The 141,189-nt window shown below is 34.2% G+C and overlaps 12 protein-coding genes across 19 annotated transcripts in view; 8 read left to right on the top strand and 4 right to left on the bottom strand.

Annotated features, from left to right (window-relative positions):
• The window catches only part of LOC119633571, a 19,641-nt gene extending 17,862 nt beyond the window's left edge, over positions 1–1,779 (top strand). Inside the window, 2 exon segments of the mRNA XM_038027186.1 lie at positions 48–973; positions 1,049–1,779. Of these exon segments, the coding sequence (XP_037883114.1) occupies positions 48–973; positions 1,049–1,557 (1,435 nt within the window). The 3' untranslated portion in view covers positions 1,558–1,779.
• Positions 1,780–5,818: 4,039 nt separating this feature from the next.
• Positions 5,819–19,225, top strand: LOC119633962 (ubiquitin-conjugating enzyme E2Q-like protein CG4502). The gene is made up of 6 exons (XM_038027816.1): positions 5,819–6,428; positions 16,938–17,318; positions 17,384–17,507; positions 17,585–17,934; positions 18,043–18,152; positions 18,196–19,225. Exons 2-5 carry the CDS (start codon positions 17,134–17,136, stop codon positions 18,125–18,127), a joined length of 744 nt encoding a protein of 247 aa, XP_037883744.1. The 5' UTR covers positions 5,819–6,428; positions 16,938–17,133; the 3' UTR covers positions 18,128–18,152; positions 18,196–19,225.
• Positions 19,226–24,044: 4,819 nt separating this feature from the next.
• On the top strand, positions 24,045–33,490 carry LOC119633821 (uncharacterized protein DDB_G0271670). 2 transcript variants are annotated; one of them, XM_038027593.1, is made up of 5 exons: positions 24,045–24,108; positions 31,205–31,799; positions 31,875–32,219; positions 32,297–32,500; positions 32,579–33,490. In XM_038027593.1, the coding sequence occupies exons 2-5, from the start codon at positions 31,396–31,398 to the stop codon at positions 33,348–33,350; spliced, it is 1,725 nt and encodes a 574-aa protein (XP_037883521.1). In that variant the 5' UTR covers positions 24,045–24,108; positions 31,205–31,395; the 3' UTR covers positions 33,351–33,490. The 2 variants fall into 2 exon arrangements, with proteins under 2 accessions (XP_037883521.1, XP_037883519.1); XM_038027591.1 differs by lacking the exon at positions 24,045–24,108 and having other exon boundaries at positions 31,065–31,799.
• Positions 33,491–34,455: 965 nt separating this feature from the next.
• On the bottom strand, positions 34,456–40,817 carry LOC119633753 (zinc finger protein 30 homolog). Of its 5 annotated transcripts, XM_038027465.1 has the most exons (4): positions 40,631–40,817; positions 40,343–40,566; positions 37,875–39,102; positions 34,456–37,772 (listed from the first exon to the last, which is right to left on the bottom strand). In XM_038027465.1, exons 3-4 carry the CDS (start codon positions 39,094–39,096, stop codon positions 36,745–36,747), a joined length of 2,250 nt encoding a protein of 749 aa, XP_037883393.1. In that variant the 5' UTR covers positions 39,097–39,102; positions 40,343–40,566; positions 40,631–40,817; the 3' UTR covers positions 34,456–36,744. The 5 variants fall into 5 exon arrangements, with proteins under 5 accessions (XP_037883393.1, XP_037883394.1, XP_037883392.1 ...); XM_038027466.1 differs by lacking the exon at positions 40,343–40,566; XM_038027464.1 differs by lacking the exon at positions 40,631–40,817 and having other exon boundaries at positions 40,343–40,616.
• Positions 40,818–45,263: 4,446 nt separating this feature from the next.
• LOC119633671 (probable cGMP 3',5'-cyclic phosphodiesterase subunit delta) lies at positions 45,264–46,398 on the bottom strand. The gene has a single exon (XM_038027341.1). It carries the CDS (start codon positions 46,154–46,156, stop codon positions 45,677–45,679), a length of 480 nt encoding a protein of 159 aa, XP_037883269.1. The 5' UTR covers positions 46,157–46,398; the 3' UTR covers positions 45,264–45,676.
• An 841-nt stretch (positions 46,399–47,239) lies between these two features.
• Positions 47,240–47,963, top strand: LOC119633504 (trafficking protein particle complex subunit 4). The gene is made up of 2 exons (XM_038027094.1): positions 47,240–47,414; positions 47,471–47,963. The coding sequence occupies exons 1-2, from the start codon at positions 47,240–47,242 to the stop codon at positions 47,953–47,955; spliced, it is 660 nt and encodes a 219-aa protein (XP_037883022.1). The 3' UTR covers positions 47,956–47,963.
• Positions 47,964–48,025: 62 nt separating this feature from the next.
• On the bottom strand, positions 48,026–51,101 carry LOC119633501 (kinesin-like protein Klp68D). Of its 2 annotated transcripts, XM_038027091.1 has the most exons (3): positions 51,006–51,101; positions 50,083–50,794; positions 48,341–50,021 (listed from the first exon to the last, which is right to left on the bottom strand). In XM_038027091.1, the coding sequence occupies exons 2-3, from the start codon at positions 50,745–50,747 to the stop codon at positions 48,341–48,343; spliced, it is 2,346 nt and encodes a 781-aa protein (XP_037883019.1). In that variant the 5' UTR covers positions 50,748–50,794; positions 51,006–51,101. The 2 variants fall into 2 exon arrangements, with proteins under 2 accessions (XP_037883020.1, XP_037883019.1); XM_038027092.1 differs by lacking the exon at positions 51,006–51,101 and having other exon boundaries at positions 48,026–50,021; positions 50,083–50,747.
• A 230-nt stretch (positions 51,102–51,331) lies between these two features.
• On the top strand, positions 51,332–52,884 carry LOC119633503 (TATA-box-binding protein). The gene is made up of 4 exons (XM_038027093.1): positions 51,332–51,984; positions 52,042–52,187; positions 52,253–52,496; positions 52,553–52,884. Exons 1-4 carry the CDS (start codon positions 51,568–51,570, stop codon positions 52,829–52,831), a joined length of 1,086 nt encoding a protein of 361 aa, XP_037883021.1. The 5' UTR covers positions 51,332–51,567; the 3' UTR covers positions 52,832–52,884.
• Positions 52,885–52,997: 113 nt separating this feature from the next.
• On the bottom strand, positions 52,998–54,047 carry LOC119633793 (eukaryotic translation initiation factor 3 subunit K). Its single transcript, XM_038027540.1, has 3 exons — positions 53,860–54,047; positions 53,363–53,802; positions 52,998–53,307 (listed from the first exon to the last, which is right to left on the bottom strand). Exons 1-3 carry the CDS (start codon positions 53,928–53,930, stop codon positions 53,153–53,155), a joined length of 666 nt encoding a protein of 221 aa, XP_037883468.1. The 5' UTR covers positions 53,931–54,047; the 3' UTR covers positions 52,998–53,152.
• A 21,045-nt stretch (positions 54,048–75,092) lies between these two features.
• On the top strand, positions 75,093–105,475 carry LOC119634158 (homeobox protein goosecoid). Its single transcript, XM_038028126.1, has 3 exons — positions 75,093–75,955; positions 76,790–77,130; positions 105,212–105,475. Exons 1-3 carry the CDS (start codon positions 75,274–75,276, stop codon positions 105,473–105,475), a joined length of 1,287 nt encoding a protein of 428 aa, XP_037884054.1. The 5' UTR covers positions 75,093–75,273.
• Positions 105,476–120,265: 14,790 nt separating this feature from the next.
• Positions 120,266–121,000, top strand: LOC119633570 (histidine-rich glycoprotein). Its single transcript, XM_038027185.1, has one exon. The coding sequence runs from the start codon at positions 120,266–120,268 to the stop codon at positions 120,998–121,000; it is 735 nt and encodes a 244-aa protein (XP_037883113.1).
• A 2,628-nt stretch (positions 121,001–123,628) lies between these two features.
• Positions 123,629–128,556, top strand: LOC119634266 (WW domain-binding protein 4). 2 transcript variants are annotated; one of them, XM_038028344.1, is made up of 5 exons: positions 123,629–123,786; positions 123,851–123,923; positions 123,991–124,706; positions 124,773–124,991; positions 128,278–128,556. In XM_038028344.1, coding segments are annotated over exons 1-4 (1,008 nt in total). In that variant the 5' UTR covers positions 123,629–123,784; the 3' UTR covers positions 124,990–124,991; positions 128,278–128,556. The 2 variants fall into 2 exon arrangements, with proteins under 2 accessions (XP_037884272.1, XP_037884271.1); XM_038028343.1 differs by having other exon boundaries at positions 125,208–128,556.
• Positions 128,557–141,189: the final 12,633 nt, after the last annotated feature.

The raw sequence follows: 141,189 nt of genomic DNA, 5'->3' as shown, positions 1-141,189 counted from the left end.
AGTGACAATGCAAAACGCTTAGGTAGAAAGTCTTCTCTCAATTCGAGTACGACTATCGAAACCGATGAACTATCTAATGAAGAAATGGGCCAAAGCAATGGATCCTACTGCTGTCAGCATTATAATCGGTGTCATTGCGTGAAGAAGAACGAAACGCGAATATCAGTGGTTCAGAATGAACGAGTAAAAATTAAACGAAAACGCTTTATTGCTCCTACTGCGGAGGATTATTGTAGCAGTTGTTCACGTTGCTCGAGTTGTTCGTGCACACAGGTACGGACAAGCAGTTGCAGTAGTATAGATGAATGGGGGCGTGATGGTCGTCAAAGTTTCACTTCATCAGATCCACATTCACGAGCTTTTGTGGTATCAGCCGATTGCCATCACTGCCATGCGCAATATGCTTCAACCACTTCTAGTGCTGATGAAGTGGATGATTCTGTTCCAAACGCTGCTCACGAAATGCAGAGAGATTTACAGGGTAAGCCGCTTGTGCACGAAACAACGACGGATAGTTCGGCGCGCAGCAGTCGGCGTAGCAGCATTACTGCTAGCTTTTGTTCATGCAACTCGACCAGTTGTTGTTACTGTAGTTGCAGCTGTGGAGATTCCACCCCAGGTCAGATGTGTACTGCCCGAGAGATAACCAATACGTCATTTTCGGCGAGAATGTGTTCAGCCGATTTAGAAGACCAACATTCAAGTACTTTAACACCTCTCACAAATCCTTCCTCATTAGTAACCACGCCATTAGCCGAAGATTGTGATTTAACCATGCGTAGTGTAAGCAATCCCTTAACGGAAGACACTTCATCACAGAGTCAATCCGCCGAATATTTTTCACTGTCCTCAAGTACTCAGCCATCCCAACCAACTCCAACGGCAACGCCAACCAGGAAGCCAACTATAAGTTTGCCACCGACTGTCGAGGTTACTGAACCGGCCATGGAAGCGAGCAATATAACAAGAAAAAGTCATAAACCATGCAAACATTATAGCAAACATCATCGTCACAAACACGAAGATACTTCGGTCGGTTCATACTTATGACGAAGTGTTTCGCTGGTTACGTGGCCAGCTATTGATGTAAATGCTTTATTGCAGCAAACAATACGCCAATCGGCTACGCTGCACGAAGCTTCTATGGAATCCAAATCATGGAAACCGCAACGAAAGCACTTGCGAGAGCAAACCTTATCACCTCCGCAATCGCTCAACCAAACGCGGCTAGAGTTAAGTCATGGCAGTAACGACAGTTCTTCAGCTACGTTAACGTCAATTGTAACGATTGCCAAATTCCCGTCTCAATCGGCAGTGGGTATGTTTCCGGCAACCTCAGCCACTGGTTCGCAGCAATTTCCCTCCGTACAATCGCTGGCGGTAAGTACAATGTGTGGCAGTAACGGCGGAACTGTAATCACAACAACCGCTTCCGCTCCGAGCAGTAGTCGAGTAAAGCGTACATCGAAATTTTCGCCAGTTGCACCCGATTCTTTCAGTTGCGATCCTCTTCTATTTGCTGCTCAAGAAAGACGTTCTACAGAAATTATATTATAGCAACGCGGTCAAAAGCAATTTGGTACCTACGTATAATGGATTAATTAAGAGAAAGAAAGAGAAAAAAAAGCGGTCTAAGGTTGTTGTCCTTTTGCACGTAGTTATTGGATTTTGACATGGATTGTTGATTGAAGTTAAAAAGGCTGTGCACACATATGTATATTTTGAAATTCTCTTCTGCCATATTTTTGTGTTTTCTTAACATATGTAATCCTATCCCTATCTCTCTCTCTCGCTCTCTTTCTTCTCGGTAATTTTTGTTGTTGTACATATATACACATACATAGAGATATATATACATAGTTGAAACGAAACCAAAAAAAAAAAAAAAAAAAAAATGAAAAACAGAATATTCTCTTATAAGACTTGATTTGTTTCTAATTTATTGTTTCTACATGTATACGTAAATGTTGTTTCTCGGGGGTTATATAATTAAAGCAAATAATTCTCTCCGATTTACTAAATTAATTGCTAACATTATGTATTATATTTATACTATTAATATATTTTTAAAGCCTGCTTGTATTTATTTGAAAAGAAAAGAAAAGAAATGGATAAAGATATAAAAAGCGCGTCATCGATAACTAAAAGCTCTACATAAATAAGAGATGTTAAATGAATGATTATCGTTATCGATCATCATTTAATTGTTCTTTATAATACATACACTCGCAGCCTAATGCAATTTAGTTCAAATTTATAATAAAAAAAAATAAATAAATAAATAGATATTGTATTCTACAGTACATCTATATATATATATTCATAAGATATCTAAGTACTCATGTTTGCATATTTTAGTTTATTATTTCAATTTTATAATTATGCATATTATGGCAGTCACTGGTATACAGTACTGTGCGCCAAGAAACAAAAAGAAAAAAAAAAAAAACGGCAAAAGAAATGAAAAACATATCTAATGTGAATTTTTTAAAGCAATTTTTCATAATTTTTAGTTTACCATCTTAAGTGACGATGTGCTTCATACATATATGTATACTTTTTATTTTTTTTTTTTAGATAAAATGTGGTTGTTTACGTAAAGAATTTATTAGAGTTAATTTTATTTAAACAAAAAAAAAAAAAAGAAACAAAAATCTGTTTTATTTAATTTACTCATATCATTTCGCTAAGTTTAGGCAAATTTATATTTAATTGAATCTAAGCAAAAAGTAATGAAAATTATAAATATATTTATATGCATATATATGAAATTTATTACAAATCGCTTTATTATTTTTGTTTAATAAATTATTATGTATTATTTATTTATTTTTTTTTTTTTCCTGTTAGTGATGGCCGTTTTTCTAGTAACCATATACTTCCTTTGGCATTTTGCGATTCCGTTCATAGAAAATTAAAACAAATAAAAAATTAGCTCAGCCTTCAAGTTCCGTAACATAAAGGCATCAATATTAATTATATAAACACAAGGAAAAAACAGCGCATGCGTATGTACATAAAAGAAAAAGATCAAATGGCGGAACTCTTTCGTTATGTCAAGGATCTCTAACGAATCGCATAATACGCATATTGCGTAACTATATAAAATTCTTACTGTAACAATACATACACATACACACACATACAGACACCCATGTTCGCAATATACTGCAATAAATTGAAATTGTTCTAGTAATGTGTTCTATAAGAGTTCTTAAATACTAAAAAGAAATAAAAAAACTATTTCACACGTTGTTCTTTTTTTTTTTGTTTTTTGTATCAGAATAAATAACTTTTTAAGCAATACTAACAAAATTACTAAATTAATTTCTATGAATAACAAAAAAAGAAAAAGAAAATAAAAAAATAATAAAATGAAATTGTCTTCAATGTTAAAAAGGATACGTACTCAACCCCTTTCCTTCTCCTTTTCAACATATACTCTTTATAATAGAAAAACAAAAGGCGTAAAAATCCGTTGGTAAAGAGTTTTAGCAAACAAATAACTGAATTGATAAACGATGATCACAAGTATAATGGTATCAAATATCTAATGAATAAAGTCAATTTATTGAATGAGTAGTTGTTTTTTATTAAAAAAAAAAAAAATCGCGAAAAGAAATCCAAAATAATTGTGCAATAATTTCGATCGTGGTTCTTATCCACCACATTATTACAAAGTGAACCAAATGTCTCAAAATTGTGTACAGAATAAAAATCTTTGTTTATTTATTATTCATGGTCTGGCCTCCATTGGTGTAACACGGTGACTGTCAGAAAAAGAACGAAGTACGGAAGTGATGGTTGCTGCCTCGTGGCTGTAGTGCCCAATCGATAAGCGAAAGCTTATATGATAAGGATGTGAAAAAACTGATTGAATCAATTCATATTTCTCACATCAATTAAGATATTGTTACTAAGCGATTTTTGTTTCGAAATTCTAAAAATTACACTATTTTTTTATATAACGACTTATCAAAATAAGACATCATATTAGCAGTGCTCGAAAAAGGTTAGAATCGATTCTAACAAAAGCTAGATACAACCTTGCATTACAGCTACTAAGACAACTCATCTACATAAAGTGCGTAGATATTTGACGGTACGTTTAATTTAATGAAGAGTTATAATAAATCTTTTCTTGATGTTCCCAAGGGTAAATTAATTTTTTGATTTTTCGCTTAAGAGGGCAGTTCGAAAAAGAGTAGTGAAGAGGAAGAGGTTTAAGTTGACTTAATTTGAATTGTTTAATAAACGTCTTTATATGTATGAATTCAAGATTCTTAGGCTTTCCCTAACGTATTGCTCAAACATTTTATCTTCTGAATGCTTCTTCTATGCAACCCTCAGCGAATTTCTTTGAATTGAGTTCTTGTCTGTGCTTCCCCGATCAATTCGCCACTTTGCTGCCCACGAAAATGAACTTCATTTCACTTACTCAACCATCTTCAAAGGAGCTTTACTCGCAAAACAGCAGACACTTCCAGTAGGAACCATTTTCCTTTTAGTAATGCGTTTAAATTTTTCTTGCCAATTCCTTTGGCTATTGTTTTCACAGCTAGATCGGACACTTTTCGACGTAATAGTTAATGGTTGCAAGGAGCTGCTCTATCAAACTTGCGACAAGATTTTAGTGGACGAAGATCCTACAATCATTTTGGCTTTCGAAGTTTCCTTTCCTTTTAAATACCAAAAAAAAAAAACAAGTAAGAAAGTTATATTCGGCGGGAATCGAATCTCGGATACTTGACACCCATATCGCTAGTATTATTTTGAAAACATTAACGCAGCAGGCCCTAATGTCTATCATATTCATTTTAGAATTAACCCATTTTTAGGCAGATAATATATCTTCATTTGAGGAATATACAAAATAGTTTTATCATGCTTGGGTCGTGAACCCTCAGAAAAAGTGAAAAAAAGACAATTTAATCACTTGCACCATTCGCACGATCGATTTTTCCCATTTTTACAAGTAAGGAGCGCAGTGTTTCGTAAAGTAAGTGTGGAAAATTTTAGTCTGTTGGCTTTTATAATTTCGGAGTAACGAGCAAAAACCTACAGGTATTTGTTAAGCAGTTTATGCTCCTCTGCGGGTTTCTGCTCTGATCGATATGGCCCATTTTCAATACCAAACTGGGTGCAGAAACTTCCACTGCCTCTACAAAATTTGATCTCTATATCTTCATTTTTGCGACCAGGAGTAGGCAAAGAATACATACCACGCACACACACAGACGGAGAGACAAGTGCTTTTAAAAAGTCCATAGGACTCCGGGAGTAAGACTTCAAATTTTGAAAAAATTTTCTATACTTGCAAAGTATATACTTAATCGTAAGAGATTGTCGACAATGGCAAATTATATGAGTAGATTTCTTAAAGACCTGTTGGTGTATTGCGATAGAGCAACTGCTGATTGCAGATACGGGTGGAATACGAATACAATTAATATGCAAGTAGTGTGAATGAAACATGTGAAGCGCTTGATTTTACATGTTATCCGTGCGCAAGGATCCTGTTAGTCTTGTCTGCATCGTTGTAATTTTAGTATATGTTCTGCCGAGAAGTTTTTTTTTTAAATTAATTTCCTACAAGAGATTTTAAATAAAGCAAGTATTTATTGAATTTTAAAAAGAATCAAATTTTTCTGACCAGTCCTTTGAACTGTTGTTCTTAAATCCATACCACGAGCATTTCAATATGACATTCAGCGAAGTGGGGTAACCCTGGTGACATATTCTGGCATAAACTTATGATAAAACAGTTGATTTCAGTCATTAAAAGATTTTTATTGAATGGATTAATTTGCGGGCCGTTGTACGTGTTTAGTGTTGTTGGTTTTTGTCTGCAATGGTTATAACTTAATTACAGATAATTAAAATTATCACGCCAAGCATACTCAAAAGGAAAAGTGAAAATAAATTAAATTTTCAAATATTTTGCAATCAGTTTGTGTGTGCTTTTAATACTTGTTGTTTTTGCTATTTTACGTCAAAAAAAAAATTACGAACACCAGAAGAAACACACAACATACAAATAAATAAGTAATAAAGTATGTAAGATATTCTTTGATGGAAAAAGGGAAGAATGTATTTAAAAAGCGCAATTTAAATATGAGAACACATTCAAACACATAAGAGTGTTTGTAACATTAATCTGACATAGAGGCGAGCGAGCTAATAATACAACTTCCTTGTGATGCTTTTTATTTTTGTAACCGGCGACAAATTGATTTTGCACAACACACAATAACGTCGTCGTTTTTGTTTTTGTTATTTTTTGTTTTTGTTTTTTTTTTTAATAAAATACACAGAACTGATAGCTAAGTTTTGTGTTGAAATCAATGGAAAATTGAAAGGCTTTAATTGGTGTATTGCGTTCGATGACGTTCCGTTTTCATTGCGCCAGACTTTAGCGAATTAAAAGGGTAAGTGAACTTGTTCAATTCTTTTTTTGCACATTACGGTTTAACAACACAGTCGTGTTTGATTGATGATGACAAAGTGCTAAATAGTGTGCGGAATAGTGTAAATCCATATCTTTTATAATTACATTTTCTTCTAAATGCTTATAACTTTATAAAGTCTACAAAATGTAATCGCACAGTTCAGCGAGAAACCCAGCAGCAAATTATGCCTATGCCTCTTATATTTTGAAACTAAGGAACAACGAAAAAAGTTGCTTTAAATGTCTTCAGCAATGTCATTAGTTTGAAATGGCTACATCGGAATTTATCCTATCACACATACCTGAAAAAGTGTCTTTGTTGTAACCTAAATCACATCTTGTACAGCGAATATCAAGTTCGCACCGATACGCATAGCACTTAAAAGAGCTTGAAATAGACGAACCTTCTCAGTACATTGATCAATTTGGAATGTGATTCTGAGTCGGTCCACGCTTGTCTGTCCATTTGTGTTCAACCCACAAATCGCTACTTCTAAGACATTTTCATGGAATTTGATACACTCGCGTATTGTCATCCAACCATGAACGTAAAATGGCGCAGATCAGACAACCCCCTTTTCAAAAATCTGATACATCCCAGAAGACGCTATGGAGAGGTTTGCACATAAAAACTTGGAAAGAAAGAAAGAAAGAAAGAAAATAAGCCACTGTTATGAAAATTTCAGGAAGATAATGATCTACATTAACATTTAATCAATTGGCGAAAGTGCGGTTCTTAAAACATATTTTGAATGTCATTAAAAGGCCAGGTCATCCTCTCGGCCCCAATCCTGTTGAGAATGTTTGTAGATGGCCAAATTGTTTCCTGTAAGAAAAAGAATTGTGGAAAAATATTCAGAAAGTATGGCATAATATCTCAGTGAAGACCTGCGATAATCAATATCATGTTCCCCTGCAAAAATCAACGTTACCCCTAAAAACAATAGTAGTTATACTGGCTATTGACTGCCTGAAATGATTGCTATAAAATTGTTAACTTCTTTTAAGTTTTTGTTTACACTTAACATAGCTTCAAAAAGCATTCGTAAATGCGGAAAAGTTCCTACTTTATAAATAAACGATAAACATCATATATATAATAAGAGGAAAATTGAAAAAAATAACCTCCCGCAACATAAAACAACAAGCGCCTATTTTTCTGTCCACCAGTATATGTGTAGATGTAGGTAGGCACGGTATATACATATGTCTAGATTATTGATATATATATAGATATGTGTTGCATGCAGCATGTATAACTATCAGCGTAAACAGCGGAACGAATCTATATTTGTCGATTAGTTATTCACCCTCCTTTAATATACGATTATGTTTTGATTTCTTCTTCGAAAGACAAACTTTGCTTCAATTTTTTGCTGGTATTGCTCTTTTAGGGTCAGTTAAAATAAAAATAATTTGAAATGGATCAAAATCCCCATTCCCTTAATTGCCAAAAGAAAAAGATAACTTGAGCCTCAAAGTATATACGAATCATATGACGGATATTGTTTGGTGAAATATTATGCACAAGCTACTAGCGTTGTTACATTCATTTCAAACCGTATACACTTAATATCTCGTTAATTTAATCTTTCCCCTTAGGAACTATGTGGTAAAGAGGGAACCTTTTAATTTGGTAATCTTTACTTATTCAACGCAATACAGCAAGTATTAAAACAAGCTAATTATATTATAGTCTGTACAGTCAGCTTAGAGAGGCGCCATGTTCATTTGTATCTTTTTTTTTTTTTTTTTTTTTTTTTTTGTCGTTAGAGCGCGATTTGTTGATGCACTATTTTATATTGAAATGCTACACTCTTCGAAAGCTGTTGCAAGTTGTCTAAATATTTCATCAAAATAATGTTTCCCTAACAATGGTTGCATTACATGCAAAATTGGCAATTTCTTATGGTAGTCGGTGATTGCACAACTACGATAGGTTTGCGGCATATTTTGTGCAAAGATTTTTAGCTTTCTTGTGAATGCTTTTTGTTTACTATTGGCTCGATTGTTTCTATTAGGTGTATAAGTTAATAAAATGTTGTCTATTCGTATACGTCCGTACGTCTATCTCAAAAACCGCCAAGAGAATAATGTTCAGCTTAGGCTGAGAAGTTTTACCGCACCCGCTATACCCTCAAGAGTTGGCCTCGACCTTTAGACCGTCTTGACTTACATAATTTTGTCGTATTACGTAAAACGATTTAGACATATAGACAAATTTCATACAATTATGTTACAAAAAAGTGGTGCCAAGAGACCACAAAAGATACGATATTAGGATCGCAGGCATCTTATGTTACATAAGACTGGCTTCACAGAAACTGAAAATGCACGAAAATTTGTCGATGGCTATTTGCACTCCAATCCGTCAAGTTGCTACCGCGTGGGCATCCAAAACCTACCCAATAAATGGCAACAGATTATATATAATGGTGACGCCTATTTCGATTATTAAGTTTTGTAGCTGCGCTACTTCATTTAAAGTTGAATTTCATCAAAAACCGGAAGGAATTTGTTTATACACCTATTATGCAAAAACTTATCATTTACATAATTGAAATATCTCGCGATGCGCACTTCATCGTAACGGAAAACAAAAGCCTGTTCGAGTGTTTTCTTGTTCAACTGTAAAAAAACTGCGATCCGAATTTCCGACCTAACAGAAATCTTGTTTTTCTCCACAATCTTACAGTGACCTGAATACTAACATATTTACCTGAGAAGATTCAATTCACGAAATCTGAGCGGACCATGAATAATGTCATGAATCTAGTTCCACCTGACAAACGGTACTGAACATCATAAAGCCAAGCCAGCGGACCATGAATCTTATCCTACCTGACAAGACGGACTGAACATCATAAAGCCTATTCTTTTTGACGCTTTAAAGCTGCCGATCTCGCCATCCGTCCAAATCGAAATGATTATTAGCCCGAGCAGATTTAAAGAGCTTTTATATATAAAAGGCCTTTTATAATGTATAAACACATCTGGATCTTGACTTTATTTCTTATATTCTGTATTATTTATATTTCTACCTATACTCTTGTTCCAGGCTGTCTAACTAAATTAAAACAAAACCTTTAGGCTTAGCAGGCGAAAGAATTGACCTGTTTGTGATAATAACATATGCTCGAAGCGGGGTCCTTCAGGAAAAATCTGTATATTATTTAGGTTATAAATGAAAAAATTCAAAGACAACAATCTATCTTCTGCTTATCGATTGAATTTCGAAAGTTTTCAGAAAAAAATTATTCATTTCAAAAACTTGCTGCATCATTTATTCCTTATTTTATAAAGTAAAAAAAAAAAAGCATATATAAATGTATGTGTGTTAATTTTAATGTATTGAAAAACTTGAAACATGACAACAGTATAAATTTTGCCACTAAATAATGTCAATCGATGAACTACAAAACCATCCTTATTATGTATATATGTACGTACGCATATTTATAACTACAATACATATATATTTGTATGTTGTTTATGTATGAAGATTCGCGAGACTCATCAATAAAGAATCAGTGTGTGGGAGCTTAGTCACGCTGTCTTTGCTTTCTGTTTATGTTTATGTAAAAATTTAATGACCATTTTTACCACAAATTATATAGCGAATCGTACGTATGTATATGCACGCAAAACATTACTATTAACAGTGAAGAGCTTTACGTGCTTGACATTATTATTATTATTATTATTATTTATTTTTTTTTTTTGTAACCATCAAAAGCGGAAAATATACTAAATTTGGCCAAATAAATGCTCTATAAATTGCTGGCAAATGGAAATATCCTTCTGGTAGGCAGCCAAGGAAGTGTGTAGTAATAGAGAGAAAGAGAGAGAGAGACAGAGAGAAAGATGGAGGAACTTTATAGCATTCATCTCAAGTAAGTCTCCCGCTAATAAATCAAACTCTTTCTCAGATTTTTCGGGGCACCGGAGGCAGAACTTAAAAAACTAGCTTCACAGAGTACAAGAAGAAGTAAACTTCTTCTAGATTTTCCGATATGTCTCAGGTACTGAAACTAACTTTGTAATCTACAAAATACGCTTCTCTTTATTCATCAATGATGAAAGAAATTCTAGGCATTTAAGACGAAGTAAGTAAGGACACTAAGGCCTAGATTTGCAAAACATGCTATTTATTGATTAAAGATAGAAAGAACTTCAAGCAGTGAAGAAGAAGTAAGTAAAGACTCTACGGTCTAGATCTGCAAAATGCACTACTTTTTATTCATCATTGATGAGAAAAATCCTAAAAATCCTTAAAAAACCACTCTAAGGATTTTACAAAGGATATAAAATGTAGGGCCTTGTGTATGTCAGAATTTGCAAGGAGGAGAACTGCCGACATTGTAAACTTGATCTTGATAACTTTTTTTGTTAAAAGTGACGACCTTCGTCGCTAGCAAAAGAAAATCTGGCGAAACAAAGCAGAAGGCATTTACAAACTCAAACAACATAATAAAAGATTCGCTCTGCGCGACAGGAAAGCTGAGAGGAAATCTGAAAGTCCATTGAAAATCTGTCATTTGACAAGTGAGGAACTTGAACGAAAGCCGCCTTTCAAAGAGTAGCAATAGCAAATTTACAATGAATTTCGCTTTTTACGATGTGTTGGTGCTTGGATAGATTTGGGTCAGGTAGGACATATATCTTTGATTTTTTGAGCTATGATCTTTGCTCCTCTACATTCCAAGGATGCTTTAATGCTTTGTCGTTGACGAGTCTAGTTCTAAGTTGCATGAGGCTCAGTTTTAAGTAGGTTCAATATGAAGCCGGATGAAACAACATTGGAGAAGTGGGAGAAAGAGAAAGTAAAGCCATGACAGACATGCAGAAGTTGCACTTCTTTACGGAAACAATATAAGAGAAGTTTATAAGAAATTTGCGTGGATAGGATTTCTACATCAATGATCAGATACGAAGATGTGTAGCAGCCAGTAAATTCAGTTTTATCCTAAGAATCCCGTTGAGTGCTTATTTCAGATATTTTCTGAATTAATAGGAGGTAACTATATTTAGCTATTGTTTGCTTACATATTGCATTGTCGCGCTCATTGCACACATAATCTTTACTCACCAATTTAGAAAATATATGAGACAAGTTATATTATTCTGTCTCAATATTGGCCGATTTGTGGCTTTATAAAAACATACGACCCCAACCGCCAGGTCAGATCAGCTCAAGGTCTTACTGGTCTTGAGTTGCTATTCGTAAACCCGAATTGATACTTTATGTTAGGTAGTAAAAATCAATCGTCCCAGACTAGTATATCGTTCGCTGCTCTCCCTCTAAGAAATCGTAAGTCTGTTTAGTACAATCTGTTGTAGTTTATTGCAAACATTAGTTAAACTCTTTAATGTGCTCCTTTCCTTATTTTAAGAGGAACGTAGAGCGCTTGAATATTCTTATACATCTAAATACGATTGCGGAAGACCTTTGCTTTGCGTATAGAGTAAAATTTATGCACAAATACTTGTATTCCTACCGTAACAGAGCATCCGGTAACATGATTTCGTGCTAATATAACTGTAAAATCGCGATAAGTCTCTTGTAACATGCTCCAAATTGTCAAACTTTCACACTAACATAATAAATATAAATGAGAATGAGAAAACATGCAAGAAAGAAAAGATTATTGTTCAGATTACAAAAAAGACTAAAAATCAATTAATCATTTTTCTGTCTTACTTTTTAAATAAGCTTTAAATTAATTGCATTTGTATTTCAATCCGTTTCAATGCGATTCGAAAAACAAACCTAACAGGAACCGTGTTATTGTAAAAATACCTGTAATGCTTTGTTTTGCTCGCTATCTTATTGCGTTCTTGTAAGGGATGGAGTGCGAAAAAAAACGAAATTGAAATAATTTTTTTCTGCTTTTATTTTGTTTCATCGACAAGGCATTTTAATGGAATCAAAAGAATACCATCAGACAGAGATTAAAACAAAGAAATTCCACCAGCATGCAAATATTGCGCTGACAGCCGTTGCTGTCTCATCACCATAAATTAAATGTTGCAAATTTTGCTATTAAACACGTTTGTACACGTGTGCTTGTGCATTCACATATGTTATAGAGATCCCCACCACGATCAACAATAGATTCATTTATGTTTGTACACATGACATACCGAATATGTAAACAAAAACTAATTTACATAAATAAATATACACAACTAGCAACTCTTAGTAGGGGACAAAACTGATGCAAGTTTCTCTTGCTTTCTTTTATGAAAAAAGTAAACGTGAATAGATGTCTATTTATTAATGAAAAATAAACGCGGAAAACCAAGAAAGTCGGTAAAGGCACTACACTTGCCGATTGGGGACAAACCTGCTAGACTACGGCCCTTCTCCTGATCTCTTTCTTGACTTAAGACCAAAGCGCAACGAAAACGGGGCATTATTCTATGTTGATGGGTTCGTTTCATTAGTTCTTGGATGTTTCGGAAAGTAGTACAAACAAACCTATCATCCAGGGCCTCATATATGTTAGTTAGCGTAACGTTTGCAATTTTACAATATGGATCATTTAACAATCGCTGAATATGTTAAAACAGTAAAACCTTACTACAAAAACGCTGATTCCGTAATAGAGAGCTTTCGTGCATTTCTCTTCGGTGATGAAGTTCATTTTTCGTTTAACGGATATGTCAACAAGTAAAATTGACACATCTGGAGCAGCGAAGATTCAGAAGTAACTGTCGCATTCCCAAAAGTCGCTGTATGGCGCGGCTTTTAGGCTGGAGGCGATGGACGAGTGTGTAACACAAGTCTTCAATTCTGATCGCAACAGTCGCACGTTTATCAATTTGGTTTTGGCGTGAAATTGAATGTGTGTGTGTGTGTGTGTGTATTGAAAATATGTGGCTTCAACAGAACAGTTTCGCAAGCCACACAACGCACCCTATTTTTGCATTTTTGTGCGAGAAACTTCTAAGAAACGTAATATCTCGTTCTTCTGATGTGAATTGACCATCCACCCATCTGCTTGGCAGTCGTTTGTTTTGCGAATGCTCACAGGCGTTCTAGTTGAAATAGAAAATTGTTGTTATAGCGCATACACTTATCTTATATGACCACAGGCTAAGCTTCAATGAAAGCGTGATCTGTCCATGAAGACATAATCGATGATTTGAAGTAAGCAAGCGTCTGAGCTTTGACACGAACATTGGCAAAAAAAAACCTAAAAGTGCATTGATCAAAGTGGAGGTCTGCAGATAATATAAAGTAAATATAGTCATTCCTTGCTTCAAAAAGCTTGTAACTCTGCATAAAGTTCTTGACCATTCACAAACTCTGAATCGATCAAAGCACACCTGTTCCCTCGTCTTTATGCCTGTCAAGCTTAGATTGATTCTGAATCGATAGATATACTCAAAGGTGGGTCTATCTCAATTCATTTTGGGTGTTGCATACATAGGCGCACGCTTAGTACGCAAGTGGTATAGAGTGTAATAGTGTGTAGGAAACCAAGTTGTTAAATTTTTCTAACCAAACAAAGATTTTTTATGCTTTACCTGTTGTTGTCCTAAGGTAAAGTAGCAGCTGGCTGTTGACGAAAAAATATGCATAAAAGTTTACAGGTGAAACGGGTTAACATAAAAATGTCAGAACGAAATGTTTGAGTTTGTTTAAGAGAATAGTGGAGCAAAGTAAATGTAAGTCCCTGTTAATAATGAATTTATATTGAGAATTGTAAGAGTTGTAAGCAAAATATAACTCGAACTATAACAAACCAATGGCGAAATTCTCAAAATAACAAACATAATATAGAATGGCAAAGTTAGCAAATTTTTACTACTTCACCTTTACCACATGTTATCGTACTGATGGATTCAGGGTCGCTTTCTGAACCTATTAATCTCCGACTTGGTTTGTTGCGTTCAACTAAAGGTTCGTAATTTTTAAGATATTTAATGGAATTTAGTGCATGCTGACGTGTTTTGGCCAAAGGATGAAGTTAGATTGGGCCACTTTTTCAAAGACTTCGGCGTATTTTGAGAAGTCGTTGTTTGAGTAATTACAACATCGTGCTGGCTATTTAAGTCGGGCTGTTTCTATTCTATATCCACCGCCGAAGGATGCGGGGGTATATTCGTTTTGTCGAACGTTTGCAACGCCCAGGAGAAAGCATCGGAGACCCCACAAAGTGTATATATTCTTGATCAGTATCACGTCCCCCTGTCGGTCTGTGTAATGTCTGTTGTAAACACGCTCCTGGCCGCAAAAATGATGCTATCAACTTCAAATTTGGAGTTCTGATGGAAGAAGCACGCAGATTGGTATTGAAAATGGACTAAATCTTCTAATTAAACAAATCTCCTGCCAGCTAAGTTGCTTCAAATTAAAAATATCAAAGATATTAATGTTTTTAATGCTTAACCACCGAATTTCATCAAATCTTATGATCTTATGATGCTTGACCTCTGCAAAAAAAAAAGAAGAGTATTCTTCTCTAGACGTTTAATACCACACCGAGATCATAAGAAAGACCTGGTAGTTTTCTCCAATTTGTTGTTGCAATAGAGCGAAAGCGACCAAACCGCTTGGTCACTGTTTTCTTCACATATCATTGTAGCGTTACCGTTGAACGTATATTGTAAAATGTAGTGAATTATTTCAGAATTCGGCCCCATGTTCAAAATACAATTTCTATCGACTTCGAACACTGGAATATAAATTTCTCGGTCCAGATTGATTTTAAGAAGGGAAGAGGTTTAGTCGCAAATGCTCCACGCAATAGGGAAAAATCTTAACATACCTTCTGCAGTAAGTACTGATTTTGATCTTGATGGGTACACATGCCAGCGATATCGAAAATTTTGCGACCTTGATGACGAATGCGTGTCATTCAATAATAACATAAAGACAAATGTAGTACACGTACTATTTTTGTTTTAACTTGCGCTCTTGAAATCAAATCAAGAAGGCTATCTCTATGAATAGGAGGCAATGAGTGAGAGCGTTATTGCTTTTCATTTGTAAAACGATTTTATGTATCATATTTTGGTCAAATTTATTGTAAATTGTCTGAGGAGAAAGGTAAGGAAGGTAAGGAGTTGTAATGATAAGGAAAAGTAGTATTGAATTATAAAATAAAACCTCTTATCTTGCCATACGCTACATCAGTTGTGTTAGAGGGCATGTTACGTTTGTGTGGATGTATGTAATACACAAGAGTTAACCACCGATCTGGTTAGAAACATTTTCTGAGTCAATTTAGTCATATCTATCCGACTGTCTGCCTATTTTTGTCCTTGTATCAATGTTTTAACCAAATTTAATACACTGACATGCTTTGCCTAAGGGACGACCACTCCCCCCTTTTATCTCGCGAAATTTTGAAAATTACACAATTTTTTCATATAACGAAAAAAGTTTTTTTGGAGAGAGTAGTCAAGAAAGTGGTTCGATCCGAACCATTTTCAATGGCTTTCATCCTTGGACCACAACATGTGAGTGCACCAAATTTCATCAAAACATATTGAAAGTTGCGACCTGTAAGTTCAACACAAAAATGCATGGACACTCAACAGACGGACAGACAAGATTTTGAAATGATTGAAATGAACCATTTTCTTAATCGATCAATATAATAAAAGATGGGTTTATCCTAAGCCCTTCCTCGTGTTACATACTTTCGCACAAATCTAATATACCGCCCACAAGTGGCGTAGTATATAATTAAACGAAACGACGTATGGTATTTAACGTGTGGCCTTGTGCATCGATAATGTTTTTACTTAGGCACAAATAGGATATGTAATGCTATAAAAACCTATCAAAGTCATCTCTGAATTAAATCAAAGGGAACAAAGTATTTTTCTTAAATATTTTATTACTTGGAAAACTTCTCCCACCTGCAGTATAAAGGCCATGCGAACATTAAACGTAGCTAGAAACGTTGTAAACCTGTATACACGCAATGTTTAAAAATGTCGTTATATGACATTTCGTCTATTCGTCCAAGAAATTTTAAATTATATATATATATATATATATGCATGTATGCATGCCTAAATATGTATTTTTAAAATCATCCCACACATCAATGCCAAATACATTCAAAGATGAAAGATAATTCGGATGAGGCGGCATATGCTAAGTTACTCTGTGCTAGAGAAGAACAGTTATTTACTCACATAATTGGTATTAGAACAAGGTAACGGCTAACTATATGTAATTGACAATTACACCCAAAGAAATTTGATGCCAAGTGTTTTTGCCAAAATTCCACTAACAAAAAAAGAAAATAACAAACCAAGTTTGTCATGCCTCGATTTTAATGTCAGTATTTATTAAACAGGCCAGTGTGTACTTTGTGTGTTAAGGATAATTTAATAATATTGTTTCTTCGTTTGGCTTGGAAAGTAACCAAAGCATTTTTCTTCTTTTTTTTTTTTTTCCTTTTTCTCTCTTATCTTATTTTTTTGCATCTTTTACATAAATAATTTCCATTTGATATTTTTCCAGATCTTTGCAGTTGAGTTAGGCTTATGGTTAACGCACAACTTTTACATTTTGTTTTTTAACGCTATATGTAGAAAAGTGTACATTGGACTGAAAATAATCATAAAAATAATAATAATAAGTGTGTTAAAGGAAATTAAAGCAACAAACATATACCACCGTTAGAAAATCAAAATTTTTTAATATATTAATACACAAAATGTCATCGCGCTCTAAGGACAAAGTGGTATCCACTCTGCGTAAAATCTTCAAAGGCGATAATGAGCGAAATGGCGAAATGTTCGAGGGTAAAACTGTTGATAAAAGTGCAGCTGCCGCCTCAAAAACCGTTAACGATTCCAATGCTGAATCGCCCGGTAAACGGATGCGAAGACAAGAGCACAAGTAAACAAAGTTCATTAACGAACACACGTACATTTTATTAAACAATAATTAATTCTTTGTTTTAGAATAAAACCTCAACAGAATGGTATAAAAACGGTACCCGATTTGAATATAAGAGCCCGACGTCTTATGAAAGAATACAAGGAAATACAAAAAATTCAAAATAGCAAAAAAGATCCTGTTTTCACGGTAAGAACGATAAAAGTCTTTCAAGGAAATAAAAGAATTTTTTTTCTCTTATACTAAAAGGTTTTTTTCCTTTTCAGGTGGAACTTATTAACGATAATCTCTATGAGTGGTATGTTCGTTTACATATAGTTGATCCGGATTCAAAATTAGCTAAAGATATGGTTGACATGCATATACCGTTTATACTCCTGCATTTGGTATTTCCTGATAATTTTCCTTTTGCTCCGCCATTTATGCGTGTAGTTGAGCCACATATTGAGAAGGGCTACGTTATGGATGGTGGGGCCATTTGCATGGAATTGCTGACACCGCGTGGTTGGGCTAGTGCCTATACAGTTGAAGCTTTACTTATGCAATTCTCGGCCAGTCTTGTTAAAGGACAGGGGCGCATCATGAAGAAAAACCGAAATACCAAAGAATTTACCAGGTATTTTTTTTTTTTTTAATCAATATTTAACAACATTTTTATATTAAATTTAAATTGGAGAACGGAAAAAAGAACAAAAAATGTGTATAAAATATATTTAAATTTTAGACGGGGAGCTGAGGAGGCTTTTCGTTCTCTGGTAAAGACCCATGAGAAATATGGTTGGGTAACACCTTCACTCTCGGATGGTTAGATGGTCGATCTTTTCTATATATATATATATATATATATATATATATATATATATATATATATATATAAGCAAGTGCTGCTCTCTTTCTGCCACCAATTTCAATTTATAGTCTCAATGTGTATTCTTTGTATATAGAAATCTAGATTTCCGTTTATATAATATTGTTGGCTGCGTTTAACCAGTGCTAACACACTATTAATAATAAGATTACATGTATTTGCAATTTATCTAATAGAGTTATATGTGATTTCAACATTTAGTGATAAAGTAGGTTTAGTGCCATATGGATAAGGAATGGCAGTGTTGTGAATCTATGTGCTCAGATATTTATATTCGAACACTTTCTCTATCTCTCTATATGTTTCTTCTAAAAACAAAGATCAAAAATTATTCCCTCTATTTTAAAACGTACAATCAATCACATCATTCACATTAAACTTAAAACAAGGAAAACCAAATCAAAATATTTTAATGTTAAACTGATATCCGTATGATAAGTGACTATATGTTGATTATGCTTTATATGTGCACATAGCGCATAATACACTTTTCCATATCTACTTTTTGTTTTGTTTTATTTGGTTATATAACAATTAAAATAGCATTTATTATATAATGAGATCTACTTACCCTACTGATCGACCAATAGATAGATGTAATCACTTTATATCCTTTATATCTATGTTTATATTATTTGAAAAAAATTCTCGCTTTAATACCAGCAAATACATTAATTATCGAACAACATAAAGAAGAAAAAAAAAGAAGAAAAAAAGAAGAAGAACAACAACAACAATAATAATAATAATAATAATAAAAAACATATTGATCCCTCCATATTAATGCGCATTGTGTTACATATAAGAACCCATAACGTATATTAGTTATATTAAAGGTTAAGTAATGCAATTATTGGGTATGCAACCAATTTAATATGTAAATGTAAAACTGCAGTATTCGCGTAATTGTGTACATAAATATGCACACATACTTGTATTCCTAGAATTTATATTCATTAACGTACGAAGATACAAATTCTGTAAACCAATTAATTTTGTGATTTATAAAATACTTGATGTAATATTAATTACTTTAATTTTACTGAAGTAATTTTTTTAATTTTTTTTTTTTTTTTGGTTGTGTAAATGGCAATTCAATCAAATAAACAAGCAAAGAAGAGTTTTAAATCAATGTAAATTTTAGTAAATGTATCCATGGGTCTCTTTCATTTATCCATACACTCTTTACAGGAGGATATGCTTGAAATGAGACATAGCAATAGCTAACTAGGTCTTTCTATGAATCCCGCAAGAAGCTATGAATAGTGCGAAGGCAGTTGATTTCCATATATTTACAAATTTTCTGTCCGCTTCAATTATGAGAGATCTAGCCCCCAATGACCGTTATCTGATTGTGAAGTGCACAACATACTCTCCGAAAAAAGATTTTGACCTAATGATTAGCTCGTTACTCGAGACTGAAGTGCATTTACACGATCTTGGCAAATCGTCCTATTAGAAGGGTATCGAAATGCTAGAGAACTGTTTAGATTGGCTGTATTGTACTTAGAGGCGGTGGTGTTGATGAACGGGCAATATTTTGATGATGACTAAGGTTCTATTTGTTTTGTATTTTAATTTATTTTAATTTTTCTTTCTACCCCTTATCGAGTACCATCAACACAAAGTGCGATCTTATCACTTTCTTATCTTCCGTATCGTACCATAAACCGATCCCTGGTCCTCTTCTGAGTCCCTCATTGAAAGCGTCCATTGCCCGACATCGTCATTAGAATTGAAGTGCTATTTGGACAGACTATAGGTTAACAAATATTAATCAGAAGAAACGTCGAGCGACGAATGCAGCGGAAAAATATAGCGTATTACATATTACACTTCAGCGCCTATTGAACACTTGACACCTATTGAACGGACTTTGGCATTATTAGATAGAGCGTGAAGAAACCATTTTATCATGGTATTTGACATAGGAAGGCCGCCTTTCCTTTTATATCTTGCTTCGCCATATGTCATTGCTTGTTGACCCATTGATGGCTTGAACAGAGTAGCTAACAAGACGCGCCACTCACATGGTTCTCAAAAACAGGGTCGTCATCAATATGCAAAAGCGAATAATCATTTCCGTAACCAGCATGACTCGACTCAAAGGGCTTTCTTCGTCATCACAGCAATTCATATCTAAGCTTCTTTCACATGCAGATCGTAGGTGACTTAATTTTTTGCTCATAAATTGTATCAATGGCCTTCAAACATTCGAAAATAACTGGTCGCTTGCTTTCTAAAACCACAATGACATCACAAGATCTTCTTGCTTTCGATTCTTCATTCTTAAAGTTTCCTAGTTAGACTTCTCCATACTACTCTACTACTGCTACACTCAAGTATTATTGCATACGTAAATAAAGCAATCGGTCACTGTTAATAACAATTTTCTTCGAACTAAACGGGAGAAATGACATCCCCACCGAGCTATTCAAAGGTCTAAAAAACCATTTTATTTGTTTATACTTCGCCGAGGTAGGTTTGGCTGCTTTGTAGAGCATACTTGTGATAATCCCATATACCTTCTTCCTTGGAAATGTATCGATGGGACATCAAGTTTATAAATATTTTTTTCATTTTCATTGTACTTGACAGTGTTTTTGCTAACATGCATCAATCGTTCACCATTCATTTAAACTGTTTTTAAATGAGCTCACTTTTCCACAAATATTTTCAACCAGTCGTCAATCTTACAGAGTTCGTGAAAATTCTCGCTCATTCAAGTGTTTCAATACACTTAAGATTACCATTAAATTTTGCCGAAGGAAATGCGTTTAATTATCGAAAGGCTATTTAATTATTGAACTACTAATGAAGGACAACGATTCAACCAAGTGTGATTCATTTTATTCCTATGAAAGTATGATGTTTTCTTAATTTCATGAATGGATAGAACTGTGATCAGCTGACTTTAACTGATAGCGGGGAAAACATTAGAATATGTAAACATATCCGAAAAGAACTTATTAGATGAGATTAGTCTGATTAAGTGAAGGCCTGCATTGACAAGTACGTGCTTACGCTATTGCAAGCAAAATTGAAAGTTTGAATCGTCCCGATTCATTAGGAAACTTTGAACTTTTGCTTGCGGAGCAAATGCTAGAAAGTCTAGCTTTTGCGTACTATGCAGCCTAAATTGGAGGATATTTAATGTTTCATTGCTCATAGGACCATTGAGTGAAGCACTCTTATACTCAATGGTTTCGATGCTGCTCTTTACGGCACTGAGTCTCTCTCGAATTAAAAATTTGTTTGCGCAGCCTCCCATTTTTAAATTTCTTAATGTATAGACGTCAATTGGTCTCTTAAGCGATGGGAACAAGTCTTTGGACCTCTCCGCTTAATTATAGGCAACATCGTAAAATACGCGCCCACACGCAACGCACAGTTCGAGTAATTCTAAAGACATTCCGTAAGTTTCAGCTAAACGCAATATCAGTCGGTAACACATGATTGGAGTGACTAAACTAGGTATCTTAGTTTTTCCGAGTCTTACCTGCTGGCACTTCACAATTTATCGTTCTTTAATCCAGGACTTGATTTTTTTGGTTTAAATAAATTAAGGCAATAATAATACCGAATCCACCTCTATACAACGGGTGTATATCAGTTTTGTCGTTTCTTGTGTACCTCAGAGGTAACCAAAAGAAGTTCAATGTGAGATTCTGAACAAACTTAGTTGTAAGTGTTGGTTGCACTAAGCAGTTTTTAAAATTTTTGCGTATAAAAATAAATGGAATAAAATGGAGAGTGAGATTATCTCTTGGCACTTACTTGGCTGCAATCGGGAATGAAGCTTTAAAGTACCTATGATACGTTCCTAATTGTAGAAGAGACTCGGGGTAATAGGAATTTTTCAATAATATTTTGATCGATTTGCAACTTTACTGACTGCTCTATTAATTACGGTGGGAGTATTAATAAATGCGGTCCATTGTTTTTCTTTTTGTGATAAACATTGCGCTTATTTCAGAACAAAATCAGTAGACAGATTAATCAAACTGTTTGCCAACATTAGGCAGCGCTAGCTACCCTCTCAGGCAATTTTGGATTTTCATCTCGAAAAAATGTATCATCTTTTGAGGCTATCCTTAAAAGAATTCTTATTTGGATATCGTTGTAAAAATGTAAGCAGCATTCAAGCAAACAATAAGTCATCATAAGATTACAGCCACTATTAATTCGAAGTGATGTTGTCTGCTGTTAACAGCAAGGAGGCTAAAAACGCAAACATTTCAAGTGATATCATGTCTTTCAGCATACAATGGCCATTTCCTCTGACATTTGTAGCAGCTATTTTGGTAATGGTGTCTTCTAGTGACGGTTTCATTTGATTCGGACAACGTATAATGGTCCTCCCAAGTGAGACTGCTATGGACAATTAGCTTTATCGTCGATGTTAATGGCTCACGTACTCTGCAGCGTGATTATTTGGTCTTTCGATATCGGAGCCCATCCACTATTCATCACTTATAGGAGTACTATCCTTCGAATTAACCAGGAAAAGCAAAGTTTCCCGCAAACGGGCTCCTCTTTGACGCAGAGCTGCATCTATTCAAAGCTCCACGGAACTATGTCGTGTATGCCTTAATTTGTTAACTTATACAGTTGCGTATAAATTAAAGAGAAAAAACGAACCGGATTAATTTGTACTCCAATCTACGCGAAAAGAAATCCCAAATCAATATCTGATACCTATAGCATAGGTGAAAGCATTTATAAATTTGATATAAGGCGAATATAACTTCATTATTTATTTGAACCTAAAATAAGAAAATAAACGAATAACAGCAGTTTTGTCCCTATGTTCATTACGTACTATTTGGATATGGACATCGTTTCTCATAATGCTCCAATTAGCCAAGTGCGTATAGCATAACTCGAGAACTTGACACAACATTGCTAATATCTGTTCTATTAATGTCATCCTGTTTCCTGTTATAGGGATTAGTTATGTCGAATTTACCATGAGTACGGACAGATGTTCGGTAAAAAGATTAATTAAATCACTTTTATAATTGAAAAATAAGAAAAACAATGTGGTAGACCAGGACTCGGCATTAAATATCCAACATTGCCTCCCTTAATATAATTGTCCATATAAGGACTTTTCAAAATGGTTTTATTTCGAAAGGAGTCGAACCATATCGAAAACCTCGGGGTATATGAGACTTGATAAAAATATCTAATAAATAGTGACCTGTATTGAAACGATCGATATGGGTCTATCTCGTGTCCTTCTGGGTGTTGCATATATCTGCACAAACTCAAGATACGCTAGTACCATAAGTGGCGAAGAGTATAAAAATTTTGTTCTACATTCGTTTCAGTTTATATCATTTACCCATGACTAAACTAAATAGTAATGTGCGCACTGGATCTTTCAACTGCGGTGCAATGAAGTGCTCATGAACAAATTTCATGAACCAATCAAATAAACAATGGATGAAAAGTGCGAAAAACTTTTCCAAAGATCGTAGATTTTATACATTTATGATAGTACGAAAATCTTTATTTTCATTGAATTTGAAATAATATTACTGATGATCAGATAATCTTTAGATGTGTCCTCATCGTTCTAGCGTGTTTGCGGGCTTTATTTTGCTGTCAATATATATTTATATATATAGACAACATGTGACATTGGTTATTTACATATCTAGAATTCACTTAAAGGCTGATTATAATTAATTCAAAAGCGTACAGATGTATATATTATTTCATATTTTCTTTTTAACCGATTTTTCTTATTCATTATTCTATGCATTTATTACGCCCCGCACGAAATGACTGCACTTTACTTGGCAACTCTGCTATTAGCTTTGACAAATAGTATATATTAGCTCAGTCAGCTGAATTTTCACAGAATTTTCATATTTTTCAGATACTCTGAAAACTAATTAAATAATCTATTTTAAGGTAAGGATTAAGTTTAATATAAACTTTAAATATTTAATTTTCATTTGTCATCAAAAAAGTGCTAATAAACACTTCATAAATTGCTAAAAACTTGTTAATAAAATATGTACCTAACGCGGACAGATATATATACAGCAATTTTTGTTGTTGTTGTCTCCTGGGGGGAATTAAAGGACATCAGTTTGCAACTAAATTTATATAGATGCACAGCATCTTTTTAATTTAGACAATTACGTAAAACGTTAATTAACATATCCCATTAAAGGAATCTCATAAAGATTGCAATATTTTTTTTATATATTTACAAAAAAAAAAAAAAAAAAAAAAAAAAAAAAAAAAAAAAACAAACAATTTAAAAAAGGTTGATAATTTTTTATATATTTGAGATAAAATATTTGTGTGTGCGTGTGGTTGTGTGTGTGTGTGCTTGTGTATGTGAGAGAGGGAGAAGAGAAAGAAAATAAGAAGAAGTGGTTGTGTTCATAACAATTATTAATTAAAATATAAACAAATGAAAGCACTTGTTATTTATTTCGTTATAAAGGAGGCTAACAGTTTACCTGAACATAAAATAAGAGATAAATTTTATTAAATTTTATAACATTTAATCTCATTTAATTGAATACACACATGGAAATCTATCTTTTGAAAGCGTGTACACGAATCGATGAAGAGCTTCTATTAATAATTTGAGATAATGTATAAAAATTTAAGAGCTTTTATAATATGCACATGAATTTGTGCTACTCATACCCCAGTAATAACAATGCACTTCGCTCACTAACTTATAATGCGTGTTTTTCGCTGTTTAACTACAAACGTAAACATCTGTATAGATAGATAGATAGATAGATGGATAGATATTTTTACACTCTTTTTACTTCGCATAACACATATGTATCAACAAAATAATAAAGAAGAAACAGAAGTCAAGCTATTAACAAATGTTTTAGACAATTTTTTCTTTCCCCCCAATTTCATTATCATTTATCAATTTTCGAATTTTTTATGCAAGTCAAACGGTTGGCATTGATTTTCATATTTAGTGTTATTTTAGTAAATCCTGATATTTTTTTTGGGAACAAATGATATGTTTTAAAATCAATCAAACAAAAGAGGGTTGCCGTCGTATATTATTTTCTTATCCTTAAACGTTGCGTATGAGTTATATGTAAAAAAGTTTAGATAACTGAAAGTCACTTCACGCTTTATAAAGTAAGGCTGCTGCTTGTTTTAATCCTTTTAATGTGTATGCTCTTAACGTGAATAATTGGCTGGACGACGTCACTAATATGCTTGACACAGAATAGAAGAAATTTATTTGGAAATAAAGGACAGTCCTATTAATCGAGTAAACGAATCGTAAGTCAAATTAGGATAAATTTGACCAAACCTTTTTTTTTTGCCATTATAATTCTACGTTCAAATGGCGACATAGGTCGTAATGAATAAAGAAGGTAAATATATGAAGCCAATTTTGATTTCTATAGAATCAGGATCATGGTCATGGTCAAAATCGTAGACACAAGCGCCATGAATTTACTAGTTTCCTTAAATCAAACAAATTTGATTATTAATTGCTTAAGTTATTCTACGTCGCTTATTAAATGTTAACAGATTTTTATTCTAAACCCTCGCTGTCAAGCAACGATTAAATGAATGCCAATAAAGAACAGGTAACAAAATTACATTCGGTCGTGACCGAAACCTTTATACCCGTCGCCGTTATCCTAAAAAGACAAAAAAAGTAAATGAATTAAGTTTTGCTGCGGCGCGTGAGCGTTGTAGGTGTGTTCCTTTAAAGGTTTAATTCACTTCCAAATTCTTCTGCCAATTCTACACAGTTGGGCAGACAGACGGCTGGACAGACGGACACACGGACGTTCTTAAGTGCATTCAAAATTTGAAAGTTCGCAAAACAGTATATACTTTATGGGATTTTTCAAGCTTGTTTCTGGGCGTTGTAAAGAAAAAACAATTAAATTTAGATTAACTTTTATACCGATACTGCACCATAGCCCATAGAATATACGGTCAAATTTTTGTGGATTTATCTGCTATAGTTTATGAATAATGAGCCAAAAACCATTTTTTCATTCCTTTTAAAAACAGAGGTGTTCTCATAATTCGTGATACTGTAGGCGTATCCTTTGGACGATTTCACCCGTTTTCATTACCAACCTGCATGCAAGAGCTTGCAATGTTGCTGTCAAATTTGAAGTTGATAGCATAATTTTTGCGGCCAGGGACGTGTTCGCAACAGACATTGTGCAGACGGCCAGACAGACATGTTTAAACCGATTCAGATTTTAATACTGATCAAGAACGTATATAGTTTGTGGGGTCTCTGAAGCTTCATTCTTGGCGTCGCAAACGTTTTGACAACTCGACTAGCAAGTCAATAGTCGTGGGTTCGAATCTCAAGTGCGGTAGAGTTTTTAATAAAAGCCGAAACCCTTAGATGCTAGCACTTTAAGACTTTTGTCTTACAATTTATTCTCTGGCTAAATTTGTAATAATAATATAATAATAATAATATTTTTCTCTCTGAATCTGTCAATCTGTCGATTTGTTTATAGACATTTTGGATCCATTTTCGATCGTGCTCTGCGTAAGTTCACTGAAACAGTGAAGTTTTAGCATATTAAGCATTCTGAGAAAAGACAGGCAACGCTAATGTTCTGACTGTACGTCTTTCGGATTTTACTGTGATGGACTTTCGCAAATGGCACCTTCGAAAAACTGTAAGTCTTTCGGTGCTTTTTGCATCGGTATGTCAAAAATTTCCGGCAAATTATTTTCTTAAATTAAATCATATTTAATTGATAGAAAAGATTTTTCGTCTATCGAGTTTTCCGATCTAGATAAATCATTGATTTGTTAACCGCCATAAAGGCGACAAAAAGTGGTATTTTAAGAAATCTGTAAAGTTCGTATGTCGTTGCGTACGATGCGAGCTATTTTTTGTATCCATATATTTTGTAAAATAAGTGAAAGGCAGTAAAAGTAAAAACATCACAGTCGGCCTCGGTCAACTATTAACTGCTCAACACCATTTCGATTAATACAGTTATAAGATCTCTGTCTTATATATCTTCATGTGACGACTTTTCAAAATGAGTCTTTGTATGGGAAACACGTCGGCATAACAATTTTCATGAAAATACTTTAGGTTCGGTAGGTCAGGATAGACAACCATCGGACAGACGCACATGTCCATGTGGGTGTACAACAAACTTAATGTACCTTGCGACCCACACTACTGATACAGCCATCAGTTTGAATTAATTGGAAAAATGTAGAAAACCAAAAAAGTTTGGCTTTCCTCTCCTCAATTTTCAATATTAGCAGAAAATAAATTTAAATATTTTTCGTTAAGTAATATTACCCGGATTCCATTCTATTCGGACACATTCGCAAGAAATCGTCAACTATTCTGGACTCTACACTTGAAGAAAATTCCTCGCGGATAACAATTTTTAAAGACATGAATGCAAAGAGCTAGCATTTAATTATGGAATACATGAGCTCCAAGTCTTAACAAAGCGATATTTATTATGAACTTCTTCTTACCCTAGTCATAAAGGTTATAATTTGTAGAAAATTATGTCCGTAGGTCGGTCGATTCCAGGAAAATTTTTTCGTTCGTTTAAGTTTTAAAACTATTTTTCAGAAAATTGTACACAATTCGTACAAATCTCTTCATCGTTATGTAAACTGTACTGCAAGCGCATACTAATAGAACGATTAGTGTTTCCCGGAGCTATATAGGAAAGAAAAGTTTTTGTTTTTTTACAAGATTCGAGTTTATTAATTAACGACATAGTCTCATTCGAAGATAATATAATCAGTCGAACGTTTCTCTAATATTTCGATGCTTCCGTGTAAAACGATTTATCCGCATTCTTGGAATACGCTTTAGTTTTTGCTAAAAGGTTTGCAAAATCTTTTTAAACCTTTTGTAAACAGATAATAGCCATTGGAGGCCTTATCTGAAGGAGGTAATCCTTCGACTGTTTTGTCGACCTATTGAATATCGATTATCTCCTGCAACTTCACTTGCTACAGTTGTCAAGAAAAATTTTCGAAATATTTTTGATATTTTCTGACGTAAATGTAAATATCCCTTTTGGCCGTCAACTGAGCTCAACAACATTCATGCGCATACGATTTTATTTACGATCACATCCAGAAAATATCCAGAAATTTTTGTTTTTGACGTAATACCATAACACACACATACATTTCCGATCAGTGCCGACTTTGAGCAGTGTCTTTTCCCATCAAAGGGCAAATTTTCGAATTTTTCATTGTTTTGAAAATAAGAAAAGCTATGCTATTAAAACGATTGCAAATCTTAGAAAAATGATCGAAATTATCTTAAATTTTGACAGTAGCCAACCGTTTGAGGCTTGACTCTTTTTTAAAAATGCTTTCGATTTTTTAATAAAGACGAAATCATATAGATTTACGATGACTATTGACGAATGCAGATGACTATTAACTTACAGGCAACAGTTGTTTTAATGGCACGGCTATGTACGAAATTCATTCCATTGCTTGACGAACTCGAAAGTAGAGAATTCACTAATAGTGGCCACATCTATACACCGTTCTTTGAATTCATTGGTTTATATCTTACGTATCCGTTTCGGGAATTATCGGTTGGTATGCTGTCTAGTGTCGAAAATAAACATTTTGTAATGGAGTAACGCTTTTCTGTAATTATGGACATGTCAATGCGTTATGCTTAATTAAGTAAGACGTAACTCTATTTATAATGTTTATAAAAACTAATCTACAATGGAAGGCAGTTTTAAATTGACCATGTATATACATATACACATATATGTATATATATAATTGATGATTTAAGTTCGTAATGCATTTGGGCGTGGGCCGAGCATATTGTTTTCAAAGTTCCGCCTATGAGAGTAATTTAATAATAAAACGGAGGATTTTTATTATTCAACCTCAACTTCAAAGACTTATCCAAGAAAAACCAACAAACTCGACTTTATTTACGTAAAATTAGATATGTAGAGGAGTTGACCATAGTAAGCCGTTTTAAATAGCAAAGGGTAGGATTGAATTAAACCTTTGGACAAAATAAATTGTAAGTATTTTTGCAATACATTATGACTACTTGTTTGCACGCTACAGATTTCACGCTTCTCCATGCGTTCAAATATTAAAACCTAAGCGATTTTTGTTATTTTAATAAACCGAAAAAAAAAAGTTTCTAATGGGAGATGTGATACTATTACTTGCGTACCTATTACACATCCTTTTTTCTGTTTTTTCTCTCAATGCGTTTAAAAATTACATTTTTCTAAACATAGCATTAAAAAATTTGCTACCATGAAGAGGTAAGATGAACTTTCATTCGCTAACCATAACATCTTAACTTAGAACAAATAAAAACCTTAGTCGGCCAAGGTCACGTCGGATCTTTGAAAACCCCACAGCCCTTCACTTAACATAGAGATTCCAAGTCAGGCATTGCGGGGGCAATTGCAATAACGTCCAAACATAAAATATCTCGAAAATTGCAATCTGTGGAATAAACACACGGATATGAGACGGACAGACAGAGTTAGTTTGATTCAGAAATTGATTTAGACGCGTCTATGTGAGATCCTCGTCGGTTTTACTTACGTCTGCACAAAATTAAATATACCTTTGCACCACGAATGGTGTAGGATATAAATACCAAGATTTTTCCCATGGGACGGCAGGATCAAAAAACAAAAAGTGTATGTTTGAATTTTTAAAAAAAAAACAAAATGCATACGTGATTAATTTTTTCCTTCATCATCTTCTAATTCTCTGAAAATAAATTACCAAGAATGAGGCATTTAAATGAAAATTGACGGAAACCTGGTAGTGCGGCAATTTCGTAAAACTTGGTTTCATAAAAAACGCTCTTAAGTTTAAAAAAATTGTTCGCTCTATCTTCAATCTGCGATGGCTGCAGCATATAGATCTTTTCAGATATTTCATTTCTTTTCGGTGTTGGGCAGAAACAAGTCAGGAAAGAGAAAATGATAGAGAGATAATGACTACAGCTTATTGGGTGTGCCCAATCTGTATTTTACGAGGATACATTGCCGTGGAGGCTTAAACGTACTGTTAAGCGAGACTCACGGAGTGCGAAAACTTAGACTCTACGCCCTGACGATGATTAATCTCAGAGTGCCGGGGCGAGCGGCCTAAAACTACGGATTTGAGTAAACCAAATGCGTCAAGGATCTTCCGCAGTGGCCCGCTCTCACTGTCAGGCCAAAGTTAGAAGATTGCTTCGTGGCCTACTGATATCCGTGCTATCACCGTAGAGTTGGTTTAATAGCTCTAAGGACATCTACTGACACCACAGGATTACGCTGAAATTGTATTGAATTTTCTCTCTTTTCTCTCTTTGTCATGTTTGTTCTTGCCGGGTTCTCCAGTAGAACTCAAAGTACTTGGAATACTGCTGCATAGGGTTATGTTAAAGTTCATTTAAAATTTCGTGTACCCCATTACGTGCATATTTTAGGAAATGCTTAAGCCAGTAAAAAGATACACAACAACAACAACAAATCATCACAATAAAATGCAAAGTAATTCTTCCTCTAAACAGCTGAACAGTCTGTCTGTCTTTCCATTCGACTTTTTAGTTGACAATCCTTGGCATCGACATCAAACAGAACACAAATATATTTTCATATTTAACTGGTTAAGCTACTCTTATGAAAAGATGGAAAATTTGTGAAAGAGTGAAATTTGCAGTATTTTGAATAGCAGTTCAGCATTGAAATCATAAAAAAAAAAAAAAAAAAAATTATTCATAATTTTTGTTTATTTGCGCACATAATTTTGTTTTGTGCTAAGAGAACTTTTTCAAATTCTTAGTGACGCGAAATTCTCTGGCAGCGTTAATTGTATTTGTTTTGTTTATTTTTTACCATTTATTGGTTGTTTTTTCTCTCTTGTGAAACGTTGCATTCTCTTACTATCTCTGTGTTGATCATTTGTTCGTTTGTTATTTTTTGAGGCAATCTGTCAAATAATTGCACGGTTTATTTATTTTTTTTTTTTTCTATAATTAATACAGCTCTCGTCGGGCATTAAAAAGGAGCAAAAAAAGGCGAGCCTTTTTTCGAAAACACATCTTGCTGTGGTTATTAATAAAAATAAAAACATTAGAAATCAGCGTCTTTGACACGTCGATACGGTGACTTGACGGTGATTGTCGTAGATCAAAAGAAGAAAAAAAAAAAGAAAAAAATAGCTGAAGTTCTAGAAATGGAAGTCAATTTGCAAGAACTACCATCAGGTAATGATAATGCCATCAAGAAAATCAACTCAATTGTCTCAAAGGTGAACTCGACGACCAACTGCGAAATATCGAGTGAAAATGTAAATACAACGAAGATACTTAAGCGTTGCTTAAGTGTTCCTATAATACCGCCTACAAGGTTGACGCTGAAATCATCAAGTATAACCACGCGATCAGCTGCGGCCGCTGCTGCTCAAGCTGCTGGCAATTTTGGTGGATGTACAACTAACGAACAGGATTTACCAAAGAAAACGCAAACAGTTCTCACAGACAATTCCAACGGAGCAAATTCTATGCTTACTGGTTGCATTTTGGGTAACAATACAAGTGCTCTAAACATTGGTATACCGCGTTCAAATCCATCGTCTAGGTAAGTTTTTAATTTTTTTTAATCATTTTTAAAACTCTTTTTACATCGAAAGGATAAATTATGTTGTTTATCTAGAGAGGTTTCGCCAGCTCCAGTTTTCAATATATTTGCTCCGCGAGCTCGACGCTATTCGGCCAGTTATAGTCCAGTGGGCGGAGTTAACTGCGCTACCACTCCGGGCAGTTCGCGTTGCGTCACGCCGCGTGTGTCGCAATTACGACAGGAAGAATGTATAGATATGAATTCACGGGAAATTAATCATGAGCGCGAAGTGCATAGCGTCATGCAAATGTCTCAGAGTTGGGAAGATTTGACATTAGTAGCCGAAAATTGGTCTTGCAAATCAGATGATTTAAGCAATCCTCTACAAGTCGTATTGCCATCAGCAGCTAATAGCTGTTCCAGTCCTAGTCCGACTAGGTAATAGGAATGATTTTATTTCAATTTATTTCGCTATAATCGATTGAACTACAAAAATGTTCCCTTTTCGGTTTTAGCAATCGTGCTGGTATGAGGCTTCCTTATGGCTTATCTCCCTCACCAACACGCCGTACGTTTGCCACAAGACGTTCAATGTCACCGATTGCTATGCGACCCTCTCAACTCGGGCCGGTTAAAAGAAAGTTCGAATTAGATGATAATAGTGCAAACAACTGGAACATTTACTCACAACCACCCATGAAGAAAATTTTCACGGAGAGGTAAATATTTTTAGTGTGTGTGTGTATGTGTGTTTAAGATGACTTGCATTTAATTCTTGGGATGTCATTTTCTTACAGTCGAGGTTCTTCGCCTAGTTGCCAATCGCCGTCATCAGTATGCCCGAGTCCCGATTCGGGCACCTATGATGGTCGTATAACACCAAAATTATTCATATCTAAGCTTTGCACCAGCCACACAAATACGACAAACTCCACTTGTTCTTCGCCTATGTCAGCTTCGCCAAATAGCACACCCAGCGCTGCCATAGACGCCACAACAATGCAAGCCAGTCTTTGCTCCTCAATGCAACTGCAAACGCAAACAAGCAGAACCTATGGAGAACCTATGTGCATTGCGAACAGTATTGACGAAGGAATATCGGTGTCAGAAAGTGAGACTGAAAAGGTACGATCTGCCAACGACATCCAAGATGATGCCACTTTGATGGACGATATGAAAAGTGAAACATCTTCGATTGGTGGCTGTTCAAGTATGAGTATAGAGTCTTCATCATGTGATAGTGCCACGAAACCAAGTTTTCTAAATAAATTAGTTGCGGAGGAGTGTGCCGCCAGTCTTGGCATGGGACAAAAACACTTTTTCATCAATAAGCAAGGTCTAAGTGGTGCCAAAAAATTCATAGTCAATCATGATAGCATGGTCGGTGTAAATGGCAACAGCAGCAGCAGTAGTAGTAGTAGTAGTAGTAGTAGTAGTAGCAGTAGCAGTAGCAGTAATAGCAGCAGTGGAGGCGGTAGTTGTGGGGGTGGCGGCGGTGAACAACAACACGATAACAATTCGATTTCAAATGTGAGTCGTGAACCTTTAGTGTTGGAAAATAAAATTTAAAATTCTAAATAAAAGTTATATATTATAACTGAAAGGTCCGATTTAAACTTGAAATAACTTCTTGGAATTTAAATAATTAAGCGATGGCCTATGTAATCTATAAATATGCGCAAATTATTATTCCGAGAAAAAGAAAAAAATATATATAGTACTTATGCTCAAACCTAAGCTTTTTTCCAAACCATTCTTTCTAACTTTAATCATTGATTTTAAATTATTGTTTTTTTCAATTTTTTCGTTTTTGCTTTGTTCATAACCACACCTTATACGTGGATATAAACATTCACTTCTGAAATTTACTTCTTTTGTATGAGTTTCACAAAAATTGTTTATCTATATCCTTGAGTGTATATATAAAATTAATTTGTAATTAAAATTGTAAGTGAGAGGCGAAACAAAGCAAAATGAAAACAGCTTGCAATACATTCTGACTTAATGAAATTTTCAAATCTTCTTCACTTTCTAGTACTACCTCTCACTATCTAATATATAGTTTTAAAACAATATATACATATATATATAAATATATATATATATATTTATATGTATAGTTGAATAGATTATTAATTAATTAATTATTAATTCGTAATTTAATTAAATTAAACTTTTCTTAGATCAGTTTTTGTGAACTTTATATACATAAATATGTATGTATATGTGCTTAAATATATATATATATATATACACATGCATATATACATTATTATAAATATATATAATAACTGTTTAATATCTTTTAGACCTTAATATAACCATTAATCCAAAATATCAAGTCGACATTAAAATGCAAAAAATTTTAAATGCTAATGCGTTTGTTGTTGCCTGTTTTTTTCTTCTTATTTTCTTCTTTTTTTTTTTTTTTGTTTTTTTCTTTTTTTTATTCGGAATGATTTCGAGAAAATCTATAATATATATACAATTGAATAACTTATCTATTTATAATATTACATAAAAATCGCTGTAGTGCATTTATCCGTTTATATAACACATAAAAAGAGAGAAAAAGATAGAGATAGTAGTGAGATAAAGAGGATAGATATATATAATAAAAGCACGGTTTAAAGCAATTCCTTAAATTAAAACGTATGCAAATAATTTTTATGCGTTTTAATATATTTTTCTTTGCTTTTCACATACAATTGCACTATAATTAACAAGGAAGGATATTCTTTCTTAACGTTTAACACCTAAATATATAAATTATTTAATGAAGAAAGAAAAATATGAAAAAAAAAAAACAAAACAAAAAGAAAATTTAAGTCATAATCTCATATAATACTTTATTACTTACAAAAAAAAAAAATGCAACATTTCGGGAATGCTTGTATTCGATTCGTGTGTGGGAAGGAATGTAAAAAAACAAAGAAGAGACACGTACAATGCATTGTAGTCTTCCATTCTGATATTTTCTCTTAGCATAACTTTCAATTCAATTTTTCAATATAAACTTAAAAAAAAAAAAAATTCAATTCATTTATCTAAGTATTATAATATTTAACCATTTTTATTATGGCTAATGTATGCAAAGAATAAAAAGCTTTCTTCTCATTTCGAAAATGAATTAGAAAAAAAAAACAAAAAAAAAAAAAAAAACTTGTATATCCCTTCTAAAATTTTTCTTATATTTTAGACGATTTTTATAAAACTATTTAAAAAAAAAAAAAAAAGTTCAATATATAAATATAACTGCATTCTTCCTTAAAACAGTTATCTTAAACATCCGTAATCTATTCATTTCCATAATGTTGTCATGAAATTCAAAATTGTAAAAAAATAAATCATTTCCGATTCAAAGACTACAATTAAAAATAAATAAAAAAAAAAAAAAAATACGCTCAGCAAAGTGGTTTTAAAAAATAAATGAGGTCTATTTCAATGAAAAATGAGTTCGAGAAAATTCGACGATTATCAAAGGTTACCTATTAAGGTTAACGATTTGGTAGAAAAATAAATGATCGAATGAAATTTGCTTAGGATTGATTTTTTGAAACGACCGCTTACAGCTTAGCGAGATATTCATTTGCATTTTGGGCGCATCAGTTCGCCAATTTGCACTGAAATGGCACTCGATTTCTAGCTGGCGGTATCGCTTAAAGGCATTTAACTTGTCGTTTTCTTCCCATTATGACGTTGATCAGTCATGCTCGTCTTTTCGTTGAAGTCCCGGATAATTCTTCTTCTTCAAATTGCTGATAAATATACATGCTATTAATTTCTATATAGATCAATCACGTTAATTTTCCAGATTCCACTTTTCTATTTTAATTTTTCATCTTAAGGCTGTGCGCAGTCAAATTCAGATCGAGAAAGCGCTCTGGCGAAGTTGACTCTGGATACTACTCTAATCCGAAATACATATGCATTGTGGGATTAAAAAAATTTATACTTCTATGTATTATAAATGGAAGGAAAAGCGAGCATAGTTCGTCCCTCGGTAAGCCATGATCTCTGAGAAACAAAATTTTACACACAAACCAATTCTAAATGATTCAGAATAGTTCTCAAACTTTTACTGTTTTTCGGCAGAGCTGTAGCATTTTTAAAAATGTCCGTGAAAAAGTCAACGGAAAAAAAGAGCGGGGGGAGGGAGTTTTAATAAAAATAGAGATGGCTTCATTTATAGACCTTAATCGGAAAGCTGATATTTCCAATCGTTTATCTAAGTACTAGGTCACTTGTTTAATCAATTGCGATATGATCTTGAAGAGAAAGCTGAGAGCGAGCTTTGGTAAAATGTTTCAGACTTTCAATAGATAAATTTGCAGCGCTTCTACTTAAGGGAGCTATTTAACCATTGCATGCATTTCCACATACTACTTCTGAATAGTATGTAAAAGAGTGACTCCCATTTCTTGATTCCTTGCACATATTTTCGTTCACAATTCCTGTTATGCTTTTTTACTTCTTCATCAACTAAGCCAAGGATGATACGGTACTAGATTTGCCATTGAACATGGTTTAACAAAAACATTGCATCAAGATTAGAAATTCCACAGCAGGACAATTAGGTCGATTGGAATTTCAACTGATTTTTCAAGACATGCTTTCAGCATATGTTAATTGAAATGAAATAAAGTAAAAAAAAAAAGAAAAAAACTTCAAATGCCGACGAGCATATCCAGTGAACACAATTGCTTTTCCGAAGGCTACTTATAATGTTTTTTTCTCTAACGACTTGGTGGTATGCTATACTACTTTTTAAACGACGAATTCAAGGAGAAAGAATACTAAAAAAAACAGTCTGGATAAATATCATAGTAGATAGTTTACAATTTCATCGTCTTGGGGAGGCCACAACGTATTTGTACCTATTTTCAGATTTATAAAAATTTCTTATCTGCTGCTTAAGTACCAAGTAAAGAAAATATATTTTCTCTTTTACATTCCCTCACTTTTAACTGGTGTCTTCTTCATGTCCGTCCAAATGTGCATCCAGATCATCGCGATTTTTACAATGTTGTTTGCAGATATAACATTCGTATAATTGCGCTTTCGAGTCATGTTGTTTCAAATGTTCATTGTAATTATCGATTTCGGTGAAACGTTGTCCGCATTCACAACATTCCAGCCACTCGTCAGATGAGGAATCATCGTCGTTGGAATCATCGCGCATAATTCTTGATTTTTTGCAAGGACTCACTTCGTTCGATACGAATGGCGTTTCGTTATCATTATCGTCGATTTCGATAGGATGCGAATTCCGGTGTTCGGTATATTGCAAGAAATCGCGAAATTTTTGAGGGCAACGTGAACACTTATACCAACGATCCCGTTGATGCGTAACCATATGTTTCTTAAGTGTGGAATATTCCCGAAATGGTTTACGACATTGGCTGCAACTAAATGGTTTCTCCCCTGTGTGTATCATGTAGTGACGTTTCAAATTGTGACGTGAACCGAAAGCCCGATGACACAACGGACAAGGAAATTCTTTACGCGTTATCATGCCCAATTGATTGTAACCTGGCCGATGAACAGCCGGTATATTATCTAATAGATGTTGAGCTTCCTGCACAGTACCGTTTTGAGGATTTGTGTTTGCCTGACTATCAATCATGTTCGGCGATTGCGTTAAGGCTGGTGATGGTGTGCAACTACTTACAGTTGAATTGGGTGTAAAGTTTCGACTCGGCGATGTTTTAATTGCTGCTGACGTTGTTAATCTGGTATTGTTTGAGTTTTGTGATGGTTTTTCAGGTGGAGAGCTTGAATCGCGCGATCTCATAGCAGCCATTATTACCGCATTCTTTGATTGTGTACAACAATTAATGCATCGCGTGGGATCATTTTCGATTGGTGGGTACTCATGACATACCATGCACACAAAATTAGCTTCATTAGCATGTCGGCGTCGATGTTTCTTCAGGTCGCTGAATTCACGAAACTTACGATCACATAAATCGCAGCTAAATGGACGTTCGCCTAAAGATTGAAAATGCATGCAAAGTATTACGATAAACGATAAAGAAATTAGGAACACGCACTTAAAGCTTATTGTGGTAACATCCGAAACTTTTTACTTACCAGTGTGAATCATCATATGACGTCGCAAGTTATAACTGGATTGAACTTTTTTGCCGCACAAAAAACATTCGAAAAACACTCGTTCTCTTTGATCGCTGTAGTCACTCCAGCGCACAAGTAAATGGTTATCTTGTTCCTGATCGTTAGTTTCGTCATCCGAACCTAAAACGACAACTTCATCCGGACTCTTTTTACGGTCCAAGGTCCTCGCTTTGTTGGCGTAAATTCTACTTTGTAGTCTCTCGTTGTCGCTGCTATCATCGTCGTCGTCGCACTGAAGTTCGCAACTAACAGCAGAGGCAACCAGAGGAAGAGAGTCATCATCGTCGTTATAAACATCGTTGTTGGTTGAATTACTGCTACTGTCAAGTAAGTCTATTTCAGCGACGATTTTCTGCTTAGACGTGTCAGTTTTCGTATTTTTTGATTTCACTTTCATAGACGTGACGTTTGCTACACTCTCTGGATATTTTGGAATTAAACTAATATCCAAGGATTTGGTTTGTCGTACTGCTAAGCTTATATCTGAATGCGAAGGGGTTCGGCGATTCGCTTGCCATTTTTCTGCTTGCTGTTTTATACGTTTTAGTCTTTCCCTTTCCTCTTCATCGTCCAGCTCGATTATCTCATAAACAACAGGTCGCGCTGGCGTAACGCCATCACCCGTTGTCGAGAATATCTTGGTTATTCTTGGTTCTTTTATAGGTCGTGGAGCACTTTGTAAATGGCTTTCTTGTTGTAGTTGTTGCTTTTTCTGACCAATCTTTAAAAGAAAGTTTTTTATTTTAACATCATCAATTGATACAAAATTCTCTTCAGGCTCTTCGTACTCATACGAGGCATTTTCTTCCGTAGGAAAGTGATGAAGTGGAGGAAGAAGTGATGTAGGCGGTGCCAGAGGTGGTCCCGGCGGTATTTGGGTGCGTAATGGAGGAGGAGGTGAAGTAACACAACACGAAGACATGTTACAACAATAACCGAGAGAGCAGTCACTACACGATGATGCGAGAGAATAATCAGAGTTGTTATTGCCTGATATAAAAGTTGAAGCTGAAGGCATTAAATTTTGCTGAATTGGATGAGCAGTTTTCACATTAGCAGAGCTCGACGAGTTATACTGTTGATGCAATTGATGGTGATGATCGACAATCTTTAAAGTGGAATGTCCAGAATCGCCGCTTGTAGAGGACGACGGGCATTTAACTTTCATTAGGATTTCCATTGCCTTCTAAAACAAAGAGAAAGCAATATTTGAAAAAAAATTGTTTAAAAAACTCAAGAAAGGAAGGAATTAATTTCTGTGCAAAGGACTATCGAGAAACGCTTATACTGCTTTGCAAGCAAAAAACTTCATCAAGACAAGAAAAAAAAAAACGCCAGTTAATAAAGTTGATTGAATTCGGGCCACTTACTCATGCTTATATATACACACACATACTCAACTGAACATTCATTTGCGATATTTAATTAAAAGTCGCGCAACACGCAACCCGTAAATTTGTACGTGTGTGGGTTTCTATTTATGTGCGAGCTATCGCCTGAGAAAATCCAAAACTAAAAGAAAACAGCGATTTTCCTTTACGTTGTTTTCCAGCAACTCTCGAAACACAACTGGATTTCACTGCATCACCATAACGCAAAAACACTGATGCACAGAGTACGACTTGACTGAATAAAGACAAAAAAAAAAAAGCAAGAGCAGAAAAAACATTTTTTTTGTTTCTACTCGACTAAGCACTCGACAAATGATGCCTACATATACATACACAGGTATGTGATGTGCATGAACAAGAGCATATATATCGGTGTACAACTCGACAAACTAAGCCTAAGCCTATCAGCTCAGCGATCATGTATGGAAAAAATGACGTCGAAAACTAGATTCGCATTCAACAGGAAGACATTGGGCAAACTGGCAGGCAATTTTACACAGGAGAGGAATGCACACAAAGAGAGGCTCAACATTTTCAGTTATGCCTTGACAAACATATGCATAAAACTAAACGTACCGCTCAGCCAAAAACCAAAAGCCGAGTTAATCTTCTGATACATATACCGAAATCATTCAAGCACAATAAAGTTGAAATAACAACGATAACAACAACATAATATTCATGGTAACAAAAATACAGACACAAGAAAATTTCGTCGCGCATTCTGTATTTAATTGTACTACCTTGCTGTGCCAGAGTTATACCATGCAACAGAAGAACAGAGTCTTAACCGAACCTCCAAGACTACCAAAAACAGACCCAACACAATCTACGCTATACAACAACAAGAAAAACGCAAATTCATACATTGCGTGCTAACTTGATTTTTCTTTAAGGCATAAACGCGAAAAACTCTACATATATATATATATGTATATAGTACATATAACATACAAATGCACACATACACACACACACACACTCAAATACTTAATCCAAGCCAAATCACTGAAAAATTCGAAATGCTGAACTCACGTTTCGAGCGACGGACAATTTCCAAGCCCATAAGCAAATTACATGTACAACCACTTATTCATTATATACCACTTTACGATTCGACCAAGACGCCAAGCGAGTAAAACAACACTAATTGCTAATACGCTATGTTGGAGATTGGCACTCTTGCTGTGAGCGAAGGAAGGGTAAGGTGGTTGAAAAACCGTGAACCGTGCTCGATTTCTCCATTATCTCGACTTTAGCTGTTGTTCAAAACTGTTTTATACTTCTGTCTTTATTTATTTTTTTTTTTTTAAAGATGCTTACTTTGTTTATCTTGTTTTTTCTACATTTCTGTTCTACTGTTTATCATCGCTGCAGCAAAATAAAATTCTTGCAGTTTTTCTTTTGTTTTTGATAAAAACTTATTTTAAACAGATTTAATGGCTTTATTCTTCTCAATTTGAATTTATATAAGATTTTTTTATATTTTCTTAAAATAATTTTTCTCTTAAAAAATATATTTCAGTATTTCTTCTTTGACATTTACAATTTTCCTTTGGTTACGTTCTCACCGCTAGGAGTTCTTATATATACGATATAAGCAATGCAAGAGTTTTTTGTCAGGGTTGCCAGAAGCTACTTTATTTTTGCGCAATAAACTTAAATTTGCAAAACTATCAAAATGGTATTTAACCAACGGCTTTGCTTTTTAACAGAGTTTCTTACGCTGCTTTAACATTTTAACGGGTTCCTTACGACTTAACAGAGTTTCTTGCAGAGATTTATTGCGATCACGTTTGTTTTAAATCATCTTTGTTTTTAATCTCCTTTACTCTTATCAAATTTATAAATTTTTAAATATTTCTTTAAAATGAAATCTTCTTCAGAATGAAGCCTACATCCACTGATTAAAGAAAACCTTAATAATGAAAATAATTCTTTGAAGTTCGGAAAGTCATAAATTTAAAAATTGATCCTGGTAATCTATATATGAAACGTACCAAAAAGAGGTAAGGAGGGAAAACGAAAAGAAGAAAGACACAAAATGTTTTCCGAATTGAAGTAAAATTTCATTTTATTGGAATGAAGTCTTACAGCAGACACTCGCCTCTATTAGAAGTCTTCGTTATGTGTACAAAAATTTGAACTCATTTCGGAACACTTTTACATAAGATTCTTTTTGTATTAGCGCTATGAACGGGCAGGCAGACACATTTATTTAAACCAAGTTTGCTTTTGCAATATATATTATAATTTACAAAACGTCATCCTGAAACTAATCTCCGTCGTTCCTCTGGCTGCTGGCTTAGCATTTTCGCATGATCATTTTCTCAATTGCCTAATCAGGATTCTACCTACGACGAGTGTGCATAATTCTCTAAATATTATTATGTAGAGAATTATAGGGTTTTTATTTCCTTCAGAATTTGTCACTTAGAGAAAGCGCACATTTATGATCGCAATATTATCATTATCATGCTAGCGGGCACGTGGAGACTATGGACCATAGTAAAGCTTATTAAACATTATTAAACATTCTTAAACATCATTAAACATTTTTAAACATGTCAAAATTAAACAGAGTTAAACCTCAAAACCGTATTAAATATTATTAAATATTTCGGGTGGTATAGGAATTTTGTTTACGATCTTTTATCACGATTCTCCACACCACCCTTGAGGCATCGTGATAGGCGCTTTGCCAATTGTGTCGAATGGCTGGCGTAATTTTGTTTATGAAGATGATCACAAACTTACCATTGGCTTATGTAAGTATCGCATTCTGCTGAAGCAATAGTGCGTATGCTTTTTTTAAAATCTAAAATGAAATAAAAGCAAGTGAACAATTTACACATAATATTAAGAAAGGGTAAATGCAAACTTACCTTTGCGTCCTTCTTTACCTGATTTTCCTTTTGATTTACGTTGCTGGTGGAAGTTATCTATGCTGAAATAGAAGAACGCAGCCGTGAGCAGCTGCAGGTATTTCTTTTCGTTGTTATACAGCTCAAGTGTGTGCAGATCTTTAATCACCTCCCCATCGAGCTCGAACGGTGTGAACTCTTCTTTGGACCCTTCTTCAACTTCATAATTCATTTTATTGATGAGAAGGTAATCGCAGCTTGTTTTCAAGTCTCTCCTGCACGTCCGTCGCTTTTTCTTCCCCCGCTACCTTATCCTCCACTTCTGTCAACAGGTTTTCTTTTTCGTCAAATCCTAGAAAACCTAACTTGTCTTCGTTATCAGTCACTTTATTTACCGCTTCCTCGCTGTCAGTCTCAATCCGTACATTTTTGTTGTCACGTATTTGTCCCGTCATCGTCTTCACCACTCGCGCCAATCCCAATTCTCACGCGTACCAAATATAGTCTACCATTGTTGGCTGACCGCCCCGTCTTCTATCCACCCTTCTCAAACTATACCTAATTGCATTGTTAGTTGGTCAACTAACCTCTTACACAGTATTTTGCATAGCCTACGTCCATCACCGCTTCAAAAGTCGGAATATTCTCTAAATAATTGACAACATAGTCTGTCCGAAATTTTTTCCATGGTATCAAAATAAATAATTGTCAAATTCCAATACATGCTAAATCTTATAAACTAAATGTTATCAACTCGGCTTTTGGTTGTTTATACAATTTTTTGGAATCTCTCTTTTTAATTTAAAACACAATACAAAAGAGTTCTGCTTTAAAAGGAACACTGTGCAGGTATCATCAAACTGTAACAGTTCTTTTAAAGCAAACTACTTGTCAATTTATGAAAAACAGGGAGGAGTTCATTTGTATCATTGTTGCATAAATACATACTTATCCGCCTTAGCAGCCGTGTAGGCAAAGTCTCGCCTAGCAACTCAATGGTCGTGGGTTCAAATCTCAAATGAGCTAGAGTTTTCAATAAAAGCCGAAAGCCTTAGATGCTAGTGCTTGAAGACTTAGTCCTAGAATTTATTCTCTGGCTAAATGCATACTTAAATAAATTAATAAGCAAACACATAAGTATAACTGCATGCTTGAGGATTTAAAGAGAAAATCTCTGGAGAAAAGACAAAACAGTGACAAAATGGAGGATTACTTAAACGAAAACCGATTCCAGCAAAACTTCACTGTTTACTTAATTGAACAAAAGACATTTTTGCGAAAATCAAAATCCAAACAGAAAATAAATTTGATTTTTGTAATGTACGTATATGTGTTAATTGCTTTTCTGTAATCGTGTTACATATGCTTGCGTTCATTTAAATATTACATAAATGAACATACAACACAATATTTATGCAAAACATGGCTAAATATTTTAATTACCTCCAATAGCATTTAACATCTACTTTATGATTTTAACATCGAGCAGACAGTTAATATGGAGTTAAATATATATGCTTTTACCGATTTGTTTGCATTTTAACAAAGGAAATCAACCAAACAAACACATAATACTTTAAAGCATGACTTAGTTGATTAGAAAAGTAAACAAAAAAAAAAAATATTAATAGATATGAAAAAAGTTAGTTGTTGTTGCAAATTGGATAGATATGACCAAACAAATTATGAAATGTTAATCGTAATCATTTACTATATTTAGGCATTGGTAAAGTTATTTTGCACATGTTAGGCTTTTTGAAGAATTTTTCTAAAGTATATAATGTCAGGGCGCGTTTAAAAACTGAAGATCCAAGTAAAAATCTGTTTCTTTGGTATGCGTGAGAATTTATAAATTCTCTCAGATTTTATAAAAAAAATTGTCTCAGTGTATGGATTTCACTTTTCTTTTCATTATACCTTCCAGCAAACATACTTATATGGCATTATTAAAAATTGACCAAAACGTTTTGTCTTTTATCGTATCTTCAGTAAAGACGGAAAGTTTATTAATATACCAAGATTATAAGACACCAACGAGACTCCCAGGGAAACTGTATGAATCTCGGATGGGTCTTCTTGCCAATATATAAAATATAGATTCACCAAATATTTTAAATTTATTTAACACAATAGTAATTTTTAATGCAATATAAAATTTTATTTGGTATTTCCCTTCCTTTTTATAATATATTTATTTGTTTTGCAATCGCTTGGCACAACTTATTTCTGCATTTATAAAATGGCTTTGATTCTCCTTAAAAACCGTTAGCTGTTTTTTCTCGTTTACAAGGTTTATAAAAAAAAGTAACATGTGTGCAGAATGGAGAGCACAGAGTTGCTTTCAATAAATTGCAACGCTTCGGTTTCTTTTAAAGTGTGGAAAATTGATGTTCGATTTTTGTTAGTGTGAGAAATTGAGGTGCGAAATATATATATCTTTTTTATTGTAATAATTTTTGTTTTATTTATTTTGCTGTAGTGTTGGCATTGCACAAAGAACTCAAAACACTGTTATAGTAAGTGCCATCAGCTACAGCCTCTGTGGCCGATGATGAGTCTGAGTTCAAGGTGCTTTTTTGAGGGTCTGATGCAATGCCACTTCATTTTGATGACATTCAGCCACATTCGCCGTAACTATAATGTGGGCGCTCAATCAATAAAGGCACTGTACTTCCCGATTGGACACACATCCATTACGCTGCGCTCAGGTACGAGCCGATTCGTAGAGGCTCGCAATTATTTTAAAATTTTTTTAATGAATGTTTTTTTTTGCTACTTTATCAATATCCGCTTCCACAATGCTAGTGTTGCTTTGATTCACTCTCCAAATTTTTGAAAATATCGCAACATCCCGTAAGAGATTTACGATTTTTATAATGTCATCCATAATTTTCATTTTACATGGACGTAAGAACGCTGATACAACGTCCGAGACCTGCGTAGACATTAAATAATTTTCAAAAAGTTGCACTTACGACAAAGTCCTCTATTGGAGAGATTTCCAGAGTGTTTGGTAATATCGCAAAAAAAAAAGTTGCCTCATAAATGCTCAGTATTGTCTTGATCTTATGCTGCCAATATGTATAGCTTTGAAAGTTAACAGTTTATTTATATATTTTTATTAAATTTATTTTTTTTGCAACTTAATACTAGTGTGAATATATTAGTATTTTACGTTATGTTAGCAAAAAGAAAAAACAAAGACTATAATCTATTTTTATCACTTAAGAAAATGTAGAACCATTTGTATGCATAACGTAAGCGGCTATTCGTTAATCAAGGAGGCAAAAATTCAAATGCTTATAAATTGCAAGTATATGGAGAAATGCTTAAAATAAATTAGCAAACTTTAGAAATAATGCTGTATGCTTTTTAACGTCCCGCACCGCATTTGTTTCTTATGTTGGCTGTAGAGATCAAATGTTAAATATTGTACGTGGGGGTTACGTATACGAATACAAAAGTGATGACGTTATCGATGATCGTCAGTTCATTTTTAAATAATCTATATGTAATACAAGCGCACCACAGACTTTGTTATGAGTGTATCGTTGTCATAGAAACTGGTTTGTATGGTGACGTTTCCGTTCAAAACTTTTGCGGGCATCATTTGGGATTCTGGAGCAGCTTCAATCGTTGACTGCCAAGTGTTCGTTGTGTTTGCTCCTACCCAGCCCATTTCGAAGAACCACTCTTCCATTATACGTCCTTTGAATAAAACTTTTTGATCCAATCGGAAATTTTCCATTGCTTCAATAGTACTGAAATTAATTTCACGTGAAACTGCTCTCAAATCCAATATCTTGACAGGTACACGGGCTTCATGTTCAATATCAGGAGATGAGAAATCTTTGTTTTCTTGCCAAATGACCTTCCCCGTATCAGCATCTCTTAAAATCATGTAATTGATTTGAAAACCTTTATGAATTTTCTCGCCCCGATCGCCTTGTTCGTTAGACTCTGCAGAAGTATCATTGGATCCCATTTTTTATATATTTTGTGGATATAAAACCTCTTTTTCCAAATCTGCCGTAAAATAGCTATTTATTTTTTGTTTTTTTAAAAATGAATGGATTGAGCCTGTTGACAATAACACTAATCCATCCAGTAGAGTTTTGAACTTTTGTTATTTGTTTATTCTGTGCTTTTATAAATGTTGTCAACGAAATATGATGATGTATTAATTGATTAGTTATTGTTTAGTTAGGTCAATGTTGAATTAAAATGAAAATTATGTTTGATAAAAGAAGTCAGCTGCTTGAGATGAGCGTTGTTGCCAGCACGAAAGATTTCAGACAGATTGTTGCACATATTAAAAATATTAAAAGGCCGCCTAATGATTTCAAATTTTCTGCATCCAAAAACGGAGTGTTCAGCCGACTCTTCCATGCCGCACTTCTCGAGTCATTTTCAAAAAGACATTGTTGCACGTTTGATCACCCACAAGTCTGTTAAGCTTTTTAGAGTCATCAATCTCACATAAGAGACGATCACATTGAGTTTGTGGTAAAGCAAAGTGTTTGGGTTCCACATGAATTAACGGAAAAGAATTTCTCTGATCGTGTTAGAATGTGTTCATCACATTTGATTAAGCACAGCGCTGAGCCGTTTTTGGACAAGCTAATTACTGGACATGAAAATTAATGGGAAGTTCCCAGTCACCCACCGTATTCCCCCGACATTGCACCATCTAATTGTTACCTGTTCAGATCTCTGCAAAGTTATCTAAGGGGAAAAAAAAGTCTTTTGAAAGTATTTCTAAGGCAGTTGCTGACTACTTTAACACCAAGGACGAGAACTTCTACAAAACAGGAATAGGTTACCTAAAATACGACGGAGCTTTCCCTCCAACCTATTATATAGCAGAACAAAATAACATAACCAGAGATGCCAAGCCATGTAATTAGCAATGATTTAAATACGAATAATAGTAAAATTAGGATAAAAAAACGTCCTCTTCAAAACTGTTTAATGTGAACGAGCTACGAATATCAACAGCTGCTTAAAACAACTGACAGTTCTTGTTTGTTTATTTACAACAACAAATCGATTTAGTTTAACATTCAAGATGATTATATACGGAGTTTATATTGTTAGTAAATCTGGTGGTCTAATATTTAATTTGGATAACAACGTACCGCGTATTGAACATGAAAAAACATTCACATATCCTTTAGATATTATTTTGGATTATAGTCCCAAAAAAGTTTCTGTGGTCTTCAATCGTAAAGATGGTATTAATGGTAAGTTGCTATGAAACTTGTTTGTAATGTCACCTTACACTATTTTCACTATTTAGTCGGCCATATACTGGTAGCTGTAAATGGCATGGCGGTGAATGGTGCCACTTTAGAAGATGGCCGTGATGTGAAAACTCTTTTGGAAACTGCAAATAATTATCCGTTAAATTTAAAATTCGGTCGTCCTAAAATGACCACCAATGAAAAGATATTCTTAGCGAGTATGTTTTATCCGTTGTTTGCCATTGCAAGTCAACTAAGTCCCGAGAATAAGAGTTCGGGAATAGAATTGCTTGAAACAGATACCTTTACGTTGCATTGTTTTCAAACATTAACTGGCGTCAAATTTATAGTAGTTAGTGAAACTGGGTTGGTTGGCATGGACATTTTGTTACGGAAAATCTACGAACTTTACTCGGACTATGCTCTTAAAAATCCATTTTACTCATTAGAAATGCCAATACGTTGCGAACTTTTTGATAGTAAATTACAACTTTTGTTGGATATGATAGAAAAAACCGGAATAAATAATTTAGATAAATAGATTGCAAATAAATTTATGTTTACTACCATGCTTTCCTTCCTGATTATTAAAAACGGCAAGTAATTTGTGGGAGTGGTCATTTGTATATTTTTATGCTTAATATTTTGTGCTTTAGAAGAAACTCATTAAAAAGCTTAAATTATTTAAAATATAGCAAAAAATAAATATAAAAACTTAATACTAAATTGCACCACAAAAACGAAAGAAAAAAAAAGGAAGCAATGAGCAAATGCTTTAGAAGAATGTTAAGTGTCCTTGACGTGACAATGGTATGCACGCGAATTATGTGGTAAAATAAATACGTGATAATACAGCAAAAGTAAGTTAATTTTTTTTAAGTCGAATAAAGACGTGACGAATAGCTTCATTTATTGACTAGACCTCTTCATTTATTAATTAGACCTCTGGCTTTGGGATAAGCAGAAGGGGGCTTTTTCAACTGCGAACGGCCAGTTGGTGGTCTCCTGTTAGAATCCAATGCAGCTGTTGAGGACACACCATTAATGTTACGGGTAGATTTTGTATTCCTTGAACTTGAGTTGTTCAATGCATGACCATTCGTGGTCGCAGCCGTGGCCGCACTGGCATTGGCATTAATTATGCTCTCCAGTCGGCTACGTATGGAATTTGTGTGTGCGTCTACTATATCAATATCATCTCCTGTTTGCATGGCCTGGGCTAGTACCGCCTGTAAAGAGGCAGAGATTTTCGGAGATCGGTACTCTTGAGTTGTGCGACATGGCATTTCCAATTCATAGGATACTATGTTTTCACTTTTGAAACGTAAGGCTGCCTCATTCGAACCGGACTTGGCTTCCAATAAAGCATATTCTGAGATGGGTCGACGCCTTTGGGGATGAGACACTGGTCGTTTGTTGCTGTAAATTCCATCACAATTAAGAGGTAAAGTTGAAAATTTCCATTCTTCTTGTTCTTCGTCGTATTTAGCTTGGGTATAAAGTCTTTGCTTCACTTCTATTGGCACGAAGTTGTCAATAATCAATAATTGACGTTTTAATTCCTTGACAAGTTCATTTTGGGCCATTTCCAGCTCCCTCAAATCCTGGTTGTGCTCATATTTGCAATCATTTAGCTCTTGTTGCAACGCCAAATATTTAGCATAACATTTAGAAAGTTTACGTTTCTTTAAGTCGACTTCCTGCTCCAATGATGTCACTGTCTCTCTTATTTCCAAAGTAGTTTCCTCTTGCAATTCCAATTTTTGCTGCATCTCAATTTCACGTTTTTTGCGCTCCGCTATTTCCACCAACTTTTTTTCCAGTTCAATTTGACGTTCGCTATAAGTATCAAGTAAGTTTTTGCCGCCTTGCACAAGTTGAGATTCGAGCTCCGCAAGTTTAGCAGCCAATTTCGCGGTCTCCAATCGCTCACATTCCAGCTGTTCATTAGTTTTTGCCACCTCTTCTTCTACTTCGTTTTCTTTGTCTGATTCGATTTCTTTTTCCTCTCTTCCAGGATCGTTTTCAACTGTAAAGTGGTTAGGGGTTGTTTCCTCCAATTCACGGCGTAGTTTTTCTTTCTTTTCTATCTTTGGTTTTTTCAAGCTTCTTTTAATTGGTTTTTCTACTTTTTGTTGCAGTTGCTTAGAACCTATTAAACGCTTGAGACGCTCAATTTCTTCCTGATATTCCTTAAGCTTCGCATCTTGTGGATCTTCGTTCTTAACCGGTTGATTTTGTATGGCCTTAGCACGCGAAGCGTATCGCAACGTGGTTAATGTTTCATTATAATTATACGCTGAAGGTCCAACATTTGCAATCATAATGGTTTTAGAATTACCCCCCAAAGAGTCTTGAAGCAAACGGGTCAGTTTTGAATCACGATAGGGAACATGGGGAGATCCCTCAGCTAAAGCCGATATAACGTTGCCCAACGATGACAAAGCCAAATTGATTTTGCTCGCCTCTTTTAATCTTTCAGCGGAGGCCCCAGTTTTTGTTTGACGCTCACTTCCAGCTAAATCAATAAGATTCAATTTTCCCACTTTTATGGTGTTCGTGGCGATGTCGCACATTTCTATCTTAATCATAAATATAGCATGAGATCTGAAACAAAATAAAAAATTTTATTATCTTATTCGATCTTTTATTTTCTATCATTTTCCACCTGGAGCTGTGTTCGTTCATATTAGTAAAGCCAATGGTACGATTTTTGTTACCCATTCTCATCACGTTCATCATGTCGTCTACACTTTTGCAGGTGATAGCATGCAAATTGGGCACGTAAACACCAGAACCGCTTTCTCTTACTTCCAAATGTTTAGAGTTAGGTTTTAATAGATCTCTTAATTCTTCCATGTAAATTTCTAAATATGAAACATCGACCAGAAACTGGAAATTCTCGGTACGATTGATATGCAGCCAAATTTGCTCAAACGTTCTTGGAATAATGCCGACGAGCTCATCGTTGCCGCGTATACCCTCCATAGTGAAGGTCTTTCCTGTACCCGTTTGACCGTAAGCAAAAATGCAACCATTATAACCTTCAAGCACGGAGCTCACTAAAGGAAACACAACCTCATTGTAGACAGTAGTCTGGGATGCTCCGGCGTCGTAAACCGCATCGTAAGTAAACATTTTGCGTTGCTCCTTGTAAGAGTCTGAAATGCTAGCGATTTCAATAACTCCACGATTCGGGTAAACGGTGACAACTTCTTCGGAACCCTCTGTACGCTCCCGGTTGCTCATGGGCCTACATCTTACGACTACCTGGACGCATTCATTAAGTGTTTGATTACCTGCGGTACCAGGTCTTCTTGTTTTAGCACTCATTGTAACACGATAGGATTTCTACGTCTAGTTTGTGGTTGTCGTAACAACTGTCAAACAAAACAATTGAAAAGGAAAAGAAAAATAAATGGTAAAAATCAATAATCAAATATACGATTATTTATATTAATGAATGGATGCTTATATTTATAAACGCTAGAATTAGCGGACGCAATTAGTGAACCCTATGCACCTAAAGTTATTGCGTATGACCTTGGAGTGCTTATGAAAAAAAGCTGACAAAAATAAAACATTACTCACCGCTTTTGCTTTTTTTAAGCCAATATTTTATACGCTTTCTATTATAATTGTTTTATAAAAGTATGCCGCCGTTGAAAAGTTTTATGAAAATATTTTACATTTTTTATTGTCTTTCTCAGTACTTTATTTGATAAAAATCAATTTTTTAATTTTCTTTAACAACCACCAACTGGAAAAATTTATACATCTAACACTGTGTATCTCGTCTTCTTATTTTTTAACAACAACAAATCACAATAGACGCTTTTCATGATTGCCGGCTTTTTTCAATCGAATTATTGTAATCAAACAATAAGAATAAAAAAAACCTGGCAAGCCTTCTAAGCGGCGTAAAAAATATATTGCAGTTCGTTGTTATTAGTAAAAATTCCAAAAAAAAGACGAGAAATTTATTTAAAAGGTTTAAGACGACATCCTCAGCCTAATTGAGACTTTAGTGTCCTCGCATATAAAGTATTACAAATTGATTGATCCCAGCCTTGATAGAAACTCGGGTTTAATGCTTTAAACTAACAACTTGGTTTAATCTTTTGGGTGAAAGAAAAACAAAAATAAAATCAATATGGATCAAATGTTGAGTCCCGGATTTTCTATACCCAGTATTGGTACACCTTTGCATCAAATGGAAGCCGATCAACAAATTATAGCGAATCCTGTTTATCATCCATCGGCGGCAAATAATAGTGGCTTGAATACTGGGAATGGTCACACACTTCACACAGGAAATAATGGCACGACGAGCAACAATATATATAGTCATGACCTAAATCATATAATGGGGGCTGGAAATACGCCATCGACAAACACCGGCAATGGTAGCGCTGCACATAAACAAATGCAGCCGTATCAGTCCACTTATCAAAATTCTACAACAAACAGTAGTAGTGCTAGCGGTGGTGGTGGAGGTAGTAGTGGTAGTGGCGCGAGCACTAGCAACGTAGCTAATGCCCCTCAATTACTGATGCAGCCACAAACACCGGTAAGCCACCGTTTGCAATAAGCCAAACAAATGCTTAACAAAACGGTCTGTTTTCAGCAAAGCCTTATGTCACCGATGATTCCAATGAGCGAATGTCCTGAAAATTTAAGTTTAAGTAAAATACACCAAACCATGGGTCCTGCGACACCTATGACACCAATGACACCGGGTTCCGCAGATCCTGGAATATTGCCCCAATTACAGTATGTTATACTATGTCTCCTTGTCAAATGTTGTGTTCGTAATTTCTCTTAAAATCATTTACTAGAAATATTGTGTCTACTGTTAATTTATGCTGTAAATTGGATCTTAAAAAGATAGCTTTGCATGCTCGTAATGCCGAATATAATCCCAAACGTTTTGCGGCAGTAATTATGCGTATCAGAGAGCCTCGAACGACTGCTTTGATATTCTCTTCGGGTAAAATGGTTTGTACTGGAGCTAAAAGTGAAGATGACTCCCGACTGGCTGCCCGCAAATATGCGCGTATTATACAAAAATTGGGATTTCCAGTAAGTCCACTTAATGTTAGTATATTTCAAATATTGTCACATAGTTAACCTTTCAGGCTAAATTCTTGGATTTTAAAATTCAAAATATGGTCGGATCGTGCGATGTTAAATTCCCTATACGGCTGGAAGGTTTGGTGCTCACCCATTGCAATTTCAGTTCTTACGAACCTGAACTTTTTCCGGGCCTTATTTATCGCATGGTGCGACCTCGCATTGTACTCTTGATTTTCGTATCTGGCAAAGTGGTACTGACGGGAGCTAAAGTGCGCACTGAAATCTACGAAGCTTTTGATAAAATATTTCCTATTCTGAAAAAATTTAAAAAGCAATCTTAACAGAGTGATTCGGTACTAATTGTTTTTTCCCCGTTGAAATTTGCTTTCTAATCCAATAAAGTCTGTGTTCTCCTAGAGATTTATTTGTCGAGTCTAGTGAAAATATTTATTTAACTAGAGTAAAAAAAACTTTGGCTTTCCGGAATAGTTTGTTATAAAGTATTTATTATACGATCTTTTGCACAACTGATGTTTCATACCTTTAAATGTGATGGATACATTTAAAGTTTATGTACAAGTAGTTGCGGAGTCGTATTTTACACATTTCTCAAAAAAAAAACCAAAACTTTTCGTGCATAATACGTTAGAAATAGGCGGCTTTTACAAACATTGAGCCATCAGCCCTCCCAGGTTGTCGAACTCAATCTTTTCGGTAATGTTCTTGGTTTTAATTTTGTCGTCTTGTGCTGCTATCAATATTAAGCTTCCTTGATGTTTCCAACCATATTTTTTCATCCATTGATCCAAAGTTGAATCTAAAAAATTACGGCTCTTACAATCTTTCCTATTTATTATTCAATATTTACTTACCTTCGATACCTCCTAATAGTTCCTTTAATAATTCCTTCCTAATAGTTTGGAAGGTAGTACCAACGACATGGCATACAAACTTTCGTATAGAATCATGAAAGCCGTTAATATGTCGGAACAAAGTTTGATTAACTTCCGCTCTTTGCCAGAATAAAGTGAAATCAGCTCGCTCTAATATATCAGCTAAATTAATTATAATTTGAACCGTCTCATCTTTCATCTGTTGTGGCAACAACAAACATTTGGCCATGACGAAATCAGTGTGTGGTAAGTTAGTTAAGCATTTCAAGAGGATCGTATAAGTAATATCGAAATTCAACATATGTGGATTGAATTGATACAACTTCAAAACGGCTAGATTAGCTTCCAAATCGTAGGTATTACCTCTAGCTTGATCTTCAACGTATGCTTCCAATGTCTTCAAATGGTCGGGATTGTATCTGATAATTATGAATTTTAGGTTATGGTCTTACAATTTAATTAAATGCATAGTTTACCTTTCAATGCAACCTAACATTTCTTGGATGGTCTGACTTTGACCATTTTCCATTGTCACCATATGTGGCATGCTGTTTAATAGTAAATGTATTCCAATTTTTCACAAAACAAGAAAATAATAAATGACAAACAAATTGCACAAAATAACACCTGAATCGTTGAACAACATAAACCAGAATATGTTAGAGATGCCAACTCATCATTTTATACAATTTTTCTGTCGATATTCTTCTTTGCAATAAGAGTTAAGACTTTGTGGATAAAACCTCTCTCTCTCTCTCTCTCTCTCACTCTTATTTCCATGGAGGTAATTACGTATGAAAAATAGAGAGGAATCATCACGTAGCTGAAAGTTAGCTTTCATTATGCTTTCAAATCCAAGTGACAGTTAAATTTTGTAGGCGTGATTACTCGATAATTTTCGCTCTTGCATTCAGCGGTCCTAAGCGGAAGCTAACTTTCAACTACGTGATTCTCTTCCTAGGCTTGTGTACGCTGTAGATAGAGGGCTACGGTAATATATTTGCAAACTCTCTGCAGGAGATCACAAATGTGCCGGTGAATCCATTGACTGTGTATCACCTATAAGCCTACAAAAGTCAATCTGCGAAATATGGTTTGGCCACAAGGACGCACTATCTCTCTCGAAAGGCGGGACATTAAAGTCTCCAGGGACAGGCGCTTATGCCCACATCGGAAGTGAGTATTGTTTCTGTACCGAATCCAGAAACAATTCTTTGCTAATAATCGAACTCGGCCGAAGTTTGTGTCATGATTTCTTTATCTTAGAGATTTTTTGTCTCTAACAAAAACAAAAAATTGATCACCTTCCACACCAAATTTTTTTGCCGCCAATGCTTCACTTAACAATATGTATAACGTTTATATTCCATCCGAATTCTGAATTCTCGGATTTCAACGAACTTGAAATTTATTCAAGGTCCCAAAAACCGACTTAAATTCGATCCCTACTTGATTTCTGTAAAGTTGCGGAAGTCATGCACTTTTATAAACTTGATCAAAACTCTAGTTGCGTACGCGGGTGCATGTTCAATCAGTACGTGTTGTGCCGTTACCGACCGAGCATTCATTATAGCTGCGACCAAATGTGCTCTAACGCGTTTAGACCTAAATTCGCGAACTCTGACTTGTCGTGATTCTTATCTACTTGGCTACTCATGCCGAAAATTCGGTTATCATGTCATGATAGCGAACACTATTAACTGTTGCTGCCTGACCATCCAACCTAAAACTCGCACCAGACAGTGGAACGTTGCGGATGCTTTCGTTTCTCCAAAATCACTCACTGGATTTTCAGAATCCCAGATACGAAAATTTTATCGCTTTGTGGTTGAGTCAAATGTAATAAACAGAAAAAAGTTTGTCGGCCCATGTATCCGCGTTGTAACCTTATGTTCAACTTACAAATTGCAATGTTTGAGGTATTTTGATGAAACTTGGTGCACCGACGTGCTTTGGCCCTGAAAGTGATTCGAATCGAACCCATTTTTCGAACACTTCTCATATAATAATCACATAAAGTCGTATTTGGAGCAGTCGTTATATGAATAACAGTAGAGTGGTGTAGAATGTTTAATGGTTGGGGTGGGTGTGGCCCACTACAATCTCTTTTTATTTCTTTTCCTTAAATTTCATCAAAAAATGTTTCATGGAATCTAGACTTATGTCTTTTTCCATACACTTACTATCGCAATTTTAATTGATCCGACTTAAGACCATCAAAGTAAAGAATGGGAGTGAGCGAGAGTGAGTTAGATAAGATAACGGTGCAATAGGGATCATAACTAATAGCAAATAATTGCTAGTAGAAGATTAAAATTTAATACGTGTTGTTAAGCCAAGTTCCCTTTAACTTTCTAGTATGCATCCTTTAACTAGGAAATCACTCTATTGTGTGTTTTTTGTATAATAACAAAAAAAAAAAAGGCCCAGACAGACAGACCATCATACTATTAGAAGAAGTCTTGGCAGATGTACGCATATATGGTGCGTGAGTATGTAACGAAAAGGCTAAGAAGGCAACTACTGCAAGGATTTATTGTATTGCATTGTTTAACTCCTTCTAAGTAGAGTTGTTTGGTCACATGCTGAGCGGGAGGATCTCATTACTTTTAAAAGGATTTCAATTAAATTATAAATTGAGGACACAAAACAATGAGATCACTTAAGGACGGGAAAGAAAAACAAATTTTGAAATTTAATACAAACTTAACAAGAGTGACTAACACACACACACACACACATACACGCACACATGCACATATACATGCCAAAGCAAGGACAAACATATGTCTACGCCATATATATGTATATTAATATATTAATGCAGATTATAATTGCGAATGAGTTTAAATGATTAGAATGTGAATAAATTTTGTAGGCGGTGAGGATTTACCGAGAGATAAATCTTAAGCTCATAACTAGTTCCGTATTATTAATGTTAAGCTGGAGGGCGGTATATGTTCTTAAAATGCTTGTTTTTTTTTTTTTTTCTCTCGTTCTCTCTTTACTCTAATCAGTGTTAATTGAATTCACCGCAATTTATTATACAGTGACTCTATGATACCGCCGCTCGACTCGCACTTGATAAAAGGAGGAAAGAAAAACAAAATCTCAATTATAAGCATTTGACAGCTTGATAAGAAAATAATGCGTTCGCGCTAGCCTCGTTTAGTGTTGAATGATTGGCAGCGTGCGTTTCTTCATGCATTGATGTTTGCAAATGACAGGATAACGAGATTTTCAAGTGGTTATGTTGTCTGACTTCTTTTTTAATAGGTTTCAGTTTCACACCCTTTTTCATATTTGTTTTTTTTTGTTTTTTTGATGATTTCATTTATATGATAGCGCGCTTCGCCAGTATCGGCCAGGCCCGCAAATCGTTAGGGGAGAAGGGGAGCGAGTGAGACGTGCATTGAGAGTGAGAGAGAGAGAGAAAGAGAGAGAGAGAGAGAGAGAGAGAGAGTGGGAGAGGCAGGCATAACGAAAAGAGTGGCAAGGGAAAGAGTAAGTAAGTGGTTGTTCCGTGTCAAGTGGCCAACTGTAAAAATACAACATCTAATCAGCATATGTGCCCTTATGTATATACATACCTGTGTAGATGTGTGTGCGTTTGAGCCTGTATTTTTTTTACTTACACGCAATAATATTTTTGCATTTGATTGTTTTCTTCAACTATAGAAGTTTCTAATCCCGATGGGTTTATATAAATGCAATCGTGCATAGATAAACTTTTAATATTTAAATCTTACGGATTTTTCTATTTTAAGATTTAAAAAAGAATTTATTTATTTATTTATTTCTTTTTTGTTAGGAGGCATATGCAGAATTAAAAATCTTTTCACACAATTAGTAAAGCGAACATCTTTTTGCTTAAAAAATAGCATAAATAACGGTTAAACGCACATCAATAATTATTTTCGTTTCGTGAGCTAGATTAAGGTGAAGTAAGAAAAAAGATCGTCATTCAAAAAACATTTTTTTTTAAGTTAGGTAGGTCAGACTATGATATATATTATATAATGCCTTACTCAATAAGTTTATCGGTTGATTTGATAGATGCAAGAGGACGTATCCATGTGACCTTTAAAGAGCAACAAGCTGCTGAAACGAATGTCTCAACATTTCATGACATGGTTCATGATATGAATTCGTCAATAGTAACGACATTCATATGTCACCCTAGAAACTTATTAAGTGATTTATTATATAATTTCATAAGTTCTGGCTCGAATTTTTTTTAATATGAGCACTCACTCGGGGGATGTCGTTTGTACGTGGATTAAAACGGTGACGATCAGAAACAAATGGGACAAGAGAAAGTGTTAAGGAGTGGCCGCAACCTGATGAATGTACCTGCAATTGATAAATGCCGTGACCTCATCAAGCGATCACCGACTATAGTTGCGACTAAGCATAGTTTAGCTCAATCGAATTTGAGCCCAAGGATTATATGGGAAGTACGCCTGTCCTCTTCCTTTTGAGGCGTAATCTTGTGGATCCATTATTATATATATAGTTACTTTTACTATGACTAGTAGATATAGCTTTCGAACAAGACGAGATCTGATTGTCTATTCTTGCCGACAAAACTATAAAGTTTGCTTCTCTAACTTAAGCGCCTATTTCGCCGATCGTGATGGCATTTTCCCGATCAAGAATAAGAGACAAATTTACTTCGTAAAAATATGGTCTTAATTTTTATATTTTCCGATCACCATTCCTTAATGAAGTCTTGGTGTTTTACATTTGCAAGTAGTATGATGAACGGTCTATTTTTCCTTGAAATGAGGTAAGATAAACGTTAGCAGCTAAAACTATCGGCTCCGTGATCGGCGTGAAATCCTGCATTGCTCAGGAATATATAAACGCTTCATGAGCTTTATGGATGTCCAAAGTAAAGACTGAAGTTACTGTACACATTTTCTTTGGTAATAGTTATAGAAGCCGCGAAGTTTCGAATAGGCTTTGCCAGAGAACATGTCAGGATTTCTTTTGCATTCAATGTTTACATAGCATATGTCTGCTGCTATGGATGGCAAGTTAGGAACGAAATTATTTAGATGCCCGAGTTTGAACTTTAAATGCCTTAAGCCTACTAGAGAAGCCGTACATTTTTCGGATTTTTTTAATATTCGAAATAGGGGAACAGGACAGTAACGATTAAAACAATTTTGGTTCGCACACTGATTACAAACATATATGCATATGCATGTATTTTTTATGAAATTTCTACTAAAGGATCGAAAAAGAATTGAATATATCGGTATATCTGTAGGCTTTAATTGTTATGCGGTAATATATACAAATCCAGACAACAGATAATCCTGGTCTTAGTCTTGTTTTCATTTTTATATTTCGTTTTTCTTGTTAAGCGTTTCGCAAAAAGACATAGTTCCTGCTTTCTCTTTTTTATGGTCAATTGAGGTAACAATTATTTGCCAGGTATATAACAAAGATCAACTGTTCTTTTCAAGTCTATGCTTGTGATCCCAAAAAATATGTAGGATAACAAGAGATTTTCATAATTGCACATTTAAATTTTTAGTTTCACAACTTAAACATGTTTTTGTGTTTATTTCTTTTTCAGATTTATTGATGCTCAACCGAGCGGCGTGATGCGTATATATATGAGATTTTTTTAATTGTTTTTTTTTTTCATTTTTTTCACTTTTCAGTTGTACCGAAAAGGATCTTTATATACATACATACACGTATAAGCGTTACAGATGTAATTATTGATATGTTTGTCGTTGTTGTTGTGATTATATTCTTTAAGGTAAATTGTTTTTTTTTTTCTTAGACTATTTCTCAACTCAACAACAATGTTTGAGAAAGAAAGATTTTCCCTTTTTGGTTTTTTATTAACAATGTCTTCTTGTATTTATCTTTAGCGCATAGAAGGAGAAAGGGCGAGAGAAAGAATTAGAGATTCAGATGTGTTTACTAAACGTTAAGAGAATTTTTCGATTTACACGTTTTCGCTTAAACGTGTGCAACGTCCTACTTGATTACTCTGTTAAAAGAAACACTTAACGATCACAAGCGAAGACAAGAGAATCAAAGCTGAAATATCAGTGTAAAGAGTTAAAATAAACAAATATTTACAAATGTTCTCTATAACCGATGGCAGGCAGGCAATACAAGACAATGAAATCGTTTGTGTTATAATAGGAGCAAATTGAAAAAAAAAACGCGTCTTTCTTTCAATAATAATAAGTATTGTGCGATTGTGATTGACTTCAATTCTTTAATTTCGTGTTGAGCGTTAGTAAGCGATTTGTCAGAAAAGTCTGGTGCAATTTCAATATTCATCGAGTGGCTTCATCTGCTGTTTGCCATCTCTTCTTAGAACCGAGTCCTTTATTTGGTAAAATAATTTAACGTATTTTACGGACTATAAGATCAACCAATGCTTTTATGTTTATTTATTTACACCTGAAACTCAACTAAAATAGAAAAATAACAGCCCGGGGGGCGAATCTCGAATCTCGTCTATCCCCTCCCCCACCACTATGCTTTTCGCATTCTACTCTCCAAGTTCTTCTATTTGACACCCATACCAAGTTCATTGTAAAAGTAACCCATTCTGAAGGCAGATAACATCTCTTCATTTGAGGAGTATACAAGATAGCCTTAAATTTAAATATTCTGTCTTGTTTGCTCTATGATAAATACGCAAACAAATGAAAAAAATAAAATGTAATCTATTGTAACTTTGCGTGGGCATGGCCAATTTTTTCCATTTTTGACTGTAAGGAGTACAGTGATTAGGCATGAACTGCTAAAGTTTTATGAAACGGTTAATTTTAAGCGCTACTAACAATAATTAATCCATTTGAATCGATCCATGTTCAAAAATTGACGGAAATATCACTACACAATCCGACTTCATTCCATTTTATAATTTGACTGTTTATCACCTATAAGTCTACCAAACTCAGCCTGCGAAATATTGTTTGGCCGCAAGGCCGCACTTTCTTTTTCGAAAGTGGCGACATTAAAATCCCTAGGGCCAGAGCTTATGTCCACTCCAGAAGTGAGTATTGTTTCTTTATCGAATCCAGAAACAATTGTTTACCAATAATTGAACTCGAACGAAATTTGTATCATTGTTGTCCCCAACAAAAATATAAAATTGATCATCTGCGAAAAGGCGGGAATATTTATTTGCGAAACCCGTGACGTTGCTTCCATCCCTTCGGATTACTTAATTCTGATCTACGCCCACCAACAACAATCGTACTAGTCGACGAAAATTTGTTTTTCTAAAATGTTGTCTCATCGTTTAGCGGTGCAAAAGGTTTGTTCTCGTTGGATCCAACATAATTGCACAAAGTCTCAAAAAGATGTTTGTGCCGATTGGTGCAAATAGATACTTAAAAAACGCAACAATGTTGCTTCAAAGGAAATATATAGGATTTTAAAAGGTGACGTGTCATCTATAGGTGCTTATGAAGCGGAAAGTAGACAGCAGTCGACTATATGGACGTTACAAGATGACAAGAGTTATTCGGCCTCGCAGTACTTCGAACCAAATGATCGTTTGTTTCTTCGCGAAAACTTATCATATGACAATGCAATGTCTTTAGAGGAACGTGAAACAATGAGTTCATGTTTTTAACGTAAAATTATTTGAAACAATGATCCTTTATTTAGAGAAGATAGGACAAAAGCTTGACAAAATTTTACTATATTCAAAAAAGGACGTTGCAATACACTTCTATCTAATCTAACAAATATCGGTCTGAAATTTGCCTCTAGAACTTAAATTCGGTCGATTCGTCGAGAAGTTGAAAATCATGAAGAAATATTCTGCACTGTATAATTTTACTCGCAGTTAAAGACTTAAACCTTTATTTCATTTTTTTAAGAGCAACATTTGCTCGTTCTTTACATGGATTTGTATGTAGCAGGCACATGAAACTAAATCCAAATCTACCAAATTTCATGCTATCACATAAATATATTATTAATTTTCATAAATCTCTTCTATATGTGTTATATGTTGGAACAAAAGTCCCATAATAATGCTATTGTTTGAAAATATTTTAATCTAAAGTTTCTATATTAAACCCATATGCATATATATATATATATATACATGTACATGAGTGCATGATATGATGTTTGCAAAATTTTATGAACAAACTGGAATTCTCATGAGTTGTAGCCATGGCACACATACTCACTGTGCAGAAGACCTACCTATCCAAGCATTTGTCTAAACTTGTGTGCGACATAAAGAGGCAAGAAAACCTTCTCCATCTTTTTGCAATGCTATCTAGTGTTAAGCTTAAAGTTGAAACAAAATCGTGCCTCTTTCCACCCCTTCCCCCGCCCATCATCCTCTGCCTTTGCCAAAAGAAAGAAAAGAAAAAAGTATTAATAAAATCTTAACTGAAGCAAAAAAAAAAAGCAAAAAAAGAAAAAGAGAAAGAGAAAAATTGTTTGAGGGACAAAAATCTCTGTGTTCAACTTTAGTACTCAAAAATTACTCAATAATTAATCATGTGTGCAAAGGACTAAAGTCGCTAATAGAATTTTCTGTTTTAGTAAAACGTACACATAAAGTCGTTCTAACTTACATACAAGCATTTTTACGAAAAGTGTTTGAACATTGAACGCACATGCACACATTTATATCTATATGGATATAAGTTTAGTCAAGATTCAAACACATGTATGTATGTATGACTATCAATATGCATAGGGATGTGTGCGTGTGTGATAATGTAGCAAATGCATGTGGGTTTACGTATAAAGCTTTTACATGACCTGAGGAAAAAATTTTCAGTACTGGTGAACAAAAAAAAAAAAAAAAACAGAAAAAAGATTGATTTCTGGTTTACACAAACGCCAAACAAATCAATTTTATATTTTTGCGTTTTACATACATGCCGCAGAAACTTATTGGATTTGTTACTTCATTTGTGACACCGAAACAATGAACCAACGGTTTAACCAACTCTTTAATGGGCTAACCATTGTTGATAGTTTTTTTTAACAAGCAAAGGGTCAGTTATCTACTCAGTAGATTGATTTACTCAGGCGTGGGATATAATCTCAACCGATTTTCGGTTGACATGTAGGGAAGCTAGCAAACTCCATGCGTCAAGACACTTTCCTCCCTTCGATAGACTGAAAGGACTTTGTAGACGGCGTACGAAGAGTTTAAAATTTTTATATTCTCTGCAGCTATTTGGTTTTATTGGCCTAATGGATTGATAGGCACTTCCGTAGCGAAATATCGGCACATGCAGTTTGTAGTTATTGTACTAAGCATATAAAGTATGAAGCGTTGCAGGAAAACTGAAATTTGTGACGATCGAGGCTGTTAACTACGTTTGCAGCCTAAAAATTTGCACTCCCATAACCAGTGTGGCTCGATATCGTATTTCTTACCGGCAACCCTTAGTTCTATTACGGACTCATTATTATATTCGCTCGTTTCGTATTCATTATCTAATATAAAGAAATGATAGAAAGTACACAGTTTACGTATTTCAATAAAATTTTCTATTGAGAGCGCTTTTTATCCCTTTTTTACCGATGAATTAAAGAGTTAGTGGTAACAAGAGAAAAACATATAGGCAAGAAAAGTCTTGAAAGGATCTTTTATACCCATCACCGTTATCTTAAAGGGATCAAAAAAATGTAAACAAACTAAACTTTCAACGCCCTGTAATATGGTGTGGGTGAAGGTGATTTTTTTTCTATTTTCAAAATAAAAGTGTTCGTCGTAGAGATGAGTGAGCGTTGTGGGCGTGTCCTTTGAAAAGTTCTTTTGTAAATTTGTAAGCGATATCTTCATTTTTGCGAACGGGAGTATGTTTACCACAGATGCTACACAATTAAGTAGAGGGTCAAGTGGATAAACGAATATGCGTAGGAGCATTCCAAATTTGGAATAGCCAAAGAATTTGTATATGTAACGGAGCTTTCGGAGCCCCGTATATAAAAATATGAAAGAATTTCAAAATCGAAGCTTTTTCGCTAGGAATTTTTAAGGCTCGTGGCTCTGCCGCAAGAAGTGAACAGTGGCGAACATTTGATTACAGAAGAGAAAGCTTACTTAACCTATTCTTTTGTAGCTCGTGAAATGTAGGGCGGGTGGCGGGTGATTCAAGGTATTCACTTCTCTTTCCTTGACGAACATTAGAATTAATAGAATCAATTTTCGAGCGCAAAAGGGCAATAATTTGTTAACAAATAATATTTAAATTCACTTTTCGAAAAAAATTATTAAAATAAAATTGAAAGGAAAAAATGACAATTGTTGCTGCTACGTTTCGGGAAGAAGCTTCAAGCGCTCATAACACTATGTTTGGAGAACTAGATTATTGGACCTTTGAAAGAGGAAGTCCATAGTGATCTCACCACACAGTATGCATCGCATACGTAGCCAGCGCAAGCGTGAATCCGAGGTGGTTCGCGAAACCTCTTTGATCTCTAACATGCCCGTCGTTCTGTTCGAGACCTGGCACTGCTGATTAAGATAAAACATGATATTCGGTCACAGATCGTATAGCACTTGTAACATACTGAAGATCTTGAGCTAGTACCACATTTTATTATAGCGACCGATTCAGAATAACTTTGTGCATTGATCTGAGCTTGTTTGTCGTGCGGAGGCTTGTTTTGTTTTTTATGTCTAGCCTACAGGACGCAATTTTGGGGACATTTGAGATATATACACTAACATGTTTTGACCCAAGCACGTCCACTGTTGAAAATCGTACGGATCAGGCCACTTTTTCGGCCACCACAAAGCTTTCATAAATTTACTTCGACTTTACCTATTCTAAATTTTCCATTGACTTGTTCGATATTTTTCAAGATTTTCCCTACGGTTATATTTGATCTTGAAATTCTTGGCATCTAATCGCAAAAATTAATATAAAAAGTGCAAAGCTTTTATTAAATATCTTCTTCCCATTCAGTGCAATTTTTATGCTCCTCATTGAAGAATGGATGTTAGCTGCCTCTGTGTGTCTGCCAGCTTGTGATGTTTTTCTCATTCGAAACTCTTTGAAAACCGATTAATGAAACATATCTTGTTGGTTTCCCTGAGGGAAAGTCGTAAAAAGAATAAACATTAGGATGAAAATTTGAAATGTGGTATCTATTACGAACAGAGCTTAATAGTGGAGACGGTTGCGGTCAAAAGCAAATTCACAATAAAAAGTTTTGAAAAAATTTCAATATTATCGATAAAATGTAAACACATTAATAGCTCGGTTCTGATTTTTTCATATATTTGACTTGAGTGGCACGTATGCCAAACTAAGGAAAACTTACCGCTGCCGCACGGTCAATTAATTAAATAGGTTAAGCGCTGCTACGAAATCGGCACAACTGGGTTCAATTTGCAATGCGTTAGATCTTAATTCAATTGCGTTTGGGGTGGCACGTGATCGGGGTTACAGCGAGCGCTTGAGACAGTAAGGGCATCGCAAATTACCGGTTGGACGAGGACCGTCGAAACTGCGACAACTTGCTATTTTTTTTCTCTGTCTCTCTCTCCTTTACGTTATAACCATCTGATCTGAGTGATCTTTCATGTTAAAAGAAATAAAAAATTGAAAATCGTTGGTCATCATGAGTGAACTTTTTTTTGTAAAGAGAATACGTTTTCGAACGTTCAACGTTATCTCATATGAATCTCTTGTCAATTTGCGATTATCTGAAGTGGTTCGGTTGGAACTTGTTGTCAAAACTTCTGTCGAGCCTCCGCGAAGATTTTAGATCTTTTAACCATCTGGCTCAGATGAAACTTTATTAGGAATGTCATTGAAATGTTGGACTGGAGCTTATCTAAACCATTTATTATTGGTTCTATTTTACCTACTTTCTGAATTCGCTGTGCCTTCTTGAAAATCGATTATACAATTTTTACCTAATGGCGTTAATAACATTAAGAAATAAAATAAATTCTTCTGTCACTTGTGCAAAATTTATGCACTAAGCAAACATATAAAATATTTCATGATACCGAGTGAGGAATATTTGATAATACATTTTTTCATACTTATAATACTTTCCCATTGGCCTCCAAAGGTACTGCTGTGCAAAGCAATGAGTTTACTGTGCATTTTCCCCATCGTTTCGTTGTGAGTTCTCTTTTGATTATGCGATGGAACGACAAAAAAAATCTACAAAACATTTTACAGGGAGAGAAAAAGAGTTTTTGTTTTAGTTGCAAGATGGAATTTTAAATGCAAAAGAAGTAAGAAACTTTCATTCACATCCTAAAACGAATCGTGAATACTCTTCGCTTACTCTAAATCTAAGATAACGAAAAATGTTTCCATCGCTGTTCATGTACTTACCATATAAGTCACTGACTGACTAAATGTCATATAACAATTCATGTAATTTTATTTACAATCTATATCTACACTATATAAACACTATATACAATCTATAACAGAAAAATAATAAGAGAGATAACATTAAGTATGGAACAGAAGGGGAGAACTTGCATCGTGCACCATACGGTCATGGTTCAAAAATGTTTGATATTCTGCGTGTGTTTATGTGATTGAACACATAGCTTGCATTGCTTTACTATAGTAAAAGTCATAAAAATATAAAAACCTTATTTTCAATTTTGGATGTATGACGCAAGATGCAAATGCATTCATAGTCTTCTTATTATGTAAATGTATACGCAACATGATTATGATTAGAAGGAATCACTTGAATAAATGAATACATTAATCACATGGATGGTTAAAATCTTTCAGATAAAATATCATTAAGAAAACATCGGTTTTTTCTTTTAAAAACTGTTCCAATTTTGTTGCTCTGATGGACACTAGACCTCTCGTCGATGCTCAGGCAATCTATGTGAGACGATGGGACTAGGAATGAGAGAGAGATTGTAGGTGAATCGAGGATCAAGGACTAATCACTCAGGGGATGTCTCCTATGAGTGTAATACGATGATCGAAAGAGGAGAAAGAGGAGTGGCAAAAGAAAAGCGCAGCCCGGGGAATGTGTATCAAGTGAATGATTTTCCAGCACGACAATAAGCGATCGTATTTTGTCCCAGCCCATTGAGAGAACATTTCAAACGTTTGCATAGAGATCCTTTTACAAGTAAATCCTTCTTCGATTTCTATTTGCGGGGCTTGCATGGAATTTTTTCAACAAAAGACGCTGATAGGCGTTTTTAATTTGTCTGATTAGCGTTGAGAGAAAGCGAGAAATGACCTGACTCCCCATCTGGCTAGCACATGATCTAGCCGTTGCTAGAAGGGAGGTAGCAACAGTGGTTCAATTCTTCTCATTCTCACCCGAGCATCAGTACTTTCTCCTGGGAGAAAGACAGGATTGAATCGATCTTTCCTTCGTCTCACTTCGGAATGAAGACATGAAATGACTCGATTCTTTAATTCTTTGAATTTGCCTGGTAGCACCTTTCAAGTCAAAGACAGAAGTGAAGAGAAGAAGATTTCCTGGATTTACTTCAAATAAAACATTTTCCTTCATCGGGGAATGCGCGACTCGAAAGCTGGCATGACTATATTTCGCAGGACTACACTTCTGCGCCCTGATGAAATGAACTCGAAGGGAAAGGCATTCCAGCGAAATTCCGAAAATGCATTTTTCTGTTTGTTACAAATGAGCTGAAGAAATTAATTTTTCGTTTTTCTGCGGTGATTGGTGTAAAACTTGAATTAAATTTACTGCTGTTTGTAAGTGGATTCTTCTATTGTAAACTTTCTGATAAGTAAATAGAACGTCGGTCGCCAGCTACTATTGGTAGTTTGGTAAAATGCAAAGAAGAAGAAAAAAATATTAAACGAAAAAAAAAAAAACAATTCGCAATTCCTAAAACTCATTTAGGAGCAAATTTAATGTGGCAAAATTCCCTAAGCGCTTCAGAAGAAAGCCTAGCATAGTCTGTTATGCGGCAAAAAAGGAATTTCGGGAGGTTTCGCTGCGCGCTACCTTGGCCTTACATTAAGCAGGACGGAGTAGGGAAGCGAGAGAGTGACAACGAGGCAAACGATATTTCTTTTCTGCTATCTCAACACTTCAAATGGGAAAAGATTTTTAAAGCGAAAGTCTTCTAATTTGATTCGAATTGCTTAGGAGCCGTCTATTTAGCAAAGTAGGAATGATTTGCGATCAATTTTTAATTTTTTAGGATAAAATTAACAATTGCATTGACGGACAACCAAAGTAATATCAATTGAAAATTTTGTTGCTTTAAAGTGCACAAAGTGCAATCGCGTGACACACACCAAGTATATATCCTTAACCTTGGCTTGGTTTGGGAGTTAGAAAAGACCCCTCTCCTCTAAGCCAAAGGAAAAAAAATTATATTATATTATTGAATACATATGTACAGATTCATACAAGTACACATAAATACGCTTTCATATCAGTTCCATCGACTTGTAAGGAATATAAGGGATCAGCGGATCAAGATTATCGCATCATTTATATGTCCTTAAGTACTCGTGTATGCATATGCAAGACTATGTGTTTGTTTATAGATATCAACTAAGTATGGAAAAAATGCTTTCGATTATGATGTTAGAGCGGCGAGGCGTAAAGTTAGCGGTAAACAAGCGTTGATCTGCGTTTGACATTAATCCGAAGGCGTATTACTGTATAAAAGTACAATAAACCAATCTGTGTGTATGTACGTATATGTACATATATTAGGGCTGATAAACAACATTGGTTCAATACACAGCGGCACAAATACGCAACCACATTTATTTCGAATTTTACACGTCTTTATCAACCCTCGGTAGCTGCAACTAATGTATAGAAATGAGAAAGCTATACAAAAACAATATTTAAACGCAAATACACGCACACATATGCAGTTTCGCATCTATAAGCAGACACTAAAATTTGATAGATTATTATTTCATTGCCCTGATCATGTTTTTAGCCGATCAACACAACTAATTCCTGCCATTATATTAATTGAACGCATATGTGTTTATGTATGTATGTACGTACGTTTAGATTTCATCCGTATATAGTGATGCCATTAAAAATTGACAGCTGCTTCTTGTGTTTATTTGTGTGCGTGCGTGTGTGTGTGTGTGTGCGTGATAGTGTGTGTATTGTCCAATACAAAATTAAATCTTTACATATTTTGAAGCTGAACAATTTGAATAGTAAGCAGTATAAGCAGTAAAATAAAACAAAACAAAAAAAACAAAAAAAATCACATCATCGAGAGACGTAGAGTGAAAGAGAGAACAAAACTAAATGGGACTGAGATAGAAAGCAGGAGAGAGTATTTAAAAATGCCATTTTTATTTTAGTATTAATGAAAGAAACGAATGTGTGTGTGTGTGTGTGTGTGTGTGTGTGTTGGGATATACAAAGCACACACACAGAACAGAAAGAAAACAGAAGAGAGAAAAAAAAGAAAAAAGAAAATAAATATATATATATATATATATTATGCTTATATAGACGAGATGAAAGCAGCAGAAACGAAAGAAATTAATTATGGCTACCGGCGTTTTTCAGGATAACAATAAGCCAACTTAAATATTTATATTTATATGTACACATATTTATAGATGAGAATATGAATATTTAATTAATACACAATTAATTATTGCCATTCGATTACATTTTCAAAAATTTTATAAATTAAATGAGAAAATTTTACAAACACACACACACATACGCATACATGCTCAAGACTGAAAATGTATAAATTACATTCGGGCTTAACATATAATCCTATATAAATATATTTAATTGTTAAGAGATTTTTAAAATTTGCTCTCTGCTAAAGATGCCAATATCTTTGCCAAGGCGATAATATCTTATAATCAACAGAATAATTATTGAGCAAAAAAAACTCATTTATACAGGGCTTTGTTAAAAATATTTAAATCGATCGTTTGATCGCTTGAAGAAGATTTATTTTAGATCGTTATATGAATATTTGGTAAAGTTTTCTTAAGTCTTGATTTTTTGACGCCGACAGATAGGGCTACTGCATAGCCATGGGGATAGGACTCGCGAGTGCCAATTCGGTGTTCGCGGGTTCGAACCTCAATGCAGTAGACTATACTTTTTGTAATAGATATTTTTATTTAATAATTACTTAAACGTACTTTCGCTTGTTGCACTTTCTTCAATCTGAACACATTATAAAGTAATTTATCGCTTGTGATCGATTTTTTGATCGACGGTCTTGTCTATAATGTGCACAAGTTTAAAGCCTTAGCCTTAAATTTGTTTCTTAGTATATTAAGACGGAAAAGCAATATGCGAGAAAACTTTAAATTGATAAAATTGTTTACTTGAATTGTTTACCTTGAACTTTGGTGTTGTCTCTTCTAATCAATGCTCTGTCGCTCATCATCAAGAAGCCTTAAGACTTCATATAGTCACTCACAGTCTTAAAATGTTCGTTAATTTGCAAGAGAATAATTAAAGTTAGGAATTAATAGATTTCGCGATGAAAAAAAATTTTGGAATGAAATTTCCGCATTCTGTCCATGCCGGAAGCAAAGCTTCTTCACAGTTTGTGATGGATTTTTGGTTTGGCTTAACTTAAAAAAAAAAACTCTTCTTTTCATGTCACATAAGCTTATAAAAATCTCTACTGAATATATTTATAACAACGCAAAATCAATTTGAATAACTTTGATATTTACACCAAACGAAAGAATTAAAATAAATTCCCATATATATATATTTTTTTTTTAAACGATTAATCACTCAAGGGATGTTTCTTACATGTGTAACTCGACCCTTTTTAGGAAAGAAGGAATGGGAAAGAGAGTTAGGGAATGGCCGCAGACCAAAAGGTTTTTACCCCTTTACCTACGACTATTCGCCAATCGCTATTAAAGCGGAATCTATTGTAGTTCTGAACTACTTGCCAGGTAGCGTAGGGTTTCCACTTAGCTTAAAGGAACATATAGAAATCATAACGTGTATTAGAGGTCGTCGTTTGTACCATTTCTTTTCATAGGACGTTTAGATCATTATTCGAATGCACAAGTATTCGTAAAAAAGGTCATGATTTCTGTTGCAGCACTCTTAGCAGGTCGTTGTTAGTGTATGACACTACCAGTTTAACATTATTTCAGAATTGACTTATGCGTTATGACTCAATTTGTGCATTTTCTTTGCTTATGTTAGATTCGTTAAATGCATGAAAATATATGTAGAATACTTACAAATGAGCTGATGGAAGAATACGAAAGAATATGAAACTTTTCAACATTCAAATCGAACGAGCGCAGACACTATTCTCTCTCGTTTTACTTATAACTCTACGTTGAACGAATTATAGTCGATTTTAGAATAAAAGATGCAGCAAAGATTATGTTGTTCGAACCGTCTAATAATTTTGGATGAACGTAACTCCATTTCAGACCTTAACGTATCGCGCAATAGATGTAGAATGAGCCATCCATTTATATGCCACACTACGAGCTAACTAAGTGATATGTTACGTAATTAATTCAACATTCATTCTTATAACGTTTGAGAATTCGAGAAAAAATCGATCTATATTTTCTTCACCATGGGAACATTATCCAAAGTATGTAGTATTCTGAAATGCTATAAAGTGTATGTATATCCGACTTTCTCAGCGTTCTGATCCACTCGCCATGGACTTACCTGCATACTGCACACCGCAGTACCGCCACTTACTTACCGTGCTTTGACCATACTGCCCGCCTTTCCCACGACCTGCCAGCGGTAATCTTTCCCATCATACCTCATATCTTCATTTTCAAGTCAAACTTTCGTAAATGCTGCTCTTTCTTTCCATCACCCCTTCTTAGTATAATCGTGCGAGCACGATATACGGCCCACGGAGCGGCTGATCATAAACAAATTAATATATTTAATTAGAATAACATGTTGCAGTAATCAAACCATGTCTACCATGCCGCTCTATCTTCAGTATCTTATTGAACCACTTTCAATAATTTTGAGCAAAATTTAGATGACAAGGTGAAGATTGCTCCTAGTATTTGGCCAGAGAGCAAATTTTGCAAATTAGTGTTGTTTGTCTACGACTAAGCACATATGGCATAGGACTGTAATAAGCCTCACCGGATGATTTTCAGCTTAATAGATACTAAGCCTATCCAAGGTCTCAGTGCAAAAATTGTCATCTACAAAGTCTACAATCACAACTATACCCGCTAACAAAAAATCTACAATCGGCAAAGAGTCCGTAGAGACATCTAAAGTAAACGCAAAGTAAAATTGGTGCTCAAAGGCTGCCTAATACGCCCAGACTTAACAGAATATTACACAATTTTGACTCAGATAATACGTTTCTTCCTTGTCTGAATAGACTGTAGCAGCTAAAAAAGCACATATCTAAAGATTGTTTATGCCTTTTTACCACCAGTGCGTTCCTACAACTGGAGCAATTGATATGCGGTCCAACTGTTTGTTTCCTTTTCGAATTAAAGCGAAGATAAGTATGTAAGACTACAGCTCCGCTTGAAAATTTTTATTCGGTTATATGAAAATTATCTTTGAACTATATTTTATTGTAATTATCGTGAGGAGAATGTAAAGAAATTACTTTAAAAAAATCTTTAAATCCTTTTGCTCCTCTTTGTTTATCTCGCCTTAAGTATAAAACTTTTAAAAAGAATATGGAAAGAATGAAATTTTAAAATTAATTTCTTAAAGTAAAATGATGTAGTAAAACACGATTATAAGCAAAGGCAAAATTTGATTACTACTATTAAATATAACAAATTCAATATATAATCATTACTATACATATTTTAGGTGATCCTTTCGCTCTCCTTAATTATTATGTATTAGGTTACATTAACGGAACTATGAAAAAAAATTATACTCAAGATGAATGTTTAGCATTAAGTAATTATAAGGCAATGTCTAAAGTGAATTATATATATATGTGTGTGTGTATGTGTACAGTTGAAATATCTCTAAACACAACCTGAAAGATTATAATAAATTCCAAAATGGTTGGATAGACTGCCGACTGAGCGATTAAATAAATGTTTATATGCTAGTAAAAAAAAAAGACAAAAATAAAAAAAAACGTTACATAAAAGCATTAATTTAGTCATTATCTGCTTAAGATTGGCAGGCAGCACACCCTAATACACTCAAATACAACTATCGCACAGGCAGGCGCACACACATATATTCAGGCGTATGTACTTGGCCCCCCCCTTTGAAGAAGAGCAATAAGGAAACTAACGGTAATATACGGGGTATACTGCTTAATAGATTGAAATGCGCCAAAGTAAAAGAGTGAGACCGACTGAGTGGGATATGAAACGATATGTTTACTGCACTTACATCTTGACTTTATTTGAATAAATAATCATTACGCGCGCACACATAGTTAGGTCAGATAGAAAGTATGCAAGCATCGCTTTCCTAAAATGCTTGCATGCTACAAAGTAATTTTAGTTGTGCAAAATATTGCTTCGACCAATAACAGGTTAAAGTTAATTTTCGTTTCATTTAGACGACGGAATTCATTATTTATCCATTTTTTTCATCTATTATTTAGCCGTAGATCAATACATTCCAGTTTTATAATTAATCATTTTATTGATTGCTTACTGATTGCATTCCCTTGAAATACTGGATTCTTTCATTTATTATTTATTCCAATAATTTGTTTATCCAATTTCAAGTTTCAAGTGTCTTTCATTATGGTAATCACCTTACTCACTTAAGTGATTTTGTAAGTTGCATTCATTTCACTCATTTCGTTCGTCGTCGCATCCATATCGCTTATTTTATTCACTTCCTATATTTCATTAATTTTGTTTTCTTTCATTCATTTTTATCATTCATGTTATTCATCTCAAGAATTTTATTCGTTTTATTCATCTTATTCGTTCCATTAATTTCATTAAATCATTTCTTTTCCATCATTTAATGATTCTTTTCCTTCCCTTCCTTGTATTCATTTCATCAACTTTATTCATTTCGTTAATTCTATTCGGTTCATTCTTTGTATTCATTTCATCAACTTTATTCATTTCGTTCATTCTATTCGGTTCATTCTTTGTATTCATTTCATTCATTCCATTTTGTTCATTACATTCATTTTATTCGTCTTGTTCGTCGCCCTAATTTCATTGAATCATTTCTCTTACATCATTTGACGTTATTTTCCTTTCATTCATTCTATTCATTTTATTCTTCGTATTAATTTCATTAATTTTCTTCATTTTGTTAATTTTATACAATCCGATCGTTCTATACATTTCCCTAAATACATTCATCTCACATATATTTTATTCGTTTTGTCAAATTCTTTTATTTCTTTCCAATAGTTTCAATTAGTTCGTTACCTTCATCTCATTCTCTTATTCAGTTAGACTTGCAACATTTTCCTTTAACCTCTTGCTTAGGATTTAGATTTTCATATAAAGTTAATATGTAACAACAATAAAAATTTATAAACAGCAATCTGCTTATCAGGGTTATCAGTCAAGTTCTGAATGTATTAGTCGCACGGTCAAAGAGCGCAACTCGCAAATCGGCATACGTGCAGCGTTCAATTCCTGGTACGATAGGTCGTAGCATTAATCGTACAAGAAGGTTGTTAATTAATTATCTCCACTATAGAAATTAGTTATCGCAAATCTCTGGCAGCTAAAGCTAGATTGATATAATTATGATAAGAAAAGAAACCTATTGATAAACATAATGCCTGCTCTGCTATAAACGCATTTTTGCAAACAAGAATGCCTTTGATTATTCTTTTTCCTTTCGTTTATACTTTCTATCTGTTTTGGCTGTTAATACTTAAAGCATATGTTCGCGTTATATGTGAGAAAATAAGAAAAAGAGAGAAAGTAAGAGTGAAAGAGAAAAGCATTCGTGGGTACGAAATGGTCACTATATAAGATTTTACTTACATAACGCCCTCCCCCATATATATATATTTATATATATATAGATATGGGGGGGGGGGGGGGGGATAAAAAATAATGACAATTACTACCACGACAAAAATCGAAAATGTTTTGGGTGTTAAAGCGATTACGTTGGCGCATCATTGCAAACGTAAGTCTTCTTGCAACTTAATGACCGTATTAAAGATACTCGCATACATATAAATATAATAATTATACACACACACACACACACAAACAGACATTCACATTTAAGTAAACATTTCTATATACAATTCATTATTAATGAATCATTGCTTTTACATATAAATAGTGAAAAGGCGTCAACCAATAATCCAACCCCCTTGTAATCTAGCCAAGACTACTTGTGCTTACCGATACCGGAGCGTGTCGGCAAGAGTAAGAGATTTCTAAACAAACGAAGAGAGATTGATTAACTGAGAGCGAGAGCAAAATAAATATATACAATATTTTCAATATGGAGTCGATTCGTAACGAAGGCGTGACTACGCTCTTACATGAGGTTGTCGTTCAAATGGGTAGTACTACGTTGTGTTTTTAATTTAATGGTTAGTACAACTAACATAACTGTTTCGGATTTCATTCAAGAAAGTAGTGTTTTTTTGCTCATTACGTTGTGCGTTACAACTAAAGCGATTATAGTGTTAAACGATAAAATTTTTAGTGATTTAAAGTTCATCCTATCGTGAAAGATAATAGAAAAAAACTAAACGAAGAGTAAAGGAAAAGAAAAGAAAAAAATAAAGAAAATATATAAAATATAAAATCGAAAATCTAAAGATCTTGTGTTGTGAGAGATACGAGAAAAAAAAAACCGTCAAAATTCTGTCATCATTGTGGAGCTCTCCAGGCCAACTTGTTGGTAGTCTGGAGTCGAAATCGACGGCTTCCTCCAAATTTAAAATTACGGTGGTAAGCACACCCAGTCCGTCACCGCCACCGACGCCACCGTTAAACGTCGGTCGATCGTCGCACAATTTAAATATGGTCGAGTCCACATCACCACTTATGGAACGCGCTATTAAACGTTGTCCATCGAGCCCGTTAAACGATCAGCATATGCAGCAAAATCAATTGCAGTCGCAGCATCAACAGTATTTACATAATGGTTTTAATAACAACAACAATCAAAGTAATAACTGCCAAAGTCCCCGTACCCCGCCAACACCAAATGCCGCCTATCTTACTACGGCAATGCTGCTAAATTCACAACAATGTGGCTATTTAGGGCAACGCTTGCAATCGGTTTTCCAGCAACAACATCAACAGATTCACTCGCAAACGCCATCCTCAGACGATGGATCCCTATCCGGCGTTACAATCATCGAGGATGAACGTCCGCCACGACCTTCAGCCGCTGGCAATACAGCGACCGCTGCTGCTGCAGCTGCTTCTCTTTTCACTATAGATAGTATATTGGGTTCGAGATCGCAGGTCGCAGCAGTTACTACGGCGAACACTTCTAACCATAACCAACTGATTAACATCAGTAATGGTAAAGGTTCGGATTCACCCGCCTCGCCGAGTTCGAATTCCAGTTCAGCCGCCACTAGTCCTACACGTCCTCAACGAGTACCACCAATGCTGCAGCATCCCGGTTTGCATTTAGGGCATTTAGCTGCTGCAGCCGCAACTGGCTTTGCTGCTTCACATTCGGATTTCTTAGGTAAATTTCACAATTACGTTCACATTACGCGCACACACACACACACACACGATCGCGTCTAAATTTAGTTACACAAAGTTGACCTTGTAATATGATATGATTTGTAAGTAAATTAAAACATAAAACTTAAAGTTGCTTCGATTAACTAAACTGCAGCTTCAACAACCACTAAGAGGATTAGAAGTTTTCGAGTACAACAACAGCAGCGAGAAATGGAACTGAAATATAAGTACTTTCAAGTATTAAAAGGTTAAACATCACAACAACATCACAAAAGTCGTTTGGCTTTATCATAATAAGGTAGCGGGCGTTACATTAAATCTAGGCAAAGCCTTAAGTAATGTTGTTCCATTTGTTTAGTATGTCTGCGTGGTCTTATTATTTTCTTTACCTTTCAAAGCATTACGCAATACACAGCTTATTCAAGCGTATTAAGCGGCAATAAGCGTTGAATCGTAAAAGATGATTTGATTCGTTCTGACGTTAAAGTGGGAGAGATTTGCATTCCGTGTTTTATTCCTTTTTGTACTTTCATTTAAAAGTGTTTCAAATCTCAAACAATCAAGCAAACATTTGTTTGCCATTAACCCGGCCTTAGGATGACTTAAATGTAAATATAAAGCTTAAGTGGTAAAGAAAAACAAAAATGAATTGAATTTTTATATAAAAACATTTTTAGTTCTTCGTTATCATATTTTCACGAAACGAAAACAAACAAATATCATGTTACTAATGAAAATTCATATATATGTACGTACGATAAAAATAGAATACGTTGAAAACCTTTACATATTTTTACATGAGAGAGAGTTTTATTTTTTTTAATACTTTCAGTTGCTTATCCCAACTTTTATCCAAATTATATGCATGCCGCGGCTGTGGCACATGTGGCTGCTGCTCAAATGCAAGCCCATGTTAGCAGCCATGCGACTGGCTTAAGTCATACGCATCCCCATCATCCTCATCATCATTTGCATCCCGGTCATCATGGACATCATGTGGCGACTCATTTAGGTCATGGACCACCGCCGAAACGAAAACGTCGACATCGCACAATTTTCACTGAAGAGCAATTAGAGCAATTGGAGGCGACTTTCGATAAAACCCATTATCCGGATGTAGTGCTGCGCGAACAATTGGCTTTAAAAGTCGATTTAAAAGAGGAACGAGTAGAGGTAAGTGAAGATAAAATTTCCGCTTAAATTAACATAGAACTTAAGTTTATTGGCCTCATATCATTTGTGTCGGCCTAAATGTCAGGAAGAATCGAATAGAAGAAGTAGGTAAAAGAATAAATGAAATATCGGATGAAACTTTTCATGATTTGGATGAAACATGATAGAAGGGAATTACATGACTTCAATGAACGAATTACATGAAAGCACTGATGATTGATATAAGAATTAATGCTTTATTGGAAAAGTGAATAGATAAGGAATTATTGAGATGACACGAGTAAATGTATTACAAAAAAAAAAGAGCGAATAATTGATGAATGGATAATGTGATCGGAATGAATAAATAAATGAATGAATAAGTTATGAAAGAATTAATCACGGAGTGAATGAGATGAATGCGTCAAATTTGTGAATGAGTAAATAAATGAGTGAGATAAATGAATAAGTAAATGAATGAAAAAGTGATGAATGCGTGACTTAAGTGGAAGAATGATGAAAAGAATTATGTGAACGAGGCATGAAGGAATTAATAACAAGAATGAATGACATTAGTGAATGAATTAATAAATGAGTGACGTCACATCAATGAATGACATAAATGCAAAAAATAATTGAATGCAGAATGACGAAGTAATTAATGGTATGAATGCATCACAGGAGACATGTAATGAACTAATGAATGATATCACATTGATATTGTTAGTTAATATAATTCCGGATTGCGTGGGATCAGTAAATGCGTTAATGAACGACTAAACAATGTAAATAAGCGGATGAATTAACGGCGTGGTATAAGTCATTGGCTTACAAAAATGATTACGAATTTATGATATAACTTGAAGGAATGAATGACATAAATAAGTGATTGGATGCTGAGAATGAATAAACGCACTAACATGAGTGAATAAATTACGCGAATGAGTGAAAAATGATGCATAAGTGACATAATATCATAAGATCGAGTGAGTGAATGCCGTGATATATGAATTAAGATCCTAGTCAACATTGAAAAGGGATGAGGGTGAATCTTAATGAAAAATACTACATGAATGTTGACTTTTCAAAAGCTCAATATTTCTTAGACTACATACAAATTTGATTTCCCTAATTACATTACTAAGGTTTAAGCAGAAAGCGAACTGACTAGAGAGTGTCCTTATTTCCGAGACGTATAAATTTTTTTTCAATTATTCTGTTCGTTTACATTTTGTTGAACGCGCGAAACCAATTGAGTGCAGTCATGTGAGAAAAATATGTTGTTTGTTTAGTTGCGCTTCAAAATCATTATGTGGTTACCCATTAACTTGTTAGCTGGCTATACATTACAAGCATACATGTGCCACATAACTAACATGAATATAAAGATATTTATGCAAACATATATATATATATATATATATATATATATATATATATATATATATATACGCACGTACACATATGGAAACAATGATGATTTACTTAATTTCTATGATTTCTTTTACTATCACATTCATATGAAAACATTCAAGAGGCAAAACATCATATATCCAACCATCCATCCATCCATCCATCCATCCGTCCGTCCAGCCATCCATTCATTCATACATTCATTCATCTATCGTTTTTCATTTAAAATAACAAATGTAAACAAAGTCGGTTGTTTGAGCGTTGGTTTGATGATGTTTTTACTGCATTATATACGCCCCAGTTGTCTAAGAATCTTGCCCTTCGGGTTATACTTAAGCTTCGTCTTGCTTTCTTTTATATTATTAAGCAAGCGACCGAGAACCCACCCTTTAGACTAAGTGCCTTACTGTGAAAATATTTTTTCTTTTTTTTTATCACAAATATACATAAATACATGCAAAATCTTTTATGGAAAATAAAATAAATATCACTTCAGCGTCATCAGAACAAAAAGGAGAAAAAAAAAAACAAAAAAATATTAAAGAAAAAATGTAACGAAATCTTTTAAAAGCATCATCATCACCATCGACCATTAATGTTAAGGATATGTCAACAAAATAAAAGAAAAATAGGCCACAGAGGCAAATAAACACAAAGCTAAACAAATTGTATTCAAATGTTGACAAATTTTAATTTGTTAACATTTATTGATAATTAAATTGTACCCGGAGACGGTATCACACAAGTCGATCATATCCGTTTTTGTTATGTAGTTATAAGGATTTACTAACGGCAACGACAACAACAACAACAACAACAACAACAAAAACAACGTTAACAATTTGCAGTATAATTGAAGGGGTTGACACTTGTACGGCATATTGATAAGACACATGAAACGTAAGTAGCTTTCGTGTCACTGGCATTCACTGGTGGCTGTTTTGCAATTCAATGTTTATATTAGCTAGATTTAGTTCATGATTTGTTGGCACTAAATCCAATACAACAACATACTGCGGACATTGGCTTTGCAATTAACATTATTAGCAAAGCAACGGCAGCATTAGATGAAATCTAAAGTTAAATACCTCACAAGCATGTATGACATAAGTGTATGTATGTGCGCACAACTTATACATTATCCCCACCCTTAGGCAGCTTTTCGAACTTAAATACCACCCAAAGTGTGTTTTGGTCACATTTATACGCATACGCATTATGCCATAGTGGGCTGTAGGGTACGTGTAAATATTTATGTGCGCTTGTATGTGTATGCGTAAATATCAAAGTGCCAATGCTAATAAGGTGTCTTAAATGGGTGTTAATATAAAATAGCCTTTGGGGCAGAAACACCAATTACGTAATAACTTTGTCACCATAATATGACATATTATAAATACATTCATACCTACGTCAGAGGAATGTAAATGAATTTGCTTTCTTAAAAGGTATAGAAGTGTACTTTTTTGTGAAAATGAAAAATGCAAGTTTCTGTTAATGTTTTTCTAAATTAAATGAAAAGTTGTCTAAAAAATACGACGGTTTACAGTCGTTAGTCATAAAGTAATGCCATGAGATTCATCTAGAGCTGTTGTGAAACCAAGTTGGGAACATTTATGTGAAACTGCTAGCATAGAAGTACATTATGTCTTCATCATGTCTTAAACATTTGTTTTTTTTAGTTACGTGAAAAGTATAAAACCCACTCACAGAATGGTGACTCGTGGTCTTTGCTAATCTTCTTTCCTGCTAAGGTAACATTCTTCAGAGAATCTTACTGACACGAAAGCCAATAATAACCTGGCTTGTCTCAAGCTCTCACCTCGATGCCTTAAAACTTGTCAATCAGACTTTCTCTCTACGTATGCGCTTTCATGGTATGCGACACTTGTTCTGTGTGATTTTTTCTCTTTATTTCGCTCGATGCAGTCACTTTAGAAATCGATATGGAAGATCTACGAGAATCTGATCTTTCATGTTTCCCAAATTGTAGCTTGCAGGTTCTCTCTCTCCTTTTTAGTCATACTCGCATGTAGTTGGGATCGGATATTCAAGCGATGTTTTCTTATTTGCAGTCGTATTCTGGCGTTATGATCGATTACTAATTGTAAGCGAGAGCAATGTGTTTTCCTGTCTATTGGTAGCTTTGCATTAATTTTTATATTTTGGAGGTATAATTATAGGAAAACTCCTCAATATATTAAGTTTGTTATAAAGCATAGCTACTAAGTAATAAAAATCACAAACCAAAAAATGCTTTGTGACTTTGCGATCATTCGATGACGCTCGACGTAAGCGCACCATATACTATAAAATTTGAGGATATTTATCTTAACTCCATTTCTATTAAGCATGCAGCACAGAGCTCTTTTTAAGCAGATTAAAATCTTCCAGGGTAAGAATGAGCCCTACACTCTATGCCACGTTATAAGATACGATGGTTAATCTATTTTCGCTAAAAAAAGGTCACGAAAGATGAAATAAAAAATTTTACGTTATTGCTGCATAAAGGGTTACTTGTCATGAGAATTCTCCTGCAGTGAGGGGCTTGAAAATTACATCTATGTAATCCAAGCTTACGTGAAATCATCATTTTGTACCGACTCTGATAATGAGTTATTTACGGTTAAATCTGGTTACTGTTGTTGTGAAAATGTTTATATGACAGATGATTCAAGAGAAGGTTTCAAGCTTTTCAAACTCCATTCTGCATTCAATTAGTACGCTAGACTACAACTATTCTTCCGAGCCGAGCAGCCGAGAATTATTAAAAGTGAAAAAGATTTTTTTTAGGAAGTGACTTTCAAAAAAAAAAAAAATGTTTTTTATGAGAAATGGGCTTAAAAAGTATTCACCTCAAATGTCTCGAAAACTTGCCATTTATGTTAAAGATTGACAAGCTAGGCAAACATTTAGACATATAAGATTAAATCAACACGGAATGCGATTATGAAATGAGAGGTCTAACTGAATGTGGATCCATCTCAAGCCCTACGCGTAAAAATATAGGCAAAATTAAGTGGTGCTTCTTAGCATCTAAACAAAGGTCTTTTGAAATTTATTTCGTCTTCTTCGAGTTTTTTTTCTTTAAACAAGGATAGTGGGTATAAAAGATTTGGCTACAGGCTTACTTGCTTTCACTTGCACGTCTACATAATAGATATTAGAGGAATGATTTCAAGTAAATTTAAGTTTGAGTAAAAGCAAAAGTTTGTTTGCATGACGATGCTGTGAACTAATCTTTTTCGTTGCTTAAGTTCACACACTTATGAATAAATTTTCGTTGCGTAAACAAGGCGTTTGTGTACGTTGGTGAAACGATCTTAATTTTTTGCAATTTGTTGATATAAATATGAATAATAGCTTCCCTTTTTCAAATATATACTAATTAGCTGCACCTTCAAAAATTCAGTCCTAGAATAGTCCTAGCAAAACCAGATTGAATCTCTTTCGGACAGACTAGATAAATTTCATTTCAAAGCTTCATTTTCGTTGATGATTCATAACACAAGCAAGAGTATGCTTTTTGGTAAAACCGTTGTTTAGTTTAAATATTTTCCGCTCAGAGAAATGCACAAGGATTTCTCATTCAAAATGCGTTTTTATATCAAGCACGATAGGCATTAGTATGTGAGATCAATATGCTCTAAGATCAGTGCCTGTTTGTCCATTTGGTCTATCAATTGGCAATGGCTCAAGGTTCATAAGTCATAACAGTTCAAATATAATTTCAAACTTTTTGCAAATGACCTTGAATTAGCTTGAAAAAGCTACCATCAATAGACCAAAAGCAAGGCTCAATAAGAAGGTGTTAATTTTAACTTGAAAATTAACTTAAACTTGGGAAAAATTCTATATTAAGAGTACAGTAGGTACCGGTTTCAAGATTAATCCAAAAAATCTTTTGGAGCTTTAAGGAAATTCCATAATTCAATTACTTTCCATTGCGTTGCGTGATGGAGCGCAATTTTCTTTGTTAGTTCATAAAATAAAGCTCCGCTAAGAGAAGATAAATAGAAAGCTTGAACGAAGTTTAAATGTTTATTAGGCATCCAAAATTCGAGTAAATCGACAAGCATGCATCCATCTTTTTTATTTGCTTGAATTTTCTTTATTTACTTTATCATCTGATTATATGGATAAAGATAATTTGTTGAATTCCAACGTTTGTGTCCACTTTTCATAGATTTCTATTTAATCATACGAAACGATTATTCGATTGCTTTGGAAAATAAATATTTACGATGCGCTTGAAACGTTTATTGACTTATTTTAGAGATCGTCTCGATCACTTGAACTGTGCACAGGATTAGTCTATTACGATTTCTCTGCTTGCTTGCCCGCTCTAGACACACACACACTTTATGTGTACTTTTATATGGAATATTGTTGTCGTTGTCGTTGTCTGTGTGGTCATCTCAAAATAATTTCGCTTATTCACTTGAACAAATATCAGTGAATCAACATCAAAACGGAGGCAATGATTTTTTAGAATTTTTTTTTGTAAAGACAAATAATTTTCAGTTCTAAATGAAGGAAATGAGAGAAGAGAAACAAGAAGATAAACGAAATCACTTACAATATATATATATATATATATGGGTAATACGGGTTTCAGTGGCTGTGGTTGATTACTTTCGAGTTTTTAAACCTCTTCAAGCCTCTACGCAAATAGTTTTCTTTATTATGTGCGTGTGTGTATTTTTGTTGTTGACTATAATTTATGTTAATAGTCGGAGCTACTGTTTTGCTGATGCTGATGATGATGCTGGTGCTGTTGCTGCTGCTGCTGTTGCTGCTGCTGGTGCTCTTACTTGTTTATGGTTGACGGGCTACTTGATAGTATAACCAAAAAATAACTGAGAAAATAAATCAATTTACATAAGAATTTATGTTTGTAAAGAAAGCTATAGCTAGAGTAGATAAAGACGCTCAGAAGATGTTCTTATATCTATTTTTTGTACATTTTTTGCTCAATTAATATGAGAATGGCATTCGTGGAGTGAGATGCAAAAATTTTCAATAATATTTATTGGCACTTGTTTATAATTCTCTGGCAGCTTATCTGTTTTAATTCGCAAAAATAATATGATAAAATAAAATAATAAACAATTAACGACAACAAATGATTTTTTTTAATGATTTCAAGTGACATACATACTGGGCGGTTATAGTGCTGCCTGTTTTTATACGCTTTACATCGTTCACAATCAATGGTAATTATAAGGAGCAAGATTTTTAGTTGTTAGAGCATTTCTATCCAAGCGATTTGTTCACCCAGTTATTTAATATTCGCATGAATAGCCGAGCAAGTAGGAATTGCGACTAACAAGTCTGTGCTCGTGGGTTCAAATCTCTCAAATACGATAGAGTTGACTTTTGTCGTGGTTAGGCATAACACTTAGCGATTGGGCAAACATGCACTAGGTCATGATCGCTTTCCTATCTATTTCTCTTTCCTCATTTCCCATCGTCGCCACATTACGCATATAAGGGACATGCCCTGAGTGATTAGTCATATAATGAAGGAAAAAAAAAAAATGCGTTCATTGTCTTGCTTTTATAATTTTTTACTTCCAACAACACCCTTTTATTCTTTCATTTGTGAACGTTTGAGTAAGTAAGTGAGACAACTGCCAGCTGATGGCATCACCAGAATGTTGTCTTTGACGACTTTATCTTATATGAGAGCGGTAGCAGCCTTCTTTCGGTTGCCTTAGCAATATGTGACTTGGCATTAATTTGCTAAGTAATCATTTTGACGCCTTTTTTATGCATTGTGTACAATTCATTATTATTTAGCGAACCGATGTGGCAGTTACTGCTTACAATAATACAGAGGATCTACAATTTCATCATCATACACTGAACACTGAACACGAAACACTGAACGCAGTTGATAATCACTACAAAAGCAAAAACCTTGCCTCCGAAGTACGTAATTTACATTCGGTTTTCCGTTGAAGTCGCGTACGAAAGAACAGTGTTTGGATCAAGGTTTTTGCGTTTTAGGTTACCTTAACGATTGCACTTTCCCTTCGACCAATGTTCTTGCACTCAATCTGCACTGAGCGGTTCCGCTTTTTATCGTCATTCATAGTGCGTTGAAAGAAATTCTTTAACTCATGCATTTAGGGTAAAATTGTCGAAACTAAAAAATGCAGGAGATACTGAACTCCTGGTTTCAGTTCGTGAGTGAAGTTGCCGTAGTTCCTCCCCCCTAACGATCATAGTATACTGAAAAGATAACATTCTGGACGGTATATGCGGCAGAAGAAACTTCCCTCGATGGTAGTTTTGCTTTTTTCCGGTTTAAACGCTCCACCGCGCCCTCTTGCTGATACTTATATTTTCGTCAGTGAAAAAATCGAAAAATAATTTTTAAAAAAAATTTTTTTACAGATTACAAGGTTAGGACGCATGAAAAGATTCTGCATACTGTACCATTGACTCGTATAGCACTCCGCAGTTGAACGAGCACATCGTGGACTGTTTTATTATTTAATTTTTGTGAGAGTTTCCAGGTATCAGTTTTCACTGGTAAGCACTCGCGTCCCTCATGCTCATGCCGTTGATTCATTAAAGCTTTTGAATTATGTAAGCAAACTGGAAACTATCAACTTGAAGCTCGACAACGCCTCATTAGAAGAACAAGATAGCCATAGCATATCAAAAATTAGGTTTTAAATATAATCTTAGTAGGATGATAGATAAAAATGTTGATGAGACAATAAACGTCTAAATACTTTGTTAAGAGCCTTTTCAGAGCCTATTAACGTTCACCGAAAAATGCGCAATCATTTGCTATAAAGCATAATCTTACTTTTCTTATTGCGACAATTTCTTTACATAAAGCTAAGGGCATAGTCTTCGAAAGTATTGAGGAAAGAGCAACAATTAGTTTGACATAAAAGATTTTTCTTTTATTCCTTTTTTTTTTTTTTTGATGCCTTACAATAAAATGCCGCTGCAGGTTGGTGGCCTTTCAATATGAACTTAAGAGCACATACGATAAACAGACAAACATATGTGAGATCACGACTGTTGTTCGCTGAAATTCGCTTTGCTTCTTGGGGAAAATCTCTTAACTCATCGTTTTCATTAGTAAAAGTGTTTTGATAGGTAACTGAAAAGTGTTTAAATGAATCTTTTCATCAACTACTTAGCAAACATATAATGAAATGTTTTTGTTATTGTTTTTATATACACATTTTCTTCATATATAGCGTAGTTGGTGGTGGTGGTTGAGAAGTTTTTTTCTTTTTTTTTTTTTTGTTTTATTGTTTATTTTGTGGAAATTAAATTAAAATTAAACGGCAATGATGTGGAATCAGCAGATTTTCGTACATTTATAATAAACGGGCTGTTTGCGTGGGTAACTGGCATAAAAACCATAATTTTTAACGTAACAAGTGCCCTAGGGCATTGACAGTTATCGGTCATTTTAGTCGGCATGAAAGAATGAATAAGAGATAGCGCGAGAGAGGAGGGGTGGGGGAAGGGAAGGCTCAAGGGAAGGGGGGGCGAAATAACAATAACATCATTATTAAAAGCATAACGCATCCCTTATAAAAATTTGTTGATGAAATTATAATATTTCAACTGAGCTTAAAATTATGATGACGATGCGTTAAGCTTGCCTCACTCGCTCGCCCGTTCGTTCGGTTGGTCGCGTATAGTTAATATAAACAATACTTACATGTATAGTATATGTGTAGTATGTGTATGTGTATAGGCATGTAAATAACCCAAAGAGGCCTTTTACACAGCCTGAATTTATACTTTTAATAATTTGAGTAATGTTTTCTTAAAAATTTCACTAACATAAGTGCATTTAACACATTTAAGCACTCTGCGGGCGTGTGTGTTTGTGTGTGTATGATTGTGTGTACGTTTGATAGGCATGAAATGCTCTCTAAACGTCTCCTGGGAAAATTGCACGCACAAACAGCAAAAAAACAGAGCACACACACATATCTACCCCATGGGCAAAATACTCGTTGATGATATTTTGCGAGCCTGTTCAGGTGAATAATTTTCGTTAAACACTTCAGCATTTTGAATTTTCTCGAAAAGTAAAGAGTTTCACTTGCACTTGCGTGCATTTCAATTTTAAAGATTATAAGTTATTTTCTGTTTTACTGTACTTTTAAAAATATTCCATGACATAATTGATGATAAGCGAAAGATTTCTATGCTTAGACTAGAAAAAAGAGAAAGTAATACCAGTTCGAGAGCGATCTCACGTTGGCCTTAATTGTGTAAAGAGAAAATTTATTTTATTATCGCATTAAGTTGGTAAAGCACAAGAAATCTTCCCCATAGAGTTCTGTACATTTCTGATTAGCGTGCAATTTGGATTCGATCCAAGCGTTTGCATCCTTTTTTCAACGGCCGTTCAAAGTCTCTTAGTCGCAAAAATTGAGGTAGCAACCTTAAGTTTAGAGATAGATGTATAGAAAAACCCAAATTGTCCTTTTAAAGAGAAAGCAGAAATTCAAGTTGATATGAAGTTTCTGAGAAGTTGCTCCAAAATCCCGTTTATGAAATTTTTATACAATAGTTGGTCATGCAGTGTCGCTTACCCGAGTAGATAAGAGTTGCTACTATCAAGTCGGTGTTGGCAGTCTCCCATCACATTGCGACACACTCCCTCAGCCGATACACTCCCTCAGCCTGCTGGTTGCGGCTATTCCTTATCTTTGTTTCACCTTTCTCACTTTTTCCTGACCGTCACCGCGTCACACGTGTAGGAGACCTGATCCACCTGATTGTGGCATATTGAAGAAAAACAAAAAAGATTCAATATAAGCTCTTGGGTCAACTGAGTTTTATATGTCATAAACCATAAATCTATGTGATGAACACTTCTTGTGTTACCATAGGAAAGTCCAAGGTTTTGAAATCGACGTCTGAATGTGTGTTCTCAATGTGTATCCACGCTTCGGTTCACAGAATCGATATTTCCAGCCGTACGTTTATATTTTTTCGGATAGTACGCTTCACTACCATTTGATCCGAATTTTTCATAGTAAGGTCTGCCGGTCGTTTATGTTGAGGAAATATGTGCAGGAAATACATACTACTAACATGGTTAATATGTAACAAACACACTCAGGATTCGCCTCCAAACAAACGTAATTTTTATACTTGTCTTTACGTTCTATTAGTCAACTCTCCCATGTTTGAGGCAAGATAGAGTTTTACGGTTCTTCAAGAAAATTTCCCGTTTTTTAGTCATTGGTTACAAATAATAAAAAATCATAGTCGACTATAACACCTCGTCTTTTCACAAAGAGACGATATGCGGTTATATATGGCGTAGGCTTAAAAATGGTCCGATTCAATGGCTTTTCAATGGAGTTCCTCTTTAGAAGAAGCGAGTCAGTGCAGTAAGTTTCATTGAGGCATCTGAGGCATGGGAAAACATGAGGCGAACCTGGGGCCTAAAATCGTTTCAGAGAATTGTTCTGGATCTATCACACAATTGCAGCCTGGCAGCTTTGACTATCTTTTTTCAGAGATCCTTAATGTTCGAGGAGAAAATATGGGTGCGGCCTAACCCTATTACTACTACTGTGAGCAGTAATTTTTGTGACATTCATACCAATATGACTACTCAGCAAAGATGTGTTCTCATCAAAGAAAATATATGTCTTTCGGATATATCTTGAATTCTCTGTAGGTGAACCAGTCGCCGCGGATAATATGCCATAAGTGATTTATGATATAACAACAATTTATGCTTAAACGTTTTTCAAAATAATTAGCGAATTTTCGGAACTTGATCGAATAACTTTGCTGGTAGTTTGTTCTGAAATCATGATAGATCGCTTTATAAACATGCCAATCGCCTTCATTTATCAGTGATATCGCCAAAAGATATTATCCTAAATTAGATAGATAGCTAGGTAACTGTGAACCAGATAGACGAATCTAAGAAAATCCTATGAAAGCTGCGAACTTCTCGAGTATATATACATGTATTATATGACCTTGGAGTTCTTAGCGCCCAGTTGTCCTCATAGAAGTTTCGCACGTGAGCTAAAAGACATTCTTCGAACTGCTATAAAATCGTGTACTCATTCTCGTATGAAAATTGATGAAATGAAAAATTGTGAGTTTTTCTAATCAAAGTTTTTGTTTGATTCCTTTTAGCTGTTTAAGCTTCATATATGCTTTCCGTACATGCGAGTACATCAAGATTTACAATTGCTTTGCTGAAATTTAATTCTTCAATACGAAAGTCTTTGGTCTGACAAAACACATACGTTTCTGTTTACATAGGCACAAGTTGTAAAAACAAATATTTGCATGTAAAGGACTCGGTACGATTTTGTTTACTTCCGTTTATTACTTCAACAGTGTTGTACATTAATTAGCCTTCAACGGAAGGTTTTTTTTTTTTTTTTGAAGAAACATTTTTAGAAACAACCTAAACATTTTTATGAAATTGATCTTATATAACGCATGAACTCGATTTAACGGATTAGGCCGAGTGTAAAACATATGTAAAGTTAAACTTTAATTAGGGAAAGAAGCCCTGGTGTGGTGGAGTCTGCGATATTTTTTTTGTGTTATGCAATGTCCAGTTAGTTAAAAAAACGAGTGCGTGCTAAATATTGTAGATCCATTAAGATTAATTAGGATGAAAGTGCAAAGTTGCAAAGGATGTCCTTAGTTATTGCTACGTTCAGTTGTTTGTCTCCGAAAGTTAAACACATTTTAAAGTCAATTCTATTGAAGTTGGAATTTTATCAACTGTGCTGTAGGTGCAGCTTGCAATCCTCAACAAACAAACGTACAAACTTTACTCTTTGTCACAGGCTTAAACATCTTCTTAATGCCTAATAACATTCTCAAATTTCCTAGAATTCTTCCTTTGGCTGCATCCAATCCAGGAGGAGAATAAATACGTGAAATAAGAATTTTTAGAAAGACCATAAGGGCACAAAGAAATTGAAGCACTTGAAGAAGATTGCGCGGGAACTGTGGTATGCCTCCGTCACTCCATGCCTTTCCATCCTTTGTTTCCGTTGTGATGCTGCACGTAGTACGGCTTTTGGTTTTTAATAGTTGCCTGTGCTCTCCCTTAACTAAAGCTCAACTATTTAGTGTTTCTGATCGCTTTGATAAAACATTAAGCATTGTTTAAAAAGTCATTGTTTTCCTCTTCAAGTCTTTTCGAAGCCCGTTGCAATTATTCTTTTTATTTATATATATTTTTGTATGTGTGTGTGTGTGTGTGTGTATTATTCACAATTAAGGAGAAGAAACAGTGTTTCATTGCTAGATGTATAAAATATTCTGATGTATTAAAAAAGTTCTTTTGATGTCTGTCTGCGTTACTTGTAAATGCGTAGCCCACTTTCCCCGTTTTTCGAGGCTTTTCAGAGGCTTCCAAACTAATAACCTTTAAATTTTACTTTAGCGTTTAGCTACAGATTTTCAACTTTCTAATTGTCGCAATTTTCCATCCTAATTGGAGGGTCCTAAGCGAGATGTAAGTTCTTAGAGCCATATTGTGACTTGTCACAAGTTGCAAGGCGTTCAGAGACGTTTTTTCTTTATCGTTTTCATGACTTAGGAATCTTGTTATACTCTTCACCGCTTACTTGTATAGTACAAAGGCAGATTAGGTGTGTGAGTGCTTGTAACACTCCGAAGGGTTTGAGATAGATAGACCTTTCATTATACTTACTTGTCTGTCTTATTGTTATTGCTCTCTGTCCGTCTATCCGTCTTGTTATCTTGTGTGCAAATAACAGACCGCGAATTTTTGAGATTTTTTGATGACAAATGGCGCACTGACGTGCTTTGGCCTTTGGACGACAGCTAATGAAAATGATTCGATTCAGAGCACTTCTCCGACAACTTCACATAAGGCGTCTTGTTTTGCAAAGCCGTTATATGATTGATGGGCCGTAGCTCACCACGGTGTGTTTGCTTGTTTTATAACGAATTTGTTATTTAGAGATTTTATTGCGACTATTACTTCGGAATGCCAAAACTATGAGAAACAAAGGCATAAAACCAATGGCAAGAAGGTTCATTGTTTTCTATTATGACTTGTTATCTGCTCCGTGTAGAAGTGTTAAGAGTATTTTATATCCGTTTAATATCACCGATCTAAGATTTTCATAAAGTTTTATTTGTTATCTAAACTAACCATCGTAGTTAAAGCTTACTCTCGCTTGCAATAGTATTTGCCGGCAAAAGATCGTCTCCACGACTTATATTTTCTTCTCTAATAGATTCTTTGCAATGAAAGGGTTATGTTGAAAAGTTTGACAATATTTTCATACATTTCCAGCAATAACGGAAAAGACAAACAATTTTTTCCTTTTCTTATATTACACGCGGTGTCTGCATCGTTCGCAGCAAGAAGCACAAAACTCTTTTACCTTCTATTTGCTATCTATTTAACGGACTCATCTATCCACCATTACGTCTAGTAACTGATCTGAAATATAAAATAAGGTATTGGTTCAAATACATGCATGTATGTGCATGTGTATGAGGGTTTAATGAAAACTCTAATTTGAATAGATTAAAAATGGCGCCAATGCATTGAACTTACATTGAACCAACATTTGTAACTACATAAATACATTTCACCTATACAGTGTATATATATGTATGTACACAAATCTATCTTTTTGCTCACTCGTAAGCCTCGGAAGCTGTTACGTATTTAATCCATTTGCTATGTGTTTGCAATCATTTGCAATTTTGATGACGTTTATATTTTTCAAAAAGAGGCTTTTATTATTAACACATACACCATTATTACATACAGATTTATTTCGCATATATACATAGGTTCAAATGGATTCACATTCCATCACCCTCATCATGGCCTTTCAATGTTTTACAATCGTGAATAAACAACAATAACAACATATACATGTATATGCAGATATAAATATATACATATATATATATATATATGTGTATATAAATGCGGTCCCACACAGCAATGAAGAGATTGTACACCAATTGGTTGTTTTTTTGTTGTTGTTTTCTCCTTTTTTTTTATGTTTTGTTTTTGTTGTTGTTGGTTATTTGATATTGTATATATACACAGCTGAGCTGTATATGGTGAAATCCTCTTTATATGCGTGTATGTCTGATTGCGGGCAAGATTCTTGCGGTGCGGCTTATACGCAAAATACATACACGCGCGCTTAGTAACATCATATACGAGTGTGTCCGCTTGTAGTTAATTAAAAATCAACTGCTTGTGGCATGTTTGTTTTATGGATTTCATGGTACGAATCGACAGCGAATATCATACCGTTGCGCATCAGCGTTTTATGCGCTTTCCCATGGAAAATCCGCCATAATATTGAAATTACAAACAAAACGCAACTTTCACGTTTACTGGCCGCTACGACCGCCATTGATTTTGTTTACCAAACTGAACCGTTAGTTTTTTGAGTTTTCATTTTTTTGTTTCTTTTTTTTTTTTTTTGGCAGCTTTAGCGATGTTTTTCTATACCTGTGAAAGCCAACATCAATTTGCTCGTTCACATTTAGTAGTTATGCTGAAATCGCCCCACAAAGAACCAAAACACAAAAAAAAAAAAAAACAAAAAATGTAAAAAACAAATCTGGATTGTGAATTTTTATTGATTTGGAGTGCAGTGCATTTGGAGTTTCAAGTGCAGGCTTACTAACTTGAACACTTCGCTCGAAAATTGCATTGAGTGCTCACAAGATCTGATAATCGAATTCGTTTCCCTTTTTTTATTTGTTATTTTCTTTATTTTTGCAAAACTATTCAAATTGTTTTTAAGACTTCCAGACGTTAGTAAGACACTTTATCTTAAGTGAATATCTGCATAATGTGGCTAATGGTTATTGAGAAAAATACTTAATTGCGTTGCATTTTTTTTTTTTTTTTTTTTTTTTGTTCCACTCCTACTATCGGCATATCCCGACCCCATTCCTTCTGCGATAGATCACCATACTCGCAAACAACCCAAAATATTTCGTTACTAATTTCGCTTTTAAGTAAATTGTGTTTGTATGTATGTATTGGGTGATGCAAAAGATCTCCGATGCTGATGTTGGTGCCTACATATCTGGCAACACTCACTTAATTGCCTCAAGCGAAGACGCGCTTAAAAGGTGACATTTTCGCTTACACTTTTTCTCAAGATAGTTTTCTCATTCTTTGCTCATGTAAAAACTTATATCGATTTGAAAATGAGTAAAATATCTAAAGAAATACACTATGGGATGCTTTTTTACTACAAAAAAAATATATAAAAAAAAAGACTTCAGGAGTGGTTTGCTCGATTCCGTTCCGGAAATTTCAATCACATCGTTCTGGTTAGCCGATCATTGAAGAAGTCGATGAAGTTTTCCAAGTAGTGGGGCATGACTGGCGCGCAAGCTCCCAGGAAATAACGGAGGCACTAAACATCAGCCATATGACACTTTGGAATCATTTCAAAGAGCAGGCTATAGCAAGAAGCTCAAAAGAAGGGCAAAAACCGCGGATTTACATCAGCCATTATGTACATGTTTACGTCTAAAAAATCATAAAATAGGCGTGGTGAACTGTTATAACAATGCTTCACAATGAATAAAGTGTTGGCTTCTCTAGCTTATTGAAGAATAAGTGCACGCTTACTCGTTCCTAAGTAAGTCTTAATAATACTCTGGACTACACATCAGTCGATTGTTGCTGAAGAGTCCAAAAGAAGGATTAAGTCAAAGAAAAACCTGGTGAGAACGGTGAAGGGAAAGAGTGAACAAAAGAAAAACATCGAAACGTACTCAGTTTGAGTATTGAAGGGAACAGCACCCTATATAAATATGTAGATGGTGCGTTCCATTGAGGCGAAACTAAAGAAAAGATATGAACTTCGTTTTTCTGACTCTTTTACCGGTTTTTCAAGGTTTTCAGTTTGAAAAAACCTTAGACTCTAAAGGAAAAAAATTGTGAGATTATAAACATAATATGCTATGTAAGCGTAAGCATTTTATTCTTTAACTATGATGTTAAACATTTCTCAGTTGACAAGAAAAAACAGCCAATTGGAGAAAATGAAGTTTTACTTACTATTTCCTCCCAAAAACTCTATACCATTGCCTATTGGGTTGACACTTTATTTCTATATATATATATATATATATAAGTTTGACAATCGTAGACAGGTGCTTTAGTTCGTTTAACTGACATGATGGGTTTTTCTTGTTAAAAAGTCTAGAAATTTTAAGATTAAGTTCTTGATGAGTTTTGCCTGTCAACCGACAACATAGGCTGCTCATATGACTCCTTGAAAGAAACTATTGTTCAATAAAGTATGCAAGATCCAAGTCGCGAACTTCTTTTCCAATTTCCTTTCCCTAAACGATAGGCCAATTTTTTAAATCAAAGTACAAGGTATGTAAGCTACCCTGATAGCATTTTCTATTAGCATATCAGTGTTGAAAAAATGATTTCACAAGCAACATTCACTGCTAGTAATAGTTGGTCCGCATTTTTGGCAGATTGAGATTACGTTACGACATATGTTTTACCATCATTTGATTATTCAGTTTTTTTCTTAAACATTACTTGAGATTACTTTACGTCATTATGAACGTCTCTTCAAGGGAGCAACAGAAATTTTTTTCGAAGTAGCAAGCATCAGGGAATCAGCAAATAGGCTTTATAATATTCCTATGCCGACCGGAGGGTAATGCCAACAATGGAGGGAAGGTTAGGAATCCATTTTATATATGAATTTTGGTGAATGAGAGCTATTTTCGCGATTTGGTTGTATTTCTGAGCTCCGAATAACAAATATTTTAAGTCAAAACTTTTGAATTTTCTGAAGCTAAACAACCATCGCTTGTGCACTCACTTCAAGCCATGTCGAAAAGAGGATCCAAAAGGCGTCCATAACAAAATCATTTTCGGCCGTGAAGTCCACTTCACCTCGATGACTTGAGTTGAGTGAAATTTTTGTAGAAGAAACTCGAAACCTTATCTGAAATGCAGCGTAACTTGCAAAAGCTTAGTGCTTGGAATTATACTTTTTTTCTTCACAAAAAACAAAAAGCATTATCCTAACAGGTCAACAGGCAAATGTATGTGAGAGCGCCATTACAGCGGCGAAAAAGTTCTAACAAATCCAGTTCACGCTCTTAGCGGAAACTTTTCTCTCGAGGTTCATCTGGCGAGACAAAAGAACGAAAAGTTTGGAAGGCAGTTTACTCTCTAGATAAAATTTTAGCAACACAATCGCGATCTCAATAACTAAACAAATAAACGCATAAAAGCACGAAAGCATTTACTATGATACCATTCACGTCGATCAAAACTGTTCATAGATGCGTAGGTCTATCTTTATGCGTTACAAAAATGGGTACTCCCTGCGACGTTTATAATGAGACCACGTCAATCTCGCCTACTTCCAAGTCAAAGGTACACATACATCACAATGGTGCGTTCATGCATTTTTTTCATCTACAAACCTTGATGACGTCCAGCTTGGTTACAACCACACTGGACAGACTGGTAACGACCACTAAAAAATTACAAAACCAAGGAGAGAAACCTATTCGGTATATTTACTATATATAAAATTAAAAAGTTAACGCTATTAAAAACATCTAAAGTATACCTTAAGATACCCATAGCTCGATAACGAAAGCACGCAGTTCGCAACGTTATTCGGTTTAACGAAAACTATCCAAAATCTTCATGAATTTGGTTTTGCGCGAAATTGGTAACTAACTAAAATCCAAAAATTTCTAATATTTTTTGTAAAAATGAAAAAAAAAAAAGTTCTTACGGTATATGCCCGATGTTGCAGCAATGCTTAGCCAAGCCGTTGGCGATGGCCAAATTTTCAACAAATAAATCGTTTAATTTTTATGTTTATTTAATTTTTGAAATTCATTTTGAATTCCCTATAAAATGTTGCTGCACGCTTTGCAAGCCAACTCGATGTTAAACTCTTAGGTATGACATACATGTGTATATATGTATGTGCGTCTATATGCGCGCTAAGCCCGCGGTTATTAAAATTTAGTATTTTCTAGTTGACCCGCTTCAAATCGTGTGGTGTGAAAAAAAAGCTTATACACATGCATACACACACACACACACACACGCACATGCCAACGCTTACGTCTGCACATAAAAACTTATTGTGTGGTCATAGAAATTATGGGATTAGAGCGACTATGAACGCGCGTTTAAAATATTGTAAAATGCCTGGTGAAATGTTTATATACGTATTACAACAACAATAACGGAAATAGCAAAAAAACAATAAGAAAAAAAAAAACATGATTAAACACATTTTTCGGTAAATTTTGATTAAATTTAATTTTTAATAAGTTGCCGTCTGCTCTGGTTGTTGTTATTGTTGGTGTTGGTGTAATGTGGTCGTATGTTAAATCATCACGAATTAGTAAATGGTTGATTGCCTGATATTATGTGATGTTATTTCAAACAGATCAAGCGTTAAATAATAATGAAATTAAAATCAGTTTTTTCCATACGCCATATATATATATATATATATATATATATATGTGTGTGTGTGTTCATGCATGAGTGTGCCTGTGTCAGTTTACGCTTTAGATGTTTTATTATTACATAATTAAGCATATGTCAAAATATTTATATAGTTAAGAGTAAAATCCGCGCAATATTGCTTTGATAATGTTTGCATAAATTTTATATATATATATAAGAACGTGTTAACGTATATTTATACAACTATATATGGGAAATGACTTTCGCCATAAATTATATTAAATCAATAACAATTTATTTCCATTAAATTCAATCATGCACACATGCCTGTTAAGGTGATCCATTTAAATAATTGACTTTGATTCTCTCTCTCGTATATGTACAGATAATTAATTCAAAAAAGCTATAGCCCGCGGAGTCATCAGCATACGCTCAGATACCTGCTTTAACATTAGTCATCTACATTGTAATTATTTGAGAAGGATGGCGATAAGAATTATTTTGGGTTTAAATCCTTTTGCTTTCATTCGCACATACATACCTATATACCTTTACTCGTTAACTTTGTATTATATTATGTCGAAAATAATCATCCCTTTGTTATTCTTTACTAAAAGCAGTAATTTGGTTCTGTGTATGTTATGGTAGGATTTTACGAATGTAATAATTTAAAGGGGTAGATTAAAAAACTTAAAATTCCCGTTTCTATTAGGACATTAAAGCAGTTCTTATTGTGCTCCCAAAAAGGAACTAAGTAGTGACTGGTAGGGCACTGAATAAAATTTTGACTTGTTGAGTCAAAAGCAATTTTCGTATCACAGCATAAGTAATGAAATGCTTCGTACGGTCGATGCTCTTGTACGGTCTACCATCGGAGACATTAAAAATTAGTAAAATGAAAAGATTAAAAGCTTTTGAGATACGATGCTACCGTAGAATTCTAAAAATATAATGAGCAGATCGCATATCCAATGCTGAAGTCCTGAGAAGGATAAACTTTGCCGAGAATATTTTGGGCTTTAGTCACTAATAGAACTTGGTAAGCAATAATATTATGAAATGTATAGAAAAACAACATATGATCACCTCTATCCAATACTGGATGAGTAAAAAAAAAGAAGAAGAAGAATATAAGTAAAGTTACAACAATAGAATTTTTACGAGATCTGAATGGGTCGGATCTTACGGAAAGCATTCCTTGTTCAATAGAAGGGAAATGCCACTGCATACTTTGTAAGAGTTTAGAGTAAGAGATAGAGTATTGGCTTTCCTCAAATGCAGTCGATTCTCCTTTATTTTGATTTTCAACCAAGCACTCACGCTCAATAATAATAATATGGTTCTACCTATTTCAAAGCGGCCGATGAAAACTGTGCAATGCACGTGCGTGAGAGAAAATCCATCCATTAAAGTTTCAATTGTTCCTCGTCTAAGTACATTTTCATTCTTTCGATTCTTCGCTTAATTCCGAGGTGCGAGGCCATGAGGAAACTCAAGCCAATCGATCTTAAACATTCACAAATTCGTCATTGAAGTGATGAAACAATTGTTTGATTGTAAACGGATGCGATTCTCGTTTTGCACAAAACCTTTCTCATAGCTGTTCAAAGCATTTTAAATTTTTATTGTTTTTCTTCAAATATTTCTCGTCATCTGACCTGAATTGCAATAGTGTTCATCCCATGTTTAAATACCGCCCTCTAATATCAAACCATTTTATCTTCACAATCTCTACAGAGTCTCTTTTTAGTTTCTTTTAGGATTCACTTTTACGAAAATAGCACGAACTTCACTTTTTCCAAAGCAAAGGTGTTTGCCTTCTACGGCTATCAAACAAGTATGAAATTACCGTATGTCCCGCTCACGTTTAAAGGTTTGTTAAAAAAATTACTAAACATCTTTTAAAGGTTTGGTCTATTTGGCATTATCCCCCAGCCCCCCTTTCTAAGCCAACTCACTGATAGATCCCTACAGATATGTATCTGCCAAGCAACTCCAAAACCCCTGTTGTGGCGGAAACGATGACAGACAAACACAAGTGCAAATTTTATGACAGTTGAAAGTTAATAATGTCAGAATAGATCTGTAAAAGCTTCTGTGTAAAAACCATTTCCGACTTGACTTTCCATATACATCAGAACTGGACTGCTATTGATCGCATCCTTTATTACTCAACTCTATTCTCTTTCGTTATGTATGCCTATTATCGCGTTTCATGCTCGAGTCAGTCATGTTAAGCAATTACGTGATTCTACTCTGTTCCCATCGCATAGCATGTTGTTAAAGTCTCTAAAGGATGGAAAATATTTGCCATCATTTCCATGACAGGTATTGAGCTCTACAATGACAATAAATGTGATTAAATTCAAATGAGTCAAAACTACCGAGTATGTAGAGGAAAGGCGAGTAATGACGGTCTGCCATTTGCTCAGCCAAGACCACAATTACGATGTGCAAAGTTAAGTCCAAGAGAATAAACTTCGTCATGATTGTCTTCTTAACATTCCCATTAGGTTGGGCTCGAACACCTACGCAGTCGGGAAGAATGGCTCGCCCAGGCAGTCACAACATGCATTGTTGCTTGCATCTAGGATAGGCGAAGGGATTGCGTTATTGAGAAGAGCAGGCCAGTAATGAAAATTCAAGCACGGTATCCGTTGTATGATATCGTAATTAAATCATCATCAGTTTTTAAATAAAAAGCTTTCAAAATAGTCAACTGACTCGACTGACTCAATTACTTCATTTTCCTTCTACATAGCTAGCGTAGGGAATTGAAACTGCATATAACTTTGTAATTGTATAGAGACCACTCTCTGACGTTCTGGTTTATTTGGTATGCTTGTTGTGTCAGGACACTCTCTGCTGCATGCAATAAATAAATGTATTTCACACAGTAAAAGATTTATTTAATCTAAAAATTCTTAACAGAATTTAAGTCCGTTCGCTTTGTAGTGAGATAGTAACATAAATGCAATATGACAGTAAATGCATGAATTGTTACAATGATTGCTGCAAATATGTCAAATTAAATACTAATAAAATTGAATGTCAAACAAAATCCGTAAATGAGAAAATAACGAATAAGAGGAAGAGAGATGTCGTCGCTCTCGTTCGTTTAATTTCTTTGCCTTGCTTAAATTTACAAAGGTTGCTAAGGACTTTACAACAATACCTAAAATAGACATACGTAGTATATATGTATGTATGTGCTAATCTGTATATATAAATATATATATATGTATATGTATATATACATATCTGTGTGTGGTTATATGCAAATACCACATGGTTACGCACAATACGAACTCATTTCAAAATCAGTTAAATAGACAGAATCCCGGATAACAATCTGGGTGTACTCCCTTTTAATTGTGCTAAGTGTAACGATTGTTGTGGTGTTTGAAGTGATTTTTTTTTTTATCTTCCCAACCCGATTTGAGATAGACTCATTTCTCGTTAAGACAATCGATTCAATATTATTTGAGCTGATTTAAGCACGTCTGTCCGTCTGTCCGCCTCCACTCCGGCCCATACCAGCATTCAATTGTGGAGATATTTTGGTGAGATTTGTACTTTTTCCTTTAATTTTTTTCACATGGGATGAGTAATATTGAAAATTGATCGAATCGGCCCATTTTTACATCCAATTCCTATGTAATGTTTTTTAAGTTTATTTAAAGCAAGTCGTTATATAGAAAAATTCGACATTTTTAATATTTCACCACAAAAGCAATTTTAAAAGTCATGTATTGACTAAATAGATGCGCCCTCTTCCTTATAAACATTTGTACAAAAATTATGGCAAGAAAATCTAATTTTTAGATTTTTGTGGTGACCATAGGGAATAATAATGTGACATATATAAAAAAAATTGTGCTAAATGTGTATTTCATTGCCCTCTATTTTTTCCACTTCTTCCCATATATAGTAGTTCGTAGGAAAAGTAGGCGTCTACATAAAATAGGAAGAGAATATGGTGATGAAAAAAGAAGTAAAGTGAACTAAATTTGGGCAGAAACCATTCTCGCTTTCGACCCCCAGACTTTTTCAAGGTCATTTGTTCATTAGTTTATAGAATTTTTGATTATACCTTACATTACTTGTTTTACCGAATGCGTCTGGCCGGACTTTTTACTTGGGTTCAATTCGCAACGTTGCAATTTTTAAGATGTTCTAATGAAATATCGGAGAGCGTCATGTTTTGACCGAAGGGCAAACGTTATCGAAAACGATACGGATCGGAACACTTTTGAAAAGTGCTATGTATTAAGCGAAGTGGTGCAGCATATTTAATGGTCGTGGGCCCTGTACCACTATAATGTTTTTACACATTTTTATTAAATTATTATTGAATGAATTGTGGCAGCTGAAAGTAGGGTATTGGATAGCCCGGTTTTGCGTGAATATAACATTCTTGCTTGTTTTCCTTTAATATGCCAAGAAGATCAAAAGCTTGAGTCATAGACTGGCATAACTGGTCTGCTCTCTTATATTTTCTATGCAAAAACGATAGCCGTATTTAGGTTTGGGATTGAATTTGTGATTGTTATTTTAATAGATTCAGTCGATTTGTTAAATAAACTTTGGAAAACCATCTGTTAGTTTGTAAAATCAACATAAATGCTTGCCTCGATGTACGTACATATAGAAGATATGCGTATACACACAATTTCATATTCGTCTATATATGTAAATATATATAGAGAAATTTTAAAAATATTTTAGAAATTCTCTTTTAAACAAATGAGAAAACAGTGACCAGGGCACGTGAAAGCGAATTTTGAATAAGTATTTGATTCAATTATTATTCATTCACTATCTGAAATGAACCTTTGGCGAATAATTTGACACCTCCGATTTCTTTTGCCATTTTAGAAATACACCTACACAAGCACTATTAGGAGAGAGAATACTAAATTTATTTAGTGCCAGCTCTTTTAGAAAAGCTGTGATTAAGTTAATGTACTATGGGTGCTAGTCGTATGTTAATCCTAATCTCGTTCCACCCCTAAAAGCAAACAACACCGAAGAAATCAATATCGTTCTGACGCACGAATGGTTCCTTAAGAAATCTACTTCTTCTACCAATTTGCAATTTTGCACAAAATCTACACATCGCTATGCGGCGACAATCAAAAATATTGCATGGTATATATATATATATATATATATATATATATGTTATATGTATATACTTGGCTATGATGTCGATTGATCCAAAAAAATAATCAGCCAACCTATGCTCATAAGATTCTTATTTACTTACTTGTGTCACGCGGTAGTTACTCGAGTGCTTCCTTAAGAAATGAATAAAACATTCTCTGCGGTTAAGTATAAGTTAAAATATAACTATTCTGACTATATCGATTTTTTAGCTTTTTAACTGTAAAATTTTCGTGCTTTACCTGTGGATTATTTACTAAGGAATCTTGCGTTGCGTTACGCGATACCACGTTACGTAACTCTACGCTATGTTACGTAAGGACGATGCAAAAAAAGAAAATTTAAATCCTTCAACGTCCATAGGAGAATCCCTTTAATGTTATAAATATATATGAAATTTCGCAATGAAAAAATTCCAAGAAATGTCGCAAATAGTAATAGTTTTCCTCCTCATTGGTACTACACATCCCTCATAAGAAGAGACGTACGTTAGTTAAAAGGTAAAATTTGTACTAGCAAGTATTCATTATCGGTTAAGCGATGATATAGACAAAATGTAATTCAATTTGGAGTAGATTAGCGGCCGATGCATTTTTCTTTTTCATCGGAGCATCGGAAAGAACCCAAGCGAAAGCGTTTCAAAATTAAAAATTTTAAAAGTTCTTTCCGAAGATCAGCCCGATAATAATTAGACAACAAATTGCCCTTTGTCTTAAGGCATACTTGAAATGGTAAAAAAAGTTCATTTTTATTACGAGTTCCACGCCATCATCTGATATGTCCAAGAAAACAATATTTGGCCAATGCCGCGGTATTAAAAGATCAAAAATCGCATACCCATTACAATTATTGAACTCATGCTCAGATGCAACGACACATTGGGATCTAACTGAGTTTACCACGTCCTTACGACTTTTATATAGATAGTGCGGTGGATAAGCAAATAATTCCAAAGCGTTTGAAAGCGGCTGCGACGAAGGTGAACTAAATAAGCATCCGTCACTGAAAATATTTAGTTTTTGTTTTCCGGCCAATAAGTTGAATTTCTTAAAATTGTTTTTTATGCACCATAAAACAAAATAGTTAAAAAAAAAAAAAAAAAAAAAAAACAATAAATTCAGCAACAAACAGTGTAATTGAAATTTCAATTAAAAGTTTACTGTTTAACGATGCAAATGAAATTCTTGTTGATTTTTCGTAAATTTGGATTATTTTTGTTATCAACAACAACAACAACAACAGCAGCAACTATGTAGAACAAAAGCAATAACAACAATAACAATATATAACAACAAGAATAGCAATAATAACAACAATTTTCTAAACAATTGAAAAAACAAAATCTTTTTATTTTTTTTTTTGTTTTTTCTCGTATTCTTCTTTTTTCGCTTATAATAAATAACCACAAATACGGGCAAACGAAGGCAACGCGGTAAACGCAAACGTATATACATAAGTAACTAACAACAAAATGGCACACACTTCATTCCAGGTTGGTTAGCGATACATAGCAGCTTAGCTCCACCCTTCCGTACGAATTGCGTTGATGTTATTATTTGTATTATTTGTTGAGGGCGAAGTTTAATGTAATGTTACGGAGACTCTTACTAATACTACTGCTAATTGTTGTTGTTGTTGTTGGTTGTGTTATGTTGCGTTGTGTTGTGTTGGTCCGTGTTGGTATGATATTCGTTGTCTATATAAATGGCGAAGATATTTAACCCCTTGAATTGTTTGCCATTGTTTTAATTAAATAAATACAAAAATGTTATCCATTATAATATAAAACAAAGGGGAAGCGACTTGAGACGCCTTTACGTTCTCATTGCAGCATTCCCTCCCTTTAAAATTCTCATTAAAAATTAATATAAATTTTTTTTTTTTTTTTTTTTTTTGCTCAAATAAAATCAAGTAATTATTATAAAATTGAAATGCACTAAAGATTTTACTGAAATTGTTGTCATTCGTGTTGTTGTTGTTGTTGTTGTTGTTGGTGGCGGCTTTGAAGCTCGAAGAAATAAAAGACAAGGCTCGAGATGAATCGTTACGTCGCAACGCTGGCGAAAATAAATTAATTACAATTACAATTAAAAGCTTAATTAGACAAGAATACTGTAACAACTTTGTAAATAATAAAACGTAATAAACGACCAAAACAAAAAACAAGAGGAGGCGGAGGACGGAGTGGAAGAGCAGCGCAAAAGAAGAAGAAAAAAAGTTGAAATTATATGTTAATCACAAGTCAAGCCAAGCCAGGCAACATAATTGAGTTTAGATGCGCGTAAGCAACAAATCTGAAAAGCAGACGTAACAGTAAAACTCATCGCCTAGACAACCAACGTAGTAAAGCATGCACCAATAGAAGCAACAACATCAACATCAATCCACTTTACCCTGATGCTCGAGATAAAAAACACTATACGCGAAACCATATAATTTTTTAAGAACAGTGAATGTTCAAGGAAAAAAAGGAAAAAAAGAAAAAAAGTAAAAGAAGGAAGAAAAAAAATAATGCACTCTACACAGTTGTTGAATATTAATAATAAGAACTCGTATAACAACATAAGTTATGCGGAAGTTTATCAAACTTTTGTACAACGTGACACCAAATTATACGAAAGCATTTATTCGTATATGTAAATAGACGTTAGATGTAAGTGTATTATATACCTTGATTTGTTATTTTATGAAAATTTTTAATTTGAAAAACCGATGAAAGTGTTTCGAAGCCATAGTTGAAAAAATAAGCAATACAAAGGAAGAAACCAGAGACGGGCAATAAATGTTATCCTACTTAAAAATTATATTATGACTTAAGAGTACACACTTTTGACTATTGCTCACAGCCGTAACTAGGAATCAATTGATATAAATTAATGGATTTTTGGATAGGGCGAAAGCTTACGTAACCCTCATATACACACATGTGGGCGTTTCGCTTCTACTTCCCGATGAAGTTATCTATTCAATATAATAACTGTTCCCGACTTGATAATTTGACAACATATTTCATGCGAAAGGCTTAAGTAACAAACCTTAAGCACGTTCTCTTACGCCAATGCCAGTCATTACTTACTACAACTTATAGAAATTTTTTAAAACCCTTTCTAGGATGATATCAATCAGTTATTGAAATATTAGTAAAAAGGCAGTAATCGTTGATCCCTAAGCACAGTCATGAGCAACCGCCATCACAGCAAAACTAATCTTGGCCGGAATAAGTCCTCGTGAACTACGACCGTAATCTAAGGTTATTTAGGTTATTAGTAAATAGCTGCCTAATTAGTACCTCTTTTAACAGCCTTTTTGTTGAATATAAAGACATGGAATTTCTTCTTCTTATGGCAAACATCGACTTGTCGATTTCTTTCCCTATCTGAATTTGTGGTAAGAGTTATAAGAAATGCACTCCTACCGTTTGAAATTATGGTTTACATTGTGACTTTTTGTCTTCCTCGAATAAATGATATACATCGCATAACAAAGACAATGTAAAATGACGTGAAAAATTGTCTTCCTTTCTTACAGTCGAAATTATGGTATACATTTTGATTGATTCTTTAATCGGAAATATCGTACACGTTGTTTAATGAACAAAATAAAAAGTCATGTCGGAGAATTTACTTCTTACGTTCGAAATTATGGTTTATTTCCCTGTCCGGATTTATGATATACATTTCCAGTTATAATTGAAATAATTGTACGCATCTAATCAGAGACTGATTAATACGAAAGTTGAGTCGTAACACTACATCTTGGGTTTTCAATAATAATTTACCGACTTATGGCTATAACTAAGAAACTATTTTATAAGAGCAAATTTTTCCTTTGAAATCGGAAAAATTAAGATACAAAAATTAAAGCTTTATATGTGTAGTACACAGTCAGTTGATCATTACCGATTAAAGTAATAAGTAAACATTATTGGACAACATTAAGATAATAAATAAACCAAATGACTAGTCATTCCTTTAGAATCGAAAATTCATTACTTTCACCCGCAATTCAAATTTTTTTTCTTCTTCTTATACATTTAAGGTTTGGTTTAAAAATCGACGAGCCAAGTGGCGTAAGCAAAAACGTGAAGAACAAGAGCGCCTACGAAAATTACAAGAGGAACAATGCATTAGCAATAGCACTGTCAACAACAATAGCAGCAATAACAACAATAATAATTCAACGACGACGGCAACAGCGATCATTAATCTAAAATGTACGCCTGAAGATTATGCGGCGCAATTGCAAATCAAATCAGATCCAACATATAGTGATGCCGATGAATCCGATTTGGAGGTAGCATAAGCATAAGTCTCTGTATTAGTTGCAATTAACTTAATTTATATAAATTTTGTGAATATTTTTATTTATTTCAAATAATTAGCTTAAGATAAAGCTGGACTAACGCCTACTTACCGTCCTTCAAAAGATTTAGCGCACATTTTATTTAGTTTAGTAAGGCATATAAGTGAGAAAAATTTAAGTGAGTAAATTCCTTTCCTACGGTTATTTTTCGGGTCCTTTTTACTTAATTGCAGGTGATATGATGTGTGACATAAACTCACCCTCGCCGCTGTTAGTTCTGTCACTCAAAGGGTATTACACGTCTCAAAAAAACCATAGTCAGATGTCTCTGATTCAAGATTGCAATGAAATTTTCTTAGCAATCGAGCTTCTGACGTGTCATATAAAATCTACGACGCCTTCGATTATTTGGATCGAACTCACACGGATTATGGAATTCTAGGAAGTCTTTATAATTATTTAGCGGCCTCGTTAGTCGTTGACAAAAGATATCTGAAAGGTTTATCTAATTCATTACGTATATCACCTTTGCTTTTACCGAGAACTGTTTCTTCATAATTTCTCACTAGCCTTCAACCATTAAAGTCACTTGAACTAGTTCAAGGCAACTTGGACAATAATCGTTATGTTATCATAAATGGTTCAGCTTCCTTCATTAGGAATGATTAGTTTCAAAAAACCAGCTGCGTCCTGCTCAAGTCATGTTTGCTTACGATACGTAACGCGAATACAAATGCTTTCAAATTCTTGCGTAATTCATGCATCAACTTACTTAACGTGTCTGAGGCTTACTAATTTTCTTGGCAATCTCTTGGCATTTGTACGTAAATCATCGTCAACAAAAAACCTTAACTGCCTTTGGGTGACCTTATGTTGATTTAGACCGAAATTTTTTAAAATAATTTTAATACCTCCGCTGCATTCATCTGTCCTTGCTACGTGTCAATTTCAATAGCTTTTCCTCTCCTAGCTACAACGCTCGGCTCAATACTGGAATGCACTGCGGCAGACTTTAAAATGTATTGATGACCCGTTGATTGCCTTTAAAAGAAAATTTGCCTCAACGCAAGGTGATTACTTGAAAAGTGTTTAGTTCTTTCTCTGTACAGGTTTTATATCCAGTCTAACTATGAACATTGGCCTGTGGTTTTTCAACGGAAAATTAATTTATTAGAAAAAAAAAAAAAAATGGTGACTTAAATGTTGACTTCTGCAACCCACATTAAATTACTACAGAGTAAGTCATCGATTATAAGGAAAGGGTTTCTTTAATTTTTCAGTATTTCGCCCAACTGACGCTGGTATAATACTTTCACCGATTTCTTATTGTACTGTCCTTGTTGCGAAAAAGGTGTGCCATCCTCCACAAGCTTTTAATTTGCCGTAAAAATTAACTATGAAATGATCTTGACATTGGCTCAGATCCTATTAACTGGGGACCTTAGCAACAAGCTACATTTTGAACCTTTAACACAAGCGGGCGCATTATTTCCCTTTTTTTGAAATCTTTAGTGAAATTTATTAGTGAAGCTCTTAAAGAATCAACGCTTTTTTTTTTGATATGAGAAATTACTCATGTGCTGTCCCCTATTCACGCTGGCAGAAAGAAGAGAGTAAAGAGAAGGAAAGTTGTGGCCGCTGTCCAGTGGGTATATGCGCAATCGATAAGTTTTACGCCCTAGTCACCTGAGCACTCGCTACAGTTACGGCCAAAGAACACTTTACCGCACTTGGGTACGGGTACGAGTACGGACTTGGCAGTCGCGGTTCTTACCTACTCGGCTAGTCAGGCTGAACTTATATTGTGATGGATGCCTAATCGATTTCACCTTTTAAATCAATGTGATTTTATATGCGCATTGGCCTTCATCTCTATGTCTCACCAACTCTCTTAAGCGTATTCATATAACGATCCATATCGATTAATTCGAATAACAAACGGAATTTTGAGTCTTTAAGTGAAGTCGTCAAATTGCTTCTTCTTTTTTAAAGTCCTCTTACTAGCTAAGCCTTTGTAAAGATTATCCTAGCCCCTGCTGCACGGATCTTACCCTTATCATATATTCTGCTTAAGAGACTTTCGTTTTTTACTTTGAATTAAAGGCGAGCACACCATGTTTACGGAGATTGCAATTACAAGCTCTCTCCGTCTTCAAGGCCACTCACTATTTCTTTCTTTTTTCTCACAACTATTTGCCCGTTACCTTAGCACCTTACTACCTAAAATTAATTGATAGCGTAGCCGTCAACGATTCAGATTTCCTTCGAGCTTACTACATAGATAGCAATAAATGGAAACAAGTTTACAAAGCTGGCAAAGCGGTTGACAATTGTGCTTATTAATGAAGCGCTCAAGGTCGCACGGACTTTTTAACAAAATTGATGTTGTTTTTCCTAAATGCCAAGGATAGTATTTCTTTTAAAAAAACAAAAAAGAACATGATCGCTATCATCATCAAATTCGCGCACGCAGTAATCGTAACACTGACTAAATCACATCAAAATGACAAAATTCCTGCTTGAGAACTACTTTCTTGCTACGCCTGAACTAATAAAATGCGCTTGAAGATCTTCATTTTAATTTGTAATTAATTACTGCCCGAGAACTTTTGAAAAATCAATCAATAAATATCATATTATATATGTATGTAAAAATGCATATGCACACATCTGAACATTGTATCATATAAAGTTTATAGCTTATGTTTTTTGCCTTTTGTTAACTGTATTATATTGATAAATACATATATGCATAAGTATATCGTAGTGTGTGCAAAAGTGTGATTAATGTGTGTGAGTTTTAAATAAAATTTATGAAAATAACTTTAAAATGAGAAACAAAACTAAAAAAAAAAAAAAAACAAACAAAATAGAAAAAAAGTAAATAAAACAAAAAGTAAGAAGAGAATGATAAAAGAAAGAAAATAATGTAATAAAATAAATTAAATCGAATTTCGTTCAATGCTTTTGATTTTTTCATTCCAATGTAAACGAACTGGAAACTTTGATAAATGCCATCCCGTCGTTGTCATGACTTTCAACGTATGTATGCATGCATGTATGTATGTATGTATGTATGTATGTATATATATGCTTATATATGATTGAAGTTAGAAAGAGAAAAACAACAACAACAACAACAACAACAACATCGTCATCAAAAATAATAGCAACAACAATAATAGCATATATAACAATCGTTATCGTTTGCAATTTCTGTTTGCAAAACAAAAGAAAAGATATAATTGCTGGTCAATGAAATTGAGAGATAAAATGGACACAAAAATACCAATTATGTGCACACTGGAACATACATCTATATACCATCATTGCAACGTATATATTCTCTGAACATAGATATCATTTTTCCACTTTTGATTTTCTATATCAACTATACTGCAAAATATTGTACGATTCTACCTGTTAGACGCATGCATGTAGATACGTATGTATGTATGTATGTGCATTTGTGCTTACGTAAAGTTGGCTGCAAATCATATGTTGACCCGTTGGATATCGCAGAGCATATAGTATTGAGCTTTGATTGCATTTGCATGAGTTGTCCAATTGGCATGACGATGTTTCAAAATGGCCTCCTTTTCTATGCTTGCTGGCCATACTTTCCGCTTTTACTTTGGAGTTTCGCTCATTTATTTTCGTTTATTTCGTTTCGTTTTGCATATCCAATTAAGGTTTGTCTCTGTATTTTCTTCTTTTTTTTTTTTTTCAAGATTTGCATTTGTTTGACATTATCTTTGTTGTTAACTACATATAGGCACAAGACATAATTTAGAGAAACAAAAAATTACCCTTCAACCTAAGCAGTCGTTAATGAACCTGATTACATGCACTTGGAGTCGAATGGGCTGAAGTCTAAATGACCGATTTAATGAATTCGAAGTGCAATGCAAGCCATACAGCTTGTAGGAGTAGTCCGTGTATCAGTGGTCAAACGACTATATTTTCTTCTTTCTTTTTACATAACAGATTGCTTAGGTTAAAATGCCTTTAGTTCATTGTGTACCCAGTATATCAATAAGTACGACCGCCTTGTTAGTTCAAAGCCCAGTAGTTATAACCCGTAGCCGAGTAACCAAGCAGATAGGACTCGACACTAGCTTGGCGATGTTCGCTGATACAAAGCTCCGTAGCGTAGAGCACACTGGGTCGCAGCTATAACGAATGCCGGATCGCTAAAAATACAAAACTTATCCATTGGGCACACATACACTACGTTGCAGCCACTCTCACTCCCTATAGCCTCTCTCTTTCCCCACTTCTTTCTGACCTTCATCGTGCAACACACTTCAAGGACATTGCCTAAATAAATGTTCACATTAAAAAAAAAAAGGAAAATTTCATCTCATTACGCTTGATTTCCGTCGGCAGCGGGCTGAGAACCTGAATTTTGTATCTATTGCGATTCTTAGTAGTTCCCAATCTCATGGGCAGTTTATCCAATCGCATTTGACTTTTTCTTCTTTCGCTCGTTGGTCATTTGACCATTTTGCGAATGATGTCAAAAGGAGCAGCTGTTCGGGAAGACTAATAGTTAATCCAAATATTTCTGGCTGTCTTAAGAGAGCACATCTCTTCTTCCGTCTGAAGCAAATCTATTCTTATAATTTTTAATATTGTATTGTCTTGAAACGTTTAAGAAGTGTCCTAATCTCAAATAAATCAAACTTTAATCTAGTACGCTATTCCAAGCTACCATTCAGGATGCTAATGGTAAACACAAGTTACTTGTTTTGGGAATAATTATTTACCGGCGGAGTCGGGTTCAATCCTCAATGCGATAAATCATATCTTAATTGCAGTGATCGAAGGAACAGCGAATGCTAGGTCGGTACCGATGAGGATCGATAAACACGCGACAGCGGTTTGAAAAAAGTTTTCTCATTCTTTTACCCAAAATACTGGATGCAATGTCTTTTGATATCTATAGGGCGGCAACTATCTTTTGCACCTTAACTTTTTATGTATGAGAACTCAATTTCAAGATATTTTTGCTACTTTCTGATGCAATCACTTCCTTCGGACATCATCAGCGGCGTCCGTGCAACGTCGCTCAAGCTGCTTTATACTAACTCTTGAAGGTGCTATCAAATTGTATAAAAATATGTGGTATACGATATTTACGATAACAATGAATATCAAATATCGTATTGGTGAGTATGAAAAATTCGATTCAAGCCTGAATTTCTTGTGAACTTCTTTTTCATTACATGCAAAATATTTAGAAAATGATGTGGACATGAAATGTTTTGCAAAAAAAAAAAAAAATGTGATCGCATAAATTTGAATGAGAATCCTTGTACTAAACGTTAACTGGTAATGCTAAGTTGGTTCGACAGGGTTAGGCATGGTTAGGTTAAGCGTGTAGTTGATTTACAGAAGAAAATCGCTCAGCAAAAGTATATGTCAGATTGTGACGCTGAATGCTAAAAACAAGTGAAAACGCTACTGCGGGACGCGGCTTACCATCAAATACCCTACACTATTCCGCTTGATACAGTTACACGTATAATGATGTTTCAGCATAAGGCTTTATATGGGGAGTGATCGAAAAAGTGACCCGATTCGAATCATTCAAAGTATTTTTGAAAAATTTTAGCTTACAAGAAAAACAGACAGACGGACGGACTGATGGTTAGGCATTTAATCTTTAATATCTCTTTCAAGAAATTATTCCAGAAATTATTATCAAACTCGGCTATCACTCTCTCATAAAGGTAAAGCAGTCCAGATTTGTCTTTTCTTTTTGCTTTCCCTTTACCTACAGTTGCTTCTTGTGTTTTCTGCAAAATAAACAGGGGAATTGTTAATGGGGAAGTATACAAAAACATCAAAACGTAGAAAATGATTTTTCGCAGAGCCAAGCCTGCTTGCGTCAAGCAAGGCCACACGATTAACAAAACCGAAGAGAATATTTGCTAAATATTGTGTAAAACAGCAAATGTAAAAAAGAAAAGGAAAAGGAAAAAGAAAAAGGAAAAAGAAAAAGGATAATAATACATCAACAATTCAAGCAAATGCCAAGGAGACGTGCACATACGTACGCGGATATATACTACTGGGCGAATGTAAAACGAACGATGAAGAAAAGAGGTGTGGATAGAGTTTGTTGTCAATTTTTCAATGTTTTTCTGTAAAACATCTTTATTTGGTTTGTACTGTTAGTTTTGCATCTTATTTAAGTTTGTATTGGTGGTGGTGGTTGATTGAAGCAGAGTCCCGAGTACGGGGATATCCAATTTCTTAAACTATGCATACACATACACATACACAAATGTATGCATAACAGTAGTAAGTGTATGTGTTAAGGTTAAAGGCATTGTATTTACGCACATTTTCTAGATGAGATCTTTACATGGCGTTCGCATTAATTCATTTAACGAACACTTTTTTCCCCTTAATTATAAAAACGTTACCTACTACTACGATAAGGCCTAAGCATTTTAAGTTTATAACTACTGTGTGCCTTCGTGCATATATTTGTACATTTTGTATATGTATATAGGAACATTATATGTAAGCATTTGTTAAAATTTAATGGTTCGTATAAATATTCACAAATATTTGTTAACTAATTTCATTTGACGATTTAATGTGTGTGTTTGTTTTCTAAATAAGTTGCAAGCAAATTGTTGTTGTCATTTAGTAATTTAATACATTTTTCATGCATGGGATTTGAAAATTGATGGACGAGAGCGAAGTGTTCACAAGAGTGTTCGGAGTGGAGTGACTGACAATATGTTGCATTTTTTTTTTTTTTTTTTTTTTTTTATATATATATATAAGCATCAATAATAAGGGAAACTGGGCAAGAACATCACTAGAAAGTGTATTAATTATGTTATGAGGTTGGTAATAGCACAACGTTACAAGATGAAAATGGCGTTAATCAACGAAATTTCTATTCAATGCACTGATAGTGAGCCATCGGGTAAAATTGAACGTTTCTTTTTATGTTGACAAACTTTGTAACGAGTATCGTCAAGTAAAACGGTTCTATCAACCTTAGACACATAATTGAATCGTATTTGAGAATAAAGCTTTTGCATGAATTAAAAATATACATACATATATACATGGTTTTAATATTTTCATATCTAGCATAGGAGGTCCAACCCAAACATCTGTCGTGAAGGTTTAATATTATCCGCTCTAAAAATTTTCCCATTAGCCCTTGATTATTAGACGGAAGACACGCGAACATGTGTTACCCATTCAGTTTTATAAAACCTTAGCAGCTGCCTCTGGAATCTCAATAAGCAAATTTACTCTTAAACAGCGGAATCGATTTGATCTCATATATTCTTCTCATTTCTTGCAAGGATTCAAAACGCATAAACGTCTTCAGCGGTATGGCTAACGAGCTGCGATGAATCTCTTCTTGCGTGGAGAGTTATCCTGTTTTGCTCTAAAGCCAACTCTAAACATTTTATATAGGATTTTCAATATATCGAAATCTTTTTCAATTTTTATTTGTCAGGGTGGACCGCAAAAGGTCGATTAAATCAATACAATATATTTCGTAAACGTCATACCTTCCACTTTTTTTTCAGCTTAGTAGTTTTTGGCAAATTATTGTAAGTGCAGCATAAGGAAATCTTTAAAATTGATTATAAAAAAGAATAACAACATCATAGTGGGCCATGGCCCACCATCAAGTTGTCCCTACCATCCTACAGTTATTCGTCTAACGATTGTTCAAAGTAAGGCGTTATATGGGAAGTGGTCGAAAAAGTGATTCGATCCGATTCATTTTCAATAGCTTACATCTGTGAGCGAAAAGCCGTCGGTTCATGAAATTTCATTAAAATATCTCAAAAAACTGTAGATTGAACACAACGGTATAAGAGGGGCAGACGGACAAACAAAGTTAGATCGATTTAGAAAGTGGTTCCGAGTCGATCGGTATAATAAGTAGTAGCGCGTCTATCTCAAGTCCTTCTGGGTGTTGTAAACATCTGAGCAAACTTAATAGATCTTTGCATCAGAATTGGTACGGGATATAGGTCATATTTTATCCCGCGTCTTCGTGCAATGGAGTTGCCTAAAATGTACGTCAATTTCAAGGACTTTATTTTTTTTTTGTATAGTCTGTCAAACCTTTTAAAAAATCCCGCTTAATCGCTTCTACAAAAAAAAAATTAATCATGAATTGTCGAATGAAAGCCAACTTTGAATAATAGATACGTGGTTGAGCATATCGCGTTCATTTTTCTCGCTTCGCCCTGAAGATCCGAAACGAATAGGAGGCTCAGTAGGTGCATAGTAGGTTTTCATATAAATCAGAAGGGAGCTAAATAACGGAACATGTCGAATGTTAAGCTTAATATCTGCCTTTTTGTTTTCAATTTCGTTTTATGTAAATGTGTTTGAAATCCATACATAAATATAAATTTAGTTAATTACATTTTCATATGAACACCTTTTGTGTGAAAATTTCTGCTATTGCTATTGTTGTTGTAATTTTATTATTAAAATTAAATAAAATCTATGAATAAAAAAATGAAAAGAGAAAATAGACTTTATATCAACCTGTAGAGAATATCGAGCATATTTGCCTTATGCATTTGTATATAAAAATATATATATATATGTATATATAAAGATATATATATATATATATATATATGTATGTATGTACTTAAACAATTATATGGTAATTCCGTACATATATGTTATGTTCATGTATGTCTATATAATCATATGTACATTTTGCTGCATTTTTTTGCGATTGACTCTTCGTTATACTGGACCTTGTCCAAACATACCAACACATACATACGAATATATAGGTATATGTTTTATTTTAAAAAAAAATACATATATATATATATTTTTATTATGCATGCTCGGCTCGATTCTGCCTTTTTTTTCATATTATTTTTTTATTTATTTTGCTTCTTTTTTTTTTTTGTTCTTCTTTTCTTTAATTTGAGCGCAATTAATTCATGAAAAATTCAGTTAAATACGAATAATGCATTCATTGCCAGTTCACTTCATTAACTCTTATTTGTCTGTATGCATGAATGTGTGTAAGTGAATACGTTCAAAATACAGTAAAATAATTAAATTTCAACAATAACTTTTTTGCATAATACGTACATACGTGAAAATGAGAAAGAAAAACCAAAAAAAAAACAAATGAAACGATAAAGATCTAAAGCATAGCTGAGAGAGGAATGCATCTATAGAAGAAGTTGTCACTTGGATGTTTTTGGTTTATGTTCGAAAAATTTAATAATGTAGATAGATATGCGATGATAATATAGACAGATATGAAATTTTTGTTTTTTTGTTTACAAAACTTCCACAGGCTAAGTTATAGTGCTTTTCGACTTTTTACTATTCAGCAGAAAGGTAAGCAAACATAAATTTTCGGCAAATTTTCTGCTTTACCTTCTTTGTACATGGCTGGAATCAATCATCTTTTGGCCAAAGATTTCTGAATTCCGATCATAAATGAGAAAATGTTGTTGTCCTTATGACAAAGCGTGAGCTTAAAAGGTATATATATACATATATATATATATATATATATATATATATAAAGAGTTTTCATAGCAACGAGCAATTTTCATATTATTCTTGTGAGATTACGTTGTCAGTTGTGCGCGTCTTGTACTTGAATGCCTTTGAACTCTTTAACATATAACTTTAGCTATACATAACCACCTGCGAGAAGCTAGATGAGCAATTACTACGCAGCCTTAACTCAACTCAATTTAAATTTGAACAAGTAAAGATTAAATAAAAAAATTAAATTTGGCCGGGACCGAATCTTTTTTTTATGCCCATCACCGTGTACCCCAAAGAAAGATAAAAGAAGTAAAAGAGCAACAATTCTCATACTCTATAATATGGAGTGAACGCAGTAAATTTCTTTTATTTTCAAAATAAAAGTTTTTGCCGCATATGGGCATATGGGCATTGTAGGCGTGTGCTTTAAAAAGTTTAGGTCAATTCCAAATTCTTTTGCATATTTGTAGGCGGTATCTTCATTTTCGCTAACGGACGACTGTTTACCACAAACACTAGAAAATTGTGCAAACAAACAGATGAACAGACGGACAGATGGACATGTGTTGGTGCACTCGAAATTTAAAACTACCCAAGAATTTATATACTATATGGAGTTTTTGAACTTTAACAGCTCGACAGCTTCCTTTTTGCGTCTAGGAAGGGACTGCTTACAACAGACATTGCTTAGACGGACAGACGGACATGCTTTAATCGATTTAGAATTTGAAGGTGATTAAGGTGATACATATACTTGTGTGATTCCTGATGCTTCGTTCTGGACGTTGCAAATGCTTTGACAAAATGACTATACCCCCTATCCTTGGATGATGGGTATAAAAACGAACTTTGGGAAAAGGAATATCTTAGTGAGAATGTTCTAAAAATGATTAGCAATAGGTTGTCCGCCTTATCTTTCGTTCAATCAAGACCCTGGATGCAAATCTGATATCGAACTAGTCTGTTGATGGTGTGTGTACTTGTATGTTTTTCCTCCATTTTCAATATTAAGACGTTTTGCGTGTAAACTCTTTTGATGGTTTACTATTGCAAATATTTCTTCGCATTCCAACGTTGTAATGGTCTCCCTTTTATTCTCATTGCATTAATTGCTTTTATTTTCAAGGCTTCGTTTTCTACATTTTCTCAATAATAAAAAATTTATCAAAAACATTTATTCTGACACAGACTTTAGTAAGGCTTTTCATAAAGTTATTGTTTTTTATACTTCAGTCCTCTGCTTTCATCTCACATATTTTGAAATGCGTATCCTCCTATCTTCAAAATAGATCCCTTAGAGCTCTGTTGAATGCTATCTCTTCTGACTAATCTTCGGTGCCCTTAGGTATACGTTAAGGCAGTCACTTAGGTCCCTTTCTTTTATTCTTTCCATAAATTATGTTCCCTGGGTGAATAAGTCCATTCAGACATTGATCAATCGATGAAAATGTTTCTTAAACGACTGGTACAATAACGAAAGGATCTATCTTAAGTCCTTTTGACAGTTGCATACATCTGCAGAAAATGCACCACCGTATATGTAGGGTATAAAAATATTTTAAAAATTTTACAATCTTGTGAAGAATATTTTTAATTTTCCAGCTGCGTATTGCCAATTACGCCCACTTCTTAATCTAAGCTGTGGAGAGATAAGCACTGTGTATATTTTGATAAAATATTATATATGTGTTTCAAATATATTTGCCAAGGAGCTCAATACTCAAAGTATTAATCATTACTCTCCTCGATTAGATTGCATATCGTCCCGGTAGAAACTTTGCGCTTTTGAGGCGAAATATTCATCCGACCATTTTCGCACAACTTTTGTGATCTGCTGATCTGCTAAATACGACTGCATTGATCTGAGCCAGTGGTAATTGGAAAGAGAGAGATCTGGAGAATAACCTGCAACCTGCAATAGGAAGTTCTCAGGCCACTTCCTGAATTGCTTTTAGCCAAGATGGCCGAACCTATGCGAACGTTCATAGCGATCGAGACTAAAATCCTTCGCACGATATCTTAAGAACCACTTTCTAACATGCTCGTAGCTTAATGCGTTCATAAGCCAACTGAATCACTTCTCTAGCTTGAGCTGCATTTTTTTTTTTTTTTTGTATTTTAAATAGCGATGAATGACATCCACGCCTTTGGGTTTTGATATATGCTACCATGTGAAACTTATACCTTACAAACACTTATGCATAAGCTGTGGGCTATGTGTACCCGAAAGTTCAGTAAAAATGGACGCATCATGTACGTTTGATATGGCAGCCAATTTCATCGAGAGAGAGAGAGAGCTTACTTGTACGCCTATTATGCGTATAAAAATTTCACTTGTTTTCTTGATTTTTGGAACTTCAACGGCACTAACAATAAACAATTGGATGAGCATATAGAGCAAATAAAATCGAACTGGCTCGGCTCTGTTCCATTGAGTCACATCTTTCTTGCTTGAAAAATTGCAAAATATTTTATTTACCGATTTCTACGAGTTATGTACCATTTTTGTTAAAACAGGAAAAAGAGAATCGAAAGCTGATAACTTTTCTAAGCTCATTTAATTATAGACTACATACGGTTGGTTATAAATACAAAAATTAAAAAGAAGGAAAAATATTCGATTATAGATTACGAGGTGAGTTTAATTCGATAATAATTTATACGTTATACGTGTACGATGATCTCTTTATACTTTAGTTGTGAAAAGCCTTAAGCAATTTTCAAAGGAAACATATGAAACCCAAATATATATATATATGTTATATAATATAATAAAATTGAGTGCATATATAAAGATAAACTTACATTAGCAATGGCATCAAATTCTCAACGCAATTTTACGCAATTCTATCTCTGTTTAAGGAAATTTGCTGCGAGTCCTAAGACTTGGAGTCTTTTGTTCAAGATACGTTTGATTTATATACATGTACGACATATGTTTGCGAATAATTTTGTGCAAGTATTTGTATGCCAAGCATTGCAAAGGCGTATATGTGTGCCTGTATGTGTGCTTGTGTGCGTGTGTACGTATTTGATTATCGATTAAAATCTTTTCTCGTTCAAATAGCCTCAAGTTTAAGATTAAAAAATTAAATTAATTTCATATATTATACATAAGCACATATCTAGATGCATGCATATTTATACATACACTTAATATATGTATATATATATTATATTTATGTATGTATATATGTATGTATGTAAATGTACGTATATACTTGAATCTGTAGTCATAACATGTAAATTGCAACAAAACATTTTTCTCCCCATCCTTAACTATTACCTTAACATGCATATGGATTAATATATAAACTGCGATATGTATAGATACGCACACATACACATATTTGCACTTTCTATCCAAATATCAATATTTGTTCAAAAAAAAAAAGAGAGAGATTTCATTTTATATACAAAAGATATTCAGAAGATTGCTTTAGTAAGCAAATATTCTACGTTTTTACAAAATGTTCATTTACTTGCCTTATCTATCTATATATATGTTTTATATTACTCTATATATATATATATATATATATAAATTACTTTACATATAAGCCTTCACTCTATGTATAAATCTTAACACACATATGTGTACGACAATGCTAAGAAATGTATGTGTGTTTATGTAGATGATTGCCAATTTACCAGCATTAGGGCTTTCCTGCACTTTCCTAAATGAACAACAAAATGTTGCAGCAAAAAAAAAAAAGCAAAACACGAGAAAAAGGATATGTAGAGAAATTAGTAACAATACAGAGAAATTAGAGTAAATTTTCCTTTAACAAAGCAACGCAACGCTATTGTATGGCATGACATTGCAGAGATTAAAGCCTTTTGTTCCTGCAGCACTACTACGCCAAGCACGACAAGCCCGAAAAGGCATGAATATTTGTTAAGTCCTGGCAAAAGGCCAATTTGTATTCTCACTTCATTATTGTGCTGCGTAAAGAATGAAATGGCGGCACTGCTTCAACTTGTGAACATGAAAAGGTGTGCGGCTTAATAAGCAGGCATACGTAGGAGAGTTCTGCATCATAATAACGCGAAACAAGCGATGAAGCTATATTAGGGGCTCGGAGCGACTTTAGAAAACGTTACGCTACTAGAATTTAATGTTTGTTGCCACGACGGCAGCTTGAACCGAACAACACGCATAATCCGCATAAGACTATGAATCGATAGGCGGTTCGTCCATCGTTTTATCACTTCTAAAAACCGCATATTCGATACTAACCTATTTATTTGCCAACATGTCCACCCATCCGCCTATTCATTCCTTCTTCAATCTCACTCGCTATTGAAAATTATATAAGCATAAAACTTGAAAAATGACATTCATTCGCTCTTCTGGTAATCCACTCATCCGTCCGTCCATCCATGTATCCGTATGTCCTTTAGTTTAGATATAAGTAGATATAGTTCGGGAAGTCACGAAGACTGTCGCCTGAAGTTTGTTTACTTCACTTCTACCTGACACATAATAACGAACATAGGAGGGAGGCGTACATTCCTCACGCTCTTATTGCTCAGTTCATACTACTTTTCGTTTTTTTTGCCTGTCCGTCCCTATAACTATTTATTTGTTCTTTCATTACTCATCAAAGGAGCTAATATGAGACTATATTCTAATGATGAGACCTTTGAAGCAAAGAGCGATTCACTCGATGTCTGTGTTGATTCAATGCTTATGCTACGTACGAGAAATGCTTCTTCTTCATGTTTACTGTCATTTAATCACCATATCACAACTCCTTTGCAGGCCCTATTGATAATCTAAAATAGCGGGCTTTTTAGGAGGCCTCGCATTGCCTTTCACAATGACCAAGTTATTATTATAACATTTTAGTCAAGCAGTCATTCGCTTACTTAATTTACTCTTTCTTCTTATCGCTAACGTGAATTGAATTGAAATTTCGTTGCTACTGCGATTCAGTTAATTGATTACACATTAAATCGCGAAATACAAAGTAGCATATAAGGAGCAGTTTGGCTGACGTTTCGATGGTCGATGCAAATGCTTGCTTTGATTTATCAACCATAGTGATCAATCATGCGTGCAATTTGCTCCAGAGACAATTTCATAATCGAATCTGGTCAGCAAAGACTGTGTGTCGTCTAGCGTTCACTGCTCATTGAACCAATGTGTTTTAGTTGCGGCTGCAATTGTTTGCGGTTATCTGGGCACTATTGTTAAATTGAATTGATATAAAAGTCAAGCTAGTTCCGTACATTTTGTTAGTTATTTGAAAAATGCGTCGATCGCTGAAAGTGTTCCTAGTTCTGGCATTGTTGGTGTCTTTTGTAGTCGCCAAGAAGAAGGATAAAGAAGAGTCGTCCGAATCGAAGGAGGAGGAAGGTAAAAAATATGAAAGTGAAGAAAGTGAAGAGAAAAAATACAAGGAAGAGAAAGGCCATAAAGAGCACGAAGATTGGGAAGAGGATGATAAAAAACATCATGAAGAAGAAGGTCACAAACATCATTACGATCATGGGGGCGGTAAAAAGAAAAAGGACTTTCATGAAGAGGAAAAACACGGCGAACATGAGGAGCATGGCAAACATAAGAAAGGTGGTAAACATCATCACAAAAAGGGTCATAAAAAGGGACACAAGGAATTAGAGCATCACAAGAAATTCCATAAAGATGAGTACACGAAAGAGAAGAAATTCTACGATGACGAGGACAAGGGCGGTCATCATAAGAAATATGGTAAAGAGCATAAGAAACATGAGCTCGATGAAGGCGGCCATAAGAAGGAGGAGGAACATGATTCGGGCAAAAAGAAGGGCCAGAAGAAGCATCAAGGGCATTATAAGAAAGGCCATCAAGATGAAGATCATAAAAAGTATAAGAAAGAGCATAAACATCATGAAGGCCATAAAGAGGAGAGAGAATGGGGTAAAGAAGAAAAGAAGAAAACCAATAAGAAAAGCGGGCATAAGAAAGAAAGCGGTAGCGGTGGCGGTGGTGGCCATAAAGGATAAAAATAAATTGTGATTGCATTAAAATAGAACAATACTTTAAATAAACAACACATATATGTGTATGTGTGATTTATCAACTCTCAAATATATTTCGTACGTACGTACGTACGTACGTACGTACGTTGTGTATATTCAAAACTATGAATGCGTATTAACTGTGACGACGTAAGGTTTCCTAATCAACAATGTGCGATTACGGTACACGTGTATGTACATAATTACATAGGGAAATAAAGTGTTTCGTTACCGTTTAGTAACATATTATGATTTAAACCTTTCTCGAACGGTATCTTTAAATATTTGCTTTGCCATTAAATTGCAGGTTGTTATGTGTAACCTTTCATAAATTCCATGCATTTATTTATTCCTTTTTCTATGGAGTTTTCTTGAACATTTGAATTATATCTTTTAAAATCTTGCTCGCTTACTTAACATATTCATTTTTGAAGGTAAAATCCACTTTATGCTGCTGTTCGGTCTGCATAGACATTTTAACTTCTAAGTAAGCTTGTCCGCTTGCAATTTCCATATTTAATCATAAATTATATATGGTTACAAGCGGGCACAGTGTCAACCAACCACAAGTGCATACACAGACACAGCATGTGTGAGACAAGACTCTCCCTAGAATTTACTAAATACACTACAGGCTGACGCACACGAACAAAGAAAGAACTAAGCCGCAAGCCAAAATATATAAGAGAGTAAAAAGGCATTAAAGAGAGAAGGCAACAGTGTGCATTAGATACCCCTTTGTTGTTTTCAGAGATTATAATATCAACGGTGCAAGTGTGCTTGTATATGGATGATGTGTATATTTATACACAAATCATTGTCTGATGTTTCATATAATAGAATAAGAATGCGGAGAGAGCAACACATTATGTAATAACACATTCAAACACATGAATGTGGCGAGAGTAGAGAGTGATACCTATAAAAAATGTGGTAAACTAGTAAATAATAATGTTCCGGTTGCCAGTAGATAATCCTGATGATATATAATATAAGGTATAATAATCATAGATATTAATTATGTCAAGCATTGAAGCGCTTAATACGTATAGTATTTAATCTATGTTAGCTAAAAACATATAGAATCCTTATAGAATTATTTAGCTATCTCATTCTGTCTTCTGGAATATGTAAGTTGGCCAAATTTCATATCTATTTGCATATTTTCAATGCATCTATAGATATGTAAATTAATTAATTAAATTGGGTTGAATTTATTACGCTGCACCTGAGCTCGTTAGAGCTCCTTTCGACTTTAACATGTATAAATAACCGTTAATTAATTAAAGCTTATTTTGATATAACAGTTTTTACATTTGGCTAAAAATGATCAAAACATCGAAATCTGTTGATTAATATATACACATATAGAAGCTATGTGATATAATGATACTAAGTTTTGGGTTTTGTTGAAACTAATTGAATTGCATTCAGTTGAATTTTCGCTAAAACGGCTAAAAGCCGTTATTTGATTTTTCCCTTTACATCCGTTATTAAAAAAAATTCCCTTTTCTTGAGAATGGAAAGAACACAGAGTTGCTTTCAATAAATGCAAACATCTCTGACAACGATAAACAATTTTTGTTAACAGAGTTGGTCCCTTGTTTTCTGTTAAGTTGGCTGAAGGGCGTTACCATTTAAGTTGTTAGTTGGGCATTTAACCATTTAACAGAGCTGCCATTTTTTGACAATTTTTTTATTTATTATAAGCATAATACACGCACAATTCGGCGATATAATTTTTATTTCAAAAGGAAATTGAGTAAATAACTTAAAATTCTTAAAAGACATACATTCATTCCAATATTAAAATAGTTCTTGTAACATAAGAAGTTTGGACACAAACCAAGCAGAATTATAAAAATGAAATGAAACAAATTCGAAACTTATGATGGCTACATTATTATATACGACAATTGAATTTTTAGGTACAGCAATGCCCTAGCCGGTGCAAATCACACTCCGCTTTATTGGGTTGAGATAGCTCAGTTTCACTTCTAGTTTATGTGTTTCATTTTTATTAACTGTTGACGTTGATAAAAATAGACTAGGAATTTTTCTTTTTTTTTAAGAAAAAAAATCATCATTTTCACCTGAATGTGCATCTCAACGCATGATTTATATGAATGTGTTCTTAACAGCACAGAAACAGGGTGTTGTGTTTGCGGCAGGGTGATCAATAGCCTTCTTTAGTCTTCATTGAATAAGCCTTCAAAGCATTTCTCCATACAATAATAAATAGAAAACTATATCTCGTTATAGAAGAGTCTTTGTAACTCAAACGTAACATTTTCCAGCTTAGAGAGCTTTCTAGACATCAATGGCACATAAACATCCGTCAGTAAGCTTTATAATGTGATCGCCATCCCTTAAAGTAACTCCTTTAACGCTTTCATCTTCAAAAATTGTGGGAAACTATTTACTTTCATTTGTTTCTTGCTCTAAAAAGCGGAAAATCGCTCAACACCATTATCGTTATTCGTTCATTTAAGGCTATAAAAGGTTTATTAGTGAAGTTTATTATTGAAAAATAATAAAAAAAAAACTTGTTTAAACATATGTTTAAGAATCAGGTGTTTCATTTGTATAATTACAGATGTGTTTTATGTCTTCTTCTTCTTTAGCTTTTTCTGTTCTGTTGATGCGAACGTCGCAGAAGTCCTTTTATTATTGTAAAATTGGCCCTTTTCTGTCTCGTCAGCGATTGGAGTCACTGGAGCTGAATTTATCTAATTTCCACTTATAAAAGAGGGTTTAGTTTCAACTAAAATGTAAGTGACTTTTCCTCAAGAAAAATAAAAAATCAATTATAATAACTTTCGTATGCCAAAACAGGGCCGATTATTGGAAATCAAATGATCGTAAATACTGTGATTTTTGCAAATGCTGGATTACTGACAATAAAGCGGTAAATATTTATTATATAAGTGATGTAATACAATCAAATATCTCTAATAATGTCTTAATACTCTTAGAGTATTTCATTTCATGAAAATGGAAAACGTCACCGGATGAATGTGACTAAACGCATATCTGACATAAGTCGGAATAGTGAAAAGGCCGAACAAGAACGCCGTAAAATGGATATAGAGATACGTAGAATGGAAGAAGCTGCTATGCGTTCGTATGCCAAAGATATCCACACTCGTGGTGATTTGACAGCTCATTGCATTAGTACAGTATTGGAGAGTCCATCACCGAACGTTGCCAACACTGGGATACTTAATGGTAAACCGAAACAAATTGATCCATTACGTTTGCCTGGAGATGATTTTAATACAAATAACGCGTATCAAGAAGCTTTAAAAAAAATCGATCCATCAACAATTCCGGAGGCTTCTTTGTGGGTTGAGGGTAAAAATGACGACAATTGTTCCTATTATTGGAATGTGAAAACGAATGAAAGCGTTTGGCAAGCACCTAAAGAGGGCTTTCTTTCGTGGAAGGAATTTCAGCAGATTAATGATCTGGCTTTACAACAACAAGAAATGCAACAGGCTGAAGAAGCGAAACGATTTCGGGAAAATGTTAATGAGGAAGTGGCACGATATAATCGAGAACGTCTTAAATTATATAGGCCCATAGAAACGGCTCAACAAAAAAAGGCGGAAGAAGAGCGTAAACAAAGTTATAAAACGGAAGAAGAATCCAAAGCGCCCGAAATCGGAAAATGGCAGGCTGTGGTAGAGAAGTAAGTAGTAAAAGCGTGCACAACTGCATCCAAACAAATTGTGTGTTAATCGATTTAATATTACAGGCCATTTCCCGTTCCTATTGACCTCGAATTACCTAAGCTCGATAATTACTACGTCCCGCCAGTGATTACCGACCAGCCATCAGAACCGCCCATCAAACGTTTCAAAGAGAAAACTGTACAATCTTTAGATGACGAAATAATAAGCGGAACCTCGTCGTCATTTAAGAAAAGAAAATTCGCTCCTAAAGCTTTACGTAAACCTTTAGATGATAATTAGAGGTAAGGGGTTTAAGCGATTGAGTTAGTATTTCAACGTATGCAATAGATCAATAAAGTCTGCATGCAGTGCGAAGGATTAGAGTTTCTCTTACTAAAAACCATATTCCATATTCCATCCATATTCATTTGCTAATTACCGGTACTTAGTCTCTATACTTGTTTCGTACATTTAAGTAAGGTTCTTCATTTCTTTTTCTTTAAAATCTCACAAAATAGCCAAAGTGGATCATCTTTATCTCTTGAAAGCCAAAAGGGGGCTTTCGAATAAACGAATCTTCCAGCAAGGTAACGATCCGAAGTTTTAATTGTAAAGTAGCCAGTCTCCAAAACAGCTATATTCTTACCAATGAAACTTTAAAATCTTTAACGCCGCTTTCTTTTGCTTACTGGCATGAAAAAGTGAACGGAATAAAATATTCATGGTTCACCTTTTACTTCACTAAAAGTTATTGCCAAGGAAAATTACTCTACCACCATCCTGACGTCCATTATAACTAATTTAGGGTTAATACACCTAACTTTTCGCGCTCTACTCTCCAAGAACGTTTATTTGACATCCATAATTAACGTACTACTTACAGTATCTTTAACTATCTAGGAAATAACCTGCATGTACACTTTTTTATGGTTTTTTTTTCGGGATTGAAGCATATTCTTTGTTTATAAGTTTATCTTAAGGCAAAAATATTTTGGATTGTTATTTAATATAAGTTTTTGATTTTTTAAGAAATATATTTTTTGACCGTCATCCCCTAAATGCCGTTTTTAATACGAGGAGCCTTAATTTTTCGAACAGTACGTAGACTTTACGCGGGTACTGTATACATACGTATATCTATTAAGAGCTATGATTTAAGAAGAACATTGATTACAAGTTATATTTGCTGACATGCAAGCCACTTTCAACGTTTTCCATCAGCTATTTACGTAAATAAGGCCAAGTCCTTCGAAAATTATTGGGCTTAAAATAAATCGGATATGGTGCTGGAATTTAAAAATAGCGCTTGATTTTGTAAACACTTCAATTCTATTGCGAAAAAGAGATGCCTGTATAAGAGCTTAATTTTATTGTCAAATGTGTCTACCATTCGTATCGTAAATAGATGAGGAACTTAAGTATTCAAAGAAATACTTTTTAGGCTTTTGCATGTATTTAGTGTATCTGACAAAAACAATGCAAACGATTTCACGAACGAAAATTTCATCTTTCGTTTCTCGTTCACAACAAGCCGTTGACACATTTGAGCATGTTTGCTGTCGTCAAACATCGTAAGTGTTAATCTCAGGAAGAGCATGTACAGAAACCTGATAACAAGTACACAAAGTAAAATATAACTTTGTTATCAAATATTAAATGAAATGCAGTTCATTGAGCCGTCAAGCAAGATGTAGTGAACCTGAAGCCTAGCAATATTATGACGTTATTCTGCCATGAAAGCAAGAAAACGTTCCGAAGCAAGCAAGGTTGAGCCTTGGAATTATTAATAGTCTCTTTCGGAGCGTAATATCTCCATTACTCGGTTTTTTTGTATGCCTTCAAACTCGGTTCTAAATGCTCTAAATAATTTTCATATACGGCAAAGTTCCACTTCCACTCTAGCTAAAGCTTGCTTGTAAAGATTAGCCAAGTGCCATAACTAATTTGTCGAGTCAATTTACGCATTCTCCTTGTCCCACATTAGCGTAGTCTTGTTCCCTATAGGTTCAGGCATCTACAACAACTTCGTATTTAAAGCTGCTAACTTCACTAGCCCCACTGCCATTAATGCACTTATTCTTTGTTCTGCCTTTTACTTTTCAGTCCGCTATTAGTTCGTTCCCGCTATTAGCACGTTCCCGCCATTGGAGAATTGCGCAAATTGTGGATTTTTCGTGGAAACTATTTTCAAAAAAGATACGCAATGAAAAAGGCCTATACAGCAAGTTGTATTTTATAAATCGAGCGGAATATTTAATAAAAGAAGCGAGAGAATTTCTAATAGAAACTCGTTTAAAACTCTCATTAACTGCACATGTTTTGCCTTTTCCAAAACTTAACAATTGCTTAATTGCTGAACATTCAATAAAAAAGAGACACTAAATGCATTTATGAACTAAAAAGTACTTTGAAAGCCAATCGTCGCCATGTCAGCAGGAAAGGGAAATTTATGTTTAAAAGAAAATTTTTTAAAAGAAGTGTTGTTAAGTCTTCATTGTAAATTTAATTCACTGATTTTTCGTGCGGCTGTTCTGCTTTATTCAATTTGTTTTATTTTGTTTCAAATCAAAACAACGTAACAACAAAGTTCCTTCTTTTCTTTTGAGCGAAAAATGTGTGCACGGTTCACCGTCCTTCGCTGCACGACTTTGTTTTTTAACCTCATCCCTCTTCAAAAAAAAAGCTTTCTCGCCTTGCTTATCTGCGCATACATATATGTAGTTTTAGGTGCCTGCAAATTTGCGAAATTGCATGCCCTATGATGCAAAAAGCTTCAGAAGGTCGCCAACCTTTACTAACCGGCTTTCTGGCAACTTTTGTAGCAAAAACAAATGGTGTTATGAGCATAAGTATTACCATAAATTTTCATATTTTCATATTTATCAAATATAAAGTAAATCTAAGGTTACTATCTTTGATACATATTCGTATTCAACACTCCGTCGTTGTTAGATATCTTTTCGATATTATACTTCTCATACCATTGAAGAAAAATCAAAAGGTTTTCAGAAAGTTTGGGCCATAAATATGTTATCTTATACACACACACACATACATTGGAAAAACAAAAGTCAGAAGAACTTAATCTTCCAACAACCAAGATAGCGACCAAACATTTTCCTCATTTTAGTCTAAAGTTTAAGGACCGTAAAGTAAACATACAAAAGAAATGGAATCACAAAAAACTGAAATTACTGCTCGTTTACTTTTTTCTTCTTCTTGTGAATGTTTTACTTTGACAGAGTTTCGAGGGTTTTTAATACAAAATGCCTGGAATTACAGAATTCTGCCATGTCCGAACCCTGGTTCGGAACCGATGTACGTATTTCATATGACATAAACACTTTGGGACCTTAAATAAATAATCTTGCCGTAAAGAAAAAAAAGAAATGGCTAACATGACATTCGTAGGGGTTTGTGTCCTTATTTCTCTATAAGTAGTTTCTCTTAATTTTCCGTAACCAATAGTTTTCTCTGAACAAGTCTAATTTTATGAATTTTAAAGCGATTTACAAGTAATATTTCAATATTATGTCCAAAGTTAACTAGGGCACACTGTTTCACAACAAATTAACATTTTTTTTGCAGCCCCCGTTTGGCACCACTGGAAGGATTGCATGGCATTGTATTGTAAAATTTTGTTTTACTCGCTTCTGAAACAGAGAGAAAGAAACATTGGGAGAGAGAGAGAGAGAATCACCACTTTTTAACCATTGCTTATATGAATATAAATCTAAATCTAAACATTCCCATCAGCCAATTGCTTTTTCTCTTCAGTTTCTTTCACTCACAGTGCTCGCAGAAAAGTCAAACAGTCTTATAAGCACGTACAGCAAAGACAGCAGCAAAGCAAATGCAAAGAATTTTAAATAACAAAACAAAACACACACACACATGCGCATGTTACGTTTATTGTAATTGCAGACAATTTCAGTCGAAAAGTGAAATTTTTTTTTTAGTGTTTTTTGAATTTTGGACGGGAGCGCGCGTTCGGAATAAGCAAAATTCAATCTATTTAATTTACTAACTCACTAAATCAAAAAAAGTTAGTTCGAATTTTGTGTTAAGGATTTATAAATTTCTTATCATAAGAACTATTAACACACAATGAATAAGTTGTTATAAATTTTATGTGACATTTTAATATTTTGTATGTTTACATAAATCTATAAGTAAATAAACAACTTTTGTAAAGATACATACATACATGTATGTTTATGCGATAAATGAAAGAAAAATAGTTAAATAGAATGTGCAGCAGGCAATAAAAAGAATTCTTGTAAAAATTGTACTCAAGAAGAAATTCGAAAAAAAGAAGTTTTATTTTTAACATTTAAAGAAGTTTTATTTACAATTTATTTTTTATTACAATGTGTAGCGTCAGTGAATAACGAAGTAGTGAGCTAAAGGGATGTGAATATATATTTTTGGCCGGTTTTTTACTATACTATTTTTTTCTTGATAAATTCTGTGATTTTATTTAAAATAAAATCAAAAATAGATAAAAATAAATCGTAAAATCGGTAATAACTTTTGTTTCTTTTAAAAGCGAAATTTTATTTTCTTTTTTACCGCGGAAACCGCAAAAAACTTGTAAAATTCATTCATATTTTTATAAAGGGAACATGGTTTTTTCTTGTATAAAACAAAAAAAAAAAACACATACATGAAAATGCATATGTGAAGACAGCAACTTGCACAAGCTTGCTCTGATTTAAAAAGTTAGTCACATTGTGTCTATGCTGATAACTTTACTATTGTTGTTTGCCGTTGGTTGCCATTGCCGAAATCGTTATTATAAAGACATACTTGTACACTTGCATATGTTACCGTTACGTTTGGTTGCCGCATAATTTCCTTTTTCTCTTGGCCTTCTTCGATTCTTTACAAGCGCGTTGTTGTGTGCCATCGTAAAAAATTTAAATTCTGCTTTTTGTTGCAAGGAGGTTTAGTGGTCGTTTAATAGCTAAGTAAACCCAATTATAAAAGAATAGTAGATAGCAGTCTGTGCAGACTTTCTGCAGTGCAGCATTCTCAACAGTATATAGTTATAAACATATCTTCCTATATACATGTGTACAGCAAATATAATTCTGCTCTATGATAGTCTTTACAATTAGATTTATTTAGTTATAAATGCGACCATTAGAAAAAACAGCTATATATATATACATATATATATGTATATAGGTTTCTATATAAATGCGGTTATTAGTTTTCACTCTTTTGTGCTTCATTTGTGAACTAATAGTTGAGTAATTGTTTTGCTCAATTTAATGCTCTTTTCTTTCCTTTTTTTGTGTTGTATTCATGTTTAATTGGTGTTTTGGTTTTTTTTTCCCATTTGTGGTTCTTTTCAAAGAATCAAGTGTGTTTCGCGTTGTAAAATAAACTTCTCGGAGTTTCGATTACAGAGGGTATAAATGGAATTTAAAAGCACGGTGTCGGCTTTTTTACATTATTTCTAAGGAGGAAAATCAAAAGAAAGGGTAAGTTTTGAACTTAATTTCTTATTCTTCAAAAAAATTCGTTTTTATTTAAGTGATATTTAAAATTATAGGCGGGACTCTACTTAGTGTCCATCAGAGAGATGTTAAGGGTATATGAAGCACTTTTGTATTGTTCAGAAATTCATTTGTACAAAAACACCATAAAATGTGTAGATTACTGGTTAGGATTGCTAGCCGATTTAGTAATCCGTCCTTCCGTGAATCGTCCTTGCTTACATCGAACAGTCCATTACACCTTTGAAGCTTCGCATAAGAGTCTTTAGTTGTTAGTCAAGTTTAAGAATAGACAACGTTAAAAAATTGAAAGAAAGACTAGAAATGTGAATTTGGGAACATAATTAGTTAAGCTGTCACAGATATTATTGGTGTTTGACGATAGACATAATAAGAAAAAGACTTTTAAAACAAGCAACGCTTTCTTTGAAAACAGAAAAAAGAATTTCATGGCTTACACATAATTCAATTATTGATAAGTACGTTTCATATAAATTGTGTGTAAGTAATCTGTGACATTAGACATCTAAGAAGAATTTTCTTAAAGTCCACTAAGAAAATCGTTCTTTTTGGCTTGTGGACGCTTAAACTATTAATACGACTGCGTTTTGCAAAATGTTTGTGCTTGGGGTAGTTGACACTCAAGCTTTTTTAACTGTAGACAAATGCAGCAAGCAAAATATATTTTCGGCCAGCGTAATTAGTGAAATCGACTCACTCGTATCTGTCTGCTACATGCTTTCGCCAGTAGCAAAACCAGTAAGTTTTCGTTCTTAAATTACGAGCTCGACTTTTAAGTGCTTCTATTTAAAAGTTTTTAGAACTGATCCTATTTGTTTTTTTTAATGATATTCTCGTCAAATGCAAAATCATTATCCACCATCGAACAATGTATCTTCGCTCTGTCTTCGAGTCCAAGATCGCCAATAAATCAATGACAGTAACAGTATCATAAAAATACGGTCCGAGTGAAATATACCTTTTCCCGCGTTTTTCACTTGAATGACCCGCTGCATACTCGGCGTTACCCCGAGAGCCGATAATTTAATTGTACTTTTCATTTTCACAGTATCGGGAATGAATAACACCTTAAACTAAAAGCTCGAATGCTCAACCGTCCATGTCTGACCCAGAGGAGACAAAACGCGAAATAATTCATTAGAATTTTTTATGTAATTATATAAAAAAATTTCGCGAGCGCTTCCGCTTGAGCCAAGAAGTGAAATGGATAAATTTGAAAATCGTTAAAACTAGATTCCAACAAAAACCTTTGTGAAGATCATCTAGGACAGGTATTGGCAACTCAATTTCAAATAACCCATCTTAGTTCCGAAAATAAAGTACAATATATAAAAATAAATTATGGAACATGAACAAGAATGAAAGAATAAAAAAATGGAAATTGACACTAAGAACAACGTTTTAGTTTGATTACTATGGATCTTATAAACAGAAGTGCTTAAGTATATATACGTAAAATATGTAAATATGTATAAAGACTTAGAAAAACCAGAAGATAATCATCTTGTCATGATATCAACATGTTGGGCATCACTTCCTACGAAGTTGCCATTTTTAAAAAAAAATTGCTATTTTGTCCTTTTTCGGTTCAACTTATAAATAAAAGCAAATATTTTCACAAACGAAATTTATATTAAGTAAGAACAGGAGCAGGTTGACTGAAAAGCATTCGGTCCTGCTCTCGCAAATCGTTCTTAGATTTCTTTATTGTACACTATGCCAGTGATTTCTATTTCCACGGCAGTGTGAATATGCCTTTTAAATAGCTCGTCTTCGAAGACTCTAAGCGACTCTGCGTCCTTATCTAAGCAGAAAGTCGCGCGTGCAGATTCTTTTTAGATGCATGCTTCAACTTTCTTTAGGTAAACATTGACGTTGTTCTCAGCTAAAAATATCTGTGACTCATATTTATAGGACGCAGCAGATCGAGTCAGAAAAGACTTCTCAAAATCATTTTCAAAGGTGTTACCATATAAAAATTCATAAGTTTTAATATTGTGTTTAAGTTTATAGTTATTGCTTATACTCAATGAGAATTTACCTTCCGTGGAATCGGCGCTGAACAATTTAGTTGCGCGTAAGAGGATATTTAGTGTTGCTTTACATTGTTCCGTAAATAAATTTAGGTTAAATATTTAACTGTGGTTTATTCGCAAATCGCCAGCAAATGATTTACTGAAAGGAGCTAAAAAAGTATCATAGTGAACACACGCATACTTATGAATAAGATTTTATCCTGTATTTGTTGAGATTTTGCTAAGAAATTTCTTTTTCTGTTGAGATAGCAGGGGAATTCAAATCAAGGACACATGAAATCAAAAGCATAATAAAAAAACATAGAAAATAAAAAAAATTCACGTTTATTTCTATTTATTTTTGACGTCAAGTATTTTTGTCTGTTCTTGATGGCTTTTTTTTTTTGAATATATTTTCCCTCCAATGCTAAAAATTAAGGGCTTATGTATATAAATACTAAATACACTCAGAACAAAAATAATAGCCATAAAACAATTCGAGAAATTGTGACATCTGTTGTAAACATGCTCCCGGGCAGATTTGCGACTATTATTTGCTCTCTAAAAGTCTTATCAATTTTATCTCCTTCTGGTGATAGTGGGTCATATGCAGATATATAGCAGTGTATATATATTCTTTGTGACTTTGTTCGTGGGAGAAAGCGTACCAAATAGTAATTCTCGTGGGCGTCATTCCATTTTATGTAAGACTTTAATTTGCTGGCTTAGCTTTCACAGTCTTTTTAGTTTTGTAAGGGGTCCCTCACAAGCGTTCATTCAAATGTCGCAATATGAGCCCTGAAATTACACCACATGAGATAGTTATTCCGTCTTAGTTTACTGGTTGATGCGATTTTATACGCAAGCATTGCGTAATGGCCAAAATTGGCTAAAGAAAGTTTCTAGCAATGTTGGAAAGTGCCTCTTGTTGTTGAATTCATTGGCCATTTTCATTGTGCCGCCTATTCCTAAAGTAACCTGATGTCTGCTGACTTGAGTTGTTCACAAGATGACCTCCGTTCGGTTATTGTGGTCGACATTCAGATTACAAATCATTTTAAACGATTTTAGACTGCGTCAATTTACCACAACCATTGAAAAATGTACATAAAGCGAATTTTCATTGGAATTTAAAAAAAAAAAAAATTTTTATTAAGTTGTACGATATAGTATAGCAAGTACTTACAATTCGGAAGCGAATACAGAAATTTGTAAAAAAAAGGTGTAAAGATTTCCAATTGGCATCTGTTAGAAGCGAAAAATGGTTTTGACGAGGCGGGTGTATGACATACGCAAATAAAGGGGGAATAATTAAAAACGTATCAATAATATTTTACTCATGAATGTTTAAGTCTCTCCGTACATAAGTACTTATATATGTACACAACCATTTATTACACACAGCAATAATGTTTTCTATTAAACATTCATTTATGCATAAATAAGTTGATTGACAAGATAAGAGAAAAAAAAAAAGAGCAAACTGAAGAAGAAACGTTCTCATGCCTGTATTTTTCATCAGTAAAAGCACCAAATGCCGTCAATGGTTTCACTTAAAAATCATGAATGGAATTTAAAAAAAAAAAAAAGTCGATACTTAAGAATATTGTGCGCTTATCGCTTAGTTCAATATTGTGTGATATTTGCTAAAAAGGATTCAGGGCTTATGAGAATAAATATCCTATGAGTAAAATATGCAATACCTATGGGTAATATAATAAATATGTAAGCTAAGAGTATATAGAATATATAAAACTCTCTTGATTGCTAGACTCAAGCCAGGCAAGCCAGGTAATTGGGAATAACTATAAAAAATTTTATGTTGCTTCTCAATTTTTGCCATCTATGAATGAATCAAAAATTTCGATCCCTTAAGATGAGTTTGTGCATTTGTAAGCAGGCGTTTTTAACTTTCGTGTGAAAGTATGGAAAAGCCCGGGACGGAGATATGTGAGATGTTCAACAATTTGAAAGGGATCAAAACTTCGTATGCTTTTGTGGCCTTTACGAGACTTTTTTTCTGTCCTTTTGGCTGACGGAAATGATAAGATGAACTTAATAACTTTTACGATATAAAAGCGTGTGTAATATCAAAAATGCATTGTAGCGTGCACTGTATAGAAAATGAATAAAAATTTTTCCAATGTTAAACACAAAAAAAAGTAAATTTTACATCATTAATGCACTCGTCATCAAAAAATGAAAAAGTAATTTATGCATACTTTTTGCAACATATAGATATATGAAGAGGATAGTCCCTAAAGTGTATTTATGTTCTTGAATAACGTTGAAGGTTGAGTCAATTTAGTTTCGTATGTCCGTCTGTGCGTCTACATATTGAATTCGTGAATTCAATTGGGATAAATTAAGAAGACATTGCTGACCAGCGTTGCAATTTTGTGGTATCATTACCAATGTGTTAAGGTAGAAGGTTGAGTTTTTGCGGTAAAGTTCATATATATTTTTATAGTAGTCAAATAATTTCGAAAAAGAACATAATCTCGAAGAAGAAATCTCATTATATTTCAAAATAAAAAAAAAAAAAAAAAAAAAACGTAGAAAAGTAGTTTTATCCTTACTTAAAAGGGACGTTTATATATTAAAAGCCTAAGAAATGTTGAATTGTTGCAAGATCAAAGCTTTTATACTTTCATTTAATTAATTTATCTAATTTGGAATCGTTTAACGCTTCAATGCTTATTAGGCTTAATACTTTTTAGATTGTGTAGTCATAAGATATCGCGAATTTGTAATCGTTTTAAAAGTGTTTTACAATACATCGATCGATCTGGCACATACATGTCGTCTCTAACAAAAGAATCTACACTCTTTTTAGAAGGCATCAATCCTCAAACGACGTCTGTCAGAATCTTTTGTCATTTTGAGCATTTGCTTACGAGCTAAGTGGAATTAGTGACGTTGCTATTGTTATTTTCAAAACGCTGGAAAAACTCGAATTTCGTCTGTTGAGTAAATATGATTATTATTAATATTTTTTTTTTTTTTTGTGGATGGAAATGCCTTTCAAACTTAGCCTTGATTTGAGAAGTATGGCGGCAACTCTTCTCCTATGAAGATAACAATTTATCGAAGTTATTCTGATTTTAAGCAAAATCGGAGAGCGGATACCGTTGATGTTGAACGCAACGGCCGCCTAAAAGAAGTTGTTGCGTTAGTTAACATCAAAAAAAATCCAAAAATTATTATCAATAATCGAAAACTGAACTTGTAAGGGGTAGCTGATATTCCAGAGATATCAAAATCCGGTATATTTGCTATTTTAAAAGAAAATCTGGGCAAGAGCGAGGCGTTTTCTAAATGATTGCGTCACTCGCTCACATGAGAACAAATATTAGCTATTAGCGCAACTCGTCGTATTTCTTGAATTTTAGTTCCACACATTCTCTAGGGCTAGCCTCCAAGCGGGAATTGCCTGTTTGCAAATCTGAAAAGGGAAAGATTCGGATAAAATGATTTCTCACATTGTGTGAATTTTTGACAAGCTCTCCCAAAAATAGCAAAGCAAAGCAGGAGAAATGCATGAACAGGCCCCTGACAAACATGAAACTGCAACTTATAAGTTGTTCCAGATGTTAGCGTAAATATTTTGTGTGACACTGCGGTAAAACTGCTTCCGAAAAGCCAAGGAGCAATTTGTTCATATACACATGACCGTCTTCCGACACATCCGTCTGACAACTGCTCATAATCGCATGAAGCTATATACAAAGTTAAAGTTTGGCCCGCAGTACATGTGGGATTGAATTCACATTCATTGGCAAAGTAAAAAACGGGAAAGTCCCTGTGTCCCTAGAGTTTATAACGAACGTTGCCATTAAATTTGATTTAAAAATATTGAAATAGATTCAATAAGGTCGACTTTTCATATCTTAACGATTATTATTAATTTATTTAAAATTTAAATTTTAATCATTTTTCTTTAATATTTTTACATAAGTTTTATTGAAACATCTGCTTATTAATCAAAGTCTTAAAATATATTTATAATGACAAAAAATTGATTTTTAAATGCTTTACACAAGTGTTTTTCAATTTATGTGCCCATGTTCACACACATTTATATTCATGTACATGTACCGTGTGTAAGCATTTTCATATTAATACGTAATTTTCTGAAAGGAAAAATAATAAACTGTGTATGACAAAATGGCTTTTTGCAGTAATGTGTGCGAGGTTTCGGTGTGCATTGTCGTGTCATATCTGTTATTTACAATTACTAACAAATTATAAAGTTATGCGCCCGCCTCACGCTGTGCAATAACGTATAAAACACTCAGTTACAGCACACGCTGATCACGCAAACAACGGAAGACATAATGTAAACGTGGTTTGTTTATTTAACTATTATAATATTTATATACACATAACGCATAATTTACTCAAACATACAGATGCGAATGTACCTTAAATGGAAGTATAAAATTCACTTTAAACTCTGGCAACAGGCAAAGGATCTCGACTAGGGTGCCAGTTGAATTCGAAAGTAAAACAACTGTAGAATGTATTGAGAGAATGCGTGGCAATTGAATTCGAAAGATTTTTCAATAAAGCTGAAAGGCCTAGCTGTTAGTGCTTGGATTTTATTTCGCCTGCTAAAATTAGTTATAATAATAACAATGGTGTGAGGATAAATTCGAATTCAATTAGCAGAGACACCTACCATTTCTATAAACTAAAATCTCTTAACGACTGTAACAGAGCTCAGTTAAATAATTACAATTGAGATATAGTTGAATTTGAAAGCCTACTTCCACACTTCTTTGTAGCCACCATCGCGTTACACGTTTTGCTAAAGATCGATCATCAATGGTTTCAGAATCAGAATTTCTAATGTAAAATTATTTTCACATTCAGAAGCAGTTTCCTTCATGCCTATCCGTCCAACGATCAAATGTTTATTTATATATCTTGTGAGTTTTTGTATCCTAAACCTCTCATACAATATGTTGCTAGCTGTATTCTTAGCAACATTAAAGAGACATTAGAAGTCAAACGTTATTGTTTTGTTTGCGGTTTGCGTGCCTTAACAACCTCGTTTGATAACGAAATTGACATTGGAATGTTTTTTTGAAATTTAAAAAATTTTTCTAAAATCGGAAAACTATAACAAGAACAAACATTGCTTTCTCTTATGAGTAGCGATCGGTCAGAGCGCCGGAATATGGTTCAAAGTTTGTGCGGATGTATACAACATCCAGAAGGACTTGAGAAAGAGGCACTTTTTATTATGTCAATCGATTCAGACTTACATCCAATTGATCTAAGCTTGTCTGTCTGTCCGTCTTACCGTTTTTTCGTTCGTATACAACGTTCAGAACGACTTGACAAAAACTAATCTTTTGCTTTAGCGATCGATTCAGGGTTGCATCTAATTAATTTAAACTTATCTGTTTATCTGTCCATGTATTGTTGTGGTCAACCTACAGGTCGAAAGGGCGAGCGATATTGAAAATCGTTCGGCTCGTACCGCCTTTTCGCGCTATTTCTCATATGACGCATGCTTGTTGGAAAAGTCGTTATGTGAATACCGAAGTACTTAAGGGGACTACAATGATTTTAGTTATTTTCATTGCTTTTATTATAATAATTTTAAAAACGAGAAAGTTTAAGATTTTTCGTATTCATCGCGTGTAGAAATTTCTTAGTTGACATTCATTCCAGGAGGAAGCTTAAAATATTTTTCATTACGATTCGAAGAAAAATTTCGCTTGTATTCTCTTTTCGTAATTAAATTCTAATACAATTTTATGGTTTTTTTCTAATTATATAACAATTAAAAAAAAAAAAAAAACGCAGATAAAACTTTATGGCGACTCTTAGTCGCTGCTCGAATTGCATCAGTACATTAAATGGCGACTAAGATTTGCCTGCCGAGGGGAAAATGTTAACTGCTAACAGCAGTGCCTTTGGATTAATAAGCTTTTCCTCTTTTGTTGTTTTGTTTAATAAAAACTTTTCTTCCTCTTCAAGGACTTGTTCTTAGCTTCAACTTGTAGGACGAAACGAAACTTCTCGCTTTTTATTATAATTCTCTTAATGTTTTTTATTAAAAATAAGTGAAGTGAATTTAATTGTTGTTAATGTTCATAAAAAATATCAGATTTTTAATTAAACGATTTATTGTTGCGAGGAAGATGGATGGACCCTGGATTTATCTGGTTGTCTAGTAGATTTTAAAAGCTTGTTTTACGAAATTTGAGAACTAATCCTGTGTAGGTGTCTTTGAAAATGACTTCAATTCAGTATACCAATTAATTGGGTTTTATATAAGACAATCGTGAGACCAATAATCTTACTGAAAACTTGCAAAACTGTTAATAGCAAGGGTGATGGGCAATTTACCCCAAAGTCTGTTACAGTGAATGACGTAAGCGGTTAAGAAGAATTAAAATCTATATCTTTTTGATATTTAAACGCTATTGGACAAGTTTGCAGTTGTGCTGTTTGTACCCTACGCACTACTTCTGGCACAATAGCGTATTAATTTTCAACGGGATTATATTTAATTTTCGAAATATTTTTTCGAGATTTTTTTTCCCTAAAAAACCAATCACTCATGAGAACACCCCTAAAGGTGTGCGACGACGATAGTCACCTCTTACAGCACAGCTGAGGTCAAAACGTTTTGAGATTTGCGCTTGCGACGGATGCCATATGGATAAGTGTTCTGTCATCGCTATAGCTTACAGCCAAATATGATCGCACCATCCTGAGATTTGAACCCGCGAACACCGGCTTCTTAATCGCTATTGTTAACTAGTCAGCTATGAGTCAGCTCAAACGTAATGCACGGCCAACTGCAACGTATTAAAAGTGATAGGTGAAAATCGACAAATCCCAGTGAAATCATTTTTAACATTTTCCTGCTAAAAGTCGATGAATGATAATAATTTGATGGGTCAAATTAATGCGAAAAAATTGAATGGCATAGGAGTCTTATGAAAACTTAGCGTTTATATGATAACAAAGTCGAATGTTTAGTTTATACCTTGTTCACAAATAACTGGTTTTCCAGCCGGTGTAGGTTTTACGCTGTTTCGTTTTTGGCGACCTTCACTTTTAAGCTGATGTAATTCTTAACGAGTAATAAATAAATCAAACCTACGGAGATGTCCTTGTTTAGGCAGGAGAAGTTTAGTAGATAATAAAACCTGCTGTCCCCCATTTGACTAATCTCAAATATTCCTCTACATGCGTACATGCAGAACGAAGGGTTTGCGGATTATAAGCGGATTCGCTTAAGTATGGTTTGCCTATATATTCATATATACCTTATATCATATCCCTGTCGTTGGTGACATGTGTACGCACATCGTTTACGTATACGTTTAAATGTTGTATCACACAAGCTCACGCGCGCGCACACACACACACACACACATATCGTTAGATTTTTATATAAAATTCAAGCAAAACTTATTTATTTTATTTAATATTATTCCCTGTTGTTTACATTATTTATTGTGCTCGTAAATAAATTAAATACCAACATCACACATATGAGATACATATACACTCATGTACGTAACCCCATTGTTGTTAGTCACGTTTTGGATACTTGCCATATATATGCACATATATGTATATACATATATATATATATATATATATATCCTTTTATTCTTTTTTTTTCACAAACTCATGTTTCCATGTTCTATGTATCGTTATATGTGTGGGGTTTTTTTTTTTTTTCTTTCAGCTATGTTTTTGCTGCCATTGATTCTATGACGATATTTGCATATATCCGCATATAGAAGTTTTATAATATATTAATGATAATGACGGCGTTAATGCTAAACAACATGTAGACTGTGTTGTACCATCTAATAATTTAACTAATAGCATTGATGTGAATTAATTTGAACACATTTTACTGTGCTTTCTGGCGCGCGTTCACGCATATATGAACATATAATCCTCCCACCTTCTCATATATTCATCTATTGACATATAGCGTGTGACATTTCATATGCTTTTCCTTTTGAATAAAAAAACAAAAATTTTAAAAACATTATAGGTGTAATAAGTTATAAATGAAATCACAATGCTGCTGTTTTTTTTGTCTTTATTCACACATACAAACGATTCTATAAGGCTTAAAGAGTGCGATAAAAAAAATAGTATTATTTCTAATTGGATGTAATTTAATGTAAAATTTTGAGTGAAAATATTCTTCATAACAAGGGGGTACGTAATGCCCAGAAGGGTTTCAGGCGGACCGATTTTCTGAATCGATTTAAACATATCTGTCCATCTGTCCCTATATTTTGTGTTTAATTTAAAAGTTGCAAAGTTGAGATATTTTCGCACCTTTTTATATACACTGACTTGTTCGAGCTTTCGTCGTTGAATACGCTGTTCGAATGGGCTAGAAAGTTTGCACACCGTGCAACCAAATAATTTTTCATGCGGATTTGTCAAACAGTTTTGGCAAATAGGAACAAGAATAAGAGGAACGCGACCGTTACGACATTTGAACTATAAAAATTTCTTCTATCGCCACAAAGCCTTTCATGAAAGCAAAAGAAATTTAAATGAAATTACTTTTAAAAATAAAATTATTTTCAAGTGAAGGTATGTAGAGGTAATTTTGCGTACTTGGAGGGATATCACGAAATAATTTTGCACGAAAATACTGCCTTGTTAGTATAGCAAGGAGGTTTTTAAAATATTAAGAAATATTATCCGATTTCGATGCAATCTCAATTGGTGGCTTTTAAAAATGCATGAATTAAGTAGTTTTAATTGAAACGAAAGATGGACGCTCGCGTCTGTTAATTGCTGAAATGCTTCAAAGTGTAAAACTGATAGCCAAAATTTTGCAAAGTATTTTTTTTTTTTTTTTTTAATATGAATCAATCATTCATGAAATATCGTTCGTTCGTGTAACACCGTTACAGTCAGAACGAAGTGAGCAAAGAGAAAGAAATACGGAGGTG

This window comes from Glossina fuscipes, unplaced genomic scaffold, assembly GCF_014805625.2.
Source record: "Glossina fuscipes isolate IAEA_lab_2018 unplaced genomic scaffold, Yale_Gfus_2 2, whole genome shotgun sequence".
In the NCBI taxonomy this organism is placed as follows: Eukaryota; Metazoa; Arthropoda; class Insecta; order Diptera; family Glossinidae; genus Glossina; species Glossina fuscipes.
The sequence above is the reverse complement of the archived record's forward strand: the minus strand, read 5'-3'. Positions and strand labels throughout refer to the sequence as shown.

Bases quoted from the DNA above. Each gene is read 5' to 3' on its own strand.
- LOC119633570 (XM_038027185.1), top strand. From the start codon at position 120,266: ATGCGTCGATCGCTGAAAGTGTTCCTAGTTCTGGCATTGTTGGTGTCT.
- LOC119634266 (XM_038028344.1), top strand. The intron at 123,924-123,990 runs GTAAATATTTAT...TAATACTCTTAG, and splicing joins GGATTACTGACAATAAAGCG to AGTATTTCATTTCATGAAAA. The intron at 124,707-124,772 runs GTAAGTAGTAAA...TTAATATTACAG, and splicing joins TGGCAGGCTGTGGTAGAGAA to GCCATTTCCCGTTCCTATTG.
- LOC119633671 (XM_038027341.1), bottom strand. From the start codon at position 46,156: ATGGGATCCAATGATACTTCTGCAGAGTCTAACGAACAAGGCGATCGG.
- LOC119633962 (XM_038027816.1), top strand. From the start codon at position 17,134: ATGTCATCGCGCTCTAAGGACAAAGTGGTATCCACTCTGCGTAAAATC. The intron at 17,319-17,383 runs GTAAACAAAGTT...TCTTTGTTTTAG, and splicing joins ATGCGAAGACAAGAGCACAA to AATAAAACCTCAACAGAATG. The intron at 17,508-17,584 runs GTAAGAACGATA...TTTCCTTTTCAG, and splicing joins AAAAAGATCCTGTTTTCACG to GTGGAACTTATTAACGATAA.
- LOC119633753 (XM_038027465.1), bottom strand. From the start codon at position 39,096: ATGGAAATCCTAATGAAAGTTAAATGCCCGTCGTCCTCTACAAGCGGC. The intron at 37,773-37,874 runs GTAAGTAAAAAG...TTCAATCTTTAG, and splicing joins TCATATGATGATTCACACTG to GCGAACGTCCATTTAGCTGC.
- LOC119633503 (XM_038027093.1), top strand. From the start codon at position 51,568: ATGGATCAAATGTTGAGTCCCGGATTTTCTATACCCAGTATTGGTACA. The intron at 51,985-52,041 runs GTAAGCCACCGT...GTCTGTTTTCAG, and splicing joins TGATGCAGCCACAAACACCG to CAAAGCCTTATGTCACCGAT. The intron at 52,188-52,252 runs GTATGTTATACT...ATCATTTACTAG, and splicing joins GGAATATTGCCCCAATTACA to AAATATTGTGTCTACTGTTA.
- LOC119634158 (XM_038028126.1), top strand. From the start codon at position 75,274: ATGGTCGAGTCCACATCACCACTTATGGAACGCGCTATTAAACGTTGT. The intron at 75,956-76,789 runs GTAAATTTCACA...TAATACTTTCAG, and splicing joins TTCACATTCGGATTTCTTAG to TTGCTTATCCCAACTTTTAT. The intron at 77,131-105,211 runs GTAAGTGAAGAT...TATACATTTAAG, and splicing joins TAAAAGAGGAACGAGTAGAG to GTTTGGTTTAAAAATCGACG.
- LOC119633793 (XM_038027540.1), bottom strand. From the start codon at position 53,930: ATGCCACATATGGTGACAATGGAAAATGGTCAAAGTCAGACCATCCAA. The intron at 53,803-53,859 runs GTAAACTATGCA...CATAATTATCAG, and splicing joins ATGTTAGGTTGCATTGAAAG to ATACAATCCCGACCATTTGA. The intron at 53,308-53,362 runs GTAAGTAAATAT...GTAATTTTTTAG, and splicing joins ACTATTAGGAGGTATCGAAG to ATTCAACTTTGGATCAATGG.
- LOC119633501 (XM_038027091.1), bottom strand. From the start codon at position 50,747: ATGAGTGCTAAAACAAGAAGACCTGGTACCGCAGGTAATCAAACACTT. The intron at 50,022-50,082 runs GTGGAAAATGAT...ATTTTGTTTCAG, and splicing joins ATGAACGAACACAGCTCCAG to ATCTCATGCTATATTTATGA.
- LOC119633821 (XM_038027593.1), top strand. From the start codon at position 31,396: ATGGAAGTCAATTTGCAAGAACTACCATCAGGTAATGATAATGCCATC. The intron at 31,800-31,874 runs GTAAGTTTTTAA...TTGTTTATCTAG, and splicing joins CGTTCAAATCCATCGTCTAG to AGAGGTTTCGCCAGCTCCAG. The intron at 32,501-32,578 runs GTAAATATTTTT...ATTTTCTTACAG, and splicing joins AAGAAAATTTTCACGGAGAG to TCGAGGTTCTTCGCCTAGTT.
- LOC119633504 (XM_038027094.1), top strand. From the start codon at position 47,240: ATGATTATATACGGAGTTTATATTGTTAGTAAATCTGGTGGTCTAATA. The intron at 47,415-47,470 runs GTAAGTTGCTAT...TTCACTATTTAG, and splicing joins TCGTAAAGATGGTATTAATG to TCGGCCATATACTGGTAGCT.